Genomic DNA, 139,136 nt, shown 5'->3' on the forward strand with positions numbered 1-139,136 from the left:
TACTTGAAGTGGTCATTTGCGAACCTCGCAGGCGCTTTGGACCATGCTGATCAGCTGTCCAAAACACCCATCAACATCGGCTCAGCATCGACATTATCATTTACGCGCGTTCTGAGATGCTCACTGCTTCCGGTGCGCCAAGACACATCCCCATTGCTTCGCCAGCTCCTCTCGGCGGTTGCGGTGGCATTGAGTGGAGTAGAGTGGCGCTACAATTTGGCTACGATGGCCTTTCTGGTTATTGGATCCGACCTCGGTCAGCGTTTGTCAGATCCCTTAAAGTTCACATCAATATACACTCTTCACGGTTGCTCTGTTGGACTGGCGGCACGTACATATTGCTGTTCTGACCACGTCAAATCACAATTGGAACAGAACTTCTCTTACGCAGTCCTTGTGTGCTGCCAAGTCGCCCTGGTTCTGCTTCGTCGTGATTTTGAAGCGATGCTGGGAACCACGACTAAGGATCGGGAGAGTGTGGCTTAATCATTCTTGATTCGTTCACACTCCGACATCCCTCTAGTCCATGCCGCGTCTATGTGCAGTCAGGCGATTCTTCATGACATGCCACACAAGTTACAATTTGACCCTCTCTTCCTCTACACCCCCCTTTGGTGAATGTTTGTACAACATTAACCCAGACCCGGGGCTCATACCATGAATATCCATACGCCTCCGAGGGTACACTCCCTGGCACCTTGCCACTTGGATCGATTGCGATGCGTCGTGCATGTTTGACATGTCTGGTGAGATAGATAGATTCTGCGTAGTGAATGATACGATCTTTTGTGCTGTGGATGACTAGGATGAGCTGCACGGTAATAACAAGATGAAGATGAGTCACCCTCATTCGACACAACTCCACACCAATTTGTGTCGAAGGTCTTTTAAGGATCAAGAGCTTTTCCACTTTCACTTTTCCTTCAGATGTCCTTACGTTGTAGCCAAACTCAACCATAGGTCTCGCAATCATCATTTTCCTCTCATCCGTAAGTCGTCCATCAACCGGGGGTGGTTTGGCAAGATATTCAATGAACTCCGGGTCACCGCAAGGAATTTTTGTCGTTGTAACTGCGAGCCGGGCCAAGAAGAATTTGGAACCATTAGCAGACCAAAACACGTAAATAGCAATGATTACAAGAACAAGAATAGTGCCAAAAAGCTGCGAATGATCGTTGTTTATAGATTGTGAGTAAGTCGTGAACAGGAGCAAGGTTGATGCATTCGGAATTCTCCAACGTCATGTCCGTCATCTGTGTTCTCGGTGCTGATTTGAGCTATTCGTCTATCATGGGGTACGCACTTTTGGGCCTCCATGGAACACCCTGAAACCAGCACCGAGAACACAGATGACAGACAAGAATTCCAAACGCACCTCGAGAGTTTCCTGAGAACATAACGGTTCACACACGACCAGCATGCCTGAGGCAGATAGGATCTCCCCAATCAGAAACGCCTGAACCATAGATGAGCACTGCCCATTCTTGTTCAAAGGCGACACTCACCTGCATAGCCTGTCAATTCTGAGTCCTGGAGTTTCGAAAACTTCATGGATCTCTGCAATTATTGTCGCAATCTTGGCGGAGGTCATTAATGGAACAACGGAGTCATAATAATTTATTTACTTGGTCCTTCACAAACTGGGAGTCACCCACGCTGCATCGCCACACCCTAGTCCGCCCTCGTCTCAGTTCGGAGCTGAAGGATGTGGCAGTTCGTTCCTGGGAAATAGTGGGTATGTTGCGAGCTTCGTCTTCCTCATTTTTCGGTAACACATCTTTCAAGTCTTGAAGAGCTCTATTCTCGTCCTGGGCCAAGGCTTGTTGCTGACACAGTCAAATGTTAGATGTACAGGGAATTATATACTCCAACACATTTAACTTTAACGTACAATTGGTTTTAATGCATGTGTAAGTCGCTTCTCTCCCTCTTCGACCAAGGCCTTCCCTAGTTTTAGGCAGGTTTGCTGTGAATGAACAACCCATATTATATCTGGCATCCTGATGGTATTTTGAAGAGAACTAACCCTGGCATGTCCATATGGAGGCTGGAGACTCCGGAGATATAGCATTGGTCGCAAACCGCCATATGAAGCTATTTTCGCGTAAGGAACAAAAACAGCCAATGGTATGGGGGACACTTTTTTGATGGCAGCGGATCTTTTCTCATTGAGTTCTGAAGAGGTGGGATGAGGAAGGTCTGTGGATCGATCTGAGTGAAATAGCACTTACGAGGGTTACAATGGATAAAGTCCAAACAAATAATACCACGAGATTCAGAGGTACAGAAAATGATCAGGAGTAGGAACCAGTGCAATAAACGGGCGGAGTGCAATGAATAATGTCGCACTGGTTTTTGCGATTTGGCTTCGACATACCGCTGGACCATGTCTAATAATTCAACCTCACAAAAATTGACGCATTCATGCACAGGATCCGGTATCACTGGCAAACCCCGACCAGATGCTTGCGATTTACCGGACTCAGGGCACCGATATGATGGATCTTTCTTTCGATCGCGTTGCTGATAAAATAATCTTGGTGGGCAGATCTTCGATGCGAAAGACAAAGCTTACTGTTGGAGGCCCGGTCATGTTGTGAGAAAACTAGCGATGTATAAGCACTCAGTTCACGATAGTGTAACTAATTTATTTCTGAATCACCTAGTGATCTATAAGCGCTAGACAATTACACGTTGTTGAGCAAATGGTCTAATATGACCAAGAAGTATGATCTCACCTCAGTTCACGATAGTGTAACTGAGGAGAGAGAGAAAAAACAGTCGCGACGAGTGGCTTTTAAGTCTACAACGCCGCCTATCAACAAGAAGAATAAAACGGGAACAGTGGACAATCTTAGGTGGCTGATAGGTCTGTGTGCCACTATAGTGGGACGTCGACCTTTTCTCTAATACATGTCCCTGGTCCCTGTCGAGGTAAGGAAGAACACAGGGCGGTGGAAAACAATTGACACATAGAGGAGTCTGGCCTTGTGTTTTCTCGATACAGTATCAAGCCAGCTGTCCATCGCTGTCCAGTCAACTGCGCACTGTGGGCATACTGAGTGTATGGACTCCGGCACGTGTCTAGCTTGCTCAGCCCAAGGCAGGTTAGACACTCCATTATAAATCCGCCATCAGAGCTGTCGATCTCAGCCTCGAACACATTGACCAGGTTGAAATGTGTTGTAGGATCCTGAGTGCGACATGATATCTTGGTCACCATCACTACTGAAGCTCCCTCCATCTGAGGAAGCAGCGTCAAATGAGAACTTGTCGAGTAAATAAACACATCCAATTTGACGGCATCTTTGTGATGCGCGCGTCTATCACGTCTCTATTCATTCCTACTCTCAATCAATATATACATGAATATATAAAGTATCATCTGCAGCTTCCTCCGCTGTGGATCCAAACGGTGATGGCCTTGTTACGATCATGTTGACGGGTCTAGTGCACAGTTCCATTTCCAAGCCATCTTCCACCTTCGGTCTCTTCTATCTACGTTCCTACATTGGTTCTTCTGGAGGAAAGCCTGGCCCAGACCTCTATTACACCTACTGCAACGATGTCAGGCCATCAGAATCCCGGGAATGCTGCTGCTGGCACCGCTATCGAAAATTTCACCGATCCCATCGATAGTGAGGCAGAGCCTTGGGTATTTTGTGTTCCAGCCTTCTAACTCCTTATCAGAAGTGGTCTCTATGTTATTGCCATCTCAGCGTAGCACCGCTGAAGGATATTTCCATGACACGATCCCCTCCTTCGCTTCGACCTCGACTTTGCCAGGCTTTTTGCCAGCAGCCACTGAGCCTTCCGCTTTTCCAGAACCCTCCGTTGATGATTTTCTCTTCGAGGTAAGAATAAATTTTACGATGCCTTGAACCCTCACTCATCCGAGTTTTTAAAGCTCGATGGAGGCATCGAACCTTCACTCAAGCCTCTGCTGCCTGATGACACACCTTCTACAACGGCGGTATCGCCTCGTGACCGACTTAGCATCCCATTTTCCTGAACGCCCACTTTATCCGATACCTCATCCACAATTGCCCCATCTGTTGCATCTTCTACATCTTTTATATCGTCCTTGAGGAAGAAAGTCGTAAGCATTGCATCAGCAGGCGCTTTCTTCACCAAATGCTTGGACTCGAGGTCATATCGAATTTTTTCTGTCCAAACGTTTTGCGAAAGTTCATTCAACAATCGTCGTGCTGCTGATGCCAGGATTGTGTCCGTTCAGCGATATGGGGATCTTCAAGGGGTGCCGCATTGATTTCTCATCCTGCATGTCACTCGAGTCGATGAAAGGGAGTTCTACCTTCGGTTGGATCGCAGACGGGACCGCCAAGTTCCCTTGTTGTTTGGGGTGCGGGATTTAGGGACGTCGCGCGCAATAGATACGGTATGTAACGAATTCTTTGATGGTTGTACCGCAGCTGAGAGGCGCTACTACTCGATAGGCTGCTGTTTCTGGTAGACTCGACCACCTTCTTGACTACACCAATATGAAGTCTGGGGTAGAGGCCATCATGGTGTTCCCTACTCCTGCTCCTTTGATTGCGGCTGCACAAATTCTGTATGCAATTGCAGCGGAATCTCCTGGTTACAAGCTAACTAAAGTAAGCATCAATTCTCGACCCTGTGTCACCATTAGTTGATACATCAGCTACATGTAGGAAAATTGTTGGTTCTTTGCTTCCACCATTCAGGAAGTCTTGGTGTGGGGTTTCAGGGGGGTGTATGAGAGAGGGTCACTTAACCATCCCACAAATTGGTGCTGGGAAACGAGATGGCATTAAAGATCTGGCATATTCACACCTTGAAAAGCAAATCAGTGACAAGTCGGAGGCAATTCTAAGATACGCCAACTTAATTGGAGAATCAAAGCTGACGCAGGCTATCAAGTCTGTCCTCGACGCTGTAAAATACCACCATGTGAGAGAATAGTCCACGTGCCATGCTATTCACCTGTCGGATTTTGTTGTAATGCGTTACATGGCGTTATGGGATTTTGCTGTGTGTTACAAGGTGTTACACAGATTTTGCTGCGTGCTGCAAAACATTACTGAATTTGGCTGTGTGTTACAAGGGCGTTACGGGATTTTGCTACATGCTACACATATGAACTCCTGATTTGCTTGAACACAAGATGCACCCACAGAGTGCAATAAACCAAATTCCCGCTACTCTGTAGCGGGTCTTGGAAGCGTAGACTGAATGGCCATGCACAAATATTGGTTATACCCCGGTTATACCCCTTTTTTGCCTCAGCTTGCTGACATACGATTTTAGCTCATCACGCTTACCAACAGCTGAACGCCTTGTTCATGTCCACGTGCTTTACAACCTGGCTTATCCGATCTCCCCACTTCCCCGCCTTGACACCAAGTGCACTCTCCCTTCTCCGTACTCTTGCACTACACCATGTCGTCTTCTCCCAACTTAGTGTTTTTTCACGGTTTGTGGCCATTAATTTTCCTAACCAATGATGGGGTTTTGTCAGGGACGGCTCGAGGGAGGCAGGGGTAGCGGCAGTGTTACAAAAATGGGGCCGGAGGCGCTGTCACGACCCGGCGTTCCCCGGGGCCAGACGACCTCCTCCCTGACCCTCTCCCACGCCCGAACACTCCCCGCACACTCCGCTCGCCGCCCGTCGCCGTCTAACCACTTCCCGCCACCTCTCCACAACCCCTCTCTTGATTGTCGTTGAACGACCTAGCGGCGCAGAGCGCCGCGACCTGTTGTTCCATGCTTCGCCGCACCTTGTTACCTCGCGGCGAAGGCCACGCTTGACCTTCGCTGTCGTGAACACGTGCTCTTTGTTTGTTTTCCTCTTTCCTTTCTCCGCCCGCAATCTCCGCGAGATCTGGCGACTTATTCCCCATTCAGTTCCCTAGCGCTTATATACAGCTTGTAGCTAATGCTTGTACTGTAGTTCGAAATCAACTAGAATACGCCCCCTAGGCTTACCTCTGTCCCCCGTGAGACCTCTGACTCTCTGAAGTATCGGGACCGCGTCGAGAACGAGGCGCAACGCTCCCCCTCGAGTCGTTGAAGCCGAAATCCCGGCTCTCTCGCCTAAGTAGCCTCGGCCTCGAGATCGGTGGGGTTTATTCCTCGCTAAAGCTCGGTCGTGTGTAGGACGCCTATTCCACTAGCGGGCAACGCTCGGTCGCCTACGGCTACCCTCGGCGAAGATTCGCACGGTTCTGACAGGCGCCCATTTTCGTCTGTTCGAGGCACAGGAAAAGGGAAAGGTTGGGGAAGAGGGTTCATAAGAAGTTACAGATGTTGTTATAGATGTTGTAACATGAAGTTTAACAGATAGTTTAACAAATGGGTTTCAGATGGTAATAGTTGGATAAACTCTATTTATTTACATATCATGTGATTTGGGTGTGTGCAGGGCCCATAAGAGTCTAAATTGGGAAATTTCCCATTTCCATAACAGGCAGAGCGCTCGGCACTAGCGGCCCGGACGGCGGCGGGGCAGTAAGACCATATAGTGGGCGGCCCTTACTCGGGCTTACGTCCCTGTGTGGCTTCTTAGGCTGAAGCGGGAAATGTATTGTTATTAGGGTGGGAAGCTAGACTAAACTAAGGTACTTGCCTGAAGCGGGAAATGAGAAGAAGGTTACTTCTTCGGTCCTGCTTCAGCTTAGTTTATATACATGTGTGAAGGGTCACATGGGAGTGCCACATCACCTTTGGACGAAGCCGGGTTACTGTGGGTGGCTCCATGGTCGATCCCGAGTGTTGGAGGGGAAGTACAAGTAGGAGTGCGCGGCGCATCCGGCGTGGCGGTGCCCCTATGGGGTGCTCAGCGTCGGGCGCGTCTGTGCTACAAGTGTAGGAAAGAAAGAGAGAGGTCGTCTGTATAAAGATAGAGAAAGAGAAGAGGGAAAGAAAGAGAGAATGAGAGGATGAGACGAAAGGAAGGGAGGTGGCAGTGGCAGCGGCAGCGGCGTGCCCTGACAGGTTTCCAATTACCATCTCACCAAAGAAACGATAGCTCATGGCCTGTATGACTTCTCATTGACGATCAATGATCAACAGGTTTTGCTCTTACGCCACGTTCTGTGTGCTCATTGCTATTCCAGCTGTCTAGATGCATGTGTTGCTCACCGCTCTCAATATCCTTCGCGTGATCTCTTTTTCCGCTGTAGGAGAAATAATATTCAAAGAATAAAACAATGATCTATCAGAATAGTCAACGAACAGGTGACAAGTTCAGACGTTTAACAGATCTCATGATCTTTATGAGACTGGACAGACATTAGAAGATCATTATAAAATATCTACACCCATGTAGTATGAGATTTAATCTACTACAATCATGCCTAGAACTTGACATAGGTGTAATATTCAAAGAATATATCCCTACAACAAGAAAATAGCACATAGACGGCAGAATAAGAAGGAACATTGGGAAAGAAATGTAAATATCTCGGGAACCAGTAAACTTTTGACTGTAATCTTTTTACCATCTGGAAGGACTGTTTCTTAACTTTATCCACGGTTTTGTTTCATTCTAAAAGCTTCAAAACTGACGGAGATATCGCTCAAACGGCGAAACACCTTATAATTCATATATATTTATTTGCTAATTCTTACAAAAGGTAATGTGACTCAAGGGAAATATATTGGCGCCCGGGAGTCTGGCGGACCGAATACCATATGATAGAGTATTCCCCGGCGCGGGCGGACAGTTTTTGATCGCATCAGAAGAGGAGAAAATGCTAAAAAACCGGATCTTGTATATTTTCCCATGATTCATCAAAACTTTTTGATTTTAAGCCCAAATAAATTGGAACAAAGGAATGATTGATGATCTGGATCTCGGATCATAAGCATGAAGTGATTCAGAAGTCCGCGGATCAGTTAATTAATTGGGAAGGCTCTAGAACATTAGTAATGATGTGGCTTCACAAAAAGGGGTCAATTAGAGAACAGTCTAGAAAGTTCCTTTATAGCCGAGTCATTTCTAAAGATAACCGTTCGTAATTAAGGCGGTGTAGAGCATAGCTTCAGCGCTACAAGATCCCGCTGAGATCGGCCCAAAAGACAAAGAAATGAATTACTTATTGCTGAGTCATGTCCTAAGTCCATTATTAAGCTTACACAGCCCAACCCCCTATATCATTCTAGAACTATCTATAATACAAATGTAGCACATGTAACTAGTGCGAGGCGTGGGAGTAGAGAGGCCTCTGAAAAGCATAAAAGGCCACCGCTTCTGCCCCCTCTCAAACCTCAGGTAGAAATAAAAGTTTAATTCTCCTCACCGGTGGTTGGTTCGTTTGCTCCAAAAGATAAAAGCAAATATTAGTTGTTAGCTAATATAAAACTAACACGTCACTCTAAGCGTGAGTTAGGGTCAGTTAGACACAGCTGAACAAAAGTGTCATAGTGAGAATTAGTGAGAATTTGGTGGAGGGACTTCTTAATTGAATAATCTCTCAGCAATACTTGGTTATCACACCACAGGAGAAAAGTGAGTGATCCTGAACCTGCTAGATAACTAGCACGCACTCTAAGCGATAGAAAGAGCAGTTTGGTCACTCCTGTATTGAGTAACATTTATTGCGGAATTATTTTATTAGCAGTTTTCCTTCAGTAAATTATCAGGAAAATCACATCCTACTGAAAAGTGGTAAATATAGGTGTAATATTGACTAGAAATCATAGTAAAGTCAATATAGAATTTTATCCGTAGACGATCTATACATCAGGTGAGATCGTTGGGGGTGTTTATTGTTGTTTAGACAGTGAACAATCATATATTTGGCAACCAAAACACGGTCAGTACGCAAATCAGCACAAACTCTAATATCGTTATTGGACGTAGGAAACTGGTTACATAAGGTGATCCAGCTCCGCTCCTTCACCGCGCTCTGTTTGAGTACCTCCTGTCTTCTCATGCTTCACATGCCCTTTGTTACTCTGTGTGCATCGCTCTTTATGCTATCGACCCTAAACAATTGCTCCCCTCTGTCATGGCCGTGCATTCCAGCCCATTCCCAGCCCATCCCGATGCCGCCCAAGCCCATAACCGCTATGCGAGCGTGAGCGCGAGCCCCGACCTCAGCCCTATCCTCCCTGAGGACCCCCTGCTCACTCCCCTGCTTGCCCCTAGGCTCCCCTGCACCTGGCCGACTCCCCTACAGCCACACCAACCTTCCTGCCCTGAGTCCACCTCTGGCACTGTGCCCAGCGCGACTCCTCTACCCCGCCCACTTGGCCCCTACAGGGCCGCTATCATCCCCGTGCCCGACTCCAGCCCAACTCCGAGTCCAGCGCCGCTACGATACCATCGCCGCTATCGCGGCCCTACGCTCTTTCCTTTATTTATCTGTTATTGTTTGTTTTGACCCTCGGTCATTGCCGGCTGCTATGTGGCCAACCCCGCTCCTTCTTCTTGTTTGCTTCCGGACCCTTCGGCCTCCGGCCCAGGTCCGCTTCCATTCATTTCTTCTTCCTATATATATCCTGTGTGATACTTTATTGTACCTTAGCTCTAATATCGATGTGACCACGACCCCTAAGTCCTGACCCCAACAAGGCAACCCCAGTGAGTCCGAAATGAGGGCCAAGAGACAGCTAGGGGGCACAGCACTCCCTTTAGAGTTGCTGAGGCCAAATGCCCTACCCCCAGGCCTTGTTCGCGGCATCACAGCCATCGCGGCCTATAGCGGCCTGCAATGGCGACCCTCGGTGCCGACCCTGGACCAGTGTCTAACACCCTCTTTCAATGCCTGCCGTGAGTTTTTGCTAGGTTTCAATAACATCCACCAACAATTCCCCAATTGGTTCTCAACCTTGCGATCACTTGAACATCTCTCTCGGTTTCAACTGCTTGCACTTTGTCGGTTTCATGGTTTACTTGACACTCTGACTTCAAAATACCCACCCTGTGAACATTTGCGTACGATTGTGTTTGAACATACTGTCAGTGACACCCCTTGCGATTTTGGCAACGACTTGTGGTTCCATGCACATTGTAATTCAACTTTAACAGCTGATGACAAAAAACTCCTTAACCATGGTCACTTGATACGATGGATTGTGTCTGTTGACATCCATGAAGGAGTACTTCGGCAGCTGCTCTCACTCTTCCACTTGCCATTCAATTCAATGGCAAGTTTGACTGATCTCCGCCGCATTCTGGTGCAACATGCTGACTTTTGTTCCCCCCCAATGCCACATTCAACTGGAGCCACTTACACTGAGTGGAAAAAGAATTGTGCATCACATTGGCCAGAAAAGCTCACACTCAAGTCTAAATCACGTCTGCTCTCTAACTTCCACACCTTATTGATTCTGATCATCTTTCAACCAAAATATGCGCTGTTTGTGGTGCTGCGAAGTTTGGTCAGTTCATGCTGTCAGAACCTGTGAATTTAGATGAATACAATGTTTCGATTTTGGAAGGTAGTTACCCTGCCAATGCACCGCACCCTTTCCCTTCTAGCCCTGCACTCCAAAACATTATGCTTGCACCCGAGGGTGTAGTGACTAGCCTCGATTCCTCCATTTCAATTTGTATTTGCACTGAGTGTCACCGTCCGCTCAAGTGTCGTCGTTTGCCTAACACTGCCATTGCCAATGATTTGTTCTTTGGGCCAATCCCTTCAGAACTCACTGACCTCACTTTGATTGAAGAAGCTCTAATAGCCAGATGGCATGCAAAGAGCTGGATTATTCACTCGCATGATGACTCCCTGCCTCCTGTCCATACAACAGGTGCTTCTTTTTCTTCCTCTAATCCAACCACACAATGTGCACTCAAGGGTCATGTGATTGTCTTTCCGGCCAAACTGGAAGCCTTATCCCCCTTTTTGCCACCAGCGTTAGCAGATGTGATCACCCCAATGTGCATTGTTTTTGTTGGCTGCATCCCACTGACTAAGGAGTGGCTCAAAGCTAATGCACAGCCTCTAATAGTTTGACATGAGAAAGTGCATCATGCATTGGAATGGCTTGTCGCCAACAATCCACTGTACCATGATGTCATTCTGCATGAAGGGCATTTGGACCAGATACCTTTGCATGATGTGGCACCCATTCCAATTGAACATCACCAGGGTTCTGTGGCAAGTGATGCACAAGGTGCACGTTATGACAATCCACTCCCCCCCAAGTTTGGTCTCCTGTCCTCATCTCCACCACCCTGCAACTTGTTGCAGAGTGTTGTTGTGACCGATATTGATATGTGCAATTCTAATTCAGCTGAAATGACAGCAGCGGCTATATGCCATCTCAAACGTGCTAGTGGTGAAATTGGGGGTCACATTCAAGTCAGTCATGCAGCAGATCCGGTTAATTATTGCTCTGATGTTAATTTGCTTCAACTACTATATCCCACTTTGTTCCCTTATGGTGTTGGTGGTTACCATCGTAATTGTGCTTCCCCTTTGACGCTGTAAGGGGGCAAGGGATCTACCACCCTAACGAGAAAGAGAGGGGGCCACAGAGTTGGGAATGCTCAGGGGAGGTTCGGATGATGAGGAGGGGGGAGGAGAAATGGTCTGGTGCTATGTGATAAAAAATGATAAACTCGTAAATCTCACTGATAATCAAATTGATGGGGAACTCTGCCCCTGCACTATGTCTTGAGCCTCTTTGGCTTCGTATTCGCCGCTCTGGGTGCTGGTAACGTCTGCTAGAACTTCATGTTCGTTTGGGAGCACCTCTCTCTGTTTTGGGGGAGTCCTTTTTGTAAATACAGGGAAGAGGCAGTTATAAATATGAAAAAAGTATCTGTGGGAATCCGAATGATCCGACGGGTTTAGGAAGGCAACAGATCCACAAGGAACACTTGAGAAAAAAGCAATATCAAAGACATATTGACGTTGTTAAGGAAATAAAGAACCATGGCGATCGGAACAACCGCTGAACCAAATGCGTCACTCGTAACATCGTTCGGCTCGTGTTGACAAGGGCTTTCCAACGATACCAAATTCGTCCGGATCGGTGGAGAATTGATGGAGATACAGAGGAAGCGGTGGAATATGCGGGTGACAGTTACCCAATTTGGAAACTGATGGTTGTGCGTGGTCAGGAATGGCTTGAAAAAATCGGAAGAAATATGGGAAACATGGAAAGGGTATTTGGAACAATGGTAGATGTGTTTCGGGGGTGGGGTGCTTGACATCGGTGGTAGAATCGCGATAATTGGCTTGTTTGCGTGGTACTGGCTGTGCCCGCCTACAACGCTGGAACGAATGGCTAAGCACCTATTCTCCCTTGCTGATCGCCGGTTTCAGGAGCACTACTCATTTTTATTCCTTGTCTTCAACATCATCCAGTGGCAAACCACTGCCTTCCACAGCAAATTAAAAACTGCGCAATCTAACTTCGAGGGAGTAGCAAAGACAATCTCACAAATTTCTGTGACAACTTTTGAAGACACACTGAGCCGCCTCACTGGGTCTTCTTTGTTCACCCCACAGAGTCCAGACGAACACGCTGTGATGAAACTCATGAGAGAGGTTTCTTTAGTAACTGCCAAAGTCCCAGGATCGCAAAGTGCTCGAAGCCAAATGCGGAATGAGATTCATGCATTGATTTTTGATCAAGGTACTCCCAGTTTCTTCATCATGATCAATCCCGCTGATGTTTACAACCCAATTGTTAAATTTTTATCAGGGGCTGAATTTGATTTGGACAATCAACTACCTGAGCATATTCCTTCATATTGGGAACAGGCCTCTGCTGTCACACGGAATCCATTCCTGGCTGCTCACTTCTTCAAACTGGTTATTGATGCTTTTATTACCGCAATTTTGGGTCACACCACAACTGATGGCATATGCTCAGATGGTATTTTGGGGCCCTGCAAAGCTTATTATGGCACTGTTGAAACCCAAGGATGAGGGACTTTACATTGTCACATGCTGGTATGGGTTGAAGGGGCTTTGAATCCACAAAAAATTAAGGACCGGATCCTGAATATGCAGGTTTATGGGTGGCGAGATCAATTGTTGGACTTTTTGGATGACACAATCAGTAACGGGGTTCCAGAGGTTCCCATTCCTGCACAAGCACCTTCTGATGACTACCATCCCTGCAGCATTCGATGTCATCCACAGAAGCATTTGCATACAGTCTGCCAACAAGACTTGTTTAATCTGGTGTTGAAATGCCAAACTCACAAGCACACTGCAACTTGCTACAAGTACAGTGCCTCAGATTGTTGCTTTGACCTCTCTGCTGAATCCACATGCAAAGTCAGTTCTATGGACATGGAGAGTGGAGAACTGAACTTATGCATCACCGATGGGCTCATTAACAACTACTGTGAGTGTGATAACTGCGCAGTGCGATACTTCAATTAGTGAGGTATCAGCTGCTAGTGCAAGTCCGGTCCTTATATACATCTTGTAATGACTCTACACCACTGAGGTGAAACATAAATGGTAAACAACAAGTTGAAAACAAAAGCGCAAAGACAAAAGAGTCTAAGAGGTTGCCGCCGTTTGTGCCTCAAAGCGCCCCTCCCCTTCCCAAAGCGTGAATGTCCGGCCCGGGTGACTCCCTTGACCACCAGTGGCGTTGGGCTGCAACTTCTAACAGTGAGACCATAATCAAAGCAGTCTGATGTAACATGGACATTAAATTCATTGGCTCTGGTGTTTCTGCAAAAGCCATTCTATACTACATCACTGACTACATTACTAAAACGCCCCTTAAAACCCATGTTGCTTATACTGCATTGCAAGCAGCAGTTTCCAAACTTTCACAAAACCAAACACTGCCAGTCTCTTCCTGTGATTATGCTAGAAGCACGTTAATAAAATGTGCCAATTCTTTAATTGCAAAACAAGAACTCAGTGCCCCACAGGTTGCATCATATTTGCTTAATTATGATGATTGCTTTACGAGCCACCGGTTTTGCTCCTTATTTTGGACCACTTTCACAGGTTATGTACAGGGTTTCGAGATGCTGGATGCCAATGGTGTGCCAATTCCAACTCTAGCCATGGACACCAAGGATCCTGCTGAGGCTGAAGAGACTTGCATTTTGGGGGCAAATCCTTCTTCTGGTCTAATTGAACACCCTTGTAATCAACTGTCTGATTATCTAGCATGCAATCATTCCTATGTTTTCAATGGAATGAGTGTTTGGGAATTTGTGAGTTGGGTTGACAAGGTTCTGATTCATTCTGGGGCCTCAAGTTCTGACACACCCAATGATGAGTCTAGCGAGGCTGTCAATGCCCATCACTTGCCCTGTTCACCACTGAATGAATCCCACCCACAACACTTGACACATTTATTGAGGAAACGTCACTGGAGAGTGATTCCTGTTCCAATTGGGCCAGGCCTTCCACGCTGCAACAATCCAGCCAAAGTTGAATACTACTCTTGTGTTATGCTCACCCTTTTCAAACCATGGCAGACACCACTCGACCTTCAAGGTGATTTTCCCAGCTGGGCAAGTGCTTTTAACGCTTTTTTGCTAACCACATTGCCAGAAATTCAAAGTGTGATTGACAACATTCAAGTATTACATGGGTGTAAAGACAGTCGAGATCAAGATTATGTGAACCGCTGCTCTCGTTCTCGAGGAACACTTGCCCCTTCAGCTACTAACTTTCCTGACCACACTCTGGGAAACAATGAGGATGCAGATGCTGATGAGGATCAGACCATTCTTTATCACCTGCTTGAGGTGGAAGAGCGAGGGAACAATACACATCTGTCAGGGCACATACCCTGACTTAGCCCGGACCCGGACCCGCGTCCGGACCCGCTCCACTTCCTGCGCACATTGCTGCACCGCATGCTCTGCGTGCCGCATGATCCGACCCCGGATCCCACCTCATGTGACTTCCGGGTATCCCCGGAAGTTTTCTCCATATTGGGGCCACTGTGGGAAAGTGAGAAGTTAACCTTCTTCTCACTTTCTTACCCACAGTAGGCAAGTGTATCTACTTGCCCCTTTGTTTATAACACTTTCTTACCCACAGTAGAGTTGTGCCCTGGACAGGGCTGTTCACAGGTTAGACTGTGGGCCATAGAGAGGGGTCATGGGGACCCAGGGTCTGTCCCCTGACAACATCTTGGTAATGATTTGGACATTCACAATGTGATTCACCATGCCATGGAAGCAGGTTTATTTATTGATAGCATGATGGAGGAAATCCTGGCTGATGCACTCATGCTTCCTGCGGATTCCCCCGGTCTGTCCCTCCACTTGCCATTTGCTCAGCATGTAGAAGATGATGGTGCACTCGAGTTGAAGTGGTCAGATGATTACAAATTGCGAAAGCAAGCAGTGAAGGAAGCTCTCAAAGCAACAACCAGTGCTAATGCATCGTCCACTTCCCCTTCCCTGACACCCGGTGGTGTGGGTGCCTCTCTGATAAACAAAAGTTCATTACACCATGGATCTACTTCTGAGTTCCTCCCTCAAATAATCTGTCACCCATCACCGGACTCTCCTGTTTCGATTCAAGGGGTACTCAAGTCTGTTTCTGTTGCATATGGTCTTAACCTGGAACAAAATCATGCATTTCACTTGGTCACCGATCATGCAATCCTCCTACATTCTGAACGTGGGCTGTTGTACATGTATATGGGTGGAGCTGGGGGGACGGGCAAATCGCAAGTGATCAAAGCTTTATCTGCATTTTTCATGAAGATGAATGAGAGCCGCCGTTTCCGCATATGTGCTTTCACTGGTGCTGCAGCCAAGAACATCAATGGCAGCACTTTGCATTCTCCCCTCAATTTGTCCCAGCTGAACCTCATGCTCAAGTCAAATGGCTCTCGAAGTCGTACAGATCTAATGCACTCTTGGAGTGGTGTGGACTACTTATTCATTGATGAAGTTTTGATGATTGTGTTAGAACTGGGCGAGGGCAGACGATTCCGGAGGGGAACTGGAGACTTAGCAAGGAGGGACCTTGGCCTCAGTGACTCAAGTGGATGTCAGGGACGCATCCGGGGTCGAGAGGGCCCGGGGGTAATGTCCGGCACTGAAGCCGTCGCAGGGTGTGGAGCGGGCGTGCGTACTGGTGGGCCCGATCCGGGACAGTGGTCCCTGGCCACTCAGTCTGAAGTGGAGAATGTGAGAAGAAGGTTACTTCTTCGGTTCCCACTTCAGGTACATTTATGTACATGCGGCTTGAGTCACATGACGAGTGCCACATCATCCTCGGAGGCAGCTGCAGGCATCCGGGTGTCCCCGTGGGGGATCCTGAGAGCGTCCGCTGCATGCGTGCATGCTGGGCACAGCGGGAAGCCGTCCAGGGTGTGTGGGCCGGATGGGTCAATAGTACATCGATACAAAGGAAGGTGGTCCATGTAGATAGAAAGAAATAAACAGGAAGAGGAAGATGAAAAGAAAGAAATAAAGAAAGAGATAAAGAAAGGGGAAGGAGAGGGAGGAAGGAGGGGGGAGGGGGATAGACAGTGGGGAGCGGGTGTGGTGTGGCCAGGTGGGTCCGGGTGGACCTGGGTCAGGCGGGTGTGCCCTGACAGTGGAGCGCTGTGCCATTGCTGTTTGTCCATTTGGTCCTTAATTTCACAGTAGGTGAGCAGGAAGTCTCTAGGGGGCATTTCAGGTCGATTTTAGACTAAGTGCTAAAACGAGTATGTACAAGTGCCAATATATATAATGGAGGGGGTGAAAGCACAAGGAAACAAAGGGGATCCGAATCGGAACGAAGGCATCCGAACGGGAACAAAGGGATGACAGAAGCGGAGTGGTACCGAAGGTCATAAGGCAGAACCTGTGATACGTCCAAAAGGAGGTAAGTGTCAGGGCACACCCGCCTGACCCGAGCCCACCCGGACCCACCCGGCCACACCACACCCGCTCCCCGCTGTCCAACCCTCTCCCTCCTCCTTCCTCTGTCTCTCCTCCCCTTTCCTTTCTCTCTTTCTTCCCCTTTCTTTATCTCATTTCTCTCTCTTCCTTTTCTTGTTTATTTCCTTCTATCTACATGGACCACCTTCCTTTGTATCAATGTACTATTGACCCATCCAGCCCACACACCCCGGACAGCTCCCTGCTGTGCCCAGCACGCATGCATGCAGCGGACGCTCTCGGGATCCCCCACAGGGACACCCGGATGCCTGCGGCTGTCTCCGAGGGTGACGTGGCACTCGTCATGTGACTCAAGCCACATGTACATAAATGTACCTGAAGTGGGAACCGAAGAAGTAACCTTCTTCTCACATTCTCCACTTCAGTCTAAGTGGCCAGGGACTGCTGTCCCTTCCCGGACCCACCAGCACGCATGCCCGGTTCGCACCCCGCGAGGGCCCTTCTGCCGGGCGATACATCCGGACCCCCTCTACCCCGGACGCGTCCCTGACAGCAGAAGAAGGTTTCAACCTCATCTCCCCCGCCTCCCCCATCTCCCCTGCCTCCCCAGCCATGGTGTCAGAAGAGCAGTATGAAGAACTGCTGGCTCACTTCCAAGAGCTCCAGGCCATTGTGGAGAGCCAGGCCTGCAACCACCCCCCACCCACACCTGCACCCAGACCCAAACCACCTAAGGTCACCCCCCCCCACTCCCTTCTCAGGAGCTAGTGAGGACCTCGACCGTTTTAAGGCCGAGTGCGGGATTTATTTCCACGTTCGCACGGCTGAGTTCCCCACCGCCCTCTCCCAGATCCTTTTCGTGTTGTCTTACATGAAAGGAGGACCCGCAGGGGCATGGGCCACGCAACGCACAATCACGCTGCTGACGGTCGGCTCCCCCCCCCTCACCATGGACGAGTTCAACACAGAACTCGATGCCATGTTCCAGGACCCGAACCGGGAAGCCACAGCCAGACAGAAGCTGGCAGCCATCTGCCAGGGAAGCGACTCCGTGGACAAAGTGATCCAGGAGTTCGAGATATTGGGACCCGCCTCAAGGCTGGGTGATGTAGGACTAGTTGACCACTTCGAGCAGGCGATTAACTCCCGCCTCCGGGAGAGCATATACCGGCTCTGCCCCATGCCCACTACCTGGGCCGAGTGGAAACGCGAAGCCACGCTCCTGGACAACCAGTGGTGACGGTTCCAGGCCACTCAACCGCGCGCGTTCCCACCCAAGCCCACGCTCCCGCCAACTCGACCATCGTCAATCATGACCCCACCACAGGCACGACCCACGCCCGGGCCCCCACAACTTGCACCACTGCCTCCACCCTCCACCCCAGTAGCCCGCCCCACGACAGGGACAGGCCCCCAACCGATGGACCTCGACTGCTCAAAGACTGACCAGAGATGGTGCTACAACTGTAACACCCAAGGGCACATCCTACGAGACTGCCTACACCCCAGAGTCCGCCAGGCGTGACGTCTCCACCCTGAGGATCTTCGGGCGCTGATGGAAGGGCTGAAGAGGCAGTTAACTGAAGAGCCAGAGATGGAGGCTCAGGGGGATTTTCAGGAAGGTGGCCGGTGAGGGATGCGTCCCAGGCGCCTGTAGAAGATAGCTCATGTAAATACCGCAGCGTGCGTGAGTCAATGCCAATGCCAAAGCTTCACCGAGTTATTGCCAAGAAGAGGAGAAAAAACGCATCCTCGACCCGTGAGAGTAAGAGAACCATAGAGACGGCACCCGAAGTGGCAGTATCCCCGCCAGCCATCTATGTCCTCTCCAAGCAATCCCCCAGATCCCTCAACCTTATGGTGAAACTAACCACCCTGACCTCCCTCGCATCAGTGTTGGTATCAGCCCTCCTAGATTCAGGAGCCACTGGGAACTTCGTAAGCCCTGAGTTCGTCCGGAAGCACAAGCTCGAGACAACCCCTCTCCCACAACCCATTCCCATCCGTAACATTGACGGAACCCCAAACGAGAATGGAGCCATAACCGAAGAGTTGGAAGCCCTCCTGACGTTTGGGTGACACACAGAGCGCGCCCGCTTCGCAGTTGCAAACCTGGGACGACAGTCCCTCATCATAGGGCACTCATGGCTGCTACACCACAACCCAGAGGTAGACTGGGCTTGACAGAAAGTCGTCATGTCCCGCTGCCTGTCCGCCTGTAGACAGCCGTGAGCACGAAACGACCAGGACCCTGTACTAGAGCCGGGGGATGGGATCTACGCTGCAATCATCCCCCCGGCTGGGGACACGACCTAAGGGCCACCATGACCCCCTCTCAGCGGATGGCCCAGGAGGCCCGTGACCCGGACGCAGAGCCCGCATCGTTCAAGACGCTGGTGCCAGAGCACTACCAGGACTTCCGGGATGTGTTCTCAAAAGAGGCCTTCGACCAGTTGCCCCCCTGGAAGCCCTGGGATCACGCTATAGACCTGGTACCAGACGCCAAACTGCCCAGAGGGAAGACCTTCCCCCTCTCGCGCCCGGAGCAGAAAGAACTGGACGAGTTCCTGCACGAGAACCTGCAGAACGGGTGGATACGACCATCTAAGTCTCCGATGGGTGCACCAGTCTTCTTTGTCAAGAAGAAGGATGGATCACTGCGCCTGGTACAGGACTACCGGAAGCTGAACGAGATCACCGTGAAAAACTCGTACCCACTCCCACTCATCTCGGACGTCCTCGCCCGCCTCCGGAATGCCAAATATGTACTTCTCTGCCCTGGACTTGCACTGGGGGTTTAACAACGTCCGGATCAAAGATGGGGACGAATGGAAGGCAGCATTTGCGACTAACCGAGGGCTGTTCGAGCCTATGGTAATGTTCTTTGGGCTGTGTAACTCCCCCACGACTTTCCAAACTATGATGAATGACATCCTTAGGGATTTCATCGACCGGGAAGTCGTTATCTGCTACATGGACGACATTCTCATCTTCACGGCCACCCTGGAGGAGCACCGGAAGGTCGTCCGAGAAGTCCTGGAGACGCTGCGAAAGAGGAGGCTCTTCCTGAAGCCAGAGAAATGCAAGTTTGAGCGGTGTAGGAGAAATAATGGCCACACTATGAAAACCCATTATGGAAATATGCCAGATAAATCACACAACCTCATATAACAAGTAGATATGAGAAAATAGAAGGACACAAATTTTAACGAATTTTACGAATTTTTACGAATTATTATGACTACACACGATAAATCGAAAGAAAGAAAAATAGCAAAAATACTTCAAGCTTACCATCAACGAGACGGAATTCTCGGGGAAATTTATAGCAAATATTAAACCAAGAATTAGGACAATCGACCAAGATTTGACTATAAAAACAATCAGAGAACCTCCACGGAAACTACTTTCCCACGTCCGCACACGTAGCCAAGGATGGAAGTACCACGGAACAAGGATTCCTCAGGAACTAATGCAAAATTCAAAGTCGTGTTTATAATAGGAAATATAGATGTCCACCAAACGGACCCAATGAAAGTAATTACAGGGGAAACTACTCATAAACAACGGAGATATGACTAAAGCTCCTGCAAAAACGAGGACAATGCCTAAAAGGGAAGCGCGAAGATTAACCAGTAACGACCGAGACAAGCTTGATAGCCCATTAGAAAGGAAGGGATCCAATCTTACTCCTCCCAAATTTTCATAATAAAAGGATCATGCGTTAATGAGATATCCAATAACGGGATTAGTGACATCAAAAGTCCGAGCTTAGGGAAAAGATGATGTTTGCGTAGGATCCATAATTAAAACATACAACGAAATTTACACGGAAATTATTAAAAATGGGGAACTATAGTTATGCAAATTTTCAGCCCAAACAGTCCAGCTGTTGTGAAGATATACCCATGACGGGAATATAGAAATCCGCATCATGTGTAATGACACGTGAGGGTTTGGCTCTGGGGGCGGGTGCAGGTGTTGGTGTGGGAACCGGCACTGGTGTGGGCGCGGCTGGGGGTTGGTTCTGAGCTTGGCTTTCTACAATGGCCTGGAGCTCGTGGAATCGGGACAGCAGTTCGTCATACTGCTCTTCGGTCACCATAGCGGGGGAGGCAGGGGAGATGAGGTTGAAGCCTTCTTCTGCTGTCAGGGACAGCTCTGAAAGCGGCAAGGTCCCTGCGCGCAGGACTCGGTAGGACGAATAGCGGCTGTGCGTAGCAGCGATCCTGTCGTGGGGTGAGCGTCCCCGACCACTTAGTCTGAAGTGGGAAGTTGAGAAGAAGGCTGCTTCTTCTGTTCCCACCCCAGGTGCTATTATATACATGCGGCTGGGGTCATGTGGGAGGAGCCACGTCATCCCCGTGCACAGCTGCACTCCCCTGGGTATCTCTGTGGGAGATCCCGGAGGTGTGCTGCTCTGTGAGCGGGAATGCGTGCAGCGGGCGCGGCGATCGGGGAGCGGGGTTAAGTGTGTAGTAATACATAGAGAAGGGGGAGTCGATCATGGAATGGAAATAGAAAGAAGGAAAGAAGGAAAGGGGAAAGAAGAAACAGGGAGTGGTAGCGGGGGAGCGGAGTAGGGCAGCGCGGTGCGGGGTCAGGTGGGTGTGCCCTGACACACTCGTGGCTACTCCATCACAACCCGGAAGTGGACTGGGCATGACAGAGGGTTGTCATGTCCCGCTGCCCATCATCCTGCCAGTCACCACGGGTGCCGGATGACCAGGACCCTCTGATAGAACCCAGGGACGGGATCTATGCTGCGATCATCCCCTCAGGGTGGGGCCATGACCTAAGAGCAACTACAATGCCCTCCCAGCGAATGGCCCAAGAGGCTCGTGAGCCGGACGCAGAGCCCGCATCATTCAAGGAGTTAGTGCCAGGCCACTACCAAGACTTCCGGGACATGTTTTCGAAAGAGGCTTTCGACCAACTACCCCCCCAGAAGCCCTGGGACCATGCCATAGACCTGGTGCCGGAGGCCAAACTGCCCAGAGGGAAAACTTTCCCCCTCTCATGCCCTGAGCAGAAAGAACTAGACGAGTTCTTGCGCGAGAACCTGCAGAACGGGCGCATACGGCCATCCAAGTCTCCAATGGGAGCCCTGGTCTTCTTTGTCAAAAAGAAGGATGGGTCGCTACGGCTGGTCCAAGACTACCGAAAACTGAACGAAATCACGGTAAAGAACTCATACCCCCTCCCACTCATCTCAGACGTTCTCGCCTGCCTCCACAAGGCCAAGTACTTCTCGGCCCTAGACCTACACTGGGGGTTCAACAACATCCGGATCAAAGATGGTGATGAGTGGAAGGCAGCGTTCACGACCAACCAGGGGCTATTCGAGCCCATGGTGATGTTCTTTGGCTTGTGCAACTCCCCCACAACCTTCCAGACAATGATGAACGACATCCTCTGGGACTTCATCGACCAGGAGGTTGTCATCTGTTATATGGATGACATACTCATCTTCACTTCCACCCTAGAGGAACACCAGAAAGTCGTCCAGGAGGTCCTGGAGATGTTGCGGATGCGGAAGCTCTTCCTGAAACCGGAGAAGTGCAAGTTCGAGCGGACCCGGATCGAGTACCTCGGTCTCATCATTTCTGAGGGCAGCGTTGCAATGGACCCGGTGAAGGTCCGTGGAGTTCTCGACTGGCCGACCCCAACCAAGGTGAAGGAGGTACAATCCTTCCTAGGGTTCGTGAACTTCTACCGTCGATTCATCAGAGACTTCTCTGAAAAGGCATGACCCCTCCATGCGCTGACCCGGAAGACCAAGGCTTGGAGTTGGGGGCCGGACGAAGACAATGCCTTCTATGCCCTTAAAGAAGCTGTCACCTCTGCCCCCGTCCTCTCCTTCCCCACACATTCAGGCCGTCTCAGGCTCGAATGTGACACCTCCAACTTCACGACCGGTGCAGTCCTCTCCCAGCTCCAGTCGGATGGAGAGTTCCACCTGGTAGCCTTTATGTCCAAGAGCTTTACAGACATAGAGCGGAACTACAAGGTGTACAACAAGGAAATGCTTGCGATTGTCCGGGCCCTCGAAGAATGGCGGCACTTCCTAGAGGATGCCGAGGAGAAGGTCGAGGTTTACACTGACCACCGCAACCTGGGGTACTTCCGCATGGCCCAGAGACTTAACCAACGTCAAGCACGCTGGTCCCTCTTCCTCTCCCGCTTCTACTTCACCCTCGTCCATCGCCCAGGGAAGCTCATGGGGAAACCGGACGTGCTCTCCTGCCGTCCTGACCACCCAAAGGGAAGGGATGACAATGAGGGGCTGACACTCCTCCAACCAGCCTGGTTCAAGGCCCGTGCAATGGAGGCAGTCTCAGTAGAGGGCGAGGATCCCATCTCTGCACCTTCTGGCCACTTCTGGTTGCCCTTGACACCTCTGGTCAGGTCAACACTCCCACTCCCCTCTGTACCTCTGTTGGCCTTCATGCTGTCCTTGTGTGACAGTGCTGGCAGATCAACCTCTGTTCGCGGACTTGTGTCAGCACCGCACCGACCCCGCTTATTTGCGGACTTGTATTGGTGCTGCGCGCTGACCTCCGCTTTTCCTCTGGCCATTTGTCACTTGGCAGCTTATCATTCATTCCTTGCCGAGTGCCATTTATTGTTTATTGATCTGTTCCTCGTTTCCAGCTCCCAGGCTCTTGTCCTTATTTAGTGTGACAATCCCCACTTATCTCCGCGCCGGACTGACCAGCCTTTCTATATTCCCTCTTGCCTATTTATATACCTTGTAAATACTTTTGGGGACCTCAGACTGAAATCAACTAGAGTACCCCCTGTCTGGTCTGAGTCCCTCCTTCTGCAAAGGGGGCTTCCCCCCCCTCTGAGTCCGTGCTCACGGAGTCTGCGCTCCTCCTATAGGTCCGCTCCGCCCGCAAGTCTTGTTTGAAGTCCGCTGTAAGTATCAGTCCGTAAATATGGGATCTCCCCCAAACGTCAAGCTCAGGGCACAGCGCTCCACCTGAGTCGCTGAGGCCGCGATCCCACTCTGTTAACCTTGAACAGCACTTCCGGACGCGCCACACATTTCCGCCCACATATCCGTGTGCGCGCTCCAACAGACCTCTGCATCACCTCTGACCTCGACTCAGACAGAAACCCATTCCATCTTCAGTCCATCTCCAGTCCGTCTTCTGACTGCATGCCAGATCTCTGCAGAGGGTGCGGAGTGGGCAGAGGGTGCAGAATGCATGGAAGCGGGGCATGGCTGTGACCACATAGCGGGAAGCGATGAGTGTGGTTCAGGTGGAGACAAGGCAGGCATGACTGAATGCTGGGAGCGCCAAGGGCTCAGGAACTGGAGGTAAGGTCAGAATTCCGGCAGGGTCTAGGTTCTGATTATTGGCCAAGTCTCACGCAGTAAGGCAGGGGGCCAGACATGGGGTTGGGGGCTGGTTAGGATGGGTTTCAGGTTGGTGGATTCGCCTATCGGCATTGGTTCACTGCTGACAGAGCCCTGGGATTTGTCGGTCGTGACAGTGAAGCTAAATGTGTAGCTCCCCCTGAATGGAAAGAATGACCAGAGAAATCTTTGGGAAGAACACCATGTAGCTTCTGCAAAAACCAGGATCGAGAAGGTAATGATCCATCACCACAAATCCAAAGATGAGGGAAAAAGTGAAAACATGCATCACGACTCCAAATATATTGATTGAAAAGGTATAGCGGGTTGAGTGGGAAAAGTCGAGATTGAATGACCACAAGACTCCCATAAAAATGAGGATCGGTTTTATGCGTGGGCAGTAAGAACTGGTATGCATCTACGGTGTCACAACAAATCAACTCCACAGAGCGTTGTTGTCAGGGGACGACTCCCGGGTCCCCATGACCCTCCCCTATGGCCCACAGCCTCAGGTCTGGCCAGCCCTATCCAGGGCACAATCTACTGTGGGTAAGGAGATGAGAAGGAAGCTAACTTCTCATCTTCCCACAGTGGCCACAATATCAGCAAAACTTCCGGGGATACCCGGAAGTCACATGAAGGGGTAGGAACCGGGTCCGGAGCATGCGGCGTGCGGAGCGTGCACACGTGTGGGAAGTGTGGCAGGTGGAAGCGGGTCCGGACACGGGTCCAGGTCCGGGCTAGTTAGGGTGTGTGCCCTGACAGTTGTAGGGTGAGTTTTCGAAAGTTCAATTTAGTAGAATCATCTGGAACCACTAACTCCCCAGTCCTAAGTAGATGTCAGGGCACACACCCTGACTAGCCCGGACCCGGACCCGCATCCGGACCTGCTACACTTCCCGCGTGCATTCCCGCACCGCATGCTCCGTGCACCGCATGGTCCGGCCCCGGATCCTGCCTTCATGTGACTTCCGGGTATCCCCGGAAGTTTTCCTGATATGGTGGCCACTGTGGGAAGATGAGAAGTTAGCTTCCTTCTCATCTCCTTACCCACAGTAGGCAAGTGTACCTTACCTACTGTCAGGGACGTGTCCGGGGTCGAGGCAGTCCGGGCGTAGCGTCCGGTGCTAAGGACCTCACGGGGGGTAGATCGGGCATGCGTACTGGCAGGCCCGATGTGGGACAGCGATCCCTGGCCACTTAGACTGAAGTGGGAATGTTGAGTTATGATTAAAAGGGGAACTATGCTACTTACCTGAAGTGGGAATGTTGAGAAGAAGGTTACTTCTTCGGTTCCCACCCCAGGTGTGTTTTATATACATGTGGCTTGGGTCACATGAGGTCCACCACGTTGTAACGGGTCTATCAATCTAGACTTGTGGCTCAGGTCTAGGGGGAGGTCTCTCTCTATCTCTCAGGTAGATGTGGTCCTTTTGAGTACGGTGCTGATACTCTGTCTAACCTCTAACTAACTGTCTGTACAGTTGTCATGGAAGAGTCCGATACAAATATAAAAGGAAAGTCACATGCATGAATGAATGAAAATAGTAAGGAAAATAAAGAAAAGGTCATATCTCCTCAACCACCCCACCAAATCCGACGATCTTGAACTCTTCAGAACCACCTCCACAGTATCTACAACTCCTACTATTACCACGACTCACCAATCCTAGTCCCTGATGCAGTAGGGGGTGAAATGCGTGATAAGGGTTGGTTTGACCTGCACGGACTTGTCCCCACAACAACGTCACCCCGCATACAGCCGCAGTCACCCAGGTGTCCCCGTGGGGGATCCCGAGGGTGTATGCTGCACGCATGCACACTAGGTTGCACCCTAGAGCCGTCCGGGGTCGTCCAGGGCTAGGCATGTTGTGTGCACGTCGCAGGCAGGTCAATAATACATGGATATAAGGGAAAGGTTGTCCGTGTGAAATAGAAATAGAAATAGGAATAGAAATAGAAGTGGGAGAGGGATAGAGGGGGAATGTCAGGGCACACCTGCCTGACCCGGGTCCACCCGGACCCACCCGGCCACACCACACCCGCTCCCCGCTGTCCAACCCTCTCCCTCCTCCTTCCTCTGTCTCTCCTCCCCTTTCCTTTCTCTCTTTCTTCCCCTTTCTTTATCTCATTCCTCTCATCTTCCTTTTCCTGTTTATTTCCTTCTATCTACACGGACCACCTTCCTTTGTATCAATGTACTATTGACCTGTCCGGCCCACACACCCCGGATGGCTCCCTGCTGTGCCCAGCATGCACGCATGCAGCAGACGCTCTCAGGATCCCCTGTGGGGATACCCGGACGCCTGCGGCTGTCTCCGAGGGTGACGTGGCTCTCGTCATGTGACTCAAGCCGCATGTACATAAATGTACCTGAAGTGGGAACCGAAGAAGTAACCTTCTTCTCACATTCTCCACTTCAGGTAAGTAGTATAGTTTTCCCTTTTAATAACAATAACACATTCTCCACTTCAGTCTAAGTGGCCAGGGACTGCTGTCCCTTCCCGGACCCACCAGCACACATGCCCGGTCTGCACCCTGTGAGGGCCCTTCTGCCGGGCGATACATCCGGACCCCCTCTACCCCGGACGCGTCCCTGACAGGGAAGGGGTATGAAGGAGGTGTGCAGGGTGGGAGAAGGGGTACCGGGTGAGGTGGGCCCGGGTGGAGGCAGGTCAAGCAGGTGTGCCCTGACATCACCCCCTCCTTAAGCTGCTTCGCCTCAAAGCAGCCAGGGGGTTTTCCCTCTCTCTCCCTGGGGCTTGGGGGTGCGCCTGGTGGAACTCTTCGATTCGGTCGGGGGTGTGTGTCAGCTGGTCTCGGGGGAGCCACTCATTTTCGGAGTTCAGCCAGCCAGAGAACTTTACCAAATACCAGAGTTTCCAGCATAACCACTTAGAGTTTAATATTTTCTCCACCTCATATTCCTCCTCTCCATCTACGAGTTCTGGGCCTGGGCGGGGGTCAGGGGGTCGTTCTGGAATTTTGTCTGGGCAGTGGGGCCTTACGTTCGTCACGGACATGACTGGGTGTATCCCCTTCTGTCGGGCGGTAAGCTGGAGCTTGACAGCAGCTGGGGAGACGAATTTGACAATTTTGAAGGGGCCTAGCCATTTATGGTCCAGCTTTTTGGTCGGGCGATCTGTTGTGTAGTTCTGGGTGCTGAGCCAGACCCGGTTGCCCTCTTGGTACTTAGGGGCTGCTTTGCAACCCTGGTCGTAGTAGCGGGCCATCTTGTCTGCTGCATGTTCCAGTGCTGCTTTCGCCTCCTCTTGCATCTTCATCATCCTAGATGAGAAGGCATCAGCGGCTTCCACCTCGGACGTGCGTGTGGGCTCTGTCCCCATCCTGGGGTGCTGTCCAGTGTCGAGTTCGAAGGGAGTCCGGCGGGTGGAGGAGTGGACTCGGTTGTTGTAAGCGAACTCTGCTAGCGGGAGCCAATCCGCCCAGTCATCTTGGCAGTGGTTGACAAATACCCGGAGATAGGCTTCGATCTCTTGGTTGACCCGCTCTGTTTGTCCATCCGTCTGGGGGTGGTAGGGTGTGGAAGGGGTTAGCTTGACTCCCAGGAGATCTGTGAGTTCTTTCAAGAAGCGCGAGACGAAGGCGCTTCCCCTGTTGCTGAGGATCTCTTCAGGGAGCCCGTGGTGTCTCCAGACGTGCTCCAGGAAGAGCCAGGCAATCCCAGCCGAGTCTACGGACGTCACAGTGGGGACTGCGTGGATACGTTTTGACAGGTGGTCCACTACGACCAGGATGGCATTGTAGCCTTTCGAGTCTGGGAGCTCTCCCACCATGTCCACTGAGATCACCTGCCAGCGATGGGTGGGGACTTTGTTTGGGGTAAGTTTCAACTTTCTGTGTGGGGAAAGACTTGACACAGTTACAGGTGTTGCAACCGTGTACATACCACCCGACGTACTCTGCCATCCGAGGCCACCAGTAGTCATGGGAGACGAGTTCCAGGGTTTTCCATCATCCCGGGTGCCCCGTTGCCCGCACATCGTGGTGGAGCGATACCAGATCATGGCAGAGTTGCAGGTCTTTCGGAACGTACACCCTTCCCCGGTAGAGGACTAATTCTCCTTGTCTCTCCCACTCGTCCGACCTCAGTGTCCCCTCCCCTAGTTCCCTCATGGCTTTCACCACCCGCTCATCATGATCCTTCGCTTCTCCTATCCTCCTCAGAATATCTGCCTCCTCTGTCATGACTGACAAATCCCGGGGCTCCGTCAGTGGTGAACCAATGCCGATAGGCGAATCCGCCGACCCAAAACCCATCCTAACCAGCTGTCAGGGCGTGGGAAAACGTTACCGTGACTCGCCATCAGCGACCATTAAGGTCCGCTGCTTCGGCGTAACAGCCCGTCAAGGGCGGGGGTGACAATCGTGGCGGAAAGGGGTTTCGGCTTCAACGACTCGTTCGTGAGCGTTGTAGGTGGGATAATCACCCACATGCAGGGCTCGGATATCCATTTACACCATTCAAAAATCATCTTCATTCGTTCCATAATTCGATACAAACTTGGTACCTAAAAATACTCCTAATTCCTACGAATCCGTCGATGTCAAGATCGTCCCAATCGGTGGAGATTTGGTGGAGTTAAGTGTTGGGGAGGTTGGCCACGGCGCAGGTCACGGGATCTGGTCATGTGCGGGCGTGGGAAGTTCAATTTAGGCAAGCGGGAAGTCAGAAAAGCATGCTTCACACATTCCCAAGGCATCAAATAAATTGGGAAAAATGTTCCTTAGCTGCGTAAAGGTTATTCCCAGCCACATTTCCAGTTTCGGGTACTAATTTTGTGAAATCATTGATAAATTCCCGATTTTCCTCATATTTTCACATTTTTACCATCATTTTGATATATTGGATGATATTCTTTTATTCTTTTGATGCCCTTTTCAAATATTTCGCTTACGATGGGGTCCAGGAGCCATATGGCGCCAATATTTCCCATCAATCATTTCTAAAAATGTTTATTCTTTATAATCCTGTACATACCGGGATTGAAAATTAAGTTCTCCCCTCCTCTAAATTTCTCTAAGGCGCTAGGATGCGTCAGAGTTAGTGTGAGTGTGTTAGAAGTTCCTACAGTAGGAGTAAGGGCAGTCGTCTAGCCCACAAAGAGTGGGTAGTGGACACTGAGCCCGGACCTTGCGGAATTTCCGGAGAATTTCCCGGAGTTTTAGGATCGAGGCCAGTTTTAGAAAAGGGTTTTAGTGGAGAGTTTCCCCCACAAGCTTGGTTGGCACTGAGAGCCACTAGCTCTCTTGCAGCGTTGCACCTCGTACTTGACGCGGCCCCGATATTTCAGGAGGCAGGAGGTGCGACTGGGTCAGACAGAGAGTGCAGGGGGTAACCCTAGTTGATTTTCGAACTACAGTACGAGGTAGTGTACAACCGGTATTTAAGTATAATGGAATGAATGGAATTAAGTCGCCAGATCTCACGGAGATTGTGGGCGGAGTTAAGAAGAAACGAAAACAAACAAAGAGCGTGGGAGAAGGACAGCCGTGTACGGCCATCAAGAAAAACAAGCGTGATAAAGAAAGACTTGTAGGCCCGTGACGGGCCATGGAAACAGGTAGTGGTGACGGGGAAGGGTGATGGGCTTGTTCAGGTGGCGTCAGGCGGGCAGTGGGGTTGACGGGGTCGAAGTGGGGGAGGGAGAATGTGTGGGGAGTGATCACCTGACCGTGGGAATTGCCAGGTCGTGACACCAGCCCCCAACCCCATGTCTGGCCCCCTGCCTTACTGCATGAGACTTGGCCAATAATCAGAACCTAGACCCTGCCGGTATTCTGACCTTACCTCCAGTTCCTGAGCCCTTGGCGCTCCCAGCATTCAGTCATGCCTGCCTTGTCTCCACCTGAACCACACTCATCGCTTCCCGCTATGTGGTCACAGCCATGCCCCGCTTCCATGCATTCTGCACCCTCTGCCCACTCCGCACCCTCTGCCCATCTCTGCACCTTCTGGCCACTTCTGGTTGCCCTTGACACCTCTGGTCAGGTCAACACTCCCACTCCCCTCTGTACCTCTGTTGGCCTTCATGCTGTCCTTGTGTGACAGTGCTGGCAGATCAACCTCTGTTCGCGGACTTGTGTCGGCACCGCACCGACCCCGCTTATTTGCGGACTTGTATCGGCGCCGCGCGCTGACCTCCGCTTTTCCTCTGGCCATTTGTCACTTGGCAGCTTATCATTCATTCCTTGCCGAGTGCCATTTATTGTTTGCTTCCCTGCCAATATCAGCATATGATCCCCTCTTTATTGGCACTAGGTTATTGATCAATAACCCTTGCCACTTATTGTTTATTGATCTGTTCCTCGTTTCCAGCTCCCGGGCTCTTGTCCTTATTTAGTGTGACAATCCCCGCTTATCTCCGCACCGGACCGCACCGGACCGACCGGCCTTTCTATATTCCCTCTTGCCTATTTATATACCTTGTAAATACTTTTGGGGACCTCAGTCTGAAATCAACTAGAGTACCCCCCCTGTCTGGTCTGAGTCCCTCCTTCTGCAAAGGGGGCTTCCCCCCCTCTGAGTCCGTGCTTGCGGAGTCCACACTCCTCCTACAGGTCCGCTCTGCCCGCAAGTCTTGTTTGAAGTCCGCTGTAAGTGTCAGTTTGTAAATACAGGATCTCCCCCAAACGTCAAGCTCAGGGCACAGCACTCCACCTGAGTCGCTGAGGCTGCGATCCCACTCCGTTAACCTTGAACAGCACTTCCGGACGCGCCGCATATTTCCGCCCGCATATCCGCGCGTGTGCTCCAACAGACCTCTGCATCAACTCCAACCTCAACTCAGACAGAAACCCATTCCATCTTCAATCCGTCTTGCATCCGTCTTCTGACAGTCTGTCATATCCATACAATCCCGACCTCCGCTCCGGGCTCCCGGAACTCCGAACCTGACTTCCGGAGTCTTACTTCCCTTCCGTCACCTCCTCCTTGCTGACTCCCAAGAGGTTATCCCACCTCCGGCTCTGACACCACCTTCGGTCCGACTCTGGGACATTCCGGGTCCGACCCCAACCTCGACACCTTCCAGACAAGTACGCAAAACCTATGCTCCCGACTCTGGACCTCCGCTCCGGAATCCCGTTCGCATTTCTGTCTCCGGAACCTCCGGTCTTAGCTCCGACCTCAGACTTTGACCCCACCTCCGCTTATGCCCATTGTATTGGTTAGCTCATTCCATTTAATTACGTTTGCCAATATTCCGGAGTTTAACTTCCGAGTTCGGACTTTCCGGACTTACCTCAGACCTTGCAACTATTGCATTGTCCTATTCAACTCCGCTATTCTCCCTCATTCCTATTTGGGCTGCTGCTTCCTTCCTATTCAGTCAGCTAGCCATTCCCCACTCCCAACCTCCTTCCTTCCTCCTTGGGCCTTGGCCCTTCATTCCTCCTTTGAGAAACACCATTGAGTCAAACCCTTGACCCTCGGTGTTGTTCCTCCTTCCATCTCCCTTTGTCTCCTTTCGTCCTACCCTCGCTCCTTTTGATTCCGGACCCCTCCTTATATACAATGTACATAGTAACTTGTAACCTCAGTCCGAAATCGACATGAATTCCCCCAAGAGACTTTCCCTCTGCTAGATCCGAAATTAGGGACCCCCAGGACAACCAGCAATGGCACAGCGCTCCGCCTGAGTCGCTGAGGCCGAGGTCCTTCCACGCTAAGTCTCCGATTCCACTCCGGAGTCGTCCGAGTCCGCCGTTTCTAACACAGTCTCTGACAGCAATCCAGATCTCTGACATTCACAAGCAGTACCCAAGTCTACGATCCAGGCACTTGGTCACTGGTCTTCCGAAGCATGGCGGTCTTACATTCGGAAGAACCCAGTGCTTTTGTGCGTGCACGGTGTAGGCAGGATAATCGCCCACACACAGAGCCGGCTCAGATACCTGCTTCCATGGCTATAAAACCACTTCCATTCACGCGACGACTCAGTACAGATTTGGTATTCAAAAATAGTGCTAATTCGTACGATTCCGACGGTATCAAGAACGTCCCAATCGGTGGAGAATTGATGGAGTTCTGCATTGGACAAGTTAGGCACGGGCATGTGCAGGCGTGGGAATCTCAAGTGGCAACCCAGAATTCCAGCCTCACTCGTTCCTACGGCGTCTAATAAATTGGTAAAAATGCTTATCGGCTGCGTGAGAGTTATCTTCGGCTGCATTTTTTATTTTGGCTCTTAATTCCGTAAATCCGTTGAGAAATCGCGTATTTTCTTATATTTTCATATTTCACCATCATTTCAGTTATTGATTGATATTCTTTTATTGTTACTGTTACCCTTTTTTATTATTTCGCCTAATAAGGTACCCAGGTGCCATATGGCACCAATATTTGCCATCTATTCTTTCTAAAAATAATTATTAGATATAATCCTGTACATACCGGATTTTGAAAAGAAGTTCTCCCCTCCCCCAAAATCCTCTAAGGTACTAGGACGCGCTAGAGAGGGTGTGAGTGTGTGGAATTCCAACAGTAGGAATAAGGGCAGTGATCTAGCTCACAACAAGTGAGTAGTGGACACTGAGCCCGGACCTTGCAGAATCCCGGAGAACCCACCATGGAGTTGAAGGATCAAGTCAAGCAAAGTTTAGAGAGAAAGTAGAGTTTAGGGAGAGTTGTCCCCCACGAGCTGTGTCAGCATAGAGAGCCGTGAGCCCTCTTTCAACGGTTCTAAGGCTAGGTCTCTTTTCGATGCTCCTTAACCTCTTTGTCTTTACTACTCCCTCTTTCTTTTTCACTGTCAGGGCACACCCGCCTGACCCTGCGCCACACCCCATGCCATACTGCACTACCCTGTTATCACTCCCCATCTCCCCTCCCCCATTTCCCCTTTCTCTCCATCTCTATTTCTATTTCTATTCTACGGTCGATTTCCCTTTCTCCATGTACTACTACATACCTGACCCCACCCCCTGATTGCCACACTCGCCGCGCACACTCCCGCCTACTGAGCAGCCACCTCCAGGATCTCCTGTGGAGACACCCAGGGAGGTGTGGCTGTGTGCGGAGATGACGTGGCTTCCTCCACGTGACCCTGGCCGCATGTATATAATAGTGCCTGGGGTGGGAACAGAAGAAGCAGCCTTCTTCTCAACTTCCCACTTCAGACTAAGTGGTCGGGGATGCTCACCCCATGACGGGATCGCCGCTATGCACAGCCACTACTCATCCCACCGAGTCCTGCATGCAGGGACCTCACCGCTTTCAGAGCTGTCCCTGACATTCACCACCATCCCTGTTATAAAAATGGGGCCTAATTGGCCCATTTCTATAGCGTCCGGGTGCAGGAGGGGGCTGTGACATTGAGAAGATGTTACAATTAATGTAACAGATGTTGTAACAGTGGGGTTTACAATAACATGGACATCGGGTGTTTTTGGGTGATAATATACTGTACAGAGGCCATAAGAGGCTAAAAATGGGAATTTCCCATTTCCATAACAATCCCTCCCCACCTCCTTTCTTCTACCTGGTTACCGGCTCATCTTCAATTCCAGAGGTTCTGGCATTTGCCAGGACTGCATCAGCAAAAGTCCATTATGCTCTGGAGCATCAGGAGTGGCTGGAGCATGTGGGAGACAAAACAGCAGATTGGGCACTCCTGGAGCTCCCAGGAGCTTCCAGGAGTATCCAGGAGTATCCAGGAGCAGCTGGGAGTGAGACCAAGAAGAATCAGGAAAAATTAGAACAGCAGAAAATAATAATGCTACAAGGCTTCCCCTCACTTTCCCATTCAATTTTCAGACTTTCCCATCAATTCAGTTCTCATTATTTCTCGGGTCTCCGAAAGTATTTTCCATTTTTCTCCATCATTTCTTCCTCAATTTCGCAAATAATTATATATCCTGAAAGCACTTCAAAGGCACTACAGTTCCTGATTTTTTTTTTGATTTTTTCCCTAATTATTTTTTCAACTTTTTAGAAGTCCCTATTTTTCAAATTTTCCTCATTTCCCTCTATATTCCCCCCTCATTCTCCCCCTCATTCTCCCCCTCATTCTCCCCCTCATTTCCCCCCTCATTTCCCCCCTCATTTCCCCCCTCATTCTCCCCCATTTCCCCCTCCTCCATATTCTGCAAGTCCGAAAGTGATTAAGTTGCCAGATTAATCATATATCAGGCCATAAATTTTGACAGTGTATTGGTGAGTCTCAGTGTCCTTGATGTATACAGTCATTCACGTGCCAATGGTTCACACCCCTCAATGGTTCATTTGCATGTAACATCCTTATTTCACCCCGGGAATTTTTTATTTTTTGCACACTTGTATATTATAACTATGGCTATGACTACGCAAAAATTTGACCAAATCGGACATAAAATGAAGGAGTGACAGCAGTTGTTCAACGAGTTAACGGTGCACACAAAAGTTATGCATTTTGCACTCTCCAGGAACATGTCTATGACATTGCAGTGTGTCCTATAGCTTGGTGTGTTACCAAGGAACAGAAGGCCGCTGGCGCATGTGCGCATGTTTGTTTGTTGTGGTGAACGAGCACTTGTCAGACTTGGGTATACTTACATCCGAGTTTCCAAATTCAGTACCTCAAATATATTCCTTTCTGTGCCTGCTGCTTTCACCAGAATCAGTAATGGCCCACTCCCTGACAATGCACAAGCAAAGCAGCTCAAGCAGTAGAGCAAATATTCTGCAAACCCTTGCTTCATGCCATATTACTGAATTATCAGTTCGGCATGTGAACTAATTGTCACACCATGTCACACTGAACCATTGAGCCAGGAAAGCACCATTTTCTTGTCTGCTTTTATTCTCGTTCATTTTTCATCCATTTCTTTATATCTCTTGGTAATATGTACATACCCAGCCTGGCTACTATCCATCGTAAAAATTTTGTATTTGGTTTTGATCCAATGTCATAGTCTCAAAATTACAAAATGTGAACCATTGGCCCGTGAATGACTGTAGTATAGTGTTTGATCTAAATGTTAAGTAGTGTCTTGTTGTGTTAGTCTTGTGGTAGGATGGGGAGTCTTCCCTCTTTTTTTGGCTTTTCATTTTCAAATGCTCCAGGAGCTCCCAGAAGCTTCTCACCCCTATACATTTTGAAGCATTAAATTGTATTTACTGGATATGTTTGTGCACAAAGCAATGCTCCATGCCCTCCTGGGAGTGCCCTGGAGTACCTGACCAACTCCAGAGGAAATGAGCTGTTCCTGGACTGGCCAATCTCCTCCTGATTCTCCCAGTGCTCCCCATACTCCGGAGCACTCAGGAGCATAACAATTTTTTGCTGATAGTGTCACCACGCTATTCTATTGTGTCTCCTCCAGCATGCACACAAGTTGTTATTTAATGGAGGTACGAGATTAAATTAGACTTGTGTGCGGTTGGACTAAGTGCTCTTTTTTTGCACTTGGCACATTACCCGGTGATGCCTTCATCTTATGTGCCATACCTGCTGTCGGCCTTATGCATACTGTGTCTTCCGAGGCTACAGTCTGAAGAAATTTCACGTTGCCCTGCGGGACTTACTCCGTGATATCCAAATGAGGTAAACCAGGTGACTGGACAAATGACATAAAATGGACAAGCCTGGTATCGAACCCAGGACCTCTAGCGTGCATCCATACACTACTTGCCCGTTATGCCAGGGAGGTTACTCCATCCCTGATGGTGGGAGGTTACTCCATCCCATATTCCAACACAGTCATGCTGATTCAGGTCTTATTGCTGCTGCATACCTGGGTCGATTTCTTCGGATGAATTCCATACGTGTTTATTCATCCACTCATGCTTCTGGGCTCTGGCCCTCTTATTCCTCATCCTCTGCTGAAGGCGTTTTCTTTGTTTCTTTTTTAGTCTCATTTCTTTTAGCCTGAAAAGTGATTTTTGACGTAGTTTTCTCTCGGAGTCCCTTACTTCCGGTAAGCATTTCGGTCTCACTGAGCAGGGGGGGTGTTGTGACCTCCAGTTACTCTCGGTGGGTTGGATCCTGAGTGCTTACTCTAGTTTTTCTAGGTTTCTTTATTTTTGGTTGTTCCCTTGTTTTTGTAACCTCTGTTCTTCTCCTCCTTGTTCTTCCTCGTCCTTGTTTTTTCATGTTGCCCTCCTCCTTCCCCAATCTCCATCCTTGTAAATTACCCAGCTTGTCTTCAATTCCAGAGGTTCTGGCATTTGCCGGGACTGTCGCCATGCTATTCTATTGCATCTCCTCCGGCGTGCACACAAGTTTCATACTACTTGGGGGTGTCATTTATCTTCTATGGTCAACAAGCTATTGAGAGGGTGTGCCATGATAGTATTTCCGGATGAATAACTTAAATCCGAGATCGATTTGATTCATTACACATATGACGTGCACCAACAGCAGAGCTAAAACAAGCAGTCAACATCTACCACTTGATGCAGGGAATTTCGTAAGACAGCTAGTAGTGCCGAGACTGCATGAGCTTTTGGCTCCGCTCCGAGTGATGATCGTTCCTGGCCTGGGGCTGCATGTCATCGAGTTAACAACTTTGGACTCCTGTCCTGCACTGCACCGTTGAACCTATTGTCTTGACTGTCTCTACGAAGCAAATTACCCACACTTGTTGCTATTTTCCCTGCTTGTAGCCCTCATGCTTGATCAATTTTTCCCATGATCCCCATTGCTGCAATCCAGTGAAGAAGTGCTGGTACGGTGTGGGAAAGGGTCTGCATTACTTCATCATCTTGGGAGTCCAGCTCACAAAGGAGGGTGAGCCAATGACAGCACACAAACCTCAGCTGGGTCGACACCAACTTCCCGGGTTCAGGCTGGAGATTGGAAATGTCACGATTTATGTGGAAGTGCCATTCCGTTGGCGATTGATCCAGTATCATGCATTCCCCCAGTAGCTCCGACATTGCCAACAGCACGACTTCACATTTTGGAAAGAGCTTGAAGAATGTACTGAAGTAACTGGTAAATAAATCGGGCCGATTAACCATGAGATGGCTCATAGTTGGCCCCAAACCTCAGCAGCAACACTTCCTGGACAGTAGAGACGACGAACCAGCAATTGTACTATGTGTCTGCAGATCAACGGTGATAGCCAAACAGTGAACATTGGCGCGTACTTTGGTCAACCTGTATTGCGGGGACTCTTTTTCAATAGCACATAGAATTTGCGCAGCTGCAATGAGAGGAGGCGGGGTAGGGAAGACCATAATGGCCTCTACGCTGGCCCTTTTGTTTGCATAATCGAGGAGGTGGTCAAGTCGACCAGAAAGAGCAGCCTGTCAGGGTCCCACATTTTAGCTCTGGGGCCATCGTTAGAAGTTCATCATTACATACTGTATCTGTGGCACTCGACGTCCGGAAACCTTGTGCCACAAATGCCCGCAACGGGACCTGGCAGTCCAGTCTGCAATCCAACCAGAGGTAGAAGTCCTTCCCGTCGGCTCGAGCGACATGAAAGATGAGGAACTGACGTCACACTCCTAGAACATCCCCATATCGCTGAACAGACACAATCCTAGCATTAACAGCACGAGGACTGTTGAATAAACTTTCACTAAAAGTTCGTACAGGAAATTCTCGATATGGCCGAGAGTCCAAGCATTTCCGTGAAGAAAGCGCCTGCCGATGCAATGCTTGTGACTTTTTTCCTGAAGGACGAGGTAAAAGATTGGGCAATTGTGGACGAGGTTGATAATGAGGTGGAGGAACGAGGAACGAGAAAAGGGGCCACTGAGTGGGCTGCGAAGCGATGGTGTTTTTATGGAAAATGGGTTGTTGGAGGAAAGGTGTTCGGGCCCCGAGGAGGAAGTAATAGATGGGGCAACACTGATAAAGAAGTAGAGGAATGGGGAAGGGGGGTGTTAAGTCGACTGCGAAGCAATGGTGCTTTCATGGAAAACGCGTCATCATCGTCGGAAGGGTTCGAGTGAGGGCTCGATGCCGGCATTGAGCTATTAGAGTCAAATTGAGTGAAAGTTCAAGAGGTTACAAAACCCATCCTTCGAAGAGGAAACCGACGGAGGCTAGTTCAGGATATAAGGGAGGATCGATGATCACAGGGCCTAGCGAAGTCGAACTGAAAAACCGAAATGGTATCCGCGTTATTGAAAGAGTCTCTGGCAATTGTATGTTGGGATAGGGACAACACGGAGAGAGTTTCTAATAAGGGTATCGAAGGCTCGAACAGCAAGGCTCGCAGATACCACTCACCGCCAACAGAATCCACTTTCACCCGCATTCCGGGAGCCAGTAACGCTGCCGGGGGTTCCGGTAGCCTGGTTGTCGTTGCAGTAGAGATGTGGGCCGAACCTTCGTCCTCCGGAGGAATCAACGCAGGAAGGTCCATGTCCCCAGATAGAAGAAATCGGAGGCGGAAGATGATGACTTGGAAATAGAACTAGGCGCCAGAGCCTGCAGATTATCCTCAACAATTTGAGACCCCAAGTGGCATCGAAGTTGCGGTCGGGATATCCAGTCCAGTTAAAATTCTTGATATTTATCAGAATGATGGGGGGAGCTTGGCAACGTCTACGGAGCAGAGAGGCGAAGATTCGAGAAGCTCTGTCGGACTTGATCCTATTGCTGAGTGTACTGCAGCTAGGCGGCGGAGCATATCCATACTCACACCAAAGCTTCGTGCCTGAGATGTGCGCTTGTATGTAGTGTCTGTGCGCAATCGAGTAACACATGTAGTGGATGGTTAGCCATTCAATGGCAAGAGGTTCCCAAATCGAGCATCTCCAATTGAAAGCCACAGCCATGCCAAGCACTTGAGATCCGAGCCGGATCCCACAAAGGCTACAGGGGTCAAGCCCGTTCTCTGTCACTGTCCAGTCAACTGTGCGCTGCGAGCGGACTGAGTGTATGAACATCAGCACGAGTCTCAGCTTGCTGTACTTGCTTAGCACGGGGGCGTTGGGTTCAACACCTCCGAGATACTCCATTATAGACCCACTATGCAAGCTGGCCGATCTCCGGTATACGAGTCCGCTCCTAGTTATTCTCCACCTCTTCGTCCCAGTATCGTCCACTCTCAATCACTATGTGCCCTCCTATAAACCTGTGGCACGGTATGGACGCTGCGTGACACCCCTTGGTGGAACATCTCCATTCTACCCCGTCATATTCGCTTACAGACCATCCGCAAGGGATCCTACACAAATTCCTAGGTTCTGCGCATCAAATTGGGGTCTTACGTACCCCTCTCAATATTCATGTGCATGATTTCCTCCATTTTTACCGCCTCTCACACTCCCTGTAAATTAGCCCAGTGGTAGATTTACCTGTTCAGGTATTCGAGTGCGGACCTTATATAATGCCCGATGAGAGGCTAAGTGTTCATTCATGAGGCGCAGGTCCACAGGTAATCGGATAATCAGGATTGGTCATCATGAATAGGGCATTGAGATGACGAAAGGAAATGATAATGTCAATTCAACATGTCAAAAGGAGCAATTACATGCATATACCAAGAACCCGTTAATATGTAGTAAACTCTGATCAGGTTCGCCTCCGATCGCTAAAAGTTAAAAATTAGTCAAGTTAGAAATTATTATTGGCAGTTGCGATCCTTGTATATGCTCAGCAAATGTGGTTGTCATACCACGCAAGTGCTAAATGGAGGGGGGTACAAGTCCGTCTAAATTGATGAATGCGATCATCCCTCCCTCTCCACCAATGCTAACATGATTACCGTGTTCCGCGATTGGACAGCTAGGCTTGAAGTAGTCGGGTAGCCAACAGATGTGCAGGGAAAGGTTTTCGCGCTTGATGCAAAGAGCATTATGATCAAGAAAGAGATGGGTGGGTGAAGATGTGTGGAAGGATGTTGAAATTGGGTTGGATAGGTCGCTTAACTTTGGAAAGCTGAGATGTTTTGTCTCTTTCTGACCTCGGACGCGAAGTGTTAAGGCATCGGTGGAAAATAGCATTTGGTGAGGACGAAAGATCTCATTGAGCTGTGTCTGCTCAATGCAACTCCTGTCGGCAATGTCCCAGGCACACACTCTGCCATCCTTGGAGGCCGAAACAAGATGGCATCCATCAGGCGAAAATTCCACACAGGATATGGTGTCAACATGACCTTTCGTTGCCTTTGGCCCTCGAGTGGGTGATTCCATCGTTGCATCCCATACATGTACAGTGCCATCCAAAGATGCCGAGGCCAGATAACAACCATCTGGCGAAAATTTCACGGACCGAACCCCACCAGTATGCCCTTTCAGCTCTCGAAGAGGCGCTCCTGTTGCCGCATCCCAGATGCGCACTGTGCTGTCGTCTGAGGCCGAGGCCAGATGATGGCCATCCGGCGAGAAATCCAAGGAGTTGACACTCTCGGTATGTCCCTTCAGCTCTTGAAGCGGGACTCCTGTTGCCACATTCCAAACATGTATGGTATCATTCGACAAGGCTGAGGCCAGATAACATCCATCTGGCGAAAACTTCACAAAATAGACGTTGGAGGTCCGTTCCTGCAGTATTTGAAGAAGTGCTCCTGTCGATGCGTCCCAGATACGCACGTTGCTATCATCTGAGGCTAGATAACGCCCATCTGGTGAAAAGGAAACGGACAGAGCAATGATATCATCATTCTTCAATTCCCGGAGGGGCTTCCCTGTTACTGTATCCCAAACTTGCACAGTGCGATCATACGAAGCCGAGGCCAGACGAAGGCCATCAGGGGAAAATGTCACAAATCTCACCACGTCAGTATGCCCCTTCAGTTCTCGAAGGCATGCTCCCGTTACCGCATCCCAGAACCGCACAGCGCGATCATGCGATGCCGAGGCCAGATGAATGCCATCTGGTGAATATGCAACGGAATTGGCCTCACGAGTATGTCCCTTCATTTCCCGAAGAAGCGCTCTCGTCGCCGCATCCCAGATCCGTACAACACCATCCCCACAGGCTGAGACCAGATGACAGCCATCTGGAGAAAATGCCGCAGAGCGGGGTCTACTTGGGCTCTGGATTATCCCCGCTTGCGGTGACCATGGTTGGCTGCTATCGATTCCACGAGAAACAATACGGCATTTAACAGCCCCCTTCTTTGGAAATGTTGCATCCAACGCGCTACCTGATGGAATAAATGGATGGCTACTTCCAAGTGTAGATAAGGACGAGGCCGCTAATGCACTCCGGGATCGCTCGACTAGACAGAGCAGGTCGCGAATTACGTGACCTATACTATTGACTGCTTGAATGTCGACCTTCAAAACACCGAAGTGAGCCATATGCTAGTATCCAAGTAATTTTTGACGTACTAGCCACCGTTGTAGTTCTTTCATGCCTTGGCACGCTTGGTCAATTTCACCCATGATTCCCATTGCCGCAATCCAGTGGAGAAAGGCCGGGACAGCGTTGGAAAGGGCCTTCATTATTTCATCGTCGTGGTTCTCATCCGACTTTCAAAGGAGAGTAATCCAATGGAAACACACAAACTTCAGCTGCGTCGTCATCAGCCTCTCAAACTCAGGTTGGAGATCAGGAATTTCTGCATCTACTTGGAAACGCCATAGCGCTGGCAACTGATCCAGCACTGCACATCGCCCAAGCAGCTCCAACGAGAAGAGCACCATGTCCTTCCGGGGAGAGGGCTTGGAAAATGAATCGAGGTCACTTTTGAGCGAATCGTACATGACTGAGGATCGACGATGCACTGCAAGACCTTCCCGCAGCTGGTGGGGAGATTAGACGGTCCACAACTCAGACAGCGTGATTCACATACAGATGATTCCAAGAGGTTTATGATACTAGCATCTTCTTGGAGTTGTTCCAACGATGGGATGATCTGAACTAATTTACTGGAAAACAGAAAGTTAACAGGAATTTCGCATAAAGTGCCGTTCAGATTTACTAACTCGGTGAAATCGTGCGAGAAGATCCGTGCGCCTTTAATTCCATAGATTCCATGTAGGTGTTCGTGTAATGTCCGTTGCAATACAGCAAGGAGTGCTTGAGTGGATGTGGAGATTTGGAATGCATCGGGTGGGGAAGTGTGATAAGCGGGCTGATGGCTCGGACAGGATCAGTTACACTGAGTGCGGCACGAGGGCCATTCTCTCACAAGGTGATGTTTTATAGTATCAAGGACGGACTTTATAGCCTTCCTTAGCTTTGAGTCGTCCATTGAATCAGCGAAGCTTGGAATGGTCTCCAATTTGTTATTAATGTCTTTTGTAATGTGCGAATACGTCAGGACTTTAATCCGTTCTCGTCTCTCAGAACCGATTGTGGAATGGTTAAGAGACCCTCTCTCATACTTTGCCCCAAACATCCGCACTAACATTTCCTGGGTGGTGGAGGCGAAAAACCAACAATTTTCCTATATGGAGCTAATGGTCAACTGATGATGAAACAGGGCCGGACACCGACGCTCACTTTGGTTAGCTTGTAATCAGGAGCTTCCGCTGCGATAGCATACAGAATTTGTGCAGCCACGATCAAAGGAGCAGGAGTAGGGAAGACCATGACAGCCTCTACGCCGGACTTGGTGTTGGTGAAATCAAGAAGGTGGTCGAGTCTGCCAGAAACAGCAGCCTATCGAGTAGCACCGCCTCTTAGCTGCGGTAAAGACATCAAAGGGTTTGTTACATACCGTATCTATCGCGTGTGACGTTCCCAAATCCCGTACTCCAAACAACCACAACGGGACTTTGTGGTCCCGTCTGCGATCCAACCGAACATAGAATTCCCTTCCGTCGGCTCGAGTGACATGGAGGATGAGAAATCGATGCGGCACCCCTTGAAGATCGCCATATCGTTGGACGGACACGATCCTGGCATTAGCAGCACGACGACTATTGAATAAGCTCTCGCAGAACGTTCGCACAGAAAAGATTCGATATGGCCTCGAATCCAAGCATTCGGCGAAGAAAGCGCCTGCCGACGCAATGCTTGCAACTCTCTTCCTTAAAGACGATGTGAACGATGCAGAAGATGTAAAAGATGGGGCGATTGTGGATGAACCATCGGATAAAGTGGGTGTTGACCAGGAAAATGGGACGCTAAGTCGGTCACGAAGCGTTGTAGAAGATGTGTCATCGGGCAGGGGAGGCTCGAGTGAGGGCTCGATTCCCTCATCAAGCTTTAAAACTCGGATGAGTGAGGATTCAAGGCATCATAATATTGATTCTTACTTCGAAGAGAAAATCGTCGACCGAGGCACGTTCTGGGAAATCAGGAGGCTCGGTCGCTACCGGCAAAACGCTTGGCGAAGTCGAGCTTGAAGCGAAGGAGGGGATCGTGTCATGGAAATATCCTTCGGGGCCACGCTGAGACGGTAATAACATAGCGATCGCTTCTGATAAGGAGGTCGATGGCTTGAACAAGAAGGACCCAAGGCTCTGCAAATAGCTGACTCACTATCGACGGAATTGGTGGCATTTTCGGTGGCATTTCCAGCGCCAGCAACACCATTTCCGGAGTCCTGGTGGTTTGGCGTTATTGCAGCGGACGTAATAGAGGTCTGGGCCGAGCCTTCGTCCTCCGGAAGAAGCAATGTAGGAACGTCCATGTCTCTAGATAGAAGAGATCGAAGGTGGAGGATGACTTGGAAATGGAACTAGGCACGCGCTAGGCTTGTCAGCATTGCGACAAAGCCATCGCCGTTGGGAGCCGCAGCGGAGGAAAAAAGAGCAAGGTATCAACCTACTGCAAATTATCTGAGACCTTAAGTTGTGTGGCGTTGAAGCCGTCCGTCGCCGAGGTGTCCGATCCCGTCAAAATTATTATCAGGAATGGTGGGGGAGATCAGCAATGTCTACGAAGCAGAGGCGAAGATTCGAGAAGACGTGCGGCAAAGGTGGGGGTATTAGGGAAATGACCACGTGGATGCAGGCAGGGAAAGAAGCTCTTCATTTGCTTGTGAAGGTTTGGACTTAATCCCATTGCGGAATATTACTGAGTGTACCGCCATTGTCTCGAACAACTATCACTACGCACCGACCACAACCGACTGCGGCAAAAATAAAATAAAATAAAATACACAAGGTAAGTTTCAAATATGATTCAAAGACCGTCCCTTCCGCCAGAACGGCCTCATTCTCGGGACGAGTCACCTGGGAGAAACAGCCCCAACCCCGACCCGCCATCCACACCCAAGAAGAGGAAAAGGGTCTTCTCTCCTGACAGCTCCCCTAGCTCCTCACCAGCCACCCCAAGGGCACATAGGTTCCCTGGCAACATAAGCTGGGACACCGAAGCCGAACACTCTAGCGAAAAACACCGAGAATACACCAGAACCATCAACCGATACATTGACAACATCTCCAGTTACATGCGCAAACACCAAGATATCACTAATGAACTCAAAGAAGAAGGCCTCTCAGACACAACCAAACGCAATCTGGCCAACCTCCTAGCGGACCTCAACATCAGCGCATGTGACATCGAAAAACTACAGGACCCAACTGCCCCAACTGCCCCACCAGCCCCAAGCCACAACCCAGAGCCCCAGAAGGCCCTGGCCGACGCAATCGCTATCGCCAAACAACTCACCGACACAAATGCATCGCTAGTAAAACAGCTCGAAATAGCGAGAACCAATGCACCCACACGTGCCACCAACACAACCACAACCAACGTAGAACACCAATCACCCGACTACCAGCAGGACTTCCCTACAGCCACAGAATCCATCCGCGCATCTAACACGTATGCGCAGGCAATCCAGAGTAACGGTAATGTCCCCCCACCCAAAAGATTTCCCAGAAAATCCGTCCCACTGCCCCGTGCCCCCTCACAACCCTCAGATAGAAACCACCCGGCTCGCCTTATCATCATGTCCAGACAAAAACTCCCAACCGAAAACCGGAAATTTGGCCCAGAAATGATCAAAGCTGTCAACGAAGCACTATGGCATGCAGGTCTAGACCGCAACCTTAGCATCATGGACATCGCGATGACGACAACAAACAACATCGTACTCACCGGCGCAGGGCAGACAATAGCAACAGACCTCCAAGAACACACCTCCAAGATTATGGAGATCCTAGACCCGAACAACACCATAGACCACTTCCAGGGATTCCCCGACAAACAATTATACAAGGTCAAACTCGACAATGTCCCCATGCGATCCACCTCCAACGGTTTTGCCATCAACTACACCCCGGAGGCGATTCTCTCAATCCTCCGCAGCAACTACCAAGACTGGGATGAACTATACTCCCCGGACAGGGAACCCTCATGGCTAGTGAAATCTCGTGACAAGGAGAACTCGACCCTAGTCTTCACGTTCGACTCCCATGAAAAGGCCCAAAGATTTCTCAAAGCCAGCTGTTTCCTCTGTCTAGGCAACCGATGCACAACATCAACATTCGAAGAAAGAAAGAGGGCCTTCTACTGCAGCCTATGTGGATCACTGAACCACCGTACAACGGACTGCACCAAACCAAGATGCCTCAAATGCGCTGATGAAAACCACACAACAACGGAACACCCAGTTGACACCCCGATGAAGTGCGTTAACTGTGGTAAAAACCACGAATACAACGATAGGAACTGCACAGTGTACATGAAAAAGATGGGTATTCCTCTCCCGAAACTGACCTTAAAAGTCTCCAGACGAAAAGCCTTAAACCCCAACAACTCTGGAAAAACCACCCTCACCCCTCACATCCAACCTGAAAGCGACACAGCAGACAATGTCCCACCAAACACACCGACTCCCCAATGAGGAACAGACTCTCCCACATTAACATCTTCAGTCTCAACGTAGCGAGGTCTCCAATCATACATACCTCAGCCTTACACGTCGCATCCACTCACCCCAACATTAGGTTTGACATCATCCTGATACAGGAACCCTGGTGGGGCCGCCCCAACGACACATGGCTATCATGTAACCTAACAGGATGGACACCCATCCTCCCGACAGCGAATCCCATAGAGGAAGGAGAAAGACCTAGAGTTTTCGCATACCTGCGCCAAAACTCAGGTATCATCATCACACCCAGAACAGACATACTGAACCACCTTGACATACAGATCCTAGATATATCGATACAAAGGAACAACCAGAGCATCCGCATATACAATATCTACAACCAACTCCTGCAAGACTCGCAAGCAGGCATCCACTCGATAGACATTCTATGTGCCACTTCTCTTGATCCACTGACCCCCACAATCCTCACAGGAGATTGGAACACCCACCATCCAGACTTCAACCAACTACCAGCAAACCGGGCAGCCACTCCCAGAGACACCCGCACAGCGGAATGGACCCATGAAAACGGTTTAAACCTAATTAATGAATGGGACCAAACCACCCGGATCTCCCACGATGGCTCCTCAGAATCAGCACTCGACCTGACGTTCACTAACTACCTAGCCACACACCAAGATGTCATCAGCCACTGGACTATTGACCCCTCAATCAACTGCGGATCCGACCATTTTACTACAACTTTCCAATTGAACCTAGATACAGCCCAAACTACTGAACCGGAACACCCAGAAAAATTCATGTGGAGAAAACTAGACCAAACAAACTTCACCAAATCGATCGAAAAAAGACTCAGCCTAAACACCCATGAATACCAACATTCATTCCAACCAATCCTCAACTGGCGCAACCAACTTCCGACACATGAACAAATTGACTCAGCAGTTGAGAAGCTACAAAACCACATACGAGAAGCAGCAGAAGAGAACTGCCCACGGAGGAAACCGCACAAGCGTGCCAAACCCTTCTGGTCGATCGAATTAACCAATGCCAGAATAGACATAGTGAACACCAGAGAACTAGCCCGTGTGGAGAAATCAGCAACGGGTGCCATAACAGAACAAACCAAGAACAACATGAAACACGCAGCAGCTCGGTTCAAGAGACTATTCCGAAAGACAAAAAAAGCGTTCTACACTGAAGTGGCCAGAAACACTAATAATTCTAACTTTTGGCCCCTAGTACAGTGGAGCACAGGATCCTGGAACTACCTCACCCCACACATAAGCCGCAGCAATCACCTCCCCCACGTGATCACCCACCAAGACAAAATCAACACTCTCCGCACCCACCTCCTCCCCCGCCCACCGGATATCCACAACCCACCCCCCATAAATCTCAACTCCAACGAAGAGGATATCCCATGGGACCCGATAACAAAGGGAGAAATCAGACGCGCCATACTCAAAGCGGCATCGTACAATGCCCCAGGCCCCAGGAAACTAAGCGGCATCGCCTACAAGATAGCCTGGACCATGGCCGAAAAAGAAATTACGTCAATCATCCAAGCAGCCATAGAAACTGGCTACCACCCTGCCCAATTTCACGATGCCCTAGTTATAACCCTCTGCAAACCCAACAAACCGGACTACACCCACCCACGCGCATACAGACCCATACAACTCCTAGAAGTACTAGGAAAGGTAATTGAAAGAATAATATCTAACTGCTTATCATACTATGCCAGCCAGCATGAACTCCTGCCGACTAACCAGTTTGGCGGCATGAAGGGCAGGTCAGCAGATGATGCCACCCTCTCAGTTGTACACGACATTGAGGCCGCGCTCAACCACAAACTAGTGGCCACCTCACTCACCTTTGACATCACCGGTTTCTTTGACTTCGTCTCCCATCCCCACCTCCTCAACACACTGCGCGACAAGCAAATCCCCCCCCCATTGTGAAATGGGTGGCATCCTTCCTAAGTGACCGCCGCACAGCGCTAATCCTAGATGGCATCCAAGATGAGATGAAACCCACACTAACTGGCATCCCCCAAGGCAGCTGTGTCTCACCCGTCCTAGCAGCCTATTTCTCAGCACCCCTGATGAATGCTATCAACTCAGCCACCAAAGTAGAAAACCTCCCGGCACGAACCAAAAACTCAATACTATCAGACTCCCCAAAACAAACCAACACAATTCTTTATGTAGACGACGGCAACATTCTCATCATTTCTAAGACTATTGAAACCAACATCAAATTGGCAAGATACTCGTACTTAGCCACAGAGAACTGGGTTAGAGACAGAGGCCTGTCGTTAGACACACTCAAAACAGGGCTCATCCATTTCACGCACTCCAGACAAACCCATCTTGACCTTAACATACCAGCACGCAACAATCGCCCAAGCTTCACCATAAAACACTCAAAGGAGATCAAATGGCTCGGTATTACATGGGACACCAAGCTATCATTCACCCCACATGTGCGTAAAGTATGTGCCAAAGCCACAAAAGCAGCCAACGCCCTAGCCATATTGGGGAACTCGGTCAGTGGAATGCACCAAACACAGAGACGTCTGATCTACTTAGGGGCCATTGTACCCATGATGACATATGGAGCCCCAACCTGGTGGCGCAACAAGAAATCCCACTCTCAGCTACTAACCCGAGTCCAAAACATAGCCTTACGATTCATCTCAGGAGCATTCCGAACCACCCCAACATATGCCCTAGAACTAGAATGCAGCATCCCCCAATAGACATCACCCTAGACTACATAATCCGCCGAGCCACCCTACGCTTCGCCAGACTCGATACCAATAACCCAATCATATCCCGCATACCCCTGAAAAGCAAATATTCATCCCCTCAGACATGAACACCCCCCCCATCCCGATACCACACCCTAAAAGAAGAAACCTAAAAAACAAAGAGAAACAGGAAAAAAGAAAAGAAAAAGACCAAAATAGCACGCAAATTTGGAGAATGGCAAAAGAAATCGAAACAGAAATGGAACCAACAACATTATGGCCAGCACCACCATGGGCAAAAACAATAGACGACTTAGAAGGAAGAGTAAAGATAGAAATACCAACCAACGAACCAGGAGAATCAGCCAAAAAGACCTGGGCAAAGGAACACAAGAACGGATTAAAAAAATGGAAACACGATGAGTCCCACATCCTACTATACACCGATGGCTCACTTGCGCACGACCAGGGCATCCGAAAAACGGGATACGGGTTTGCAGCCTACCAAAAGGCACGTGTCATATTCGAAGGGAAGGGGGGAACAGGACCTAGAGCAGAGGTGTATGATGCGGAAATGGAGGGACTAGCGCAAGGATCAGCTAACCTCAAGATCTGGCTCGACGAGCACTACCAAAAAGGAGACAAACTCACCCTCTCAATCTTCTCCGATAACACTGGAGCACTCCAGCGCATAATGGCCACGTCCCCAGGACTGGACATCCAACAATCACTCCGATTCCGCAACACCATCCTCCTCCTTCTTTCAGAACGCCCCCTCTGCGACGTAATTATAAAGTGGGTCCCAGGACACGAAGATATCAAAGGGAACGAACGGGCAGACACCCTAGCCAAAGAAGGCTCCAACCTGCCATCCGAATACCCGTACAGTACCTCAGCGGCATTCATGAGAAACCTAAACAAACGCCAATATAAGGACGAATGGATCTCTCGCTGGAACACTGACCCTATACAACAAAAGCCATCAGAATACCGAAGCTGTAACTGCATAGAACCGCAACTGCGACCAACAAAGCGGTTCAAGTCCCACTCCCGCAAATCCTTCAGCCGCCTACATCAGCAAACCCAACCAGGAGGTATGAGAGCTCATAGAGCTCTCAGAGCTCACAGAGCTATGAACTTTGAAAATTGCAGGTCCCCCTCTCTGAGAGCTCGGGAAAGTAGCTCAAAGCTCTGAGAGCTCCGAAAAGTAGTCAAAGCTCTGAGAGCTCATAGAGATATATTTGTCCACAGAGGACTATTAGCTCTATGAGCACCCTGAGCCCATGTTTAATTCGCAAAAATTCAAAAAAATAAAAAGCTTGACTACAGTATCATGTGACTGGCCACAGTCAAGTTCCTACCCTAGGGTCAACTGGACAACAGTCTACTTAACTCACAACCCCTCATGTGGCACTGCACACCAAGGGCACACAACCCAATTGATATATACACTGAATTTAGGGTTATAAATAGGGTTAATCCGAAATTACTTAGGGGAAAATGGGGGGAGAATGAGGGGGAGAATGAGGGGGAAAATGGGGGGGGGAAATGAGGGGGAAAATAGGGGAGAAAGGGGGGGAAAATGAGGGGAAAATTGAGGGGGGGGAATGGGGGGGAATTGGGGGGGGGGGAATGAGGGGAAATTAAAGGGGGGAAATGGGGGGAAAATGAGGGTGTTAAAATGCGGGGATTCGGACGACTCCGGAGTGGAATCGGAGACTTAGCATGGAAGGACCTTGGCCTCAGCGACTCAGGCGGAGCACTGTGCCATTGCTGGTTGTCCTAGGGGTCCCTAATTTCGGATCTAGCAGAGGGAAAGTCTCTTGGGGGGAATTCAAGTCGATTTCGGACTGAGGTTACAAGTTACTAGGTACATTGTATATAAGGAGGGGTCCGGAATCAAAAGGAACAAGGGTAGGACGAAAGGAGACAAAGGGAGATGGAAAGAGGAACAACACCGAGGGTCAAGTGTTTGACTCAATGGTGTTTCCCAAAGGAGGAATGAAGGGCCAAGGCCCAAGAAGGAAGGAAGGAGGATGGGAGTCGGGAATGGCTAGCTGACTGAATAGAAAGGAAGCAGCAGCCCAAATAGGAATGAGGGAGAATAGCGGAATTGAAATGGACAATGCAATAGTTGCAAGGTCCGGAGTAAGTCCGGAAAGTCCGAACTCGGAGGTTAAACTCCGGAATATTGGCAAAGGTAATTAAATGGAATGAGCTAACCAATACAATGGGTATAAGCGGAGGTGGGGTCAAAGTCCGAGGTCGGAGCTAAGACCGGAGGTTCCGGAGACGAGACGTGAACGGGATACCGGAGCGGAGGTCCGGAGTCGGGAGCATAGGTTTTGCGTACTCCTCTGGAAGGTGTCGAGGTTGGGGTCGGACCCGGAATGTTCCGGAGTCGGACTGAAGGTGGTGTCCGAGCCGGAGGTGGGATAACCTCTTGGGAGTCGGCAAGGAGAAGGTGACGGAAGGGAAGTAGGGCTCCGGAAGTCGGAGTTCGGAGTTCCGGGAGCCCGGAGCGGAGGTCGGGATTGTATGGATATGACATTGACCACCTTCATCCCCGTGAGAACCAATTCAATCGTGGGGTATGCATGTCCCCAAAACGGGCTCTCGGCCAAAGCTGGGCCAGCCGTTTCATTCACAAACCGCACATAACTGGATGCGGTGGGACGGTGACAGCCGAACCGAAAAGACCTCCCGCAAGCCACCAGACCTTCGGTCGTTTTTCCGTCACTCATCTGAATCTTCTCTAGTGATTCCATTTTAATGCATTCCCCTTTCTTTCATATAGAACGGAATGGTTCGAGAAGTATCGATACGTGTTGAGCTCCGCCCTTGACGCCGGGTGAGTAAAAGATATTGGCATTGTGAGGAAGCAACACACTGATTCTTGAACTTCAGTACGAGTGTCAATGCATTGTTAGTTTATCTGATTTTGGCTTTAATTTTGGGTGGTTGGGAGGCACCTCATTGGTGGCTGAATTCTGCTCAGGATGTTGAGCATTGCAAACCTGGTTCATAACTGCGCAGATAATGAATACATAGACACAACCTGACTGAACCGTGCGCGACACAAGTAAAAACAACGAATCTCGCACCCTCCCGCCCATGGCGCGAAAGAGTCCTGGGTACAGGATGAGTGACAGCGTTGTGCCTCGGTGAATATTAATATTGCAACCATATCATATCAGCGCTCACAACAACGGTCGCATCAAATAATTATGCACAGTACATAGAAAGTGCATCGAATCCGCATTGTGCTCCGTTAAATTATCACCGAAGTTCGATGACAACTGCACGTCAAGAACACCGGCGGCCAAGTGGAAATGGCGGTCACATCACCTAACTCAAAAAAGAAACGTCGACCTCGGAACGGGCTTATCACGGGTCCCTTAAATTTGCATCCGAAGGGTGATACCCTCCCTCTCCTCTGTGAACGTCGTTGTAGGTAAGGTGCGTCAATCGACGTCCTCAACATCAGGATAACTGTCAGAGACGGGATTATTGTCGGAGTCGGAAGTACTGTCAGAGTCTGGAATATTGTCAGAGTGAGGAATATTGTCAGAGCCAGGCAGACTGTCAGAAGTCGGACTGAAGACGGAATGGGTTTCTGTCTGAGTCGGGGTCGGAGTTGATGCAGAGGTCTGTTGGAGCATGCGTGCAGATATGTGGGCGGAAATGTGCGGCGCGTCCGGAAGCGCTGTTCAAGGTTAGCAGAGTGGGATCGCGGCCTCAGCGACTCAGGTGGAGCGCTGTGCCCTGAGCTTGACGTTTGGGGGAGATCCCGTATTTACGGATTGACACTCACAGCGGACTTCAAACAAGACTTGCAGGCGGAGCGGACCTATAGGAGGAGCACGGACTCCGCGAGCACGGACTCAGAGGGGGGGAAGCCCCCTTTGCAGAAGGAGGGACTCAGAACAGACAGGGGGGTACTCTAGTTGATTTCAGACTGAGGTCCCCAAAAGTATTTACAAGGTATATAAATAGGCAAGAGGGAATATAGAAAGGCCGGTCAGTCCGGCGTGGTCCGGCGTGGAGATAAGTGGGGATTGTCAAACTAAATAAGGACAAGAGCCCGGGAACTGGAAAGGAGGAACAGATCACTAAACAATAAGTGGCAAGGGTTATTGATGAATAACTGAATGAGATCAATAACCTAGTGCCAATAAAGAGGGGATCAAATGCCGATATTGGCAGGGAAGCAAACAATAAATGGCACTCGGCAAGGAATGAATGATAAGCTGCCAAGTGACAAATGGCCAGAGGAAAAGCGGAGGTCAGCATGCGGCGCCGATACAAGTCCGCAAATAAGCGGGGTCGGTGCGGTGCCGACACAAGTCCGCGAACAGAAGTTGATCTGCCAGCACTGTCACACAAGGACAGCATGAAGGCCAACAGAGGTACAGAGGGGGGTGGGAGTGTTGACCTGACCAGAGGTGTCAAGGGCAACCAGAAGTGGCCAGAAGGTGCAGAGATGGGCAGAGGGTGCGGAGTGGGCAGAGGGTGCGGAGTGGACGGAAGCGGGGCATGGCTGTGACCACATAGTGGGAAGCGATGAGTGTGGTTCAGATGGAGACAAGGCAGGCGTGACTGAATGCCGGGAGCGCCAAGGGCTCAGGAACTGGAGGTAAGGTCGGAATACCGGCAGGGTCTAGGTTCTGATTCTTGGCCAAGTCTCACACAGTAAGGCAGGGGGCCAGACATGGGGTTGGGGGCTGGTTAGGATGGGTTTCGGGTCGGCGGATTCGCCTATCGGCATTGGTTCGCCGCTGACGGAGCCCCGGGATTTGTCGGTCATGACAATAACCGTACGTTGCACTACAGACCCATCCTCTATTCCTTGGGTGTTCTACTTCCTATTTATTGCCATAAGTGGCATATTCGGTAAGCTCGAAATCCATCGTTGGCATCATTCCCAGCCCTGCACCTAACAGAACGCAATACATTCGCCTCCAATCTCGTTATAGATATCATTAAAAAGGACCACTCTTTGTATTTAACTGAAATCCACTGGAGGCGCTTAGCGCGTTGCTAGTGCACCACGGTTAATGACAGGGATCCCCCCAATCAACCCAGCCCTCTGAGTACACCATCTATGTAGAGTAACGGTTTCTCCAGGCCGTTCTGTATATTCTGCGTGAGGATTTGGGGCTTGTCCGTGGAGATACCTGCAGAGGGCCGGAGGTTGCACCTAGCACCGCTGGTACTCGCGGTTGTTTGGTTCGTCTGGGCCACCCGCCGCAAAAACCGATCCCCTGCTCCGATTCCGTGCCATACATTGACAGCTATACACCTTCCTAGGCCCCCATCAAAATCTTTTACCCAAACGGTCGCACCGACACGCAATTCCCCTCCCTGCTTGCTTGCACACCGACCCTCAGATCTCGCTGTCTGCACTCATACACCCTAAAACGCTCTGTGTGTTGTCTTTTGTTATCGAACGGGTGCAAAAGATCTCAGTGAGCAGAACCATTGGGTGTTTGCCACGATCCTCTACACCCTCGTATTACGCGCTATCCCCTTGTCCAATCCGTATCAGTGGGACCGTATTCATATTTGCTGTCTGCTGTCCAGTCGTATCATACACACACCTTCCTAGGCCCCCATCAGAACATCTTACCCAAATGGTGTATTGCATTACACACCGACACGCGATTCCCCTCCCTGCTTGCTTGTGCACTGACCCTCAGATCTCGCTGTCTGCGCTTATACATCCCTAAAACGGCGACAAACGCTCTGTGCATTGTCTTCTGTCATCGAACAGGCATCAAATGGGTGCAAAAGATCTCAGAATTGTTGAGTATCCGCCACGATCCTCTACACCACGCGCTATCCTCTTGTCCAATCCGTATCAGTGGGACCGTATTCATATTCGCTATCCGCTGTCCAGCAATCATGCACCCCTGGTACTCGCAGTTGTTTGGTTTGTCTGGGCCACCCGCTGCAAAAGCACTCCGATCTCGTGTCATACTGTTGTAACTCAGGTTATGGCACCTCTGAGATGAACTGTAATGTTTATACAAGAGTAGAAACAGATAGAGTTCATCTCTGCAGTCATGTGACACATAAAAAGAAAAGAAAAGGAAATCAAACAAGAGGTAGATGCACTACAACACATACATACACCTTCCTAGGCCCCCATCAAATCATCTTACCCAAACGGTGTATTGCATTACACACCGACATGCAATTCCCCTCCCTGCTTGCTTGCACACTGACCCTCAGATCTCGCTGTCTGCGCTCATACATCCCTAAAACGGTGACAAACGCTGTGTGCGTCGTCTTTTGTCATCGAACGGGCGTCGAATGGGTGCAAAAGATCTCAGAATTGTTGGGTGTTCGCCACGATCCTCTACACTCTCATATCGCGCACTATCCTCTTGTCCAATCCATATCAGTGGGACCGTATTCATATCCGCTGTCCAGCAACCATGCACCCCTCAATCGGCGCTAAAGTGACATCAGAAACGGTACAGTTGGGCTGGGACTTCAACCCAACATGTGCCCTCGCCACTGCCTGCCACTGAATATCCAATACCCAAAGACCTTTATAAGACCAGTGCCCGTGCTATACATATATTCCTCAGCGCTGAGCGAGCACCAGTAATCACCCTTCTTCGCTGCAAATCGCCCCGTTTGGTATCCGTTCCTATTGGTATGTACTACAGCTACACACATGAATATGCAGCTGAGTGCATGTCTCTCTTACAGGTCGGCTACCAGCGTAACTCGGCCGATATACCCACACTTGTTGGGGGAGACCTATCCCGTTCTGCTCCTTTGACCCGAACCCATTAGTTTCTTTAGCAGCTACTCCCATGCCGAGGCATAAGCCTGTAATTCCACCCCTTACTACTTCGCCTGTGAAAAAATATCAGCCATATAATTTAAAAAGACCTAAAAAATATGCCGATTTCCTTGGCCCCCAATCCGCACCTGAATCCAAACCCTCAACGTCCAAAAAGAAAGGACCTAAGCACGTCCCAGCCGCTGAAGTCCCTATTTCCCAGCCGTCACGACGCATTGAGATAGCAAACGCCAGCGGCACCGTGATGATGCAACGCTGGGGGCCTGGCATTGAGCCTACGCATTGGTGGCAGGTGCCAAATCGCCACGATCACATAGGAAATGCAATGTCAGTGGATGCCAGCAATGTTTCGACTCCCCCTTCAACGCCAGCTCTAAAAAAGGAATCACCAATATGGGAAGCATCCCCTCAGGGTTGGCTGGAAAATATCGCAGAGCCCACTCCTTCGGGCCCAGACACTGCTCTGTCCCCTACACTGTTGCGGTCAGCTTCCCGAAAGCGGGCCAAGAGAGCATTACGAAATCCGCAAAAGCAAGTTGCATGGCTCCATTGGCGCCGCGATGTAATACACAAAGCGGTGGAAATCTATCTAGGTCTAGAGGCGAAGAAGGCAGGATGCGTGCCCCTTGCCGCCCCCAGTGAGACATCGTATGATAGAAACGGAAAACTGCAAACACCAGCAGCATCGCTGTGCTCCCACTGCAATACATCTTTCCAGTTTCATTCACTCATGACGATCGCATTCTCAGGTACGTTTGCATTCTGACCTCCCTTAGCAGTGTCCCAATGACCCCGAGCCAGGTGCCACGCGGCGGACGTTTGAATATTGCAAATGTCCGTCCAATACTCTCCTGCTTAGCATCATCCAGTCTGGCTACTTTCCAGGGTCACCTGTAACGCCCCAAGTTGCCTTTCATTTCGACGTCCTTTCGCTGTATTCAGCTTTGCATGTGGACTCGTACACCCTGATTGCCTCCTTTCATGCCGCTTTGTTTGCCATGTTACGAGAGAACGGTTACGAATTCACCCACAACGTAAGATCTATTTGTTGCATGTCGGGAATTGGCACCTTCATGATCCGGCGTGCATATAGGACCCCTTTCTGCAGTCGTTTAGCGAGGCGATAACATGGTTTCAAGCCCTACGTGACTCAGTAGAGGTTGAAATGGAGAGAGAGTTTCTCCTACCCACATCCCCTGCGGCACCCAATGCACCGCTATGTCGTTCTGCGCCGGTCGAGTCCGCTGCGTTTACCCATGTCGCTCCTGCCCACAATGGCGATCCATCGGTCACTGCATCCCATGGCGTGATGACCGTTAACCACGGCATCCCAACCTCCATAGGGACGTCACTGGACCTTCCATCGATGGTCCATGAGCGAACAAAGCTGATTCGCAACCCGTCCGACAGCAGCGCAAGTCCATACCTCCGTGCGAGATGCCCGCAATGTTTTGGAGGCTCAATGTGGGGCAATTCAGCCAACAAGTTAGTCCTCTCATACATATGCTTCGGGAACAGGTATACTAAGCGATTCCCTAGATATCCTGATGTCATCGTCGCCATGGATGGTAATATGCAACATAAGCAATACATGTTCGTTGGAGGAGAGATGATTCTTCCCTGGAATGAAACTTGCACATTCCTCACCGATGCCGAAATCGAGGAAACTGCCCGCCATATCTCTGATGCACGAGCTGCATCTAGAGGCTGTTCGGAAGTATCTCGTCCCTCATCCCTTGTACCAGATGGTGCTATTGATGAATGCAAAGAATCACACAGAGCCACGAAACGTGGAAAGCAGTCAGCCTCAAAAACGGATACCTTCCATTCGAAGGGCCTGATGGCAACCGTATGCCATCATGACATCCCCCTTTTCCTCTGCGATGTACGCACTCCGGGTGAACAGCAGCACTTTTCAATTGCCATGCTCCTTGCACTTAGCTGCCAACTACCCTCAAATGCCACTATTGGATTAATGTATGATGTTGGGTGTGTTCTTGATCGATCGATCGCCAAGGTATGGCCTCGCATGGTCTGCAACTACAACCTCTGATATTTGAACAAAGTACAATCTTATCCCCGAAATCGCTCCTAGATTGAGCATCGCCGTTTCAGTCTTCCATGCCTACACACATCAATTCTGTTGTCAAATCGCATTTCACCCCTGGAAACGAAATGGGTTCGGAAAGTCAAACGGGGAAGGAAATGAGCGATTATGGTCCTTGATTGTTGATACAATTGCGCCTGAACGCATAATGAGTGTGAGTCCCAACACTGTTCGGTTGACAACCCTCTCTTATGCAATGTTGTCCCAAAACTATAGCCGGCAAAACGAATCACAACTATCGACAACAAAATCAAGATGATTGCGTGCCGTGGCCGAGACCGCCTTGCTTCATTGGCTAGGTCCAAATTGGCCACCATTGTTCGTGAGGAGGCGCTTCTAACCGACCTCCTGCAAGATTTGAAGAGTAAGAGGGGATTCACAACTCCTTTCCTTCAATCCCAGTGGGAAGAGCAAAAGTCTTTGCAGCTCTCCGTTCGAGCCTGTATGCCCATTCCCAATCTCATGTTCGGCGTTGACTTATGCTGTTATGCCCTAGACAATGATCAAGCCGGAATGAAAAAGTTCGCCAAACTTTTGGAAGCCGAACAATCAGCCCAGGCACATTCGGACGCATTGGACGCCGTAAAGAAGGAGCTGGACCGAATCAGCTTGGCACGAACACTGTCCCATAGTCCTATCGACCTCATGGAGCATTTCCAAGCTGCTCAGCGTGTACGATCGTTGCATGATAAATCTCAAGAATGCCTACACGATCTGACAGCTCAAATTGGCCTGTCCGATTTGAAACTTCCGCAAAATCCGTCTAGCACAGAAAGGGACTACATGGAGAAGTACATTCTGGCCCGATTCCGCAAACATGCCATCCTTATCCGCTTAGCCAAGTACCAGGACGAGATTAACCCTATTCGGAGCTCACAACAGCGTGGAGGACGGCTGGTTACAAAAGTCGGTAAGCATACCCCATTTGAGGCGAATTCTGATGTGCTCGAAAATTCATCCGGTACTTTGAGGATATTCGAAAATGGTCTCAGTGTTCAATAGCGCAAACGACCATGCCCGTATTATTTCCACCCATGTTGCGCAATATAACGAGCTTGTCGACTGCCTCGAGCGTTCTGTTAGGCCATCCTGGCTCCCGGACTCTTTGAAACATGCCAAAATGAATGTCAAGGAGCTGCTTAACATGGATCCCAGTGATGAACAGTGGACAAAGATGTGGGAGAGCCTGTGGGATTCCAACTGGAACTTGGATGAGAAACCACCAGCTTTTATAGTCGACCAACAGGTTTGCCATGGCATAGTAGCGGTGCTATCACTTGCTCATATTGAGGAGGAAAAGCTTAGGCTCGCTCGAGAGGAACTTAATGCGCGCACCTGGATTGTCCAATCGGTAGACTTGTTGATTCGGATCACAGACGATATTCATCGTATGTCCTACAAATTCCACATTACCAATGCGCTGATTTGTCCTCGATCCCAGCCCTGTTTAAATATCGATGGCAACTCCACCTAAAGTCGTTACTCAAATGCCGTGATACGATCGTGAACGGACCATTTCCTCATGTCAATCTATGGCGTGCATCGCCACACTATCTGCTAGCAAACTTAGAACGTCCAGACTCCCAAGCTGCACCGAGTACCGTGGAGTATTCTTCTTTCCACCTTCCCCCCCTGGTTCTGCCACTCTGGCCTCAGGAACCAACGGCATAGACCCCGAAGATGATTCTCAAGTTAGAAACGAGCTAAGCGCACTCGATGGACTTATCAGGATGAGCCCAGAGCTGGGTGTAGCTGATGACGATGAGCATGTTGAGCCCTACCTGTCTACCGACAGTGGCAGTGGCCCAGGTGATACTCTCAGCCCTGAGATGCCGGTAAACCTTCCAGATAGCGAACCTGAGACATGGCCAGATGAGACAATGGACCCCACAGACAATGTCGAAACACATGCTGAGCCTCTTACTGACTTGGTCCCTCCTAGTGGGTTCGGAGATGTGGATAGTCCCAGCTGTGACGAGGATATTGAGGAGAGGTTCTGGAATGAGAACCCTCATCCCAAAAGCCTTCCTCCAATTAGAACAATCTTCGATGCCATCCACTCACCCACCCAGTCTACCCAACAACAAAAGTCTGGAAGGAAATAACGGAGTTGCATTTACCTCAAGAGACTGAAAAAGTAAGAATGTTTCCAAGTTCCCCTGTGACTGACACCACTGATGTCTCATTAGATAGTGAACGACAGCAAGACCAGAGACAAAGCAAGATATTACAAACATATTGCGATCTTCCCTGATGCACTACCAACAGTCAATCGCCAGCGGATGATACATGGAGCAATAATCGATGCCTATGTTGAGATGCTGAAAGACCTTACAGACGAAAAGCTGCGGGACATACTCAAGACCACTCGTCCCCGTGTGATTATGTTTCCTACCCAGTGTGAAGGAATGAGACATTGTATGGCAGTTCACCTGTTGGATGTATGTGGGAATACACCGATGGAATCTGTACTGACCAATATTTTAGCGAGTGACAAAGTGTCAGGGACTTGTCCGGGGTCGAGGGGGTCCGGGTATAGCGTCCGGGACCGAGAGCCTGGCGGGGGGCGGATCGGGCATGCATACTGACAGGCCCGATGTGGGACAGTGGTCCCTGGCCACTTAGACTGAAGTGGAAGGTTGTTATTATCATTAAAGGAGAGATATTGTACTGCTTACCTGAAGTGGAAGGTTGAGAAGAAGGCTACTTCTTCGGTTCCCACTTCAGGTTCGTTTATATACATGCGGCTTGGATCACATGACGGGTGCCACGTCACCCTCGCACACAGCCGTAACCACCCGGGTGTCTCCGTGGGAGATCCCAAGGGTATCCGGTGCAGGCGCGCGTGCTGGGCACAGTGGGAGGTCGCCCGAGGTGCCCGGGCCGGGTACATGGTGGGCGCGCTGCAGATGGGTCAATTGTACAATGATACAGAGAAAGTCGTCCATGTGGAATAAAGGGAGAATAAAGAAGGAGTAAGATAAGGAGAAACTGAGGAGGGGAGGATGAGGGGGGAAGAAGGAAAAGGGGGAGGAGGTAAGGAAGGGTGGACCAGCGGGGTACCGGGTCAGGTTGGGCCGGGTGGAGCCGGGTCAGGCGGGTGTGCCCTGACACAAAGAAGGTCTGAACTGATCTTTTCGATGCAACCAGTTGGATGATTCCGTGTTACTCAAGGAGGCGTGGTCACTGGCTGCTCGGTGTTGTCAACTTCGAACAACGAGAGCTGCGCTATCTTGACAGCATACCTCTACAACAAAGCGCCCATATCAATCGCCACGGTCCACAGTGGGTGTTTACAGTGCGTTTCCTAATTCTAGCCCACATTCCAGTCTTAATGTTACTGCTTTCTTCAGATACTTCAAGGCCTAGTTAATGCCATCTGGTTGTTCATTCACCCTGATGATGAGCATGGATACAACTGGTCCAATTGGTCCACCAGAGTAATCACTGTAGGTGTGCCATCTTGCTGTATGAACATCATATACATTACAAGTCCTAGATGGAACAGCGCCAATGGAACGGGTATGATTGTGGGGTTTGGACCATGGCTGACATTCAAGCTGTACACATCGGGCTCGATGCTGCACCGAAAGACACGAACATTGATGATTTTTGTCATATCCATCCCCGGCCATCGACTTCCGGTCCCTCCGATTCCTCCGTTCCAACTCCGCTCCTCCCTCACTAACCTCGGAGCCCCCGTTATTCCGCAATCCTCTCGGTACCCCTCGATGGTCACCACCCCCCCATTCCAATTTATTACCTACGCCTCCCTAAGTACGGAGCCCCGAAGACTTCCGGACAGCTCCGACGTCCGCTAGCGCACCCCCGCCTCCGCTGAGCAATACACTCGCCTGCCCTGCAGAGTCCACCTTCGGGCTTATCCCTCCTTTCCGTTTCTGGGTTATCGCCTGCCTTTCCGCTAACCCCGTGAACCGACTCGTCGGTAATATTCAGTCGGCTAATGGTTAAACCCCGTTAGCTCCGCTCCGTTCGGCTCCGCCAATTGCGGAACCGTCTCTGCTGTAACCATATATATATCCCACTTGTACATAGGTTACGCCCCAGTAGAAAAATCAACTAGAGTTCCCCCCCCTAGGTTCTAATTGCCAGTCAGTAAGTTAGGGCACGGACGTGTCACTAGGCACAGCGCTCCTGGCAGAAGTCGCTGAGGCCGAAGCCCTCCGTTACGGAGACATTCTTCCGTCTCAAGTCTGGTCTCTGACAATTTTCAGGATAGGGTGAAACACCAAATCCTTTCTATTCCTCTGTTAACACCGAGCTGGCAGCCTACCTGGAGAACCCTAAATCCTGACCTTATTTGTGAACTGCAGTGCCGAGCTGCTAAAGTGGCCGCAAACTTTCCCGTTGATTATGCCCAGCTTGGAATTGATCATACGGACGTTCCTTTAGTGTTAGATAATGAACAGGAAAAAATAGATTTAACTGACTAGCGGAGTTTATGTATGCCGGTGTTGAGCCTCTCCTAATAAGATACTTGATGCACCAGTCAAGAGTCAAGCATTCTAGGCCAATGCCAGGTAGCAGCAACCTGGAAACGATGACATGGGATGCCAGGAGGCACTCTTAACCTCCTTGGCTTATGTTCCGTCATTTTGAAGAACTGTCAGTTGTAATCGGTATGAAAACAGCTCGCGTTCCCAATTAAGTGGACATACATTCCAGTACTCCACAAGCACGTCGAGGCAGGCGAAGTGGAAGACAATCCATCCGAATCGTCTTTTGGTGACTTGAACTGCAGGAAGTGGTAGGCGAGTATAAATTTGGTGGTGCTACATGGTACTATGCTTGTTTAAGTGAAGTCATTCAGAAGGTTGCCTGTATTGGGGGACTTCTTGCTGCTCTCGTTCCTGCAACACTGCATGAAATGGACATGTGTACACCTGTAGGACATCGTCCCTTCCGGAGCTTTTGAGCGGTCCACATGCTCAAAATCCAGATCGGCCCGAAACCACACTTCATAACCATCCTCACTGCAAAATGCTCAAAATTTCGAACAGTGTGCCATCTGGTTTCATGAACAGTGAGCTGGGGTGTTCGACGTCTGCACAAGGTGCAGTGACATCCATCATATAAGCCCGTAACCTCTAGCTGGACCATTTCGCATCACCAAGCGTGTAATGGGTGAACTTCCTACTTTGTAAACCCCGTCGCAGCGATCTCCCCACGTCTCCCATACGTTTCGGCTTAACTTCTCTCTTTATGTTCATTATGCTAACTTACATCTCGTACCTTTTAGTTTTTCCCGTGTTTCCTCAGAGCGTGTTGTTCTTTTGTTGGCTTGCTTCTCTCCTACCTCGCCTTTCACCGCATGATACAGTAAGTCATTCATTCTTGCCAATGGTGAAGACGCTATCTTCGGTGGGTTTCGGCAAGTTGGGCCCCGAATGAGTTTGTGCTGTGACTGCCCTTCCTTTTTGTCATCTACAAGTGGGTTCTTCTCTTTCTAACCTGGGCTTTCACATCTTCTGTATTGGCACTACCGCCCTCCCCTATCTCCTCTTGTTAGTTTTTCCTTTCTTTTTATCGTTGTACGTCCGGGCCCATGCTCTGTTTGTTTGCACACATGATGTATAATGGCTAAAACATGTCAACATAATGTATTTTCAGCTCCCCCCAACAAATACCCGGAACCTGGGCAGTAACTTCTGGATAAGTAAACTAAACTAAGGTGCCCATTGAGATCTCTGTTCGAAGTCTCTGAACATCGTCCTCCAGCTCCATGCATCTCGATGCGAGCCATGCATACTCGTCGACATTGACGCCGCAGTGGGGGCACTTCAGGTTCTCTCCGATGGCAGGCCAACGTTCCATAGCTGAGAATTCGTCATCCATTTCTAGCGTGCCTGAATGCGCCATTCGCAGTACCGAATGTAGTGCTGGTTTGGCCTGCCTTAGTATTCCTTAGTATTCAGCCTTGCCTATTAGCGAGGCATCTTACCGCTCAGGTTTGTGAGTTCCCGTTGAATGAGTACCTTGGTTGCGGCATTCAGGGGTTCCGATACAAGCCCGATCTCTCTTATTCAACGTCATGTTAGCCTACAATCTATTTCTGACATTCACGATTGTCTCCTACACTTTGAGTCTTCCATGACGATTGCGTTGTTTCAGTGTATTAGCTGCCCAGCGCTCATCAGCTGTTGTGTACAATCGGGGGCATCCGCGACCCTGTTTCTCCACAACACCAGCTGATACGGTGCTTCCATCCTATAATACATTATATCAGTGGTTAAAGAGTCATCAGAAGAGGCAGGTAGCACCTCACAAGTATTCACGACAGCTTCAGAATTATTATGACAACTTCACACGCCAATTAAAGTCACGAGCCTGCAAGATCAAACACCATTTTTGTCAGAGACCAGGTTGAGACGAAGGAAGGTCTCCGTGGCGGAGGGCTTCGGCCTCAGCGACTTATGCCAAGAGCGCTGTGCCAAGTAACACGTCCGTGCCCTAACTTACTAACTGGCAACCAGAACTGAAAGGGGGTAACTCTAGTCAATTTTATTACTGAAGTGTAACCTATGTACAAGTTGGATATATATATGGTTACAGCAAAGACGGGTCCGCAAATGGCGGAGCTGAACGGAGTGGAGCTAACAGGGTTAAACATTAGCCGACTGAATATTACTGACGAGTCAGGTTGCGGGGTTAACGGAAAGGAGGGATAGGCCCGAAGGCAGGCTCTGCAGGGCAGGCGAGTGTATTGCCCAACAGAGGCGGGAGTGCGCTAGCGGACGTCGGAGCTGTCCGGAAGTCTTCGGGGCTCCGTACTTAGGGAGGCATAGGTAATAAATTGAAAGGAGGGGGTGGTGACCATCGAGGGGTACCGAGGGGATTGCAGAATACGGAAGCTCCGAGGTTAGTGGAGAAGGAGCGGAGGTAGACCGGAGGGATCAGAGGTACCGGTGTTGGCTGGGGATGGATATGACAGTTTTCAACACTGTTTATCTTTTCGAATATGCATATCGCCTCTGAGCCCCGCCATTAAATATTAGTGCACATCTGTTCTATAATACACTATTAAAGAACCATCAGAAGAGGTGGGTGGCATCCCCCTTGATTGTCCATGACAATATTGTCACGATTAACTCAATAGAGGTCACGAGCCAGTGGTTTCGTTCGCCCGCTCCACCTCTCCCCATCTTGCTTCCTCACCTTGTGGCTCCGCCACCGTGGCCAGTGTCACATCTTTTCTCTCAGTCAGGTCCCAGACGTATAGCCGCATCGTCAAGTAAGTAACAACCTCACTTAATATATTCTACAGTTCCTGTTCGAAACAGAGGAGCCGCAGCTTAGCGGCATTTGGTGTTTCTGGAAAGCAAAGTGTTCTAGCGACTCGCTGCTATTACAGAGACATCAGATGCCCCCGCCCACTCTAATCACTCAGGTCGTGTGGGGTGTTTACACACTGCTGTACCAGGGTGTGAGAGATCTTTCCACTGCAGTATCGCTTTGACTTCCCTTCGCTCGGCATCCCAGGGCAAAGCCCACCCGTAGGCCATGCCCAGCTTTCGACACATCTCCAACTACTCAGGTCATGCGGAGTGCTTACACGCTGCTGTACCAGGGTACGATAGATATCTCTGTGTTTGTCGCCTTTGCACCTTTTCGCCCAGCACCCTAGCTCGAAGCCCGATACCAGGCCACACCTGGCTTTACACACGGCTGATCTTCCAACTGCCATCTTACTCCCTTCCTCCATGAAGCCACTTTCCTCCAGCTTGCACTGCATTCGCATTCGCAAACATGAGTTCTGAAGCTGTTGTGACATTGCCTATCCCTGTTCCCAATGCTGAGCGCACTCACCAAGGCTGGAAAGTAAACCATCAGGGTGTATTCTATATTCGTGCACTTGGGCCACCCACACAGGACAGTCCACTGCATCCTGGTCGCTTTCTTTCAGGCGCGGAACGAATTGCGAAGGTGGAGGAGGTGATTAGTCCTGTTGTGGATCATTCACTGGATGGAACGTTTCAGAGATGTAAACTGGATCCATCGTACTCGATGCATTACTACCATGCTGTGTTTGATGTATATGTCCTTCCATCCTTAATCCTCATTCCCTGACCATGCCTTCAAAACGCGATTAATTCATGTATACAAAACGACTCCGAACTCCTTCCTCCAGAATATAACCAATTTCCCCATGGAGCGCAATGGTATTTGCAGTGTTTTGTTCATCCTATGCCGCCGCCTATACCATCGCCCGAGCCTATTCCCTTCGCATACCCTGATGGTAAAGCCGGCTGGACTGTAGGAAAGACTTTCAGAGAAGTCTTCCTCAAGAGGCTTGACCCATCTGAGTGGACGAAGTCTATGAGGAAGGCGACAATGGACAATGACCAGGGTATTGCGGAATGCATCTGCATGCAGCACTACATAGAGAATATCGATTATGCAGCATCAGGATCGCTCGGCATATTGCATGAGATGGCCTCAATATTCGACAATACCCGTTATCGCAACTGTTACAGGCCCGCCGGACCAACGTACCCTCCTGGGGCGGTTCAGTTCTTTTCTCTGTACACTTTGACACAGGATGGACATACCCCGCCGAGATTCCACGGTCATCCGTTCCGCCGCCCGGAGGATGATGATGGGGTTTCATCCGATCCAGAAGAGTTCCTTAGTGAGAATGACTGGGATGAAGAGGAGCCTTCTGCGTCAGCCTCAGAAAGGGATAATTCTCCTGTACTATCAACGTCACGCACCTCTCGCCTCCGCTCCCAGCACGGTGGAAGGCCTAGGGGGCGTTCGCCACGTCCACAGGTCCCCCCTCAGAGGCCAAGCTCCATTCACCAGTGGCGTCGATGAAGCCGTTCCCCTCACCAGCGCTCACCTGCACGAAGAAGAGGATCGCCTGGTCTCCCACCAGATTCGTACCATCGCTCTGAGGTGCGAGAGGGTGAGCAGCGTTGAAAGAGGGCTCGCGGCTCTCTATGCCGACCAAGCTCGTGGGGCCAAACTCTCCAAAACCTCTACTTTCTCTCTTGACTTCGCTATGCTCGATCCTGAAACTCCGTGGTGGGTTCTCCGGGATTTCCGCAAGGTCCGGGCTCAGCGTCCACTACTCACTTGTTGTGAGCTAGATCACTGCCCTTATTCCTACTGTTGGAATTCCACACACTCACACCCTCTCTAGCGCATCCTGGCACCTTAGAGAAAATTGGGGGAGGGGAGAACTTCTATTCCAAAATCCGGTATGTACAGGATATAAGGAACAATTATTTTTAGAATAATTGATGAGAAATATTGGTACCATATGGCACCTGCATACCTTATTAGGCGAAGTAATAAAAAAGGGTAACAGTAACAATAAAAGAATATCAATCAATATCTGAAATGATGGCAAAATATGAAAATAAGAGAAAATAAGCGATATCTCAATGGATTTACGGAATTAAGAGCCTAAATTGGAAATGTAGCCGGAGATAACTCTCACGCAGCCAATGAGCATTTTTACCAATTTATTAGACGCCGTGGGAACGAGTGAGGCTGGAATTCTGGGTTGCTGCCTGAGATTCCCACGCCCGCACATGCCCGTGACCTGCTGTGCCTAACTTCTCCAACACGGAACTCCGTCAAATCTCCACCGATTGGGACGTTCTTGGTATCGTCAGAATCGTACGAATTAGGACTATTTTTGGATACCAAATTTGTACCGAGTCGTCGCGTGAATGAAAGTTGTTTTCTGATCGTGGAAGTGGGTATCCGAGCCGAGTCTGTGCGTGGGCGATTATCCCGCCTACAGTGTCCACTTCATCGAAGCTCCCGGCATCCACGTCTGGTGTCTTCCAGATTGCCTTTGCCCCACAAAGTCTCTCGTCCTTCTTCCTGTTTCACGCACCGTTCAGGATCCGGAACCTTTGCACGCCATCGCCATGGGCCTGCAAAGCCTCCATACGCTCCACCACGCCACCACACCCCACCTCCAGCCATGGAAGGTCGATTCCACGAAGCCCGAATGCCATCGGCCCAAGCTTCCGTTCCCATTCCCCAATACCGACTAGAATTCCAGCCTTCTCATTCACTTCCCTTGCCATCCTCCGCAGAGCCGCCAGCACCTCCGTATGACCCAGAACGTCGTCACCCTCCTCCATCCATGGAAGACGTTCGGTTCAGCGAAGCCCAAATCCCATTGGCCCATACCCCAGTCCCCATCTTGCAGTACCGTCCAGAATCCCCACCCCATCGTCCACTCCCCCTGCCCTCCTCCTACGATCCACTGCCAAGACTAAGGGTGCCACCACCAAATATCGCACACTTCATCTCAGTTGAACAGATCATGGCGCAGGACGGAGGAACAACGTCCTTGCTAAGAGATGCTATGGTTATTCGAGGTATGCATAGTATGTCTAGGAATGTTTTAATTGTTATTCTCACACAGTGTGATGTTTTTGCCAGGTGTGCCTCTTCGACCCGTTCAGCCACTTTCCCCCACCCCCGAGGCTGCGGCCCACGTTGAAAATTGGAGAACAGAATTATCCCGTAAGCTGATCGCCATCGCCTCATTCCCAGTCTAATACATAAAGGATGTCCTAGGTGGCACCGTGAAGCGCGCTTACCATCAGATGCCAATTCGTATCATGGCGGTGAACACCCATGCTATGTGCTCCTACGATGGATCGTACGCCTCATGGGTGAACACCACCCCTTCAACGAGGACAAGTGTCCTTAACACCTCTCAAAGATATCGCAAGTTTGTGGACTTTTGTCGGAGACCAGTCAGCTTCGACCTGCTCCACCTGCACCTCCCGCTTATCGAATGCCATTCCCCTTTTCATTATATCCCATCACCTATTCTTAATATTGACTTGCAACGTTCCCCTGACGGTTTGAATTGGCTCCCAACGTCTGAGTGGAGGGAGCGGATTATAGGCACGAACTCGTTGCTGAAACAACTTCTTTGCCACGTTCGGACTACCGTTTCTCATCTCTGCCGTGCAGAAATCCTCCCTTCACATCGTGAAACTATGGCAATACTCAAGCATGAATCGGATGTCTACCTTGAGAAGCTGCTTCAATCCCGGATGATTGTGGAGTCCGAGAACTATCACCATGAAACGGTTGGTGAGATCGAACATCGGATTGGAGAGCTACGAGGCTATCTTCATTATTGCCTCCTTGTTTCCCTCGATGCATGCGCCATACTGGGTGGTATGGAACTTCCGATGTGGCCAATTCAAAAATTAGCCATTGGGACCATCTTCGACGGCTCGGATGGCGCTCACACCGAGGTCCACGACTCCACCCTCAGTGCTTCTGCTCAGGCTTTTGCCCTCACTCTGGAATGGTGGGGAGTTCCTCATTGGAGGGTGGAATATGGTGAAAAACGCTTTGCAGTCTGTCGATCATGTTCACCATTGCATGATCATGCAGCAGAACATGCCCTTCAACAGGAGATACGGAGCCATGCTCAGGCCAAGGCTTCGAACGGCATCATGAAGGGGGATATCACTGTGGGATTCGACTTTGTTGTTATGGAAACCGTTACATGTTCCCGCCCACAGCAATTCCTGCTCGCAGCTCCACAAGATGATCCCCCTACTCAGCGCTTTGCCATGGAACAATGTCTGAAAGCGCTTGCCCCTGAGGGGGATCCTACTCCGTTCAAAAACCTCTCTACCTTAATGAAGGTTGTGCTTCAAGGAGTCTGGCTGGATTTAAAATACGAGGAGGGCCTGCATTTGAGCGTGGCCTTGGAAGGGGCCAAATGAGAGTACCATTCCCCATCGGTGTGCATGCTCCACTGATGGCGGCGTTTATCAAAATCCCTTTCTCGTACTACCAACCTCAACATCCCCTTCCGTTGTCGAATCAGTCCGTACCCTTTACTGGCACGTCCAGTGCTATTTCGTTGTCCGAGGCCGGCTCTGTCACCGCCACTGACACATGGCTAGGCATATCCATACGCCTGTCAGGCCCTACGCTGGAGCTATGTCATGACTTGGAAGCGGTCAAGCAGCGGGGCGTTCTTGCCTACCGAGAAGTGCGTGACCGCATGGTGAATCAGAAAGTGGACAGGTGGGACAGTTCGATACACTGTCTTAACCTACTCTGCAAGACACAGGAGGAAGCTCAAAGCCTTAAGCGGTACCTCCAAGCAAGATTCCCTGACGCCCTTCTCAGAGATATCAATATGCAGGATTATACCCCAAGCGGGTACATTGGCATCTATGAGCTTGGATATACTGGTGAAGTCTTTTCTCATGGATTTGACAAAACTACAATCAAAACCCTACTGGATCACGCACCAGCCCCGCTCATCCCTCAGGGCCCCGACACATTACCATCCGAAGCAACAGAGCTATGGACACGCATGTATTCACAGGATCTCTTCAAATACAATCACTTCCGGATTATGACGACAACAACCAGCCAAGGGCATACGCCGTTCAATATGGTGGAGGTGACCTTCAAATGTGAAGTGTTAAAAAAAATATGCCTGCGTAGGCCATTTGAGTTAAGCGAAGAAGAGTACTTTGGCCTCCTTCATTTTTGTCTCATTCTCTGTCGCCTTCACCGCTTCAAACACGCATTCCGCCAGCAGATCTACCCTGCCAAAGACTCTATTTACCCTTGTGTTGTCCGTTTCATTGCCGATTCTGGGAGGCAGCTTTTCGAAGGCATCGAATTCCGATCAACCTAGATGTTGAAGAGATCAGGAAACCCGCCTCAAGAAGAGTTTGAGTCCATTCGCTGGCAGCCAAAAACTGGTCTTTTTGCGCTCAAAGTTGCAGAGAGCCCTCCTGCTCCCCCAAACAAGCCGACTCCAGAAGAGTTAAGCAGCAAGTAGTAGTCGGAGAGCATCACGCAGTAGCTGTCCATGACCGTTTTCCGTTCACTTTGTATATACTCTAGAATAATTTGTAGCATATAACTTCCCAATGTATTTTACGTTTGCTGAGCTTATGCCTTGCACTTGTGCCCAGCCCATAGGTTTAATAATGATGCGTGCAATATTTTCATTGTAAGATACCTACATATCTTTCCAATGATCGGTTGTGATGTTTGGGTTACTCAACTGGGCAACATCTGTATCCACATAGCTATCACATCCTCGTCGTCGTTCACTTCCAACTCGTCAAGCAGTTGGACCACCCTCCTGGCAACCTTTCCTACATCAGCCCCCTGTCACAAAGCTCGTTTCCAACGGCGCTAATCATTCTCCAGTGTTGAGCGACATCTAAGACTTCAGGAGGTGGCTCCTTCTCGGTAACGTGCAGGGCAATGATGTCGATGTTGACTAGGAGTTCAACGTTTTCTTCCATTAGTGCCTTCAAACGAACCGCCGGCAACATTTTCGATGCAGCCCGCCACACTGAGTTTCGTGCACACCTGAACAAGGTGTCAAAGGTGGGAGGCTCACCGCTTAGGTTTGATACGGATGACGGTGCCTCCGACGGTGCCCGGGACGTTGGACCTTCGTTCACAGTGAGGTGCGTACTTCCATTAATCTTTAACACTGGTTGAACTTTGAGGGGAGTACTATGCGGTGTTGGATGGATGAGCCTAATTGGAGGGATGACCATTGGCGTATGTGATTCCGGAATGGCTTGCTCCATGAAGACGTCGTATTCTGGGTCATCAGGGAGTTGCGGCCCATGTCCTTGCTGGAAGCCTGAGCGTACACCCGATGGGAACGTTGTCAGGTTTATTGCCTCTAACTTTACTGATGATGATGAAGACCCGCCTGGTTCAGGTGAGTTGCGAGGTGGTGTCTTGGGTACGATGCCATCGTCCTGTGGACCTTTCACCTCATTCTCTGGTACCGCGGCTTCTTTCATTTGGTTGTGGCCCCCAGGTGTCACACAGGGAGGTTTTGCCTTCATGAGGGTGCGTGCGTGAGTGGCTTTGGACTTCTTGCGTCGCTTGGAAGACGGGGATGATATTTGATTATCACCAACCGAATCTCCTTCCATCTCCACAGTTAGGGAGTTTGGCGTGCTTTCCTTACGTTTTTGGGTTCGTGCAGGGACGACCGCTGTCCTCGCAATTGCCCTCCTTGTCTCGTGTTCAGGCAATAGGTATTTCGTAATATTCCCTTTCGCATCTGGTGCATAGTGTAGCACCTCACGCATCAGGTACTCGTCTGGTAAGCCCAAACCGGTGAGCTGTGTTTTTTTGAAGTTTCATTGACATTTTCCTCACCATCTGTCATTTGTTCCACCCTCAACGTCTGCTCCGGATCCTGGTGAGTGAGCTGCATTATACACCGTGCAGACTCGCGTGGGGTCCAATCGCACGGTAGTAACTTGTTCAAGCGTGGGACACCACGATGCCAACCAACAAAATGGAGACAATGCTCAAGCATGAATGAAAGTATGTTGGCAACTCTCCAGTTGTGCCCAAGCTCAGTTATCCCTGTTGCCTCCACTACAAGTAGATGTCAGATGAGCAATCAGACGGCACGGCAAAAGGACATACAAATGATTGCTTTAAGCCGCCCAGCACACTCAGTGCAGCGTTGGGGATGCGAGCCGTAGGTTTCGTCTGCAAAGGTGAGGCCTTCCTTCCTTTTTAATGCGGGTGTGTGGTAATCCACGTCATTCGCATCGCCCTCAACCTCTGATTTGATGGCCATGTTTCCCGTTCCATTTCCCAAATACCTGTCCAGATCATCGCTGAAATGGACACTTTGCTTCATGTGCATCACAATGGTCTTCATGAGGCTTGAGGCACCAAACACCTCGCTGGTAGATTTATCGGGGTTCGTAAATGCCCCAAGATGTTGAAGAAAGGTTCTGCGCCTATTTCAGCCAATGTGGGCTAGGAGACAAATTGCTCATACCTCTGTTTAATGGCGTCGGGTTGATATGGGCTGGAAGGATATGAGTAAGTTATTTGTGCCTCTCCTGCATAAACCTTGTACCTGAATGCCTTTATCCCATCGTAGAAGTTCCTCATGGCTAAGGCACTATCCTCTGTGAGGGGTAGGCCCATAGCTTTGACCATTTCCGCAATCATTGGTGAGCTCGTAAATGCGATAGTCGAATCCCGAGGGGCAAGCTTGTCATCTGCTATGAACCCCACTAACGCCACCCCAACAGGATGAATGGAGCTGAGTGCAGCAAGCTATCAGCAAATTTTTCAGTACAATCGATTGCAATAGTTACTGGATTCTGTACTATACCTGAGCAGCATATTTTCCCGTTATTTTCTGCAACAGATAAAGGCCTTCATTTGGTTGAGCCTCCCTCTCGTCCTTCGATAAAACAAGGTCCCCGCAATGTATCAGAATTTTATCATAGAACGCTTTTGCTTCTTCTGCCTGGTCAGGGTACTTCCTATCGATATCCTGTTGCTGTAATTTACGCAGGCATGCTGCTTCTTGACTGTCAATTCCAGCTAGGAAATGATTAGTTCCTAATATCTTGCGAGTATGTGGTTAACTTACAGTGAAGCTTAAGCCATGTTTGCCAAGCCGTTTGGCCCGCTTCAGTGGGATTGTGTAAACGGAACCTCTTCATGACTTCTTGGGGGGACTTCCCCTTTTTCTGTGCATAACCGGCAATGCAAGCTTCTAAAAAAACTGCAGGGGGTCTTTGAGTATTTCTAAACAGTGTAAGCAACAGAGACACCAATGCACCTTCGAGGCTCAAATCATCCGTAACGAGTCCCTTCTCCAGTATATTGCCAATATCTCCGACTGTCTCAATAGATGAATGACCCCATATTTTCTGCACAATTCCCTTCACAATTTGATCGGGGGGGACAAGTGGTTGGAATTGTGGCCTGTCTTCGATGGAAGTATGTTGTGCAACAAGCTCTTTCAACTCTGCGAACGGGCCATCTGTAGCTCTGAGGAAGTTGTTGGCAGTGGAAGCCGTAGTCAACAAGGTCATGCCACTGGAGAAAGTGGCCTGAAGGGTCAGAATTGATGAGTCAAATGCATTTGAAGATGCGTTCTGTGGGAGGGAAGGCATTCTGGGGTGATTTCTTGTTCTACCAGTGATTTTTGGTTTGGGGGGAACAGAAAATTTTCCTCAAATTTGCATCCGAACTATCAATTTTGATCTAGCAACAAGCCTGAAGAGAGGAATTTGTATCTACACCGTTTCACCAGCCTTTACCCCGTTCGACCCATCCTCCACATTGCAACCTTGTATCAGGTAGCAGACACAGAATTCAAACGGAAAATTGGACATTCTGACCCTTTCCTCAATGCTGCACATCTACATCCACCTGCAACCAACTACAGGCCGATTTCCCCTTTAGCACCCCATTTGACTTGTTCACCGGTCCAACACAGTGTGCAAGAGCTCTAAGTGGCGCTCCGGAACATCGAGCAGGCCGCGATCGGAGCCGCTATTTGTATTGTAAGTACGGTCAGGGTTTCAATGTAAATAATCGGCATGTGAACGAAATGTCCCTGGATCTGAATCGTGTGTGTCGGCAGAGACAGTGGGGCCCAGGCCGCATCCCTCAATAACCCAAACGGTGTAATCTGCGCAAGGTCTACGGAGGTCAGGTGTAGTGGGTGGTGGCAGTGCCACCCCCGTTTGACCACATTCATACCCCATCACTCCTATATCATGCGACCATATGCATTCCCCCCAAACGGGACATAGCCACCTGACAGCAATAAGAAGATGAAGATGAGTCGCTCTCAGGCGTGAGCTTACGACACTAACTTTACACACCAATTCCCGCTACTCTGTAGCGGGTCTTGTAAATTTTTCGACCCTGATTGAATGCGTTTGATGACAAGGTCCTCTATTATTGCCAATTCTAGATAACCCAGGGTCCTCCCAACTCACTAACCAATTTCTCTTATACCGCACCACTCTCGTGCCGTTTACTCAGCCTTCCCCCCTGCTCTTTGTACTATCGTCCCACTGTGCTGCTTCTCTCATGCTTTTCGGACCGCCGCTACCCTCCAGTTCCTCCACCGTTTGTACTGTGTCGCATATTCGTGATCGCCTACTTGCGCATATTCTGTTTGGCGACTGTTACCAAATTCCCGTCGGGCCTGCCCCTTTCCCCGGAGGACAGAAGAGTGGCGGGACCTGCCGCGTCAGGCGGTGTCCACCAGTTATTTGTTTCGAAGGTCTTTTAAGGATCATTGAAGGCAAGAGCTTTTCTACTTTCGCTTTTCCTTCAGGTGTCCTTAGAAAATCTACGTCGTAGCCAAGCTCAACCATAGGTCTCGCAATCGCCATTTCCTCTCATCCGTAAGTTGTCCATCGACCGGAGGAGGTTTGGCAAGATATTCAATGAACTCCGGGTCACCGCGAGGAATTTTTGTCGTTGTAGCTGCGAGAAGAGCATGGTGTATCCGGAAAGGAACTGCACTTGGTGTGGTAGAAGCGAGGATGAGGATTTGTTGGAGAATAACACCCCCCATCGACCCCCCACATGCATCTATGCCTCTGAATCCGAGATGATCGATGAGGGCGATTGCATCTTCTGCCATCGATAACGTGGTAATTTCTTCCCGCTTGCTCGTTTTCACTATAGAAGCTCCGAAATCTCTACATGAGGCCAGTCTGCATTCGTGGGCTACCAAGTTGTTCATATCATCCATACCGATGATCGAATACCAATACTAATGCAGCATATGAGAGCGAGCCAGACGCCGTTAGAAAAGATTAACAGCCCACCAGGTCTCAATTTACTGAGGGGTATGCTGAGAGTTTCCCAATCTTCATATCGCCCCGACATGCCATTAATGAGGACAATGGGACGGACACCTCTCTTCAGGTGATCGGCTCCTAGTATTTCGTACCCCAACTGCGCTCCATTCGCAAGAGGAAAAACCTGGGGTGTCATGATGTTGGTGGAATAACCGGACCCCAGCAAGGCTATTCCCGGATATTCCCCTGCCTCACCGAATCATGTGGCCGACAGCTGCTGTCAGCAGAGCTGTCAGTGTCAAAGCTCCGAAAGCAAACACCCTACATCAAAACCACATAGCAGGATGACTGGTAAGTGCGAACATGATACAAATGCTCGTGTCGGTATATACTCTACTGGTATGGCCTGCTCTTAAATTGGACCGTCTAGCGTGTAGAAACCGTGAATTGCGAATCGTGCGCCCAAGATAAGGCCCCGAACAATATGGATACCCTGAGGATTTACTCCTTCGCCTCCCTATCCATAATCTCTTTCGTCGTTTCTATTCTAGGTGGATGCTGTCTTTCCCTATCTTCAGACAGGAGCAGTGATTCCGGCCCAGTATCACTACCCTCAGGGCCAACCTCCTCCTCTCCAACCATCCTCCCAATATTATTAAGACGGAGATAATCCTTCATGGAAACTCTTCGCACCAGGTATTGGAAAAGCACAGTGGTACACATGGAGAGTAATATCCAACCAATGAGTACAGCAGCGTTGAGGCCCAAGTGGTTCTTGGTGTTGAAGATGAGAGTACGGGTCGCTTGTGCAATTTATTTCGGTAACTCACTTCATACCACCCTCTACTTCTTCGTTTCAGTATTGTCGCTACTCTGGCCCACAGCGCACCATCATGCAAGTAAACGCATGTCGTAGCTTGGATACCGCTCTGCATGCCCTTCCTCCTGTCTGGGCCACCCTCCTGTTTGAAGTAGTTGCGTATCTGCAACGCGATGACCTTCAATCTGACTCTAACCTAACATCTATATCATACTTCCTCTTCCCAGGTGAAATCCGCCAAACAAGACGAGGGACCGCTCTCCATGTGCTTTCTTCTTCCAACGTTCAGCAGCAATGGTGCATGCATCCTTCTCATTCTCCTAAGTCATCTTGAATCATGAACTGAAGCGTGCTGCATGGGCAGAGACGGCGTTGATTGTGATGGAATTTGAACCAAAGTGGCGGCATTCTCTAGACAGGCGTCTTTTCAAATATTTCAATGACCAAATAATAGGAGCCCAATGCTTTCGTCTTTATCCCCCGATTGCGCCCACGTGAATGGCCCAATATCCACGAGCGTGCAAGGAAGAGGTCTGGGCGACACAAGGAAATAATGATGTCAACTCAATAGGTCAAAGGAGCAATTACATTCATATGCCAAGAATCCAATCCGGGGCTTGATAATAGGATGCCAGTAAACTCTCGCCTCCGATTGCATAAGTTAAAATCAAAGACACCAGTTAAGTTAGAAACCAGTATTGGCAGTTACAATCCTTGTATATGCCCCGCAAAATTAAAACCAACATGGTCATACCACGCAAGTGCTAAATGGAGGCCGGGGGTACAAGTCCATCTAAATTGATGAATGCGATCATCCCTCCCTCTCCACCAATGCTGACATGGTTACCGTGTTCCGCGATTGGACAGCTAGGCTTGAAGTAGTCGGGTAGCCAACAGATGTGCAGGGCAAGGTTTTCGCGCTTGATGCAAAGAGCGTTGTGGTCAAGAAAGAGATGGGTGGGTGAAGATTTGTGGAAGGATGTTGAAATTGGGTTGGATAGGTCGCTTAACTTTGGAAAGCTGAAATGTTTTGTCTCTTTCTGACCTCGGACGCGGAGTGTTAAGGCGTCGGTGGAAAATAGCATTTGGTGGGGACGAAAGATTTCATTGAGCTGTGTTTGCTCAATGCAACTCTTGTCGGCAATGTCCCAGGCACACACTCTGCCGTCCTTGGAGGCCGAAACAAGATGGCGTCCATCAGGCGAAAATTCCACACAGGATATGGTGTCAACATGACCTTTCGTTGCCTTTGGCCCTCGAGTGGGTGATTCCATCGTTGCATCCCAGACACGTACAGTGTCATCAAAAGATGCCGAGGCCAGATAACAACCATCTGGCGAAAAATTCACGGACCAAACCTGATCAGTATGCCCTTTCAGCTCTCGAAGAGGCGCTCCTGTTGCCACATCCCAGATGCGCACTGTGCTGTCGTGTGAGGCCGAGGCCAGATGATGGCCATCCGGCGAGAAATCCAAGGATTTGACATCACTGGTATGTCCCTTCAGCTCTTGAAGCGGGACTCCCGTTGCCACATTCCAAACATGTATGGTATTATCCGATAAGGCTGAGGCCAGATAACATCCATCTGGCGAAAACTTCACAAAATAGACGCTGGAGGCATGTTCCTCCAGTGTTCGAAAAAGCGCTCCTGTCGATGCATCCCAGATACGCACGTTGGTATCATCTGAGGCTAGATAACGCCCATCTGGTGAAAAGGAAATGGACCAGACAGATATATCATGATTCTCCAATTCCTGGAGGGGCTCCCCTGTTGCTGTATCCCAAACTCGCACAGTGCGATCGTCCGAAGCCGAGGCCAGACGAAGGCCATCAGGGGAAAATGTCACAAATCTCACCATGCCAGTATGCCCCTTCAGTTCTCGAAGGCATGCTCCCGTTACCGCATCCCAGAACCGCACAGTGCGATCATCCGATGCCGAGGCCAGATGAATGCCATCTGGTGAATATGCAACGGAATTGGCCTCACGAGTATGTCCCTTCATTTCCCGAAGAAGCGCTCTCGTCGCCGCATCCCAGATCCGCACAACACCATCCATACAGGCTGAGACTAGATGACAGTCATCTGGAGAAAATACCACAGAGCCGGGTCTACTTGGGCTGCGGATTATCCCCGCTTGCGGTGACCATGGTCGGCTGCTTTCCATATGATGAGAAACAATACGACATTCAACAGCCCACTTCTTTGGAAATGTTGCATCCAACGCGCTACCTGATGGAATAAATGGATGGCTACTTCCAAGTATAGATAAGGACGAGGCCGCTAATGCACTCCGGGATCGCTCGACTAGACAGAGCAGGTCGCGAATTACGTGACTTATACTATTGACTGCTTGAATGCCGACCTTCAAAACGCCAAAGTGAGCCACACGCCAGTATCCAAGTAATTTTTGACGCACTAGCCATCGCTGTAGTTCTTTCATGCTTTGGCACGCTTGGTCAATTTCACCCATGATTCCCATTGCGGCAATCCAGTGGAGAAGCGCCGGGACAGCGTTGGAAAGGGCCTTCATTGTTTCACCATCATGGGGCTCGTCCAACGTACAAAGGAGAGTGACCCAATGACGACACACAAACTTCAGCTGCGTCGTCATCAGCCTCTCAAACTCAGGTTGGAGATCAGGAATTTCTGCATCAAGTTGGAAACGCCATAGCGTTGGCAACTGATCCAGCACTGCACATTGCCCAAGCAGCTTCAATGCGAAAAGCACCGTGTCTTTCCCCGGAGAGAGCTCAAAAAATGGATCCAGGTCACTTTTGAGCGAATCATAGGAAGGGCGATGCAGTGTAAGAGCATCTTGCAGCTAGTGGATGGATTAGACAGTTCACAACTCCGACTCCAGCGTGATCCACATACAGATGATTCCAAGAGGTGTATGATACTCGATATTGGAGTGGCGAGATTATCTTGAAGTTGTTCCCATGGTGGGAGGATCTGAACTAATTTACTAGAAAACAGGAAGTTAGTGGGAGTTGCGTAAAATAGGCCGTTCAGTGGAATAACCAATTAATTTACTAACTCGGTGAAATCGTTTCGGATGATCCGTGCACCTTGGGTTCCATAGAGTCCATGTAGGTATTCGTGTAATGTCCGTTGCAATGCGGCAAGGAGAGCTTGAGTGGATGTGGAGATTTGGGATGCGTTGGGTGGGGAACTGTGATAAGCAGACTGATAGCTCAAACTAGATCAGTGACGGTGAATGACGGCATGCAGGCTATTCTCTCACATGATGCTGTTTTACAGTATCGAGGACAGACTTGACAGCCTTTCTTAGCCTTGAATCTACCATTAAATCAGCGAATTTTATGATTGTCTCTGGATTGGCATTAATGTCTTTGGCAATGTGCGAATATGTCAGAACTGTGATGCGGTCTCGTCTCTCAGCACCGATTGTGGGATGGTTAAGAGACCCTCTCTCATACTTTGCTCCGAACCTCCGCAGCAACATTTCCTGAATGACGGAAGCGAAAAACCAACAATTTTCCTACACGTAGTTAGTGATTCACTGATGAGGACACCTACTCGGCCATTGACCGCTTACTTTGGTTAGCTTGTAACCAGGAGATTCTGCAGCGATCGCGTACAGAACTTGCACAGCCGCGAACAGAGGAACGGGAGTGGGGAAGATCATGATGGCCTCTATCCCTGACTTCTTGTTGGTGAAATCAAGAAGGTGGTCGAGTCTGCCAGAAACGGCAGCCTATCGAGTCTTAGCTGCGGTAAAGACATCAAAGGGTTCGTTACATACCGTATCTATCGCGTGTGACGTTCCCAAATCTCGTACTCCAAACAACCACAACGGGACTTTGTGGTCCCGTCTGCGATCCAACCGAAGATAGAACTCCCCTCCGTCGGCTCGAGTGACATGCAGGATGAGGAATCGATGCGGCACCCCTTGAAGATCGCCATATCGTTGGACAGACACGATCCTGGCATTTGCAGCACGACGACTGTTGAATAAGCTTTCGCAGAACGTTCGGACAGAAAAGATTCGATATGGCTTCGAGTCCAAGCATTCGGCAAAGAAAGCGCCTGCCGACGCAATGCTTGCAACTTTCTTCCTTAAAGACGATGTGAACGATGCAGAAGATGTAAAAGATGGGGCGATTGTGGATGAACCATCGGATAAAGTGGGTGTTGACCAGGAAAATGGGACGCTAAGTCGGTCACGAACCGTTGTAGAAGATGTGTCATCGGGCAGAGGAGGCTCGAGTGAGGGCTCGATTCCCTCATCAAGCTTTAAAATTCGGATGAGTGAGGATTCAAGGCATCATAATATTGATTCTTACTTCAAAGAGAAAATCGTCGACCGAGGCTGGTTCTGGGAAAGCAGGAGGCTCGGTCGCTACCGGCACGAAGCTTGGCGAAGTCGAGCTTGAAGCGAAGGAGGGGATCGTGTCATGGAAATATCCTTCGGGGCCACGCTGAGACGGTAATAACATAGCGATCGCTTCTGATAAGGAGGTCGATGGCTTGAACAAGAAGGACCCAAGGCTCTGCAAATAGCTGACTCACTATCGACGGAATTGGTGGCATTTTCGGTGGCATTTCCAGCGCCAGCAACAACATTTCCGGAGTCCTGGTGGTTTGGCGTTGTTACAGCGGACGTAATAGAGGTCTGGGCCGAGCCTTCGTCCTCCGGAGGAACCAATGTAGGAACGCTCATGTCTCTAGATAGAAGAGATCGAAGGTGGAAGATGATTTGGAAATGGAACTAGGTGCGCGCTAGGCCTGTCAGCATTGTGACAAAACCATCACCGTTGGGAGCCGCAGCGGAGGAAAAAAAGAGCAAGGTATCAACCTACTGCAAATTATCTGAGACCTTAAGTTGTGTGACGTTGAAGCCGTCCGTCGCCGAGGTGTCCGATCCCGTCAAAATTATTTATCAGGAATGGTGGGGGAGATCAGCAATGTCTACGAAGCAGAGGCGAAGACGTGCGGCAAAGGTGGGGGTATTAGGGAAATGGCCACGTGGATGCAGGCAGGGAAGAAGCTCTTCATTTGCTTGTGAAGGTTGGACTTAATCCCATTGCGGAATATTACTGAATGCACCGAACAAGGTACAGATGGGCGGCGGAGCAGATGCATACCCACTGAGGCTCGGCAACGTATGTTGCAAACCTTCACCCCCACGTGACCTATTTTTCGCCAGAATTATGGCGAGTGTCTTGAGGTTTCAACACACAGCTCAAACTCCATCCGATCTCTTATCATTTCCATTAGTAAATAGCTATGGTCCCTGGCCATCTAGGAAGCTGATTATTTTGTAAATTACTTCATGGATTTGCATCAATCGGCCATTATCATTGGGCCTTTGCCATATCCCCACTGTTCCCCGCGTTCTTCTGTGCCCATTTGCTAGTACTAGTTCCCTAGCCTTGTCGCCATTTCTTGGTGTATGGCTGCTGAGAGAATCCAGAGGATCCTGGAGCCTTTATGCACTCAACTGCGGCTCCAGTTGTGCAAGGGTGGTCTTTGGGTTCCTTGCCCATCCCGCATCATCTGTCAACTGAACGGCCTTAAATTCCTCAATCCATGCTATAATAATATCAACACTCTTTCCAACCTCCTGTGTGGGTTGTGAATGCATTCCGGGCAGGAAGAGCGCCCACTTGATGACTTCGGCAACTTCCGCTTCCATTCAATCTCCCAAATCTTTGAAGCAAAAATTCTCTTTCATCTAATAGTCTCAAGCCCCTGCGCCTGAATTAAAAGTTTATTCTGTCACCCTTACCTAGGTATTGTTGGGTGTCGATTTCCAAATTAACTCCATCTTTAGTGTTTTTTCAACTGATTCTCACCCATATCTCGACAATGAAGCGCATTTGAGAAAAAGCAAACCTAAGGTGCACTAATATAGGTCACTACAAACAACATCCTATGTTTATTTGCATACTATCTTCATTGTGTGCAGAGGAAAACGTCCCGCCATTTTTGGGATAGCCAGCACAGCCACAAAACTGTGGGCGGTCACAACCTTGGTTGCCGACCCTCATACCCACACCATGACTTCTCAACGGTTCATGAGGACGCCCGAGATCATGTAGTTTCCGAGTGCAATCGAGCAAGACATGTATCGGACGGCCATTGGCAAGAGGTTCCCAAATCGAGCATCCCCAGTTGAAGGCAATTGAAGCCACAGCCATTCGTATCGGGGAGGTCCGTCGGCCCTGGACCCAAATAACACCCAACAACTAACCGCAATGGAGGATTTGTTGTGCGCACTGAGCACGACATACCGTTGTTCATGTTCTACTTTTTCGTTTCAGTATCGTCCGTCATGTTGTACAGCGTCATGTAAGCCTGAGGCATGTCGTAGCTTAGATGCCGCTCTTCCTCCTGTCTGGGGCCGCCCTCCCGTTCGAAGCAGTTGCGTTGCGATTTGATTCTATATCGTGCTCCCCCTTCTCAGGCGGAATCTGCCAAACAAGACGACGCAAGGGGCCACTCCATGCGCTTTCTTTTTCCAACGTTCAAGCATACGTCCATCCTAGTCATCGACTAACCGTGTGCGGAGGCGGCGTGAGATTCGAACCGATGTGGCTGTTTTCCCTTCAGGCTCTAGACGGATCACCTGCTCTCCTGACGTCTTTTCCTAGTGAAAGCGGTTGTGGTCCTTTGCATACCACGCCGATCAGCTGTACAAAACATCGGCTCTGAGTGGTTCAACCGAGTAGCATCGACATTATCAGCGCATGGCTGCAGTGTACGCGTATTTTGAGATGCTCGCTACTTCTGGTGCGCCATGACACATCCGGCCCATTGCTTCGCCGGCTCCACTCGGCGGTTACAGTGGCGTTGAGTGGCGCTACAATTTGGCTACAATGGCCCTTCTGGTCGACCTTGGTTAGCGTTTGCCAGATTAATATACACTCTCCAGGGTTGCCCTGTTGGACTGGCGACATGTACATGCTGTTCTGACCACGCCAAAGTCACTATTGGAATAGAATTATCTTACGCAGTCCTCATGTGCCGCCAAGTTGCCCTGGTTCTGCTTCATCGTGACTTTGACATGATGCTGGAAACCACGACTAAGGATGAGGAGAGTGTGGCTTGATTCGTTCACAGCCCAACATCCCTCTAGTCCATGTCGCGTCCATGTACAATCCGGCGATTCCTCATGACATGCCACACATATTACAATTTGACCCTCTCTTCCTCTACACCCCCCTTTGGTGAATGTTTGTGCAACATTAACCCAGACCCGGGGCTCAAAATATTCATACCATGAATATCCATACGCCCCCGAGGGCACACTCCCTGGCACCTTGCCACTTGGATCGATTGCGATGCGTTGCGCATGTTTGATATGTCTGATGAGATAGTTAGATTCTGCGTAGTGAATGATACGATCTTTCGTGCCGTGGATGACTAGGATGGGAATCGATAATCGTATGGAGGGGAGAAGAGGGCGAGTGTCAGTGTTGCGGACCTGAAATGACAATAACATCAAGAGAAAGCGGGTTTGCATACTGATAAGGCCTGGTGAGCTGCACGGCAATAACAAGATGAAGATGAGTCACCCTCATGCAATTGCATCTTCCGCCATCGATAACGTGGTAATTTCTTCCCGCTTGCTTGTCTTCACTATAGAAGCTCCGAAATCTCTACATGAGGCCGGTCTGCATTCGTGGGCCATCAAGTTGTTCATATAATCCATACCGGTGATCGAACACCGATACTAACACAACGCATGAAAGCGAGCAAAACGCCATTAGAAAAAATTAACAGCCTACCAGGTCTCAATTTACTGAAGCACGCTGAGAGTTTCCCAATCTTCATATCGCCCTAACATACCATTAATGAGGACAATGGGATGGACACCTCTCTTCAGGTGATCGGCTCCTAGTATCTCGTACCCTAACTGCGCTCCATTCGCAAGAGGAAAAACCTGGGGTGTCATGATGTTGACCCGCGGCAAGGCTATTCCCGGATATTCCCATGCCTCACCGAATCATGTCCCCGACAGCTGCTGTCAACAGAGCTGTCAGTGTCAAAGCTCCGAAAGCAGGCCTCGCAAATCCACCCTACATCAAGACCACGTAGTGTGACGGGTAGGTGCGAACATAGTGATATAAATGCTCGTGTCGGTATATACTCTACTGGTATGGCCTGCTCTTGAATTGGACCGTCTCGCGTGTAAAAACCGTGAATTGTGAATCATGCGCCCAAGATAAGGCCCCGAACAACATGGAAACCCTGAGAATTTACTCCTTCGCCTCCCTATCCATAATCTCTTTCGTCTTTTCTATTCTAGGCGGATGCTGTCCTTTCCCGTCTTCGGACAGGGGCAGTGATTCTGGCCCAGTATCACTACCCTCAGGGCCAACCTCCTCTCCAACCATCCTCCCAATATTCAGACGGAGATGATCCTTCATGGCAACTCTTCGCACCAGGTATTGGAAAAGCACGGTGGTACACATGGAGAGTAAGATCCAACCAATGAGTACAGCGGCATTAAGGCCCAAGTGGTTCTTGGTGTTGAAGATGAGAGTACGGGTTGCTTGACCTACGTTACTGCCCCGTGAAGGGTTTATCAGTGATAAGCTGGAGGACTGAAGAGGGGACGATGGTCATACTAGATAGGAAAACCATATCCATATTTGTAAATCCACGGCTCGAGAACAATGGGGAGAGATGCGGTGGAAACATTCGAAATGATCTAATTATTCCCATTCCCACCAATGAGAAAGATAACACCGAATCAGAGAAGAGCCACTTACGTATACCACCAAAAAATACGTGATGAATCGTTGTGTGAGCAATGTCACCATCGCTTCAGTCCCAAGTCCAAGTGCCGTCATGCTCAAATAAGTGATCGCCCAAAAACAAAAGTAGCCCCCCGCGTATGAATACCTATAATTGACGAACCAGGGAAGCGGCGGAGTAGCGGGGAAATGTTGATTCGAGGCAATCATAGACGAATGTGGGAGTTAAAGTGAGTAATGTTAAATATGATAAAACATACTTCGCTCCAAAGGGGACTTTAAACGCCAATGAAACCATCGAATAAGCAAGAGACAGAGGGATATAACATAAAGTAGGAACCGCAATTCTCAAGATAAGAAGTTCTTTGATTTTAAGGTACGGTTCGATTGCTTGACGGGCAGCGTAGCCTGCCATGGTCTGATAATGAAAACGTCAACGAGATCGGTAAAAGGAGAATAGAATGGTCACGAACGATTGTAAAGGCAAAGACAATGACTAAAATGGACCCCACGAGCGTTAGTGCCGAAGCAACAGGAGTACTGCATCAAAGCTCAAATGAAAAAAACCGGGAAATGAGGAAAGGTGGAGATGAATAACTGACCTATAAGGTCTCAAATTGACCATCGTAAACCCAACGCTCGCACTCAATGTTTGTGGAGCTCTCGCAACATTTCCCATCATTGTCCCATTCGCACCATAATTCCCAAGGAATTCTCCAACACTCACAGCCCCAAACCGAGTTATAGTGGAAATCAATAATGATTGTGTATAAGGAACGATGAAATTGGCAGAGGCAAGTTCGTTTCGAGCTTGGGTGTAATAGACTGTTATGATGGCGGAGGAATTGTATGTACTGTCGCCTGTTAGACGGGCGAGTGTTAAGTTCTGGGAAGCCAGTGGTTGTACTGTTGCATAGTTTGGTGGCGGTGACGTTAGTGTTCATGGTACATTTACACCAGGGAAAACTAAACATAAAGGGGGAAGAAAACGCACCAACAACGGCTACCCAAACTTTCTCCTCCAAAACCCCTCTCTGGATCTCTTGATTTTCCCACCGGTCACCGGTGATTGGTATACTCCATCCCAACTTAGCCTTCGTCTTCGACCTTATGTTCTCCTCAAAAGCATTCTGGAAAAAGAGGCCGATTTCTCCCTTTGTTCCGTTCGAGTAATAGTCTTTGTTTATAAACCAGGAGGAGAGCTTGTCGGAGTAGGAACGTTGGTGCGCCAAAGAGCCAAAGAAAAAGGGTCTGTGGGTCGGAATAGCGGGAAGGACAAAGATCTCAGATTTTAAACGGAGTCAAGAGAAGGGAGGGGAGCATACACCGCTATCCACATGACGAAGATGAGAAGTACGACGGTCGCCGCTATACCTTTCATGTATATTTGACGCTGCATCGCAACTTCGGGCGACCAGACTACGGCGAGATGGAAATTATGATCAAAGATTAAGCGAAATGGACGAGGCCAATGATGCAGCAGAGATGGGTAAATAAAACTATTAAATACGCGAACCAGGTGAACGAAAGCTTACATCCATGCGAGAACGGCACTAATTTTGGCTTAGAGAGCTGTCCCGGTTGAGCCTTTTCTAACTTGTGCTTCGAACCGCCAGGGACATCGCCACTGTCGCTCTTTGGAAGATCTTGGACTTGCGTACGGTTTGAATCGGACGTGCCTGGTCTTTTGGATTGGAGTGTCATCGCCTTACTATTTGTCAAGCTCTAGCTCTGCTTCTAAGCGTAGCCACTGCTGACGGTGCGAGAATGGAGGCGATGAAAGAGAGTGCTGGTGATTGCACGGTAGAAAAGCTGTCCTGGCCAAAACGCAGCCTGAATGCTCAACGAGACAAAGAAGAGCAGATGAGCAGGCTGGTGAGAAGAAGGGAGCCGAGCAATCACGGCCCCAGAGTAATAAAAACAACGACAATGATGTCAGCCATAATACAATCTAATCACTTGACACGGATTTGGATGAAGCAAGGCATGCCGAGAACCGGCATGGCCATGGCCCCAGTCTCCAGTGGCGGTTGTTCCCGGGGTTTGCGTTATCGAGTTGACAGACCGATCGCACTGGGGATTTGGTTGCATGGATGCACATTTGATGCACAAAGCCTGCATACACACTAAGCCAAGAAGATGCATCCTCGGGTTGTTGCCGAGTGGTGTACTGCGAGCAAGCCGATTAATCAAATCCGACGCATGAATCAAGAACCCCAATTTAAGGGTTTACGTAAGCGTCACCGATTCGACATTAATGGTTCGTGGCAGCTTTCTCTTCTTTCTTGTCTTCTTATACATACTTTACAGATTTTACCTTTAGGATCCAATGAGGTGGGTTGGATTCGATCCGCGGCGGTATTGTGGCGGAGTTGGCCGAATTTTGTAATTGGAGCGAATTGTGGGACCTCGCTTGTGACCAATCCAGTTCGCACTAGGCTAGGATATGGTTTGCGCTTACGAAATTTGACTCCGACCATGTCCGGTTATCAGACGATATGGGAAAGGGGTCACTCGTTTCGATCTTGCTGTTTTTTGCTATGCGATGAAGTTTGCGCGCTATCTCGAGGACACCCAGGTGCGTTGGAAAACTGCACAGAGTCGGTATTGTCGTATTGACAACTTGCTTCCCCCGCCAAGACTCCGGAATGGAAACGGGCCTATATGTGGGCGCTTTTGGCTAACAGATTGGTTGCGGGAAATCGACTACTAATATGGCTTCTCAGCGACTATCGCAAACTTAAGAGATGTGTTCGCGAAATTTCCGGTGTCCAGCTGGAGCGCTCAAGGTCTGGCCCATCTTCACGAACCTCGGTAAGATCAGGACCGACGGCTCCAGGGGTAGGACCAGACGGCGTAGTGGTATCTAGTGCGCGAACGCCAAGGGGTTCTCCGTTGACGTTCCGGGGCGCCAATCCACTGCCTCCCGCCTCTGAACACTCCTTCACCCCGTCTAGAGCAGGCAGAGAAGCGGATCGGTTGAGCGACAACAGACTCCCCTTCCCAACGTATGGCTCGCACGGGCACTCGCCACCTTTGACGAGAATGTCTTCTGCGCGGGAACCAGAGCCTACGTCTCCTATGACGGAGCTACCACCGGCTTTGCAGGACCCTGCAGATGGGAGAGTACCCACTTCATCTGGGCAGGACTGGCAGACAGACCCACGTAACACGTCTAGGCGCCGTCTGAGTCTGAGTGCACAGATAAGTACCTACTTTCGGATATCCCCTGCAAACCCTCGTCATCGAGCCTCTACTACTACAGGTTAGACCATGTTCTCATTCTATATTTTGGCGCTGAATCATTATTACTCACTCGCATATAAAGGCACATCCGTACAGAGGACTTACAGTCTAAACGAAATATATCACACTTTGCCGCCCCCAGAGCTACGTTTTTTCGATATTCTGGACAAAGAGTTGGATAAAGTCGAAAAATTCTACCTTGAAAAGTTAGAGGAACTCGTCATATTCTCGTCCTTGCTGAATGAGCAACTGCGCGAACTCGAGGCTCATCGTAAAGTTTATCACGTGTGTAAAGGCTTGCAGATTCTCTGTCGTTCTTAAGTTGACGATAGAGGTAGGAGGTACAGGACAATTCCGCTGCAGCCTCCCGACATTGGGGTCTTGTTGGAGATGCGTTGCATATTATCACCACTTCACAGGGTAGGACACGGGCCGAGGGACCCTCGGATGAGTTTTCTAGTACCCAAGAGCAAATCAGCGGAGCTCCACCCCCTCGTGATCCTGATCTGTATCATCAGAATAAGAAGAAACTCAAGAAAGCTACTCGCGAACATTACCGGTATGTTCTTATTCCAATTGTCAGATTTCCGAACCTATTACGTTCATACAGTGGAATCGAACTATTGAATGATTATCGGGTGCGCAAGGTCTGGAGCTAACTTCATCCTGTGTGTTAACATCCGTGTAGATTCTCAATTTAACTGGGTTCCGGAAAGCGTTGAAGAAGTTCCAGAAAGTGACCCGTATTCCCGCACAGCAGCCCTACATGACTGAGAAAGTGATTACCTTCCGTCTTCCCTAGTTTGATGCCCGTTCATTGGTGCGGTGATAGGTTGACAACTGCGTATTTGCATCGGAGACGAAGATGCTTGAAATGATCTCCAACATCGAATCTTTATATGCTTTGCATTTCAGTAAGTGATGAATGCTTTACCGCGCACTCCAGAAACTCAATTCCCCGTCAGCTGATGGTGATAAGAAAGTTGCACGAGAGAGACTTCGAGACACGATGCAGGGAAACCCCCAACACACTCGATCCTTCCGGTCCGGATTATACACCGGACTGGGCATTGCTGCGCTTTCTCGCGTGATATTCCTAAGTACTATACGGTATAATCACATTGCTGACTTCAACTGACTCGGTCGTAGGCTTCCAAGAGGAGACTCGGGAAGCAATCCCTGCTTGGGCTGCGCTCTTACAGGTTTATGGTGGATTCCTGCTACCGGTCGTTCTAGCATTACTTATTGGAGCCAACATGCTTGTGTGGAAACGACATCGGATCAACTACGGTTTCATCTTCGGTATGCTCACCACAACACTTATCCTACCCATATTTTGACACACTGTTATGTTGTTGCCAATTCACCGTAGAGCTTGATGTCCGGACAATGATCGATCCTCGTCAATACGTCGAGATACCCTCATTCGCATTCCTTACGTTATCCTACTGTGCGCTACTCTCGTTCAGTCGTGTTGGCAACATTGCTGCAACTACCTGGCCATTAGGTACTCCCCGTTTCTATCCGCTTAATATTCGCCATTTGCTCATACTTGCGCGCGATAGTCTGGCTTGGATTCACGATTTGTTTTGTTCTGAACCCGTTGCCTATGTTCGCAAGATCATCAAGGTATTGGTTTTTGAAGAAATTCTTGACATTGTTCGTCTCTGGTCTCGTCCCTGTCGAGGTAGGCATCCTCTTGTTGGGAATTAGCCTACAGACATGCTGAATGTAATGGGGTGTCCATCTTCTAAGTTTTCAGGCAAGCAGAAACGTCACTACTCCCAATGCTAATCAGCTCTGATCCATACTTTCGCAGACTTCTGGCTCGGTGACCAATTCTGCAGTCTTACATTCTCCCTTGCTTCCCTCTGGACCCTTGCATGTTCAGTCCACAATGACTGGGCTCCCGATAGCTATGAAAAATGCGGACTTGCGCATCATTGGCAGACGCCGTTTGTTTTGAGCTGCATGCCGTCGTTGATACGTTTTGTTCAATGCCTAAAACGTTATTCCGACAGCGGACTTCGCATGCACATGATCAATGTCAGTCTGACTCCATCGTAGCAGTGCCTGGTCTTCTAATGTGAGTACCCTCAGGGCGGAAAATATCTATCGAGTGTGATGTACTATGTTTTCTACTACCTGTGGAGGCACAACGGCGCAAAAATCGGAGACACTGCCTTCATTCTGCTTTGCCTTAGTGGATCAGTCATGTCACTCTACACATCGGCATGGGTACAGTTTATCGCTGGTTTTACATTTCGTCAAGCTCTCTGATCTGAATGTCACGTTCCCTAGGACCTGCTTGTAGATTGGTCCTTACTTGATCCGATGGCGGAGTACAGGTTCCTCCGCACCGAGCTCTTATACAGGGACTATATTCCGGTGCGCCACCAGGCCCCGCTATGGTAACTTGCTCACGTTTCGTCGGACAGCGTTATTATTTTGCAATCGTGAGCACTAAGGCAGTATCATTACTGGATATGTCCTGATGGTAGTTGCTAGGTATCCAACGTGCTTATTCGTTTTATTTGGTTCTCTTACTTTCTGGTGCCTTCGGGGCTGAACATCACGCCGAGAACGTTCATTGCCGCGTTTCTCGAAATCCTTCGCAGGGCCCACTGGAATATCTGTGCGTCCCTGGTGCCCCATCTGTCTGAATTTGTAAACTTGACATTTTGACACATGAAGACCGTCTGGAAAACGAACAGCTGGGTAACATGGACCAGTACCGGGCAACGCGGGAGATTCCACTGCCGTACACCTTCCAAGATGAAGGCGAGGACGACAATCGAGCCTCGACTGGTTTGAAAAAGGCCTTCTCGGGACGCCTACGGGACTTCAATCTCCCATCTGTGCGTTTACCGCAGATGAATACAGGGCACATCCACGAGGTTCCATAAGACAAGCTTGTGTGAACTAACTCTTCGCTTTGCGGACGTTGCGTGTGTAGATTGGGCATTTGTGTTAAGTGACCGAAGCATGCAACTAGTCATCACAAGCCGTGCCGTGACCACTCACCCAAATATCATGTGTAACCACAAGAGCTTTATGACGGCGTCTACTCTCTCTCTCTGCAGACCCACATGTTCCTCTGAAACTGTTCGTATGCGCTATAAAAATACTCTTTGTAAATACAGATTCTTAAAACGTCTGAGATATTAGGGACTTAGATTTGACCCGATTTCCAGCCGTTCTGGATAATCACAAGACCCGCCTGAACAACAAATGTTTTATACTATACTGAGTGTAACACGCTACTTTACAACCGCTATCCTGATATTTCTGACTTTCCATTGTCTTGCTTTGTTTGATTTAATATAATATAATTTCGATGCTATCTGTTCTGCGCGGCTGGGCCCACCCGAACAGGGCATTTTCAACAGGGGGGCCCCTACCACCACACGCTATGATGTAAGCTGTGATCAATGGTTGAGCTTGTAAGGAATTTGCTCCCAGGTTCTTTTCGCTGCTTCGCAATTCTTAGATATGTTGTGTATTACCTAATTTTCGATAGTGACACCCTCTGATTGTACTTCGGAGACACCAAAGGCGAAGCTGAAACTTTGTGGATCTCTGCAATTATCATCTCAATCTTGGCGGAGGTCATGAACGGAACAACTGAATCATAATTTATCTACCTGGTCCTTCACAAACTGGGAGTCACCCATGCTGCGTCGCCATGCCCTAGTCCGCTCTTGTATCGGTTCAGAGCTGAAGGATGTGGCGGTTCAGACTCGTACCCAGTCGGAGGAGCTCCGTATGAAGCTATTTCGCGTAAGGAACGAAAACAGCCCATAAACTAATCCTGAGGGCTCAATGGTATGGGGGAAACTCTTTTGGTGGCAGCAGATCTTCTCTCATTGAGTTCTGAAGAGGTGGGATGAGGAAGGTCTGTGGATCGATCTGAGTGAAATAGCACTTACGAGGGTTGCAATGGGTAGAGTCCAAACAAATAATACCACGAGATTCAGAGGTACAAAAAAATGACCAGGAGTAGGAACCAGTGCAATAAACGGGCGGGGTGCAGTGAATAATGGGGCACTGGTTTTCGATTCGGCTTCGACATACGGCTGGGCCATGTCTAATACCGGATCCGGTATCAATAGCAAACCCTAACCAAATGCTTGCGATTTACTGGGCTCAGGGCACCGGTATGATGGATCTTTCTTTCGATCACGTTGAAGGGATTCATAGAAGGTAAGAGGACTGATATCGTCTTCAGGAGACCTCGCATTCGGAAGATTAGGGCCACTAGGCGTCTGCATCTGCACCTGCTGATAAAATAATCTCAGTGGGCAGATCTTCGATGCGAAAGATGAAGCTTACTCTCAGAGGCCCTGTCATGTTGTGAGAAAACTAGCGACGTATAAACGCTAGACAATTACACGTTAACGGTCTAATATGACCAAGAAGTACGATTTCACCTCTGTTCACGATAGTGTAACTGGGGAGAGAAAAAACAGTCGCGACGAGGGGCTTTTAAGCCTACAACGCCGCCTATCAACAAGAAGAATAAAACAGGAATAGTGGACAATCCTAGGTGGCTGATAGGTCTGTGCGCCACTATAGTGGGACGTCGACCTTTTCTCTAATGCATGTCCCTGGTCCCTGTCGAGGTAAGGAAGAACACAGGGCGGTGGAATTTGGGCATACTGAGTGTATGGACTCCGGCGGCTTGCTCAGCCCAAGGCAGGTTGGGCCCGATGCCTCCTAGACGCAAAGTGGACACTCCATTATAGATCCGCCATCAGAGCTGTCGATCTCAGCCTCGAACACATTGACCAGGTTGAAGGGTCCTGAGTGCGACACGATATTTTGGTCACCATCACTACTGAAGCTCCCACTCTCGGAAACAATTTGCGGGCTCCATCTGAGGAAGCAACGTCAAATGAGAACTTGTTGAGTAAACAAACACATCCACTTTGACGGCATCTTTGTGATGCGCGCGTCTATCACGTCTCTATTGGTTCTTCCGGAGGAAAGCCCGGCCCAGACCTCTATTACACCTACTGCAACAATGTCAGGCCATCAGAATCCCGGGAATGTTGTTGTTGGCACCGCTATCGAAAATCCCATCGATCCCATTGATAGTGAGTGAGCTATTTGCAGTGCCTTGGGGGTATTTCGTGTTCCAACCTTCTAACTCCTTATCAGAAGCGATCTCTACTGCCGAAGGATATTCCCATGACACGATCCCCTCCTTCGCTTCGACCTTGGCTTTGCCAGGCTTTTTGCCGGCAGCCACCGAGCCTTCCGCTTTTCCAGAACCAGCCTCGGTCGATGATTTTCTCTTCGAGGTAAGAATAAATTTTACGATACCTTGAACCCTCACTCATCCGAGTTTTAAAGCTCGATGGAGGCATCGAACCGACACTCAAGCCTCCGCTGCCCGATGACATACCTTCTACAACGGCAGTATCGCCAACGCACCACACACGATATAGATCTAGCCTCAAATTCAAACCAGCCCTTCACCTCCTGAGCGGAACTTACTAAACGAGACAACGAAGAGGACGGTGCTCGGTGCAAACGGGTTTTGTTCGATGCGCTGCGCTCAAAACTAATCACTTCAGGAATGCATTTATCTTACCATTCCATTCGTTCCCCAACACACGCTTCAAGATGGACGCTAACCCATATTCATTTCCTTTTTCCTCTGCATGCTACTGCCGCTCCATGATCTTGGGACGAACAGGCTGCACCGATGAATGGACGGACGCACAACTGATGTCCTTGCACCAACATCCCCACCGCTCGATGCAACTCTCACGCCACCCCCAAGCTCCACTCCATTCAATCGTTCCTGAGCTCACCAAACCAGCTAGCTTTTGCCCTCGGCGTCGAGCATCGATCACCCCCACAATGTATGTGATTGTCGACTCCACCGACACACCACTGTGATGAGACCCACTGCATGCTGCTCCAAACCCGTGGTCACTTGAGTCATATTTTTCCTCACCAAATATTACTCTAAGATCACGTAGATTTGATGACCGGCTAGCGAAGGCATCTGTTGGTTTAGATCATTAGACCGTTGCATCACCAGATAGGCTTTAGGTGCGTTACCATAGGTACCCTAGGCAGTTCCGCATGTGCACTCTATCAAATGCATATCCAAGAGCGTACAAGGAAGAGATCTGTGCACTCGCAGCCGATCGTCAATATCGATTAATACTTGGTGAGGAGATTCATTTCGCAGCCGTTCTGCAGGGTCCGCAGGAACCGAATAATCAGAAAATGAGACATCGTGAACTCGACCGACGTTGCGCGGAAATGATGATGTCAGTATATTACGTACATATGCCAAGAATTCTCGCTAGTCGGTTCAGTGGCGTAATAGCTAATAATTTAGTATTGACGTAAGCTCCATCGAGTAAGTCCCATAATGAACATTGTCTGCCACGGGCATAAGTCCATCTAAATTGATGAACGCAATCATCCCTGCTTCTCCCCCGATGCTAACGTGTTCGGCAATGGGAGAACAGGGCTTAAAGTCCAACAAACACGTACGCTTGCATGATGCGGAGAGAGATAAAGCTGGGTTATGCTGAAATTGGGTCGGATAGGTCTTCCCAAATCGAGTTAGCCGAGGTTTCTCAGCTACAACTGAACCGCTCATTCCTAGAATGCATTGGAAGCGCCACGCGAGAAAAGGACTAGTCGTGCGCAGAGCCATGCCACGACATACCGTCGTAACCTTCACTTTTTCGTTTTAGTGTTGTTCGTTCTACTACTTAGTCCATGCACCCCCTTTGGTAAACATATGCCTGAAGCCAGTTCTAGTTGGAAACAAGTCCGGATAGTCGGAGACTGGCCATCGTTTCCGAGCTATGCTTTCGGAGTCAGTGCGCGCATGAACGGTCAGCCTGTTCAGCTTGGACAAATTTCCTTCTGCTTAAAAATGAGCCGAAAATAAGGAGCCCAGTTATATATGAGTGGCACTGAAATACTAGAAGGAACATACGTATCTTGGCCTTTTGCCCCTTCGTTTCTCGTCCTCGTAAGTGCGATCTAATCAAGCGCAAGAAGGAAGTCAAATTTGGTGGTTGCTGCTGCTCCAAGCCCATGGGAACCTCCATCAAACTTAACTGGCCTGCCGAAGAATTTGCAGACTTTACTATACCGTGGGCACTAGACAAGGTTTAGCCTGCATAGTGCTGAGGCAATTTGATACGCATACACCACTAGAGACGAGCCGGCCCATATCGCTGAACGGACACAATCCTGGCATCAGCAGCACGACGACTGTTGAATAAACTTTCGCAAAACGTTCGCACAGACAAAATTCGATATGGCCTCGAGTCCCAGCATTCGGCGAAGAAAGCGCCTGCTGATGCAATGCTTACGACTTTCTTCCTTAAGGACGATGTAAAAGACGTAGAAGATGCAACAGATGGGGCAATTGTGGAGGGCGTTCGGGAAAATGGGTACGGATATAGCTCAAGGATGTCTACCGTTGGACGGTGGCCAAGGCATAGGCACAATTATAGATTGCGGGTGCGATATTGAGGAGGAAGGGGAAAGGATAGTTGTACAATCGATTGATTGGGTGATTGAGTGTTTGTCGCTGCAGGCGGAGAGACGGAGGGAAAGCACGGACTATCACGGATTACGGTAAGTGCACGCCAGGCCAGATAATGTTCTCGAATTTAGTGCGTTGCTGAACGCTACTCTTCGGCCATTCGCGTGGGCGCAATCCAGAGATAAAGATGAGAATCACAGCCAATGCCATCTCTGCCTGTACCGCACACACTGTGGTTCAAGAAGAAAGCACATGGAGAGTTGCGTCGTCTTGTTTGGCGAATTCCGCCTGAGAAGGGGAAGTATGATATAGATGTTAGGTCAGAGTCAGATCGAACGTCATCGGGCTGTGGATACGCAACAGGAGGTTGAGCGACATCCAAGCGACCACATGTGGTTACATGATGGTGCACTGTGGGCCAGAGTAGGGGACGGATACTGAAACGGAGAAGTAGAGGGCGGTGAAGATGAACAGTTCCTGCAGCGAAGTGCAACCACTACTTATCAACCGGGTGACCGTAAACCTGGTCCCATCGTCAATCGAAATTTCCATAATAAGCGGGTACGACATACCAAGGGTTGGCCCGCCGTGTAAATGCAACACGCACTTAGCCGCTTGCATCGTTGGCAAGTTGTGAAACCGCTCCCCGGGAAAATACTTGGCGACCTTTTCGACAAAGCCGTTCGTAGTGTTCATCATGTAGCTGAAAAAAGATTCTGGGAGCAGGCTGACGTCTTCAAAGTCGATCAAGACTATTCTTTCCGACACCACAAGGAAGTTGCCGACTGTGGGATCGGCCTGAATGAAGACGGACTTCTCCATGCGGGCGGTGGCCTAAATTTAGAAGGAGATTTACTCAGCTGTCTGAAAATACGTAGCAAAGTGTAACCGTAACCCTATTCACATATCTCTCAACGGCACCGATGCTTGTGGCGGGCTGGCCCGCCCCCCAATTGGCCAATCGGCACATCGGGCGGAGCGGGGACGCGACGGAGCCAATCCAAGGCATTCGCAACCGAGCAGTAGCCAAGCGCATGCTGACTGGGGTTCGTACATTCCAACCAGGTTCCAATGGTGGGAGCATTGATGAACTCCGAAACCAGGTATGCGACACAGTCGTGGGTGAAGTAGGTGATGACCTTCGGTGCGTCTGGGTCATCTCGTTGCGTCTTGGCCTCGTAGAGGAGCGATGGATCTCCAAACTTGATAAAGTAGTCCCCCCAACGTAGGTCATGGTTAGCGGTGTCGCTTTCGAGAGCCTCGGCGCTAACTGCGACGATTGAACCACAAAATGGGTCAAGGGATTCTGTCGAAGGAGCTTGACCCATTCGTATCCAACTTCTTCGTTTCAGTATCGTCCGTCCCGCTACTCTGGCCCACAGTGCGCCATCGTGTCGTAGTTTGGATGTCGCTCTTCCTCCTGTTGCGTATCCTCAACGCGATGACGTTCGATCCGACTTTAACTTAACATCTCTATATCATACTTTGCGGAATCCGTCAAACAAGACGACGCAAGAGACCACTCTCCATGTGCATTCTTCTTCCAGCGTTCAGTATCAATGGTGCACGCGTCCTTCTCATTCTCCTGAGTCGCCGTGAACCATGAACTGCAGCGTGGGCGGCTTTGGGCAGATGGCGTTGGTTATGATTCTCATCTTTATCCCCCGATTGCGCCCACAAAGAGTAGCGTTCAGTAATGCACCAAATCCGAGAACATTATATTTATCTGATGTGTGCACTAATAGTAATCTGTGATATCTACCCTTTTCTTTTATTCGCGGTCAGACTCACAACTCGAGTACGAACTGTCACGCTACTGTGAGTGAAGGCGAAGCGGAGATGTGTACATCTATACTCCTGAATGTTTCGCACTTGGAATACTACGTGGACTCAGCGGTGCACGCAGCCTCGTCCTGCCCAATTCTCTTCCTCCAGCTCATTTCCGATCGTGTTTCCACCTGCAACGACGAACACTCAATCACCCAATCAATCGATTGTACAACTCTCCTTTTCCCTTCCTCCTCAATATCACACCCGCAATCTATAATTGTGCCTATGCCTTGGCCACCGTCCAACGGTACACATCTTTAAGCTATATCCGTACCCCTCTTCATTCTCTTCCCATCACAATCGAACCCTTTTCGTTTAGGCAGCTGCGTATGTACTCCCCCATTGGCCAACCCGATCTAGATCTAGCCTAAACCAGGCCGAGCGGAACCCACTAAACGAGACAACGAAGAGGACCATAACTCGGTGCAAACGGGTTTGGTTCGATCCCGTTGCTTGCGCTCAAAACTAATCACTTGCTAACCCATATTCATTTCTTTTTTTCCTCTGCATCCTACAGCCGCTCCATGACCTCGGGACGAACAAGCTGCACCGATGAATGGACGGACGCACAAGTGATGTCCCTGCACCCACATCCCCACCGCTCGATGCAGCTCTCACACTGGCCCATGCCACCCCCAGGCTCCATTCAATCATTCCGAAGCTCACCATACCAGCTAACTTTTGCCTTCAGCGTCGAGCGTCGATCATTGTGGGTGATCGTCGTCTCCACTGACACGGCTGCATGCTGCTCCAAACTTATGGTCATTTTTCCTCACCAAATATCGCTCTAAGATCGCGTAGATTCAATGACCGGCTAGCCAAGGCATTTGTTGGTCTAGATCATTAGACCGTTGCATCCACCAGGCAGGCTTTAGGTGCGTAACCATAGGTACTCTAGGCAGTTTCGTATGCAAATACATGTCCATGAGCGTGCAAGGAAGAGGTCTGTGCCCTCACAGCCGATCGTCAATATCGATTAGCACTCGGTGAGGGGGTGCTTCAAGGTCGCTTCGCGGCCGTTCTGCAGGGTACGCAGGAATTGAATAATCAGAGAATGAGATTATCGTGAACTCGACGTTGGGACGACACACGGAAACGATCGATGATGTTAGTGAGTTGACTAATTATGTACATATGCCAAGAATTTTCGCTAGTTGGTTCAAGTGGCGTAATAATTAGCTAAAAAATAATTTAGTATTGGCAGCTGAGCTCTACGCAATATCTCAGACGTTTTAAGAATTCCTATTTACAAGGAGTATCTTCATAGCGCACATGAACTGGTAGTAGATGCAGTTACAAAGCTCGTGGTTACACAGGATAGTCGAGTGGTCATGGCACGGCTTGTGATGACCAGTTGCATGCTTCGGTCAACCAACACATATGCCCAATCTGCACGCGCAACGTCCGCGAAGGGAAGAGTTGATACAAACTCGTCTTACGGAACCTCATGGATGTGCTTTGTATTCATTTGCGGTAAACGCACAGATGGGAGTTTGAAGTCCCATAGGCGTCCTGAGAAGGCCTTTTCAAGCCAGATGAAGCTTGATTGTCGTCCTCGCCTTCGTCTTGGAAGGTGTACAGCAGTGGGATCTCCCGCATTGCCTGGTACTGGTACACCTGAGATGGCAAGCCTTCTTCGCAAGCTTCAATTGCGAAATAAAATATGTGGAAGGCCACAAGAACAAAGTGGCAGATGCACTCTCATGGTACTGCGACTTGTCAACGGATGAGGATCTGCATTTCGATGACTACGTGTTGGCAGACATCCATCTGGACAAAAATGCAGAAGATACTATCCCTGACAGAATCGAGGAATACAAAGAACTGCTGCTAAGCAGTACCCTGAGTAAAAACTCAGAGAGAAAGAGACTCACAGCAATAGGCATGAGAAATACCCTAGAGGAAGCTCTAGGGGGGAGTGCCCAAAATCTGGAAGAAATCATAATTCCAGAAGAGAACCTTCGAAAACAATTCAAAGAGAAAGACCTCATTGAGGCAATAAAATCTGGATACTCACAAAGCCAGATCCACTGGGAAATCCTAGAGAGCCTGGGGAATTTCAAAAACTTCTCCATAAAAGATGGGCTGATAACCCGACTTGGAGAAGGAGGAATGACCCAAATAGTAGTCCCAAAAGGGAACTACGAAAGGAAGTCCATTCGAGGAATAATCCTCGAAAACATCCACGAAACACTTGGACACTTAGGATCCAAGAAAACAGTGGAAACCCTCCATCGACACTTCTGGTGGAAGTCGATGAGGAAGGATACCCACAAGTTCTGCAGGTCTTGCAGAACTTGTCAAACAACAAAGAAAAGCACCAGGAGAAATCCTGGACTGCTTCACCCACTCCCGACCCTGGAGACACCATGGTCATCAATAGCTATGGACTTCACAGGTCCATTCCCAACAAGCTTGGGATATGATTACCTCTGGGTAATCATTTGTAGGTTGACGTCCAACATTCACCTAATTCCAATAAAAACAACAACGAACACACTAGAACTAGCATTCGTATTTCTTTGTGAAGTTGTAAGACTCCATGGTCTACCACACTCAATCATATCAGATCGAGACTCAAAATTCACATCAAAATTTTGGCATGAACTACACCAAATACTCGGTGTGCAGTTGAAATTCACAACTGCATTCCACCCACAAGGTGACAGCCAAGCGGAGAGAATGATACAAAAAGTAGTACAAATACTATGAGCGATGGTTAGACCAGATCAACGCGACTGGGCAGCGAAACTGTCAATGGTGGAATTCGCGATCAATGCGAGCTCGAACACATCGACAGGATTTGCCCCGTTCAAATTAATCTACGGCCATATGCCAAAGATGTGCCTAACAGCACCACTCTCGGACTACCTGGGAGTAAATGACTTCACCCAAAAGGCAAAGGAAAACCTCATGGCAGCACACAACGCGATAATACACAATTGCACTGCTCAAACAATCCAGGTGAATAAGAAAAGACACCCGGACCCGCCTTTGAGAAAAGGCGAGCTTGCATACTTATCCATGGATAAGCTGAACCTACCCAAAGGAAGGGCAGGAAAACTAAAGCCCTTATACATAGGGCCTTACAAAATTCTGGAAACATTTACATTTCCAGAGATGTCAAACTACGTCCTCAAGTTGCCACCACAACTTGAACAACGCGGAATCCACCCAAGATTCCACGTATCCTGGCTCGTACCTCATGAGCCGAATGACCAAGAAATCTTCCCAAATAGGGAAGTAAACATATTCTACGATTTTGGGGAAGACCCCGATTGTGAAGCAGTAGTTCGCGAAATCTTAAACCATGTGTGGGTTCACAACGAACTCTGGTTTAAGGTCAAATGGGAACTAGGGGACACCACATGGGAACCCCTAGGAAATTGCAATGACCTTGTCCACCTGGACGAGTACCTCACATTACAAAATGTAAGGGAACCAGAAAAACTCCCTATCAAAGAAGACAAGGAACTCTCAGCATCACTACGCCCCCAAAAATGGAGGTGGAGGAAGTAAAGCTGAGGGACGATGGCCCACAGCCAAGAGCATGGGAAAGTTCTGGGCGAGTAACTCGCCCAGACAGCCACACCATGTACTAGAGACCACATGGGCCAGGTGAGTAACTCACCTAGACCACGTGAACCACAGGCTCACATGTAAAAGCACACACAACTGTGGCGAATCCCACGCATGCAAGAACGAAAACCCCTCCCACCACCACGAGAAACATAATGACGAAATGTCATTCTCTGGGGGAGGCAACCCTTGGTTCAATCCAAACAAGCCACTGGACATCGAAATACGACAACCCAGTGTAGGAAAAATAGAAGGACCTGAATTTTAACGAATTTTACGAATTTTAATGAATTATTATGACTATACACGATAAATCGAAAGAAAGAAAAATAGCAAAAATACTTCAAGCTTACCATCAACGAGACGGAATTCTCGGGGGAATTTATAGCAAATATTAAACCAAGAATTAGGACAATCGACCAAGATTTGACTATAAAAATAACCAGAGAACCTCCACGGAAACTACTTTCCCACGTCCGCACACGTAGCCAAGGATGGAAGTACCACGGAACAAAGATTTCTCAGGAACTAATGCAAAAGTCAAAGTCGTGTTTATAATAGGAAATGTAGATGTCCCCCAAAAGGAACCAATGAGAGTAATTACAGAGGAAACTACCCATAAACGACGGAGATATGACTAAAACTCCTGCAAAACAAGGACAATGTCTAAAAGGCAAGCGCGAAGATTAAACTAGTAATGACTGAGACAAGCTTGATGGCCCATTAGAAAGGAAGGGATCTAAACTTAATCCTCCCAAAGTTTCATAATAAAAGGATCATGCGTTAATGAGATATCCAATAACGGGAATAGCGACATCAAAAGTCCGAGCTCAGGGAAAAGACGATGTTTGCATAGGATCCATAATTAAAACATACAACGAAATTTACACAGAAATTATTAAAAATGGGGAACTATAGTTATGCAAATTTTCAGCCCAAACGGTCCAGCCGTTGTGAAGTTATACCCATGACGGGAATATAGAAATCCGCATCATGTATAATGACACATGAGGGTGGCGATGCACAGGGAACCGGCCGTTGGAACTGAGATCCGCACTTCAGCAGATCGCAAAGACCAATTTCCGTCCAAATAAGGAAGAGCCCAGTCAAAACAAAGCATGGAAAGTGCAAAACAACCTTAGACCATGAGGGAAAAATCTGAAATAAATCACAGAAGCCCATATGAAAGAAATAAACACCCGCGCATATCATAAATCCTGAACAATTAAACGAAAACGGCTCCCGCATACAAACGACTATGGGAACAACGCACGTGATTACCGAATGTGCGCGCGAATCTTTGCTAACTCAACGAATACCAGGAAATAGGACACAATCTTAGTACCATTGGAAAGGTGGGAATAAATAAAAATTTATGATACCAAGAACGTGAGACAACATCCAGAAATGAATGAGATACAAGGACATGAAGTTAGAAACCTGAAAACGCGTGGGAAGACAGCTTCAAGAGGTCCAGAGTCCTAAATAAAATACATAAAAATATGATATCTTCAAGGACAACCTACTATAACAACCAACAATACATAAGGAGGATTAGGATGTGATAATACAAAGGGGAATCAGGGAATATGAATGAAATTCACGAAAACCACTAAACTACGACAGACCATGGCGGGAATTTTAGGGAACGATGTTCTAATGAAGTGGAGAGCTATAACACATTCGTTTGAGTAATTCTTGACTACTAGCAACTTTTTCTTTCAGTTTTAAACCTGAATAATTCACTCATTTATCATTTCAGTCTCATTTTAACTAAATGTCACTAAATAAAATTGGAATAAATCAGCTGAAGGGCTCAGCACAGCCGTACGCATAATAATGCGAAGTTTGAATTCAGAATCATCGAGTCATAGCAAATTTAAAGGGAATTTGAAATAGGTAACTGCGACAAATACAGTGCAGCCAAGTTCCAATTAACCATTAAAATAGCTTAGGCAAGGGAGGACAATAAGAATTCTAGGCACAGTCTGACCACAGTAGAACTATAGCATGAAAATTTCATTTTTATTCAGTTTGAGAAAAATACACTGTAAATAAATCCTGTAAATAGAAGGTAGAGCGTGAAAAAGGAAGGCGACCCAAGGAGTATAAAAGGGAGACCCTTTCTGCGACTTTTCGCCCCCCTTAGAGAAGTAAGAAAATAGAGTATTATTTTTCTCAAGCATTTCTGGTTGTCACTCCAGTGTGAAAAAGTGATATACAGTTAAGATTGCCACTGTAGTAAAAGGCAGCAATAAAGGAGAGAAATATTAAGTAGATATTTCAACAGGAGAGCTGGTTAACACTCCAGATTTCAAAGTGTAAACACAAAACAGTTATTTTGCTACTGTTAAAACAAGCAATAAAATAAGACAAAAATAAAACAAACTCAAGGGACACTCCAGACACAATCCAAATCCATTAACTGATTAGAATCTTTGAAACTTCACCAAGTAGAAGATTAAATCCAAATTAAAAACAACGCTACACAGAATTACACCTAGACAAATTAAGAAATTTCAATAAAGAAACAGCTCTGCAGGGCTCAGTTTATCTGTAAGTCAATTCCCAGGAACTTTAAAACTAACCCATAAAAATAGAATTAGCCAAAACACTCGGATTGGTACTATATTTACAATAAATAACACTAGTACACTTCCCCATCCTAACTAAAGAACCAGGGAACAGCTTGGTGGTGGTCTCGTTTGAACCTCCCAACTGACCTTCCTTCGTTCTCTCCTTCACCGGGGAGCAAGGCTCCCCGGAACAACAACAACACCAGGCGCAGATAAGCACCATGGACTATATGATGCACACAGCACAAATGAGTGCCGCAAACCAACAAGCATCCGTGTTGCTAACAGGCACCACATACCCCCAGCCTCCTCAGAGGGGTTTCCAACCATACGTGGTGCAAACTGCACCGATGGCGCAACAAGCGCCATTCCAGGGGCAGCATTTGCTCCTGCAGCCCCAGGTATACTCCCCAGGGAACTTCCCTGGCCAGATCAACCCCTGGATTGGCCAATTTGGCCCAGGTCCAACAACACCCCAGCCAAATGCAGGCTGGGAATCAGCTATCGCATCAGCAGTAGCTGCTCAGACAGGTCAGCTCCGTGAGGAGCTGAAAGAGATGAAGTCCCTCGTAGGAGGGAGATGAGGGAGCGACAGCAGCTCCTCGTCCAGACCATCCAAATGGGCACGGTCTGATAACTCGAGGGTGTCAGCAGACACCTGCGACCATTGCGCCCATTGGAGGTGTGAATACAACAGAGTGCGAAGAGATGCCGAGGGCATCTTCGACTCTCTGAAAGACACAGAGAGAGAGGTCGATCTCCAAAAAAGGGAGATCGAATTACTGAAATGCGAGCTCAGAGAGGCACATGCACTGGCAGACCTTGCTGCCAAACCCATTATGACGGGGGCCTCCCAGGTCAGGGGGAGGGGATACAGTTCCGGGCCTCATGAGGTGCGACCCCACATGGGGACTAGTGCACCAAGGGGTGGGGCACCAACTATCCCGCCACCCCATGGGCAGGTGACCCTGTCCGGGTTGCATAAGGGCCCACCCTCAGAAGGGCAAACCCATGTCAAGGGGAAGAGGGAGAGCGGTAGGCAACCAATGGCAGACCCTAAAACAGGGACCACTGCCAGAGGTGGTGGGCCGCTGAGTACCTCAGCACCCTATGGGCAAGCTACCCTGCAGGGAAGTGTCCACATGCTATACAAGACCGCTGAACTCAATGAGTTCGGCAAAATCAAAGCTCCAGTCGACGTAACAATCGACCCCAACTTCCCCATGAGGAGAATAGCGGGGTCAGAAGTGGCGCATGATGCTGCATATGCTTGGTGGACAAGCATGAGTGGGAAAGAATTTGTACACTGGTACAAACAGGCCGAAGCCACCTTCAAAAGTGGCAAGGTACACAGAACCCTTCACAAAAAAGCGAAGGAAACCGAGAAATACTCCTTGGGACTCCCGAGTATTGCAAGACTTGCGGAGGAGTATAATTCCCCGGAGAACAAGGGAAAAATCTCCTGGGAAAGTCTAGGCAAAGCTGCCTATCTAAAGTCCCAGTTTAAACCACTCAGGACTCCTGAGGAACGTGCTGCAAGAACTGCGGAGTGGGAAGCGAAAGCTTCCAAATACCGGGGGGGAGATGCAAGTCTCCGTACTGGACAACCAGCTCAATGACCACCCTTCCCCACAGGAAGAATGGTAGTCCTACTGTACTCCACACCTGAGCCAAGTAGCTCAGGAACACAACAACCCACTCCCACCCAGGGAGCACCCACTTCATCGAGCCCACAGCCTGACAATGTAGCCCAGGCTACATCATTGCATCTGACGCAGCAATCAGATGTCCAGATGAACAACCTGGAGGAAAAACCCTCCTCTGGGGCAATGAGTCCACCCTTGAGGAAAGGGAAAGTGACACGGTAATATGCCATTGAGGTGCCCGTGAAAACACCTTCCCCCAACTTGAGGCCCTGCACACAATACTGTATGCAAGGAACTGCAAGTAACAATTGCAGAAATCTCTACTCCGTCAAAAGACCCACATCCACCACTGCTTGTGTGTAAACACCACTTACACACGAACCCTCACGGAACAAGTGAGGAACACCAAAGACATACAACCTTTGGGCCAAAATTCATTTTCGACAAACTCCACTACTTTTCTCCCTGCGATACCCATGTATTGCCGTTCACTTCAAAGTGACGGCCCACACTCACTTATTCCCTAAACCCTTTCTCTCTCCTTCACCGACATGTACAAAAATTGCCCACTTTAAAGTGGCGACAACAAAACACTCATTGATAATTTCAAACTCAATGTAAATCAATTCTTAAAACTTTATTTTCTTCACCATCAACCTTGTATGCATCGCAAATGCAACGCAAGGGGGGAGAATGTCAGGGCAATAGCCCCGAACCCTGAGCCACATGTAATTAGATACATATAGTCACATGGGTAAGCAGGAACCTCCAGGTAACTGCTTACACACTACCATAAAATACACACACTTGTATCACTTACGGCTCTGTGTGCTGAGCTACCCTGAGACCTCACACCCAACCTCCCCAATTCCCGCTGGTCCATTGATGCTGAAGGCCTGTTAAGGCTGGACAACGGCATTTATGTTCCGGATTCCAATGATCTCCATCTCCGCGTTTTGCGAGACAAACACAACCACCAACTTTCGGACACTTCAGTCAAAACCGGACTCTGGATCTAGTACATCGTGAGTATACCTGGCCAGGCATCCGTAACTTCGTCAAGAGCTACATCTCCTCCTGCACTTCTTGTACCCATGCCAAAGTCCCCCGTCATAAGCCTTATGGCTTGCTCAAACAACTCCCCATCCCTGAACATCCTTGGGACTCCATCTCCATGGATTTCATCGAACAACTACCCTCCTCTTCCGGATTCACTTCCATCTTGGTCATTGTAACGGGTCTATCGCCTAGACTCAAGACAGAGAGAAGGGGGAGGGTGGTAGTGTGTGCAGGTGTGGTTCGTTGGGCCGGGTTTTGGTCCATGGGTGCTACTGAGTCTGCAAAAACCTCAAACAAACACTCACCTACGTCTCTCTTGGACATCAAGGCTGAGTATTATGGTGAGAGGGGTCTTAGACATGAGCAACTAGCTCAGAGGGGGCGTTAGGGTCGTGGATGGCGTCTTTGCCACTTGGATGCAACTTCTGCTTGTCCCTTCACGGGTCTATTCAATACTAACTTGTTATGTACAAGCTGTTATCTATTTTATATGAGTTGGAAATGAAATGAATGGACTGGGGGAATGTGAACGGGCCGTTAGGCAACCGTAAATGATGAATATCCAATTGGGAACAAAGAAACAATAAAAGAAATATGAATGAATGGGGAAAATGTGACAACGGGTCCGAAATGGGAAATGTAAAAGTTAACTCCGCAACGCTTCGCCACAGCGCCCGCCTATCCTCCCGTCAGCAATCTCCTCGTCTCCAGCTTTCCAACGAGCCCCTATTCGTCCCATTTGGTGCAGTACTTCTTGAGATGTGGCCATTGACAGGTGCTGTCAAGACCATGTGAGAGTATACTCCGTGCTGAACCATCCGGATATGGGATTGCCATTCTGGGAAATGCTCCGGGGGTGAAGAAGGGTGGTAGAGCATCACTATCGGGTGGAAAAACGGCTGGGTTGTGAGTGTGGGTATTGAGGTCTGGAGAGGGGGTGAAATTGGCGGCATGGTTGGGGGTGGGAATTTTGCTTGGGGTTGTCGGGAATGATGGGGAAAATATGGAGTGAGTGTATGGAGTGTTGGATAGTGATAGCATAAGTATCGGGAGCGTCAGCGGATATGTACTGCGTGTTGGTGACCAAATTCCGCAGAATCCGACTTTTTGCAGTACACGGAGTTGTCCCCACAACATCGTCATGGACCACCTGTCTAAACAGTGCATTTTCATTCCTACCCACGATACCATCATCTCTCCGGAACTGGCCAAGCTCTTCCTCCTCCATGTGTTCTCCAAGCACGGAGTTCCTTCCCATGTCACCTCCGACAGGGGTCCGGAGTTTGTCTCTTATTTTTTCCGTTCACTTGGTAAGGCCCTTGACATCCACCTCCACTTCACCTCTGGTTATCATCCAGAAGGAGACGGTCAGACTGAACAGATGAACCAGACGCTTGAGCAGTACCTGTGCATCTACAGTAACTACCAGCAGGCCAATTGGTCCGAACTCCTGCCTCTTGTGGAGTTCGCATACAACAACGCTCCGAATGCCACCACAGGCGTCTCTCCGTTCTTCGCCAACAAAGGCTACCATCCGAACACCACCGTTCACCTGGAGCGAGACCTAACACCAGTGCATGCCCAGGAGTACTCTGTAGATCTCGACTCCCTCCATCACTTCCTTCGCAAGGAAATGCACCTCGCTCAGATCCGTTATCAGGGCCCAGCAGACTCCTGTTGGAGCCCTGCCCCAGCTTTCGAAGTAGGAACCTCGGTCTATGTAAAGGCCAAGTATTTCCACTCCACCCGACCTTCCAAAAAGCTCTCCAAGAAAAACCTCAGCCCATTCAAGATCATTGCCCATGTAGGAACTCACTCCCTCACTCTCTGCCTGCCAGAAAACATGTGAGCCATTCACCCAGTATTCCATGTCTCACAGATCAAACCCTCCATCCCAAACATCATTCCGAACTGCCACCAGCCACCTCTGCCTCCCATAGAAATCGAAGGTGAGATGGAGTTCAAGATCAAAGAGATACTCGACTCCAAGATCGACCGATGTAGACACAACAAGTTGCTCTACCTGGTCAAGTGGCTAGGCTATGAAGGGACCGACAAGGAGACACAATGGCTCCTTGCTGGTGAACTCGATCACACCTCCAACCTCGTCAAAGCATTCCACTCTCGGTACCCAGATAAGCCTGGACCCGAAGCTCCTTAGGAACCCCGACTCCTCTCCCATCTCTCCCTTTCTCTCCACTCCTCACTTCCATTTTTTCATTTTTCTTTTTCTGTAAGTACAGCTCCCTTCACCTTACTAATTCTGGGCCTTCAAGGGTTCAGGCCTAAGAAGGGGATACTGTCATATCCATCCCCAACCATCGACATCCACTCCCTCCGATCCCTCTGGTCTACCTCTGCTCCTTCTTCACTAACCTTGGAGCTCCTGTATTCTGCAATCACCTTGGTACCCCTCGATGGTCACCACCCCCTCCTTTCAATTTATTACCTACACCTCCCTAAGTACAGAGCCCCGAACTCCAACGTCTGCTAGTGCACTCCTGCCTCTGCTGGGCAATACACTCGCTTGCCCTGCAAGCCCACCTTCAGGCCAATCCCTCCTTTCTGTTTCTGGGTTATCACCTACCATTCCGTTAACCCCATAACCCGACTTGTCGGTAATATTCAATTGGCTAATGTCTAACCCCATTAGCTCTGCTCTGCCATTTGCGGGCCTGCCCTCATTGTAACTATATATATACTCAACTTGTACATAGGTTACACCTCAGTAATAAAAATCGACTAGAGTTTACCCCCTTCAGTTCTGGTTGCCAGTTTAGTAAGTTAGGGCATGGATGTGTTACTTGGCACAGTGCTCCTGGCATAAGTCACTGAGGCTGAAGCCCTCTGCCATGGAGACACTCCTTCATCTCAACCTGGTCTCTGACACTTGTTTTAACAGTAGCAAAATAATTTTGTGTTTACACTTTGAAATCTGGAGTGTTAACCAGCTCTCCTGTTGAAATATCTACTTAATATTCCTCTCCCTAATTGCTGCCTTTTACTACAGTGGCAATCTTAACTGTATATCACTTTTTCATGCTGGAGTGATGACCAGAAATACTTGAGAAAAATAATACTCTATTTTCTTACTTCTCTAAGGGGGCAAAAAGGATCTCCCTTTTATACTCCTTGGGTTGCCTTCTTTTTTCACGCTCTACCTCATATTTACAGGATTTATTTACAGTGTATTTTCCTCAAACTGAATAAAAATGAATTTTTTCATGCTATAGTTCTACTGCGCTCAGCTGCACTGAACTGTGGCTCTACTGCAGTCAGACTGCACCTAGAATCCTTATTGTCCTTCCTCACCTAAGCTATTTTATGGTTTTAATTAGAACTTGACTGCGCTGCATTTGTCAGTTTTCTATTTCAAATTCCTCTTATTTACCATTAAGTCTGCTATGACTTGGTGATTCTGAATTCACACTTTGCATTACTGCGCATATGGCTGTGCTGAGACCCTCAGCTGATTTGTTCTATTTTTATCCAGTGACATTTAGTTGAAATGAGACTTGAAATGATAAATGAGTGAATTATTCAGGTTTAGAACCAAAAGAAAAAGTTGCCAGTAGTCAAGAATTGTTCAAACAAATGTGTTATAGCTCTCTGCTTTATTAGTATATTGTTCCCTAAAATTCCCACCATGGTCTGTTGTAGTGTAGTGGATTTCGTGGATTTTGTCCATCTCCCCTGATTCCCATTTGTATTATTGCATCCTAGTCCTTCATATGTATTGTTCGTTGTTATAATAGGTCGTCCTCAAAGATATCATAGTTTTATGTATTTTATTGGGGGCTCAGGACCTCTAGAAGCTGTCTTCCCACGCATTTTCAGGTTTCTAACTTCATGTCCTTGTATCTCATTCATTTCTGAATGGTTTTTCACGTTCTCGGCATCATAAATTTTCATTTATTCCCACCTTTCCAATGGTACTAAAATTGTATTCTATCTCTCGGTATTCATCAAGTTAGCAAAAGTTTGCACGCACATTCAGTAATCACATGTGTTGTTCCCATACTGTCGGAAAATCCCATATATTGTTTAAACGCCTGGGAAATGTTTCATGGTGTTTATTTACAACAACTACCCAACAGCCGATGAGAATACATTGGTCAGATGTGGTGGTACTTTATGTGTTATTGTCATATCCATACAATCCCGACCTCCGCTCTGGGCTCCTGGAACCCCGAACTCCGACTTCCGGAGCCCTACTTCCCTTCCATCACTTTCTCCTTGCCGACTCCCAAGAGGTTATCCCACCTCTGGCTCGGACACCACCTTCGGTCCGACTCTGGAACATTCCGGGTCCGACCCCAACCTCGACACCTTCCAGACGAGTACGCAAAACCTATGCTCCCAACTCCGGACCTCCGCTCCGGTATCCCATTCACGTCTCGTCTCCGGAACCTCCGGTCTTAGCTCCGACCTCGGACTTTGACCCCACCTCCGCTTATACCCATTGTATTGGTTAGCTCATTCCATTTAATTACCTTTGCCAATATTCCGGAGTTTAACCTCCGAGTTCGGACTTTCCGGACTTACTCCAGACCTTGCAACTATTGCATTGTCCATTTCAATTCCGCTATTCTCCCTCATTCCTATTTGGGCTGCTGCTTCCTTTCTATTCAGTCAGCTAGCCATTCCCCACTCCCAACCTCCTTCCTTCCTCCTTGGGCCTTGGCCCCTCATTCCTCCTTTGAGAAATACCATTGAGTCAAACCCTTGACCCTCGGTGTTGTTCCTCTTTCCATCTCCCTTTGTCTCCTTTCGTCCTACCCTTGCTCCTTCTGATTCCGGACCCCTCCTTATATACAATGTACATAGTAACTTGTAACCTCAGTCCGAAATCGACTGGAATTCCCCCCCAAGAGACTTTCCCTCTGCTAGATCTGAAATTAGGGACCCCCAGGACAACCAGCAATGGCACAGCGCTCCGCCTGAGTCGCTGAGGCCGAGGTCCTTCCACGATAGTCTCCGATTCCATTCCGGAGTCGTCCGAGTCCGTGCATTCTAACAGTTATATGAGATGGATTTTTGACGATTTTGATGTGCATTTATGACACATTTATTAAGTTATTAAAAACATATTCAGAGCGTTTGAGGGGTATAAAAACACATTCAATAATATCAAAAAACGCCATAAACAATTTATCACAATGTTTAGATGCCAAAATTCATGTTTAAACATCAAATTTTGGCATTTTAAATGTCAAGTCTCATGCTTTGATCGATCTTGCGATTTTCCGACAACTCGTTTGTATGTGGGCACCATTTTTGTTTAATTGTTTGGAATTTATTGTATGCACGGGTGTTTGTGTCCTCAATATGGGCTTCCATGATTTATTTCAGATTTTTCCCTCATGATCTAAGGTGTTCCTGTACTTTCCATGCTTTGTTTTGACTGGGGTCTTCCTTATTTGGACAGAAATTGGTCTTCACAATCTGCCAAAATGTGGATCTCGGTTCCAATGGCCAGTTCCCTTCACATCACCACCCTCATGTGTCTTTAAGCATGATGCAGATTTCTATATTCCTGTCGTTGGTGTAACTTCACAACGGCTGGACCGTTTGGACTGAAACTTTGCATAACGATAGTTTCCAATTTATGATATTTTCCATGTAAATTTTGTTATGTGTTTTAAATATGGATCTTCCATGGATGTCGTCTTTTCCCTGAGCCGTGACTTTGATGTCGCTCATCCCGTTAATGAATATCTCATTGATGTGTGAACCTTTTATTATGAAAATTTGGGTGGATTAAGAATATATCCCTTCCTTTCTAATGGGCTATCAAGCTCGTCTTGGTCATTACTGTTTGTTCTTCGTGCTTTCCTTTTGAACATTGTCCTCGTTTTCCGAGAGTTTCGGTCATATCTCCATCGTCTATGGGTAGTTTTCCCTGAAATTACTTTCATTGGGTCCGTTTGAAAGATATCTACATTCCCTATTATAAACACGACTTTGAATTTTTCATTGGTTCCTAAGGAATCCTTGTTCCATGGTACTTCCAGCCTCAGCTATGTGTGTGGGCGTGGGAAAGTAGTTTCCGTGGAGGTTCTCTGGTTGGTTTTATAGTCAAATCCTGCTCGATTGTCCTAGTCCCTTGTTCAATATTCGCTATAAATTCCCCTGAGCATTCCGTCTTGTTGGTGCTAAGCTTGAAGTATTTTTATTAATTTTCTTTCTTCCAATTTATTGTATGTAGTTGTAATAATTCGTAAAAATTTGTTAAAATTCAGGTTCTTCTTTTTTCTGATATCTACTTGTCGTATGGGGTTTTTCGTGATTTATCTGACATATTTCCATAATGAGTTTTCATAGGGTGACCATTATTTCTCCTACAGCACTCTGAGAGATCCTGCTCTCAGGGCGTTTCTTTGCACCTTCTTGGGCCTTTAGCCTGAGAAGAAGTTGTCCTTTGTTTCCCATCCTCCATTTGGATGGTGTCAGGGCACACCTGCCTGACCCGGGTCCACCCGGACCCACCTGGCCACACCACACCCACTCCCCACTGTCCATCCCTCTCCCTCCTCCTTCCTCCCTCTCTTCCCCTTTCTTTTCTCTCTTTCTTCTCCTTTCTTTATTTCATTCTTCCCATCTTCCTCTTCCTGTTTATTTCCTTCTATCTACACAGACCACCTTCCTTTGTATCAATGTACTATTGACCTGTCCAGCCCACACACCCTGGATGGCTTCCCACTGTGCCCAGCACATGCGCATGCAGTGGACGCTCTCGGGATCCCCCACAGGGACACCCAGATGCCCGCAGCTGTCTCCGAGGATGATGTGGCACTTGTCATGTGACTCAAGCTGCATTGTACATAAATGTACCTGAAGTGGGAACTGAAGAAGTAACCTTCTTCTCACATTCTCCACTTCAGTCTAAGTGGCCAGGGACTGCTGTCCCTTCCCAGACCTGCCAGCATGCACCCCTGGTTCACACCCCACGAGGGCCCTTCAGCCGGGCAATACATCTGGACCCCCTCTACCCCGGACGTGTCCCTGACAGATGGGACCTGGAACAAGTCCAGTAATTTTTTGGATAGCCAATGTGGAGGTTCTTCCCTCTGTTTCCCTTTGGGGCTTGACTTGGGGAAATGGGGGAAGACTTCAGGGGATAGTGGGGCCCTGGAGTTTCCTGCAACTGTATCCAATCAGCTTTTTGGGCTGATTGTTCAGCACTTACCTGTTTATTGTGCAAGTCGATCACCTCCTCTGGAGGCAAGAGATCTTCCCCAACTTGGGTGTGATCAATGTGATGTGGAGTTCTAGGGGTATTGGGCCCTGCACTTACTCCACATAAGTTTTTAAAACTTTCAGGGACCAGCCCTGATGTGGTTGTTCTTCCTGGATCATGTTGATCCTTGTCGTCATCTGACAATTTGAATCTCCTATAATGGGAGATTGCAGTTTCTTTATAAACAGCTCATTCTTCTTTATTGTCACTGCAGAAGCAACCTTGCCCTTGCAGGCATGTTTTGGCACCATCAGCACTACTGAGTCAAGTTGTTAAAGCAATGTGTTGTAGTTGTGTGGGTTGTGTTGTAAAACACACCTCATACACTTAAAAAAGTGTGAGGTCTCAGTGGGATTGCTCAGCACACAAGGCCATAAGTGATATGATGATGTGTATTTTATGGTGTGTGTAAGTGGTTAACCAGAAGTTCTCGCTTACCCACATGACTATATGTACATCATAATTACATATGGCTTGGGGTTTGGGGCTATTGCCCTGACAGAGGAGTCGTGCTGGGCACAGTGCTGGAAGCGGACTCAGGGTGGGAGGGCTGGTGTGGCTGTGGGGAAGTCGGCCAAGTGCAGGGGAGCCTAGGGGCAAGTGGGGGGGGGTGAGCAGGGGGTCCTCAAGGAGAATAGGGATAGGGTTGGGGCTCACACTCATGCTCGTGCAGTGGGATGGGCTCAGGTGGCATTGGGACAGGTGGCTAATGGGCCAGAATGCATGACCGTGACACATTTCCCCATTGCCTTCTCCACTCTCCACCTCCACCTCCCCACCCAACCCCATGTTGGCACATTCTTCCAACCTTAATTTCTTTCCTTCCCTCAAATGCCAACTCAAGTGAGGTTTGTTGTCCATGCCAAGGCATTTTCTCACTCCTTGTTCAGGAGGCCATTCTCTTTTTGAGCTGCACCAGCAGCTTCTCAATCCACCATCACCAATGATGCTATGAGTGAGGGTTTATAAGAGTTCTTAACGATGAATGAAACATGATTACATTGCCAACTGCTACCACTTCTGCATTGAGTGCTTGGTCAGCATGTCTGTACATACCCAGTTTCCAAATAAGTGGTTTCCATGTTTGAAGGTAAGAGACTGATCTGTTACCATTCTAAGGTGATTTGGATACTATCAACTCCCTCATTCAAGTGAATTCACCTCATTTAGTTTCCGACTTCTCCTCCCTTGTGATTTGGATCCTCAGCAAACATGCCTATCATGTGTTGTGTCTTGCTTCGACCTGCTGTTTATCCTGAGAAGCACCCCACCACACACACTCTCTCTTGATGTTCTTTACAAAGAGTGGAAAACACTCTTGTGTCTCTCATTGGCCTGAGAAGTTTTCCCATTTCTCCAAGACACTCCAGTTGGAAAAGTCTAACTCAATCTTTGCTGCCCAATCACCCTGCAATGTATGTCTGTGTCATCTGTGCTGAAGCAGAAACCATGCTTGCTCAATGCAGTCACAACCAGTGGACCTCAATGTTACGATGTCATGCAAGGACATTATCACATTCACACACCACATCCATTTCTGAACATTCCAGTAAACCTAACAATGCCCCTTGTCATATCTGTACATACCTGATCCCAATCCGACTCCTGGACCCTCTGCTTCACCACCTCCAGAGTCCTACCCTACCCCCACCTGCTCCAATACCCACCTTCAGACATCTTGTCACCTCCTCACCTCGCTCCTCTCCTCACTCCTCACATTGCTCCTCTCCTCATCACCCTTCTCCTTCCACCCCTCTTCCACCAACCTCTGCCAAGTTATGACCTTCCACCACCATCCTGTACCCTGTACTCAGACACTGCTCGTGCCTTTGCTCCAAGATTCCATCATGGTCCTGACCTCAGACTTTGACTCCACCTCAGCTTAAGTCCATTGCATTGGTGACCTCATTCTACATAAACACCATTGTCAATATTCCTCAGACTTCCAACTCTGCCTCCACAACCTCCATAAGCTCTGCTACCTCCTGTCAGGGACAGCTCCGAAAGTGGCAAGGTCCCAGCATGTGGGACTCAGTGGGACAAGTAGCGGCTATGCATAGCAGCGGTCCTGTCACAGGGTGAGTGTCCCCAACCACTTAGTCTGAAGTGGGAATGTGAGAAGAAGGCTACTTCTTCGGTTCCCACTCCAGCTGTTATTATATACAGTACATGTGGGGTCGATCACGTGGGGTGCACCATGTCACCCTTGCACACAGCCATGGCTCTCCGGGTGTCTCCACAGGAGATCCCAAGAGGGTCCATTGCAGGTGTGAGGTGAGCATGGTGGCAGTGATGGCAATATAGGGATGGTAAGATACAGGAGGGGGAAAGGGCATGCATGCCAGTGATACATTGAACAGCAGGAAAGGTGGTCCATGTAAGAGAGAGAAAGAAAGAAGAAAGAAAGGAGAAAGAAAGAGGAAAGAAAGAAGACACGGTGCAGAGCGGGGAAGCAGAGTGGGGCATGTCGGGGCATGCCCTGACACCTCCGAGCTCCACAGAATGTTCTTGGCACCTTCACCACTTGTACTGTATCTTTGCACTTCCACCTCATCCCTATTTGGACTACTGCTTCCTTCTATTTTAGCCAGTTAGTCATCAACCCCACTTCACCTCATCCTCCTGCCCCTCTGGGCTTTGCCCTCCCTAACTCCTTTCAGATGTACCATAGAGTCTAACTGTAAGGGATTAACCTTACTTCACTATAATTCCCATTATAGTGATGCTGTTCTTTCTTTATTTATTTGTGCCAAGATATGTAAATTACATATATATACCTCGGAGTAGTTGCAAAGGCCCGGTAGCCTTTTACCTCTACCCCGTTGAATATACAGCACATTTAAGCTTATATTTAGATGGACTAACTGAGGCCTGAGGCGAACGGGGGAACGGAACGTTACCATCCCCAAAATAGTAAGATAACCTTTCACTTTTTTAAACTAGTTTCCTTTTACAATCTCAACACCGCGATTGGTGATGGAACCCTGCTGTGTCCCACACATGTTGTCTACCCTGACAATGCACATCATTGATCACACATGCATTGTCTAGCCCAACAATGTGCATTTGCACCTAGTTCTCACATGCAAATCACGTGTGCGCTGTTCCTAGACGCATGCTCACCTAGGCTGTGCCTCAGAGTAGAGGCAACCCCTCCCAATCTCAGGATCTGAGAAGCTACCACGACACCGGTGCCAGAACCCCATTTGGCAACCCATGCATCATTGTCCCTGATGATGCGCACATTCAATCAAGGTTCACACTGGAACCTTTGATCTCACTTCCTGATGCTCACAACCAGGAAGTTCCGGACTCGCACCCACACAGCTGGCCCTCCCTCCAGTCCTATGGTGGGAGTCAACACCACTCCATCTGGAAGTGGTGATCTGGGCCCAGCGACGTGTCTCATACATGTTGTACCATCTCAGGAGATGCTGAACCTGTCGCAGCATCTCAATCCCACTTGGTGTCTGTCCTACTGCCACCCTTGCATTCACCATCACAGGCCTGCTCTCCCTATTTCAAGAGCACATGAGTATTATGTGAACGTGTCAACAAAGTTAAAACTGTGGACAAAAATGCAAGTTGACCCACCCATGGTCACTCAGGCCCGACTTCCCTCCCCACTCACTTGCACACTGGAGAGGCATGCTGAGACTTCCCTTCTGCCCAGTTTGGGATGGAATAACCATTCTTCTAATGCTGTAGAGTGTGACCGCACCGAGCCACCCAGCGCTTCGCTGTGTGGAAGTCTCATTGACTCTCCTGCCCCAGTGGGAGCCAAATGTTGATCTAGCGTCGTACTGGAGGCCCAAACGACTGGTTTACCATCGGTTTTAGATGGAATTGGCAGCGCTTCAGCTGCTGCCAAGTGCCAGCTCATAGAGCTGCCCAGCGCTTCGGCAATTCCTGGGTTTGACAACCCAGCAGCACCTACTCCTTCCACTCTGCAGGAAGTCGAATCCAAACCACCTCCTTGGCCCTCTGCAGGCCAAGAGGGACGCTTTCCTGGCACTGTTAAATGCCAGGTCACCAAGATGCACGCGATGCTGTTCAACATTGCGATTTTGGTGATTCATTACACTCTCCCCCTACTCATCCTGATCTGAGGGAGCATGGATTTGAAGGGCCTCAGAGGCCCTCTTCACACCAAGAGGAGCATTTTCCTGGCGCTTTTGAGTGCCAGGTCACCAGGATGCTCCAGACCATGGACCTGGTGATTCATTATTTTCTACCCCTTCTGCAGAAGGGAGGCCAACCCTTTCCAAGGAAAGGGTTCTCATCTATCGTCCACTACATAGTGAACGATCTGTTTTACCCACAGACACTCCACTTCTAGGAAAGTCTGTGTGTTCCAGGCATTATTGGGTGCCGGGTCCCCAAGATGTGCGGTGCTTCATTGTACTGTGCTCATTCCCTTATTGCCTTTCCATCTGGAAGGCTGGCCCTTTCTGAGGAAAGGGCTGCTCTCTATTGTTCACTTCATAGTGAACAAGCTGTCCCACCGATGGACAGGCTGCCCCCAGCGAAAATCCATGTCTGAATGATCAGACATGCTCATTCCTGCCCAGTTCATGGGCAGTGCTTCCATTCTGTCACTCTTGTGGACAGAATAACTTCTTTACTCCCCTAGATGACTATCTAGGGAGGAGCAGGTCGCTGCTCAGACCTCTGGCCCACATTCAAGTGTGGCGGAAATTTTTTCTTATTTTTTTTTAAACCTAGATTCATAGGTTGAATCTCCAACTACTCCCCCAGACAACTGTCTAGGGAGGAGAAACAAACCCGTGCCACTCTTGAGTGGTTATCTTTGTGGGTCAGCATCACGCTGACTCATATCAAACTATTATTTTACTCCCAGACAACACTCTAGGGAGGAGCGGCCTCAGTGACCTTTGGAATCACTGGCCATCACCGGGGTATTGACCTTTGGTGAGTTATCTGTGTCACCAGAGTATCAACCTTCGGGTGTGGAATCACTGGCCATCACTGGGGCATTGACCTTTGGTGAGTTACTACTTCCATCACTGGGGCATTGACCTTCGGTGAGTTACTTCCATCACTGGAGTATCAACCTTTGGGTTGACTGGAGTAACATCTGAAAAGTGTAATATCTCCCATGGGCTCCATGGATATCCATGGGTTTTCATGAGTTTCCATGGGCTTTCATGGGCTTTCATGGGCTTTCATGGGCTTCCATGGATTTTCATGGGGGGCCATGAACACCCATGAACGCCCATGAAAGCCCATGAAAACCCATGAAAGCCCATGTACAACATTATCTTCCAATTTCCATGAAATTCCATGGGTACCATGAATGCCCATGGATACCCATGAAGACCCATGGGAGCATTATTAGAAGGGTCCATGAATGTCCAGAATGTTCATGGATGTTTATGGAGGTCCACAGAAGTCCATGACAGTGCATGAACAACAACATACTTGTCAGGACTCAGCCCTCATTCAGGGGCAGCCTGACCTCAGAGTTGGGTGTGTGCAGTGTTCTGGGCAGTGGGGCACTAGATCCTGCCTGTAGTTCCTCAAACTCACTGAGGGGGCTAAGTGGGGAGTGAGTTGAGGAGAAGGGTGAGTTTCCTTATCCCTGCTAAGCTACTATAAAAGGAAGTGGACTGTGCCAGTTTATAGTGTGACTGCAGGCAGAAGCCAGGTGCATTCCCACAGCTTGGAAAGGGTGTCACATGGGTCTGTATGTGGGCTCCTGGTTGTAAATACACTTGGAAATGGGGGGGACTGGGGGGAGGGGTTTCAGGGTTGTATGTTCAGGTGAGGTGCCCTGACAATACTATAGCAAGTGAATGAAATTGCAGGACTCAGAGACCCATGGGGACCCAACCAAAAGCCTTTATACATATGTCTTCACAGGTGTCATATCCATCCTCCACCACCACCTTCTGTCACCTCCAGCCATCCCTGATTACCTCTGCTCCACTCATACCAACCTCAGAGCCCCCCAATGGTCACCACCCCCCCATTTCCATATATTACTTACACCTCCCTAAGTACAGAACCCCAAAGGCCTCCAGACAGCTCCAATGTCCACAAGCACACCCCTGACTCTGTTGGGCCATTTAGTCACCTGCCCTGCAAGTCTGCCTTTGGACCACCCTCTCCATTCTCCTTTTGGGTTGTTGTCTGTTAAACCTGTAACCCAAGTTGCCAGTAATATTCAGTTGACTAACCCTTGACCCTGTTATGTCAGCTCCACCTGGTTCCTGCCATTTATGGGCCCTCTGCCTAGACTTCCCATGTATCTGCAAATTAGGGCCCCAACATGCTACTGGGCACAGCGCTCCTGGCTTGAGTTGCTGAGGCCAAAGCCCTCTGAACACTGAGTCATACCTCCCTTTCGAATCCAGTCTTTGACAACAGGAGTCTGTATAAATGTTAGAACTGTGGGGCTGAATTGGTCCATTTCCATAGGTTTTGGGTGCAGCATAGGGGGTCAGCATAGGGATGATTCTACAGATAATGTGGCAGAGGTTGTGAGAGCTGGGTTTACAATACAGTTGAGACCAGGCAAAGTCTGAAAATTTCCCACAGCAAGATCTAGTGAATATATAAGCTTCATTTCTGCACCAAACAACTCCTTTTTGCTCTAGCAATGTAAAAATACAATGTTCAGATTTTTCCCTGTTTTTTTTAGCTGTGGCAAAATTTTTTGACCCAATTTCCAAAATAAAATTGATAAATAAGTGTAATTGGTACCCAGTAGGTTATGAGAGGATTAAATGACATTCGAATACAGGAGTTAAGCTTGGTTGAAAATTGACATATGTAGTCGAGTCAACATCGGTCGGAAGCAATTTGGACTCGACCGACAAACCAAGACCCCCCTCCAGCTGCCACATTGTTGCATGTATCATTGGCACTTGTTTGAAATCATGTTTACTTTCAAAAGACCTTTCAAATGGTACCAGAGTTGGGCCCCAGCGCTTATTTTTTAGCCACTGGCAAAAATTTCATGGTTCAATGAAAACAAATCTTCAATTTGGGCAATTGTGACATATGGAAATGATACCGACACACAAAAGAAAGTGGTTTATACATGTTCAGGGAGTTTCCTTGCATCAGCAAGTTTTTTTCAAGTGTTTGCTTGGGCTCAACTGTAACATGGTTGGGTCAGGTTTTGTGTGATGATAGTTGTTGGATACTAACTATTTACATGGCATGGGATACTGTACTCCACAGAGCCCATAAGAGGCTAAAAATGGGAAAATCCCATTTCTATAATAATAAATATGAACTTTGATTTTTGTGCCACAACTGTGAGTGTCCACTGAATATGTTGGTGTGCTTGTTTAAGCACAGGTGCAGCCTCACACTCCCAGTCCATCAGTACATGCCATAATGAGGCTACATATATGGTTAAGGGTGGGAAATACAATCCTTACAACCGATCACAGGTGCATCATACATGTGAGGAGCCCAGGGAAAAACATGCATACATCTCCATCAGTTTTGATCACAGCAAAATTTATATAGTATTGGTGAATATAGACATGTCAGTGCTGCCTATCTTCAGTAACTTTCATCATTAATTATGGCAATATTTGCTTCACACTTGATTGAACAATGGAAACCCCCCCTGCTCTGACCATCTGCACATCACTGTGGCAGCATTGAGTGTCAAATCCTTGTAACAGAGCAAAATAACAGCACATAGAAGCTGTTACATAAATGGCCTTTGGGAGTTCATGAGCACCCATGGGCACCCATGAGAGTCCATGAATGCCCATGGGAGTCCATGAATATCCATGGGATTCCATGAACACCCATGGGAGGCTGTAAAAGTCATGTAATTTGTCAGAAAATCCATAGAACTCCATGAAATTTCATGAAATCTGTTATAAAAATGGGGCCTAATTGGCCCATTTCTATAGCGTTCGGGTGCAGGAGGGGGCCGTGACATTGAGAAGATGTTACAATTAATGTAACAGGTGTTGTAACAAAGGTGTTTACAGTAACATTGACATCGGGTTTTTGGGTAGTAATTGTTGGTTAGGTTGTTATTCTTTTCATGTCACGTGATATTATAGTACACAGGGCCCATAAGAGGCTAGAAATGGGAAATTCCCATTTCCATAACAAAATCCCATGGAGCCCATGGAGCATCTATCACTTTTCACGAGTTACTGGTTGACTGCATCATCTCTTGCTGGGTGGAAGCCATGATGCCACAAACTTGTGGGCATTATAAACTCAACTGCACAGTATGTGCCCAATCCTGCAGCAGACCAATTCAGGTGTCACTGCCTTTTCTCATCAACAACAATGCCATTGTTGGTTCTTTCCCTTTCCTTTTTTGATTTTCAATGGTGACTCAACCGTTACTCTAGCTTGTCATATTGACACTTGCTACTTCATCATTGACAACACTGTCGTCAAGATCTGGGTGCATATGTTCCAGGAGAAACTCTAAGTGGGCTTTGCCTACAAACTACTATTATAGCCTCCTGCAATGAGTGTGCCCCCACTTGCATACATTCTTCGTATGTAGAGTGTTATATTTCTTTAATATGCTTGCTTTCCCATTCATATGCTTGTACCCTGTCTGCGATTCAATATCGCAAGGGAGGAGGATGTAAGGGATTAACCTTACTTCACTATAATTCCGATTATAGTGATATTTATATTATTGTCAGGGACGGCTTGAGGAAGGTGGAGGTAGCGGCATAGCGCTCGGCGCTAGTGGCCTGGATGGCAGCAGGGTGGTGAGACCGTATAGTGGGCAGCCCTCACTTGGGCATATGTCCCTGTGTGGCTTTTTAGGCTGAAGCGGGAAATGTATTGTTATTAGAGTGGGAAGCTAGGGTACTTGCCTGAAGCAGGAAATGAGAAGAAGGTTACTTCTTCGGTCCTGCTTCAGCTTAGTTTATATACATGTGTGAATGGGTCACGTGGAGGTGCCACGTCATCCCCAGATGAAGCCGGGTTACCGCAGGTGGCTCCATGGTCGAACCTGAGTGTTAGAGGGGAAATACAAGTAGGAGTGTGCAGCATTGTGGTGCCCCTACGGGGCGCTCAGCGTCGGATGCGTCCATGCTACAAGTGTAGGAAAGAAAGAGAGGTCATCTGTATAAAGATAGAAAAGAGAAGGAGGAAAGAAGAGAGAATGAGACGATGAGACGAAAAGGAGAAGGAGGTGGTGGCGGTGGTGGTGGTGGCGGCAGCGTGCCCTGACAGTTATGTTGCATTGCTATAATTCCCATTATAGTGATGCTGTTCTTTATTTATTTATTTGTGCCGAGATATGTAAATTACATATATATACCTCAGAGTAGTTGTAAAGGCCCGGTAGCCTTTTACCTCTACCCTGTTGAATATACAGCACATTTAAGCTTATATTTAGATGGACTAACTGAGGCCTGAGGCAAACAGGGGAACATTACCATCCCCAAAATAGTAAGATAACCTTTCACTAACCCATGACCTTCAGCACCACTCCATTTCCATAATTCCCTTTGTCTCCATTCAGACACCTTTGTTCCAATTCAGACCCCTTTTGATTTCCTTGTGCTTTCATCTCCCCATTATATACAAGCACTTGTACATACTCGTTTTTGGACCCTCAGTCTAAAATCGACCAGAAATGCCCTAGGGACTTCCTGCTCACTGCTTCTGAAATTAAGGACCAAATGGACAAACAGCAATGGCACAGTGCTCCCCTTGAGTCACTGAGGCCAAAGTCCCTCCTTGCTAAGTCTCCAGTTCCACTCCGGAATCGTCTGCCCTCACCCAGTTCTAACACCCCTTAGTAGAATGGACAAAAGTCACATGCACAGGCACGTGCGCTAAAAAATCTCTTGAAAATCATAAAATTAGTTCTGCAAATCTGATTCCAGATTTCCATATTTGTAATGTTTATAAAAGGGTATTTACAAATTAAGTTCTGGCAAGTACATAATTGGTGGTGCTTCAGCCTAATGGCTAATGAATTACCGTTCATCATTGATTTGGTTGGGTCTCAGTTCAATTTGTAGCTATTTTTTTTACTCCCCCCTGGGACTGGGCCAGGGGATTGGGTTGTTGGCATTGGGCATTGGGTTGGGGGGTTGGTGGCTGTGTATTGGTGTAAGGGATTAACCTTACTTCACTATAATTCTGATTATAGTGATATTTATATTATGTTGCATCACTATGATCCATTCCCATTATAGTGATGTGGTTATTTCTTTGTTTATTTGTGCCGAGATATGTAATTTACATATATATACCTCAGAGTAGTTGTAAAGGCCTGGTAGCCTTTACCTCTACCTGTCATATCCATCCCCGGCCATTGACTTCCGGTCTCTCCGATCCCTCCATTCTAACTCCGCTCCTCCCTCACCAACCTCGGAGCCCCCGTATTCCGCAAACCTCTCGGTACCCCTCGATGGTCACCACCCCCTCATTTCAATTTATTACCTACGCCTCCCTAAGTACAGAGCCCCGAAGACTTCCGGACAGCTCCAACGTCCGCTAGCGCACTCCCGCCTCCACTGGGCAATGCACTCGCCTGCCCTGCAGAGCCCACCTTCGGGCCTATCCCTCCTTTCCGTTTCTGGGTTATCGCCTGCCTTTCCGCTAACCCTGTGAACCGACTCGTCGGTAATATTCAGTCGGCTAATGGTTAAACCCCGTTAGCTCCGCTCCGTCGGCTCCGCCAATTGCGGAACCGTCCCCGCTGTAACCATATATATATCCCACTTGTACATAGGTTACGCCCCAGTAGAAAAATCAACTAGAGTTACCCCCCTAGGTTCTAATTGCCAGTCAGTAAGTTAGGGCACGGACGTGTCACTAGGCACAGCGCTCTTGGCAGAAGTCGCTGAGGCCGAAGCCCTCCGTTACAGAGACATTCCTTCATCTCGAGTCTGGTCTCTGACAGTATTTTTCTACTCCCTGACTAGTACACGTCTTGTATGGCACCAAAAGTCCTTCGCACTCGTTCGCAACTACGCACATTAGTCCCCAACTCCGCTTCACCTTCCCCAGAACCCTCTCAGCCTGGTCCTAGTCGATTGGCGAGAAACCCAGTTGAGTTTCGAAGCTTTTCTAACCTTGAAACCCCTCTCCCATCGACTCCGATCATGCGCCCTGCTAGGAATCGATCACCAGTCGCAGACTCCGACTTCGGAGACACCACGGAACAACCCATAGATCCCGCCCACTTCTTTGGACTCGGTTCCGAGGTCCCCGACTTCGTCGACCCTCCTCCTGCTGATCCTCCCATCCCCACTGTCCCAACCACCGACGATGCCGAACCCACCTCCAACGTGGCCATTACACAATTGGCCCAAGCCATTGCCAGTCTGGCTCATCACACCGGACGACCCCCACCACCACCATCTTCTGCTCTCCGGACCAAGGTCCGCGAACCTGAACAGTTCGACGGGAAGGACCCCCGAGAACTCCGAGTATTCTTGGTCCAATGCGAACTCAACTTCCAGGACCGTCCCCTCGCTTTCGCTAGCAACCGCGCTAAAGTCATATTTGCGCAGTCCTACCTCAAGGGAATGGCCCTCGATTGGTTCGAGCCGGACCTGTTATTCGACCAGAATTCCATGCTTCGTCCGCGATGGATGAACGACTATCAAGAGTTCGTTAATGAACTTCAAACTAACTTCGGCCCTCACGATCCCGTGGGCGACGCCGAGGTTCAACTGATGACACTGGACATGAAGGATGGGCACCACATCAACAAATACGTCGTCGAGTTCAATCGACACACCTCTCAACTTCACGGTTACGGAGAAGCCGCGCTTCGTCGTTTCTTCTACAACGGATTGCCGGAACGTATCAAGGATGATATTGCCAGAGTAGGTAAACCCTCTACTCTCTCTGAGCTTCGCACCCTTTCCCAAACTCTCGATGCACGCTATTGGGAGCGTAAATCGGAAGTTACATGTCACGCGAAACCCTCTTCCTCTAACATTTTCGACAAGTCCACTGCCGCTTCTCATTCCGACCCCGTCCCTTCCTCCTCTTTCAACTCCGCTTCCGGTAGTAGGCCTCCGAAGGACAATAAGAAGTCCGAGGCCAGCTCCGTTAAACCGGACCTCTCTTCTAAACTCGGAGACAACAGCAAGCTCATGCCACAAGAGCGTAAGCGCCGTCTCGACGAGAAACTTTGTATGTTCTGCGGTCAGTCTGGCCATATGGTCAAGGATTGTCCCAAGTCTTCTTCTCGCGCCTCTAAGGCCCGTTCGGCCCAGACCGAGGAGCAAGGATCCGCTTCCGCAGAAGCAAAAAATTAGTCCGCACCCCCGTGGACTCCGCACAGACCGGGGGTTGCGATCCTTCCTTCCGTGCGCTCAAAGAAGTGCGTTTAAACGCGTCTTCCATTTCCGACTTATCCTCCCTCCACATTCCTGTTTCCTTTTCTCTTTCAAATGGTCTATTTTCTCCTTTCAATGTTGACCCTCCAGGCAATGTTCTACCCGTTGTAGATAGTGTTGCTGATGTACCACTCTCTCCTCCACCCCCTCCGACTACTTCCGTAGATCGATCCACCTCTCTCCGCTTCTCTTCTTCTTCTCCTCCTGTTTCTCCTCCGTCCAATAGTAGGACACAAAATAAACTTTTCCGCTCCTATGAGAACGTACCCGCACTCGTAGATTCTGGGTCTTCGGACTGCTTCATCGACGACACCTTTGTAAAAAAGCTGGCCTTGAAGACATACCAGATCAAACCCCTACAACTACGCCTATTCGACGGTAGCACCAACTCAATCATAACCCGTGCCATTGATATTCCCCTCCGCTTCGCTTCCGGAAACATCACCCCCACGACTTTCTTTGTCACATCGCTGGATGGATCATGTTCCCTAGTCCTAGGACACAACTGGCTTACCCGCTACAATCCATTGATTGACTGGGTCTCAAGCAGTATTACGTTCCAAACTTCCGAACCTACCAAGACAGTCACTCCGAGCTCTCCCCCGTCGTCTCCGGCAACACGGCCGTCGTCCGACATCCAACCATCTGATGTTTTGCCAGCACCTCAGTCACAGGCTGTTACTCCTCCATTACCATCTATTGAGTTCGTCAGCCGTTCCGCATTCGCGAAGGCTTGCCGACTTGAAGGATCGGTATCCTTCAGCCTAACCATCCCTTCCGAGGAAAGCCGCTTGAGGGCTGCCTCATCCCACACCGATTCCATCAACCTCTCGGCCGTTCCAAAGGAGTATCACGAGTTTGCGGATGTGTTCAGTAAGAGCAAAGCCTCGACGCTGGCACCGCACCGTGAGCACGACCTAAAGATCGACCTTGAGGAAGGCACCTCCCCACCCTTGGGTACTATGTACTCTCTCTCTCCTTCAGAACTCGAGGCCCTCCGGGCGTTCTTAGACGAACCCCTGGCCTCCGGTTTCATTCGTCCCGCTACTTCCGCTCACGCGGCACCGGTCCTCTTCGTCCGCAAGAAGGATGGATCCCTCCGTCTTTGCGTCGACTTCCGAGGGCTGAACAAGATCACCAAAAAGGATCGCTACCCACTCCCCCGCATCTCCGACCTCCTCAACGCACCTAGCCGTGCCACGGTCTATACCAGACTCGACCTCCAGCATGCTTACCACCTGGTTCGCATTGCAGCAGGCGACGAATGGAAGACTTCCTTCCGCACGCACTATGGTTCCTATGAGTGGCTTGTCATTCGGTCTCACGAATGCACCTGCGGCTTTCCAGCGATTTGTCAACACGATCTTTGCCGACCTCCTGGACGTTTCTGTGGTAGTCTACCTAGACGACATCCTTACCTACTCGGAAGACATGGCTTCGCATCAGGAGCATGTCCGAGAAGTTCTTAGGAGACTCCGCAAACACGGCCTATACGCCAATCCGAAGAAATGCGAGTTCCATACGGACACTACGGAATATCTCGGTTACTGCCTCTCTCCTTCCGGACTCACCATGTCCATCGAGAAAGTCAAAGCCGTCCAAGATTGGCCCGAGCCCCGTAAAGTCAAGGATGTCCAATCCTTCCTTGGCTTTGCTAACTTCTATCGGCGTTTCATTCACCAATACTCCGACATTGTGGTCCCCTTGATGCGCCTCACACGTAAAGGAGCCCCCTGGCTATTCTCTGACGATTGTTGCGCTGCTTTCAACACCCTGAAAGAGGCCTTCACTTCCGCTCCTATCCTCACACATTGGCTACCCGACGCCCCCCTCATTGTAGAAACCGACGCCTCCGATTATGCGATCTCCGGAATCCTTTCCATTCGTTGTGATGATGGAGAAATTTGCCCCATCGCTTTCCGCTCAAGAACACTCTCGGCGCCGGAGCTCAATTACGACACCCATGACAAGGAACTGCTCGCCATTCATGATGCGTTCCGATCATGGCGTCACTACCTCGAAGGTTCAGGAACCCCAATCGACGTCGTCACTGACCACAAGAACCTCGAGTATTTCTCCACCACCAAACTCTTGACCCGGCGGCAAGCCCGCTGGTCAGAGTTCCTCTCCCAATTCCACATGACAGTCCGATTCCGTCCCGGAAGACTCGGAGTTAAACCAGATGCGTTGACAAGACACTGGGACGTCTATCCCAAAGAAGGGGATATGGACTACGCTCGCGTCAATCCGCAGAACTTCCGACCGGTCTTCACTTCGGAGCAGCTCACTGCATCCTTACGAGCCACGTTCCTAGCTGCCACAGTAATCCGAGCAGCCATACTCGTCGACACAGAGGCTCTTCATCGAGACATCCTAGCCTCCCTCTCCTCTGACACCTCAATCTCTTCTCATCTCGCTTCCCCCAACCTCCCCAACTCCCGCTGGTCCGTTGATGCCGAAGGCCTCTTAAGGCTGGACAATCGCATTTACGTGCCGGATTCTAACGATCTCCGTCTTCGCATTTTGCGAGACAAACACGACCACCAACTTTCCGGACACTTTGGGCAAAACCGGACTCTGGATCTAGTGCGTCATGAGTATACCTGGCCGGGCATCCGTAACTTCGTCAAGAGTTACGTATCCTCCTGCACTTCGTGTGCCCGCGCCAAGGTCCCCCGTCATAAGCCTTACGGCTTACTCAAACAACTCCCTATCCCCGAACGCCCTTGGAACTCCATCTCCATGGATTTCATCGAACAGCTACCCTCCTCTTCCGGATTCACTTCCATCTTGGTCGTCGTGGACCGCCTGTCCAAACAGTGCATTTTTATCCCCACCCACGATACCATCACCTCTCCAGAACTGGCCAAGCTCTTCCTCCTCCATGTGTTCTCCAAGCACGGAGTCCCATCCCACGTCACCTCCGACAGGGGTCCGGAGTTTGTCTCTCATTTCTTCCGTTCACTTGGTAAGGCCCTCGACATCCGCCTCCACTTCACCTCCGGTTATCACCCAGAAGGAGACGGTCAGACCGAACGGATGAACCAGACGCTCGAGCAGTACCTGCGCATTTACAGTAACTACCAGCAGGACAATTGGTCCGAACTTCTGCCTCTCGCAGAGTTTGCATACAACAATGCTCTGAATGCCACCACGGGCGTCTCCCCATTCTTCGCCAACAAAGGCTACCATCCGAACATCACCGTTCACCCGGAGCGAGACCTGACATCGGTACGTTCCCAAGAGTACTCCGTCGATCTCGACTCCCTCCACCACTTCCTTCACGAGGAAATGCATCTCGCTCAGATCCGTTATCAGGGCCCGGCAGACTCTTGCCGGAGCCCTGCCCCAGCTTTCGAAGTAGGAACCTCGGTCTATGTAAAGGCCAAGTACTTCCGTTCCACTCGTCCTTCCAAAAAGCTCTCCGAGAAAAACCTCGGCCCATTCGAGATCATCGCCCGCGTTGGAACCCACTCCCTCACTCTCCGCCTGCCGGAAAACATGCGAGCCATCCACCCGGTATTCCATGTTTCGCAGATCAAACCATCCGTCCCGAACACCATTCTGAACCGCCACCAGCCACCTCCGCCTCCCGTAGAAATCGAAGGCGAGATCGAGTTCGAGATCGAGGAGATACTCAACTCCAAGATCGACCGACGTAGACGCAACAAGTTGCTCTACTTGGTCAAGTGGCTAGGCTATGAAGGGACCGACGAGGAGACACAATGGCTCCTTGCCGGTGAACTCGATCACGCCTCCGACCTCGTCGAAGCGTTCCACTCTCGGTACCCAGCGAAGCCTGGACCCGAAGCTCCTTAGGAACCCCGACTCCTCTCCCATTTCTCCTTTCCCCTCCGCTCCTCACTTCCGTTTTCGTTTTTATTTCCTCATCTGCTTTTCTTCCTGTAAGTGCAGCTCCCCTCGTCTTACTAATTCTGGGCCTTCAAGGGTTCAGGCCTAAGAAGGGGATACTGTCATATCCATCCCTGGCCATCGACTTCCGGTCTCTCCGATCCCTCCGTTCTAACTCTGCTCCTCCCTCACCAACCTCGGAGCCCCCGTATTCCGCAAACCTCTCGGTACCCCTCGATGGTCACCACCCCCTCATTTCAATTTATTACCTACGCCTCCCTAAGTATGGAGCCCCAAAGACTTCCGGACAGCTCCAACGTCCGCTAGCGCACTCCCGCCTCCGCTGGGCAATACACTCGCCTGCCCTGCAGAGCCCACCTTCGGGCCTATCCCTCCTTTCCATTTCTGGGTTATCGCCTGCCTTTCCACTAACCCCGTGAACCGACTCGTCAGTAATATTCAGTCGGCTAATGGTTAAACCCCGTTAGCTCCGCTCCGTCGGCTCTGCCAATTGCAGAACCATCCCCGCTGTAACCATATATATATCCCACTTGTACATAGGTTACGCCCCAGTAGAAAAATCAACTAGAGTTACCCCCCTAGGTTCTAATTGCCAGTCAGTAAGTTAGGGCATGGACGTGTCACTAGGCACAGCGCTCTTGGCAGAAGTCGCTGAGGCCGAAGCCCTCCGTTACGGAGACATTCCTTCGTCTTGAGTCTGGTCTCTGACACTACCCTGTTGAATATACAGCTCATCAAAGCTTATGTTTAGACGGACCTACTGAGGCCTGAGGCAAACAGGGGAACGGAACGTTACCGTCCCCAAAATAGTAAGCAACCTTTCAATTGGGGATGTGTCTATTTTTTAAAATGAGTCAGGTTGGGTTGGGTTGCTTATACTGTAGTTCAGATTCAGAGTTGAGCAATTCAGATTCGACTATCTGTCAGGGCACACCCGCCTGACCCGGGTCCACCCAGGTCCACCCAGCCACACCTCACCTGCTGCCCCACTGCCCATCCTTCTCCTTCCTCCTTCCCTCCCCTTTCTTTCTTTCTTCTCTCTCTCTTCTCTTTCCTTTATTTCATTCTTCCCATCATTCTCTTCCTGTTTATTCTTTCTATTTACATGGACCACTTCCCCTTGCATCAATGTACTATTGACCCATCTGGCCCAGACACCCCAGACAGCTCCCTGCCATGCCCAGCACGTGTGCCTGCAGTGGATGCCCTTGGGATCCCCCGTGGGGACACCTGGATGGCTGCAGCTGTCTCTGAGGATGACATGGCACCTGTCATGTGACTCAAGCTGCATGTGTCATATCCATACAATCCCGACCTCCGCTCCGGGCTCCTGGAACTCCGAACTCCGACTTCCGGAGCCCTACTTCCCTTCCATCACTTTCTCCTTGCCGACTCCCAAGAGGTTATCCCACCTCCGGCTCGGACACCACCTTCGGTCCGACTCCGGAACATTCCGGGTCCGACCCCAACCTCGACACCTTCCAGATGAGTACGCAAAACCTATGCTCCCGACTCCGGACCTCCGCTCCGGTATCCCGTTCACGTCTCGTCTCCGGAACCTCCGGTCTTAGTTCCGACCTCGGACTTTGACCCCACCTCCGCTTATACCCATTGTATTGGTTAGCTCATTCCATTTAATTACCTTTGCCAATATTCCGGAGTTTAACCTCCGAGTTCGGACTTTCCGGACTTACTCCGGACCTTGCAACTATTGCATTGTCCATTTCAATTCCGCTATTCTCCCTCATTCCTATTTGGGCTGCTGCTTCCTTTCTATTCAGTCAGCTAGCCATTCCCAACTCCCATCCTCCTTCCTTCCTTCTGGGGCCTTGGCCCTTCATTCCTCCTTTGGGAAACACCATTGAGTCAAACACTTGACCCTCGGTGTTGTTCCCCTTTCCATCTCCCTTTGTCTCCTTTTGTCCTACCCTTGTTCCTTTTGATTCTGGACCCCTCCTTATATACAATGTACCTAGTAACTTGTAACCTCAGTCCGAAATCGACTGGAATTCCCCCCCAAGAGACTTTCCCTCTGCTAGATCCGAAATTAGGGACCCCCAGGACAACCAGCAATGGCACAGCGCTCCGCCTGAGTCGCTGAGGCCGAGGTCCTTCCATGATAAGTCTCCGATTCCATTCCGGAGTCGTCTGAATCCCCGCATTCTAACAGCATGTACATAAATGTACCTGAAGTGGGAACCAAAGAAGTAACCTTCTTCTCACCTTTTTGTCAGGGGACGACTCCTGGGTCCCCATGACCCTCCCCTATGGTCCACAGCCTACTGGTGTAACCAGCCCTATCCAGGGCACAACCTACTGTGGGTAAGAAGATGAGAAGGAAGCTAACTTCTCATCTTCCCACAGTGGCCCCAATATCAGCAAAACTTCCAGGGATACCCAGAAGTCACATGAAGGGGTAGGAACCAGGCTCGGAGCATGCGGTGCGCAGAGCATGTGCGCATGCAGGGAGCACAGCGTGCGTGTGTGTGGGGAGCGCAGCAGGTGGAAGCAGGTCCGGACGCGGGTCCGGGTCCGGGCTAGTCAGGGTGTGTGCCCTGACACTTTTCCACTTCAGTATAAGTGGCCAGGGACTGCTGTCCCACATTGGGCCCGCCAGCATGCATGCCCACTTTGCACCTTGAGAGGGTCCCTCTGCCAGGCGCTACATCCAGGCCCCCTCCACCCCGGACCCATCCCTGACACTATCCCCACACCTTGATCATTTATTTATGATAAAATATGATACAGTTGAAACCATGATAACCCATACCCTTGCATCCCTGGATCCTAGTATGGGTCATGGCAGGTTATGGGGTATCTCAATATTGCCAGAAATTTGCTCTGCAATTGTCATATCCATCCCTGGCCATCAACTTCCGATCCCTCCGATTTCTCCGGTCTACCTCCGCTCCTTCTTCACTAACCTTGGAGCTCCCATATTCCGCAATCCCCTTGGTACCCCTCGATGGTCACCACCCCCTCCTTTCAATTTATTACCTACACCTCCCTAAGTACAGAGCCCCAAAGACTTCTGGACAGCTCCAACGTCCGCTAGTGCACTCCTGCCTCCGCTGGGCAATACACTTGCCTGCCCTGCAGAGCCCACCTTCGGGCCTATCCCTCCTTTCTGTTAACCCCATAACCCAACTCATCGGTAACATTCAGTCAGCTAATGTTTAACCCCATTAGCTCCGCTCTGCTCAGCTCCACCATTTGCGGACCCGTCTTCACTGTAACTATATGTATCCAACTTGTACATAGGTTACACTTCAGTAATAAAATCGACTAGAGTTTACCCCCTGCAGTTCTGGTTGCCAGTTAGTAAGTTAGGGCATGGACATGTTACTTGGCACAGCGCTCCTGGCATAAGTCACTGGGGCCGAAGCCCTCCGCCACGGAGACTTTCCTTCGTCTCAACCTGGTCTCTGACAGCAATGGATTGGGTCAATTCATGTATATACATAAATGTCTATTGAGCTCCTCTATGCAACAAGGAATCAAGTGTGCTGCTCCAGAGTGATGATTGGGCTTGGTGGTGAGTCTCACATCCAAACTGGGCTTCTTGACATGAGACAATTGGCATATTGTCATCAGGATCATCAACTCACAGTCCCCTTCCACCATGCTGTTGTCAGGGACTCATCCGGGGTTGAGGGAGCCTGGGTGTAGCATCCAGGGCTGAGAGCCTGGCAGGGGGCAGATCAGGCATGTGTACTGACAGGCCCAATGCAGGACAACAGTCCCTGGCCACTTAGACTGAAGTGGAAAGATGTTATTGTTATTAAAAGGGGAATGCTATATATATATATACTTATATATAATAATATAATAATAATAATAATAATCTATAATGAAGTGAGGTTGAATGTATGGTGTTATTCAGTTTTTGTATTGTCCTATTCAGTTTAATTAACGTAAGCAATGCAGTTCTCTGAGCCGTGGGAGCTGTGTCAATGTTAACGATTGTACTAGATGACCTATCTTGGTGTAATAATGAAAGATGGAGAGGACGTTTGAGCGATTCCATTGCAAAAGACCCCATGAAAAACGGTTGAGAATTGAGGGAGATACGAGTGGTGGCCCATCCCAGCGCGAGCTGTGTGCGTGGGAAACAGTGTCCACGGCCTCATACAGGCTGTTTGACGATGCACGCTAATAATATTAAATAAGGAGGCTGTTTATACAAGCTCATTGAAAAAAACCCGACGAAAAACGAATGAGATTTGACAGAGATATATATATATAATAAAGTCAGGTTGAATGTATGGTTTTATTCAGTTTTTGAATGGGTCAATACAGTTTAATTAACGTAAGCAATGCAGTTGTCTGAGCCGTGGGAGCTGTTTCAATGTTAACAATTGTACTAGATGACCTATCATGGTGTAATAATAAAAGATGGAGAAGACGTTTGAGCGATTCCATTGCAAAAGACCCCATGAAAAACGGTTGAAAACTGAGGGAGATACAAGTGGTGGCCCATCCCAGCGCGAAGTGTGTGCGTGGGAAACAGTCTCCACGGCCTCATACAGAATGTTTGACGATATGTACCAATAATACAAAATACAGAGGACGCTAATAGAAGCTCATTAAAAAAGACCCGACGAAAAACGAATGAGATTTGACAGAGATATGCATGTAAATGTCTTTTGTGTGTGAAAAAATGTGAAAAAACGGTCCACCGCCTCATAGACCCTCATTTGAGATGTACGACAATAATATAAAATAATAAGAACGTTAATACAAGCATGTCCAAAAAGAAACGACGAAAAACGAATGATAATTGACAGAGATACGAATGTATATGCTTTTTTTTGTGAAAAATTGTGAAAAACCGTTCCACTGCCTCATGAACGCTCATTCGCGACTTGCACCAATAATATAAAATAACCAGGGGGTTAGTGCGGGCCCATTAACAGAAACCCGACGAAAAACAAATGAGAATTGACAGAGAAACTTATGTACGTGGTTTATTTGTGGAAAAAACGTTCCACCTCCTCACTCATGCTGATTCACGACTTGCACCAATAGTACCACATGGAGAAAAGGTTAATACGGGCCCATTGCAGCAAACCCGACGAGAAACGGTCAAGAACTGACAGAGATACCAATCCACTGTCAGCTCCGCGGGTGATCTGTGCGTGGGAAACGTTCTCCAGCACCTCACAGGTGTTTTAAAAATATGTGAAAATATCAAGTACTTGCGTTAATAATATTTAGAGTAGCATGCAAATTTTCAGGACAGTTGGTGCAGTATCAAGCGAGGTATGATAAATTATTCCATTAGATTTCACTTGGCACCCTCAAGATCGCAAAATATCAGGTTAAGGTAGTAATACACATTGTAGAGGGCATTGACACGCGCCCGTTAAAAAAAACCCGAAGAGAAACGAATAAGAACTGACAGAGATACGATTGCAGTGTCAGGTCTGCGCATTATCTGTGCGTGGGAAACAGTCCCCAGCACCCTACAGATGTTCTAAAAATATGTAAAAATATTCTGTACTTGCGTTAATAGTATATAAAATGATTCGAAAAATTCCAGGACATTTGGTTCAGTATCAAGCGAGATATAATAAATTATTCTATTAAACTTCACTTGCCACCCTCAAAATCGCGCAATAATGAGCCGGGGCAATAATAATAATTGTAAATAGCATTAACACGCGCCCGTTGAAACAAACTCGAAGCGAAACAAATAAGAACTGACAGAGATACGAATGTAGTGTCTGCTCTGCGCGTGGTCTGTGCGTGGGAAACGTCTTCCAGTGCCTCACCGCATGGTAAGAAAAATATGAAAAAATGTCAAAAACTTGCGTCGATAATATATAAATTAGTACGCAAATTTATAAAACATTTGGTAAAGTATCAAGCAAGATATAATAGATTACTATACAGTTTGTGCATGGGAATGCGATAAATCGCCATAATCTCCTCAGGATCGCCGAACGACGAGTCGGACTAATAATACAGCATGTAGAGGACATTGAGACGCACCCATGGAAAAAAACCCGACGAGAAACGGATGAGAACTGAGAGAGATATGAGAGATTTATGTGAAAATCACGTGTATATGTTCAGTTTGAGGAAATTCACGTGAGTAATTGAGCGTAACCTCCCACAACTTTGTTTGCGCACAGACATATGCGAAAAAGTACTAATACCCCCACTCAAAACCGGTTCAAACCCCCCCATGGGAGCAACTCTTTTTTGTTCCCATGTGACTTTGGCATGTAAAATAGATAGATAAATAGATAAAATAGGTAGATAGGTAAATAAAAGTAGATAAATAGGTCATAATAATCGTAAATAGTAATAAATAATAATAATAATAATAATAATAATAAATAATAAAAATAGTAGTAGTTGTTGTATTATATTTTTTTTTTGGTTGTTTTCACTAATTAGTTATTAATAAGTAATGATAGTATTGTTGTGTTAGTTATTTTTTTTTTGTTGCTTTCGCTAATTAGCAAATACAATTAGATAATAATAGTAATAGTGGTGTTGTATTAGTCATGTTTGGTTATGTTTTCGAAATTGGCATCTACCATAAATGGTGGTATTGTTGTATTCTCTCTCTTTTTCTTTGTATTTCGCTATTAGCATGTAAAATAAATAGGTAAATAAAATTGAGTAATTAAAATGTGGAGCAGAATCAAATGAAGGGTTCCATATAAGGTAAAAAATTGAGAAAATTCACGGCAACATGGCACAACATGAAGCAGAAACATCCAAAAAAAATAAAACTAAGGTGTCCTGAATAAAATAAAATCTGAAAAAATTGCGGCAATGTGGGACAACAAAGGAAGATAAATTTTATATAAAAATAATCCAGAAAATTCACGGCAACATGGGACAACATAGAATAAAAGATAGAAAAATAAAAGGAAGGTGTGCTATATAAAATAAAATCAAAAAAATTCATGGCAACATGGGGAACACTGTTTTATCAACTTACAAAGGGATTCCATGTGATGGGAGGTGGTTGGGGTGGTGGATTTGGAGAAATGGCCAGAAAATGAAGAAAAACAACAAATAAAAGGGCCTCACTCCCAGTGCATTGCCAAAGAGGGGGGAAAGGCTTTTCTCATTCCTGTGCATGATTAATAGAGTGGGGTTTGGGGTGCAGCCCCAAGGCTCTCTGCAGGAGTGGGGTTCGGGGCAAGGCCCTGATGGCCCTCCGCAGGAGCAGGGGTTCAAGGGGCTGGCCCCTTGGTGTAAAAAATAATCAAATATATCCAGGGGGGTTTGGGGCGCAGCCCCAGGCTCTCCGCAGGAGTGGGGCTTGGGGCAACGCCCCAATAGCTCTCCGCAGGAGCAGGGGTTCAAGGGGCTGGCCCCTTGGTGCATAAATAATCACTATATATCTCATTATTTCTTTAGCACATGGGGAACAATAATAACAAGGATGTCGTTGCATGGGGCGGAGCCCCAATGGGGTCTGGGGCAACGCCCCAGGGGGGTTCGGGGCACAGCTCCGATGCCCTCCGCAGGAGCTAGAGTCCGAAGAACGCGTGGGTGTGCGAGGAACGAGCACCCCACGGGTTTAAGGTCTCTAGTATATACTTAAGTGAGGTTGAATGTATTGTTTCACAGTTAATTATATAAGCTTTTCCCACGCTCAAGCCTCTTGGTGGCATCTTGCCATTCCGCTGGATAACCTGTGGTGAGACAATAATAACGAATGGAGAGGACGTTGGCATGAACCCATTGCAAAAAACCCCATGCAAAACGGTTGAAAACTGAGAGAGATATGGGGTGTGGCCCATGCCAGCGCGTGTTTTGAGTGTGGGAAAAGTGTCCACGGCCTCATACAGGCTGTTTGGACAAGCTCATTGAAGAAAACTTGACGAAAAACGAACAAGATTTGACAGAGATACGAATGTACATGTGTTTTTGTGTGAAAAAATGTGAAAAAATATCCCACCGCCTCATACACCCTCATTCGCGATGTGCGCCAATAATATAAAAAGATAAAAGCGTTAGTACAAGCATGTACAAAAAAGAACGACGAAAAACGAATGATAATTGACTGAGATACGAATGTACATGGTTTTTTTGTGAAAAAATGTAAAAACATGTCCTACCGCCTCATACGCGCTCATTCGCGGCTTGCACCAATAATAGAAAATAACCAAAAAATTAGTTTGGGCCCATTAAAAGAAACCCGACGAAAAACGAATCAACATTGACAGAGATACTGATCTACATGGTTTATTTGTGGAAAAATCGTGCTACTTCCTCATACACGCCGATTCACGACTTGCATTAACAATAATAAATAAAGAGGAGATTAATGCGGGCCCATTGCAAAAAACCCGACGAGAAACGGTCAAGAACTGACAGAGATACCAATCCACTGTCAGCTCTGCGGATGATCTGTGTGTGGGAAATGTTCTCCAGCACCTCATAGATGTCTTAAAAATATGTAAAAATATAGATTACTTGCGTTGATAATATACAAAACATTATCCAAATTTTCAGGACATTTGGTCCAGTATCAAGCGAGATATATAGCAATTATCTACTTTGCCAGCTTTTCAATTCAATGGAACAAGTCATGTGACTTTGATCGGTGATCGGATCAACTTCTCTCTCTCTCTCTCTCTGTGTGCTTTCTGCAACCCCTGTTAACTATAACACTTTGGATATCTCTGATATTGAGCAACTCAACACTCTGTTTGTTATAAAAATGGGGCCTAATTGGCCCATTTCTATAGCGTCCGGGTGCAGGAGGGGGCCGTGACATTGAGAAGATGTTACAATTAATGTAGCAGATGTTGTAACTATAGAAAACCATAGGAGTGAGGCCACAACGGGGCCGGGATCGGACCAGCTAACGATAGACCACTAAATAGAATTGTCGGCACAAATATATGTAAATACATGTTTTGAGGTTGATCTCCAACACACCCTCTCAAACGAAAGAACATGTAATCATTTAACATGAATCCATGATATAATGAAACCGGTGTGAAGAAATTGACTGAAAAATAATGGAATGAAATTGAATGGGAATGGAGTGGTGAAGGGAATGTGGAAGGGTGAAATCATCCAATGGATGCGTGATCAAGGGTGCTAGTCCAATAATCAATGGTGGTTGGTTGTCTTCCAAATCTGAGTCGATGCCATGCCAGGCAGTCGGTGGAGTGAGCCTTCTCAGCAATCCCGGGTGTCCAACTTGTCCAAAGTGTGCATGAGAATTAACACGATATTTGAAAGGGGGGGACCACCCTCTGAATCCACAGTGTTCCATAGTAAGGCAGTAAGGGAGTGGCCCCAATGGTCTGCTGGTGCCAGGTGCAAGGTGGGATTGGGTTGCTGCCTTTGAGCGCGCGCGCGATTGGACCGTGGGAAAATGGAAAAATGGTGACGTGGCAAGGAGGGAATGGGGAAATTAGGAGTTGCATGCCTGTCTAAGGGCTTACAGCGAGGAGAAAGGGGGGTGGTGCCTATTACTGCCTTCCAGGACTTCGAAAGGGAGGGGGTTTGCCACATACAGACTTAATGAGTGAATGCGTGGACTTAGTGGGTGGTTGCCTACATGGACTTATTGCCTACACGGACTTATTGCCTAGACGGATTCTGCAAGTGATTGCCAACATGGACTTAT

General features: G+C 48.9%; 24 protein-coding genes across 24 annotated transcripts; 10 read left to right on the forward strand and 14 right to left on the reverse strand.

Annotated features, from left to right (window-relative positions):
• Positions 1-1,084: 1,084 nt before the first annotated feature.
• Positions 1,085-2,396, reverse strand: EI90DRAFT_3080904 (uncharacterized protein). Its single transcript, XM_039061920.1, has 6 exons — positions 2,232-2,396; positions 2,027-2,175; positions 1,892-1,966; positions 1,626-1,826; positions 1,506-1,576; positions 1,085-1,456 (listed from the first exon to the last, which is right to left on the reverse strand). Exons 1-6 carry the CDS (start codon positions 2,386-2,388, stop codon positions 1,447-1,449), a joined length of 663 nt encoding a protein of 220 aa, XP_038910271.1. The 5' UTR covers positions 2,389-2,396; the 3' UTR covers positions 1,085-1,446.
• A 1,110-nt stretch (positions 2,397-3,506) lies between these two features.
• Positions 3,507-4,944, forward strand: EI90DRAFT_3253798 (uncharacterized protein; the record flags this gene model as incomplete). Its single annotated transcript, XM_039066588.1, has 6 exons — positions 3,507-3,655; positions 3,720-3,854; positions 3,997-4,099; positions 4,296-4,399; positions 4,458-4,616; positions 4,711-4,944. Exons 1-6 carry the CDS (start codon positions 3,566-3,568, stop codon positions 4,942-4,944), a joined length of 825 nt encoding a protein of 274 aa, XP_038910272.1. The 5' UTR covers positions 3,507-3,565.
• Positions 4,945-15,160: 10,216 nt separating this feature from the next.
• On the forward strand, positions 15,161-15,742 carry EI90DRAFT_2939372 (uncharacterized protein; the record flags this gene model as incomplete). The annotated part of the gene is made up of 1 exon (XM_039055228.1): positions 15,161-15,742. A coding segment is annotated over one exon (582 nt), but the record flags the coding sequence as incomplete, so codon positions are not given.
• Positions 15,743-37,096: 21,354 nt separating this feature from the next.
• EI90DRAFT_3132014 (uncharacterized protein) lies at positions 37,097-37,569 on the reverse strand (the record flags this gene model as incomplete). Its single annotated transcript, XM_039064445.1, has 3 exons — positions 37,097-37,180; positions 37,234-37,392; positions 37,447-37,569. The coding sequence occupies 3 exons, from the start codon at positions 37,567-37,569 to the stop codon at positions 37,097-37,099; spliced, it is 366 nt and encodes a 121-aa protein (XP_038910274.1).
• A 129-nt stretch (positions 37,570-37,698) lies between these two features.
• EI90DRAFT_3132015 (uncharacterized protein) lies at positions 37,699-38,511 on the forward strand (the record flags this gene model as incomplete). Its single annotated transcript, XM_039064446.1, has 3 exons — positions 37,699-38,042; positions 38,099-38,241; positions 38,294-38,511. 3 exons carry the CDS (start codon positions 37,699-37,701, stop codon positions 38,509-38,511), a joined length of 705 nt encoding a protein of 234 aa, XP_038910275.1.
• A 361-nt stretch (positions 38,512-38,872) lies between these two features.
• On the forward strand, positions 38,873-39,412 carry EI90DRAFT_3080927 (uncharacterized protein). The gene has a single exon (XM_039061921.1). It carries the CDS (start codon positions 38,981-38,983, stop codon positions 39,338-39,340), a length of 360 nt encoding a protein of 119 aa, XP_038910276.1. The 5' UTR covers positions 38,873-38,980; the 3' UTR covers positions 39,341-39,412.
• Positions 39,413-41,253: 1,841 nt separating this feature from the next.
• On the reverse strand, positions 41,254-42,935 carry EI90DRAFT_2610070 (uncharacterized protein). The gene is made up of 7 exons (XM_039053324.1): positions 42,714-42,935; positions 42,497-42,655; positions 42,183-42,440; positions 41,977-42,125; positions 41,844-41,919; positions 41,380-41,793; positions 41,254-41,325 (listed from the first exon to the last, which is right to left on the reverse strand). The coding sequence occupies exons 2-6, from the start codon at positions 42,584-42,586 to the stop codon at positions 41,524-41,526; spliced, it is 843 nt and encodes a 280-aa protein (XP_038910277.1). The 5' UTR covers positions 42,587-42,655; positions 42,714-42,935; the 3' UTR covers positions 41,254-41,325; positions 41,380-41,523.
• Positions 42,936-48,096: 5,161 nt separating this feature from the next.
• Positions 48,097-48,465, forward strand: EI90DRAFT_2882680 (uncharacterized protein; the record flags this gene model as incomplete). Its single annotated transcript, XM_039053932.1, has 1 exon — positions 48,097-48,465. A coding segment is annotated over one exon (369 nt), but the record flags the coding sequence as incomplete, so codon positions are not given.
• Positions 48,466-57,188: 8,723 nt separating this feature from the next.
• On the forward strand, positions 57,189-57,579 carry EI90DRAFT_2861628 (uncharacterized protein; the record flags this gene model as incomplete). The annotated part of the gene is made up of 2 exons (XM_039053803.1): positions 57,189-57,374; positions 57,424-57,579. Coding segments are annotated over 2 exons (342 nt in total), but the record flags the coding sequence as incomplete, so codon positions are not given.
• Positions 57,580-70,603: 13,024 nt separating this feature from the next.
• EI90DRAFT_3132023 (uncharacterized protein) lies at positions 70,604-73,411 on the reverse strand (the record flags this gene model as incomplete). The annotated part of the gene is made up of 7 exons (XM_039064447.1): positions 70,604-71,577; positions 71,637-71,861; positions 71,913-72,229; positions 72,277-72,560; positions 72,619-72,833; positions 72,883-73,008; positions 73,075-73,411. The coding sequence occupies 7 exons, from the start codon at positions 73,409-73,411 to the stop codon at positions 70,604-70,606; spliced, it is 2,478 nt and encodes an 825-aa protein (XP_038910280.1).
• A 718-nt stretch (positions 73,412-74,129) lies between these two features.
• Positions 74,130-75,126, reverse strand: EI90DRAFT_3080955 (uncharacterized protein). The gene is made up of 2 exons (XM_039061922.1): positions 75,089-75,126; positions 74,130-75,033 (listed from the first exon to the last, which is right to left on the reverse strand). Exon 2 carries the CDS (start codon positions 75,010-75,012, stop codon positions 74,605-74,607), a length of 408 nt encoding a protein of 135 aa, XP_038910281.1. The 5' UTR covers positions 75,013-75,033; positions 75,089-75,126; the 3' UTR covers positions 74,130-74,604.
• On the reverse strand, positions 74,927-75,519 carry EI90DRAFT_3080963 (uncharacterized protein; the record flags this gene model as incomplete). Its single annotated transcript, XM_039061923.1, has 1 exon — positions 74,927-75,519. A coding segment is annotated over exon 1 (253 nt), but the record flags the coding sequence as incomplete, so codon positions are not given.
• A 43-nt stretch (positions 75,520-75,562) lies between these two features.
• On the reverse strand, positions 75,563-76,146 carry EI90DRAFT_3020554 (uncharacterized protein; the record flags this gene model as incomplete). Its single annotated transcript, XM_039057514.1, has 3 exons — positions 75,563-75,835; positions 75,892-76,044; positions 76,096-76,146. 3 exons carry the CDS (start codon positions 76,144-76,146, stop codon positions 75,563-75,565), a joined length of 477 nt encoding a protein of 158 aa, XP_038910283.1.
• Positions 76,147-79,379: 3,233 nt separating this feature from the next.
• Positions 79,380-80,654, reverse strand: EI90DRAFT_2610404 (uncharacterized protein). The gene is made up of 4 exons (XM_039053325.1): positions 80,190-80,654; positions 79,649-80,137; positions 79,442-79,583; positions 79,380-79,384 (listed from the first exon to the last, which is right to left on the reverse strand). Exons 1-3 carry the CDS (start codon positions 80,340-80,342, stop codon positions 79,566-79,568), a joined length of 660 nt encoding a protein of 219 aa, XP_038910284.1. The 5' UTR covers positions 80,343-80,654; the 3' UTR covers positions 79,380-79,384; positions 79,442-79,565.
• EI90DRAFT_3081000 (uncharacterized protein) lies at positions 80,526-81,022 on the reverse strand. Its single transcript, XM_039061924.1, has 2 exons — positions 80,702-81,022; positions 80,526-80,631 (listed from the first exon to the last, which is right to left on the reverse strand). The coding sequence occupies exon 1, from the start codon at positions 80,986-80,988 to the stop codon at positions 80,815-80,817; it is 174 nt and encodes a 57-aa protein (XP_038910285.1). The 5' UTR covers positions 80,989-81,022; the 3' UTR covers positions 80,526-80,631; positions 80,702-80,814.
• Positions 81,023-81,959: 937 nt separating this feature from the next.
• EI90DRAFT_3081007 (uncharacterized protein) lies at positions 81,960-82,533 on the forward strand. Its single transcript, XM_039061925.1, has one exon. The coding sequence runs from the start codon at positions 82,104-82,106 to the stop codon at positions 82,284-82,286; it is 183 nt and encodes a 60-aa protein (XP_038910286.1). The 5' UTR covers positions 81,960-82,103; the 3' UTR covers positions 82,287-82,533.
• Positions 82,534-82,705: 172 nt separating this feature from the next.
• On the reverse strand, positions 82,706-83,509 carry EI90DRAFT_2610737 (uncharacterized protein). The gene has a single exon (XM_039053327.1). It carries the CDS (start codon positions 83,369-83,371, stop codon positions 82,850-82,852), a length of 522 nt encoding a protein of 173 aa, XP_038910287.1. The 5' UTR covers positions 83,372-83,509; the 3' UTR covers positions 82,706-82,849.
• On the reverse strand, positions 83,424-83,823 carry EI90DRAFT_3081015 (uncharacterized protein). The gene has a single exon (XM_039061926.1). It carries the CDS (start codon positions 83,801-83,803, stop codon positions 83,648-83,650), a length of 156 nt encoding a protein of 51 aa, XP_038910288.1. The 5' UTR covers positions 83,804-83,823; the 3' UTR covers positions 83,424-83,647.
• Positions 83,824-84,107: 284 nt separating this feature from the next.
• On the reverse strand, positions 84,108-86,312 carry EI90DRAFT_3020557 (uncharacterized protein; the record flags this gene model as incomplete). Its single annotated transcript, XM_039057515.1, has 8 exons — positions 84,108-84,455; positions 84,624-84,756; positions 84,869-85,026; positions 85,082-85,148; positions 85,211-85,514; positions 85,603-85,859; positions 85,934-86,027; positions 86,144-86,312. 8 exons carry the CDS (start codon positions 86,310-86,312, stop codon positions 84,108-84,110), a joined length of 1,530 nt encoding a protein of 509 aa, XP_038910289.1.
• Positions 86,313-86,888: 576 nt separating this feature from the next.
• On the forward strand, positions 86,889-89,349 carry EI90DRAFT_2610583 (SPX domain-containing protein). The gene is made up of 10 exons (XM_039053326.1): positions 86,889-87,186; positions 87,249-87,274; positions 87,335-87,816; positions 87,937-88,139; positions 88,202-88,413; positions 88,465-88,492; positions 88,543-88,632; positions 88,687-88,768; positions 88,820-89,156; positions 89,227-89,349. The coding sequence occupies exons 1-9, from the start codon at positions 87,154-87,156 to the stop codon at positions 88,990-88,992; spliced, it is 1,329 nt and encodes a 442-aa protein (XP_038910290.1). The 5' UTR covers positions 86,889-87,153; the 3' UTR covers positions 88,993-89,156; positions 89,227-89,349.
• An 85-nt stretch (positions 89,350-89,434) lies between these two features.
• Positions 89,435-91,022, forward strand: EI90DRAFT_3081029 (EXS family-domain-containing protein). The gene is made up of 8 exons (XM_039061927.1): positions 89,435-89,541; positions 89,610-89,616; positions 89,674-89,900; positions 89,955-90,092; positions 90,156-90,242; positions 90,293-90,310; positions 90,363-90,372; positions 90,461-91,022. Exons 1-8 carry the CDS (start codon positions 89,464-89,466, stop codon positions 90,523-90,525), a joined length of 630 nt encoding a protein of 209 aa, XP_038910291.1. The 5' UTR covers positions 89,435-89,463; the 3' UTR covers positions 90,526-91,022.
• A 651-nt stretch (positions 91,023-91,673) lies between these two features.
• EI90DRAFT_3132029 (uncharacterized protein) lies at positions 91,674-92,204 on the reverse strand (the record flags this gene model as incomplete). The annotated part of the gene is made up of 4 exons (XM_039064448.1): positions 91,674-91,727; positions 91,784-91,941; positions 91,996-92,131; positions 92,187-92,204. The coding sequence occupies 4 exons, from the start codon at positions 92,202-92,204 to the stop codon at positions 91,674-91,676; spliced, it is 366 nt and encodes a 121-aa protein (XP_038910292.1).
• A 673-nt stretch (positions 92,205-92,877) lies between these two features.
• On the forward strand, positions 92,878-93,356 carry EI90DRAFT_3132030 (uncharacterized protein; the record flags this gene model as incomplete). The annotated part of the gene is made up of 3 exons (XM_039064449.1): positions 92,878-92,950; positions 93,015-93,157; positions 93,210-93,356. The coding sequence occupies 3 exons, from the start codon at positions 92,878-92,880 to the stop codon at positions 93,354-93,356; spliced, it is 363 nt and encodes a 120-aa protein (XP_038910293.1).
• A 796-nt stretch (positions 93,357-94,152) lies between these two features.
• EI90DRAFT_2611026 (uncharacterized protein) lies at positions 94,153-94,619 on the reverse strand. The gene has a single exon (XM_039053328.1). It carries the CDS (start codon positions 94,534-94,536, stop codon positions 94,201-94,203), a length of 336 nt encoding a protein of 111 aa, XP_038910294.1. The 5' UTR covers positions 94,537-94,619; the 3' UTR covers positions 94,153-94,200.
• Positions 94,620-139,136: the final 44,517 nt, after the last annotated feature.

The sequence above is a fragment of the Cantharellus anzutake genome, assembly GCF_015039405.1.
Source record: "Cantharellus anzutake strain C23 chromosome Unknown EI90scaffold_83, whole genome shotgun sequence".
Lineage (NCBI taxonomy): Eukaryota > Fungi > Basidiomycota > Agaricomycetes > Cantharellales > Hydnaceae > Cantharellus > Cantharellus anzutake.

Coding starts and splice junctions, on each gene's coding strand:
- EI90DRAFT_3080904 (XM_039061920.1), bottom strand. CDS start 2,388: ATGGTCCAGCGGTATGTCGAAGCCAAATCGCAAAAACCAGTGCGACAT. Junction 1,967..2,026: donor CTCCATATGGACATGCCAGG/GTTAGTTCTCTT, acceptor GTTCATTCACAG/CAAACCTGCCTAAAACTAGG. Junction 1,827..1,891: donor CACATGCATTAAAACCAATT/GTACGTTAAAGT, acceptor TGACTGTGTCAG/CAACAAGCCTTGGCCCAGGA.
- EI90DRAFT_3080927 (XM_039061921.1), top strand. CDS start 38,981: ATGAACATCAGCACGAGTCTCAGCTTGCTGTACTTGCTTAGCACGGGG.
- EI90DRAFT_2610070 (XM_039053324.1), bottom strand. CDS start 42,586: ATGGTCTTCCCTACTCCTGCTCCTTTGATCGTGGCTGCACAAATTCTG. Junction 42,441..42,496: donor CTGATTACAAGCTAACCAAA/GTGAGCGTCGGT, acceptor AGCTCCATATAG/GAAAATTGTTGGTTTTTCGC. Junction 42,126..42,182: donor ATACTATAAAACATCACCTT/GTGAGAGAATGG, acceptor CCGAGCCATCAG/CCCGCTTATCACACTTCCCC.
- EI90DRAFT_3080955 (XM_039061922.1), bottom strand. CDS start 75,012: ATGGATGATATGAACAACTTGGTAGCCCACGAATGCAGACTGGCCTCA.
- EI90DRAFT_2610404 (XM_039053325.1), bottom strand. CDS start 80,342: ATGTTATTACCGTCTCAGCGTGGCCCCGAAGGATATTTCCATGACACG. Junction 80,138..80,189: donor TCGACGATTTTCTCTTTGAA/GTAAGAATCAAT, acceptor CGAATTTTAAAG/CTTGATGAGGGAATCGAGCC.
- EI90DRAFT_3081000 (XM_039061924.1), bottom strand. CDS start 80,988: ATGCATCTGCTCCGCCGCCCATCTGTACCTTGTTCGGTGCATTCAGTA.
- EI90DRAFT_3081007 (XM_039061925.1), top strand. CDS start 82,104: ATGGAGGATTTGTTGTGCGCACTGAGCACGACATACCGTTGTTCATGT.
- EI90DRAFT_2610737 (XM_039053327.1), bottom strand. CDS start 83,371: ATGCAAACCCGCTTTCTCTTGATGTTATTGTCATTTCAGGTCCGCAAC.
- EI90DRAFT_3081015 (XM_039061926.1), bottom strand. CDS start 83,803: ATGACACCCCAGGTTTTTCCTCTTGCGAATGGAGCGCAGTTAGGGTAC.
- EI90DRAFT_2610583 (XM_039053326.1), top strand. CDS start 87,154: ATGAAGTTTGCGCGCTATCTCGAGGACACCCAG. Junction 87,817..87,936: donor GAGTCTGAGTGCACAGATAA/GTACCTACTTTC, acceptor TCGCATATAAAG/GCACATCCGTACAGAGGACT. Junction 88,493..88,542: donor AACTATTGAATGATTATCGG/GTGCGCAAGGTC, acceptor ACATCCGTGTAG/ATTCTCAATTTAACTGGGTT.
- EI90DRAFT_3081029 (XM_039061927.1), top strand. CDS start 89,464: ATGTTCGCAAGATCATCAAGGTATTGGTTTTTGAAGAAATTCTTGACA. Junction 89,901..89,954: donor TTCGCATGCACATGATCAAT/GTCAGTCTGACT, acceptor GAGTACCCTCAG/GGCGGAAAATATCTATCGAG. Junction 90,093..90,155: donor CACTCTACACATCGGCATGG/GTACAGTTTATC, acceptor CACGTTCCCTAG/GACCTGCTTGTAGATTGGTC.
- EI90DRAFT_2611026 (XM_039053328.1), bottom strand. CDS start 94,536: ATGGCTCTGCGCACGACTAGTCCTTTTCTCGCGTGGCGCTTCCAATGC.